Below are 139,478 nucleotides of genomic sequence, written 5' to 3'. Positions count from 1 at the left end.
TTTTCCTCTCTCTGTTCCATCCCAGGGAATGGGATACCTGCATGCCAAGGGCATCCTCCACAAGGACCTCAAGTCCAAGAATGTCTTCTACGACAATGGGAAGGTGGTGATCACCGACTTTGGGCTCTTCAGCATCTCCGGGGTTCTGCAGGCAGGCAGGTAGGAGGGCATGGACACACTGGGGCTCCTCCCCGTGCCCTAAAGCTGGGAATGATCCCAAAAAATCCCCCTCCAAGTGCTTCTCTGTGTCCCCAGCCTCAGCAGAGAGGAGCTCAAGAGGCCTTTGAGTGTCGTGGGGCTGCTCTGTTTGAAGGGAGATGGTTTTGATCCATAGGAAGGAACATGATGCCGTGTGTGAGCCTCTGGAATTTTGGTTCAGAGAGGCAGATTGTGCCCCTTGCACCAACCTCTTCCCATGGGATGCATCATTTCCATGGCCAAACCACCCTGCAGCCAGCCAGGAGATGTTCCTGTGGCAACAGGGCTGGTTCATTCCTTGGCTTTTCCCTTTCCATCGTTATAAATCCCTGGCATCTGCTTCATCCCCTGCCTGGATTGAGTGATGCCATCCCTGTGCTGTCCCCACTCCAGTGACATTTTGGGAATCACAGACATCTGGCCATGGTGTCTGTGCTGGGCATGGAGCAGGACATGGACAATGAGAGCCAAGCTTGGGATTTTCACAACATTGTGACATTTTGGGGTCTCAGAGGGTTTAAATCTGAAGGTTTTGGTAAATGCTCCTTATTAAATTTCTTGTCCTGGTGCTTTGGGAGGTTTTCCAGCTGTAGGAATGGCAGGAAAAAGAGTTCCAGCAGCTGTGGAAAGGAGGATAAGCAAAGCTGGGGTGGAAAAAGGAAACAGAAGTGGGGAAGGAAGAACAGAGGTGATATTTCCTATTTTTTGTTAAGTGGGGAATAAGAACATTGCTGACTTTTCCCATCTTTCCCACTAAATCCTTTGTGTTGGATTTCCCTCTAAACCCTTTGTGTTGGGAGCAGAACACCCCAAGCTTGGGCAGTTTTCTCCTGGTCCTTCCATCTCCACGGCAAAGATGCTCAAGAGATAAAAAGAACTTTGGAAATGATGGATTTTTCCCTAATTTCCCTGTGATGATTTCAAAGGATTAAAAGAAACGGCAGTGGCCGCCTCTCTCCATCCCACACTCCCAGATTTTCCACTCTGCCTGGATAAATATCAATGGATTTCAGCACAAACTTGGCCAAAACCTTTGGAAAGCCAGGAAATCAGGATCTCCTGATCCAAAGTGGGATTTGCCTCTGGTTTGGCAGCTGGGCGGGGGACTTGGGATTCAGGGCCTGCCAGGAGGAAGGGGCAGCTCATTCCAGCAGGGAATGAGGATTGGGCAAAACCGGCCAAGCTTTGGCAGGAATCTTTGCTGTGAAGGTCAGGGATGCTTCAGAGATGGAATGAGAAATGGGGGAATGGGGTTTCTGAGGAGGTGGCCAATGTGTGGCCACCTCTGCCCAAGATTGGGATGTCCCCTGTGAGGTTAGAATCCAGGAGGTGGCCAGGAAAGCAAGGCTGGATAGAAATGAGCAGAGTTTTGCTGGGAAAATGGAGAAAATGAGAAAAATTTGTGCCCTGGGCTGCTGGTAGCAGATGTTTTCTGCTGGAGGAGAGCTGAGAGGAGAGCAGGGATCCACAGCCACCATGAATTTTGGAACAGGAAGTGTCTGCAGGTCTGATCTCCCCTTTTCAGGGTGGGTTTTTGTGGTTTTGGTGTCTCTCAGATGAAGACGAGAGATAAATCCCAGTGTTGGGTTCTTAGTGGCTTGGAGAAACATCTCTTGGGAAGGAAGGAAATTTTTGGAGGTCAGGTTAAGAATGGTGACATTTCTTCAGCTGGTTTTGCTGGGGTTAAAGCACTTCCTGCAGAGATTTGGTGACTTGGGGTTTCATCCCGCTGAAACCAGATTTATTCCTCCTTTATTTAAATGTCCTTGGGCTCAGTGGGGACAAGGAGGAGATGGAGAGGAGCCATGGACAGCCCAGAGGGGACAAGGAGGAGATGGAGAGGAGCCATGGATGCTCCAGAGGGGACAAGGAGGATGGAGAGGAGCCATGGACACCTCAGAGGGGACAAGGAGGAGATGGAGAGGAGCCATGGACAGCCCAGAGGGGACAAGGAGGAGATGGAGAGAAGCCATGGATGCTCCAGAGGGGACAAGGAGGTGTCATCAGTGATTCCCTGGAGTGGCAGTGTCCCTCCCTAGGGAAGGGAGCCCCTCTGGTCACAGCCAGACCTGTCACTGGTAATGAGGACAGCTTTGCAGGCAGGAGGATCTGGATTGTGCCATTTTGGGATTATGGGCCAGGCTTTGAGGTGGAACCCCGTCCCTGGATGGTTTCCCATGGGATTTTGGTCCCAGGCTGACATTCAGGAGGACAGATGACCCCACAGCCATCCCTTAGCCCTGTTCATCCCCATCTTTGGGAGGGTTCCAAGCACAAACAGGGAGAAATTCCTGGCAGGAGCCAGCCCAAGGTGACGTGGGACAGGTTTGTTCCCTTCTGCTGCTGAACCTGGGTTCAGACACATGATGGAGCTGCCTCAGGTGTCACCACCCCTGGTGATCCAGGGATTTTGAAGCCAGCAGTGTATCCCAGGTGCCTGCTGGAGGATGTGAAGGATGGAGAAGTCACCAATGCCATCCTCAGCTGTTGGCCAAAGGGTTTCCAATGGATTTATCCCAAGCAGATGGAGCCTGGGGAGGTGGAGGAAGGAGAAATGAGGTGAAATGAGGGGTTGTTATAAAGCCAGGCTGCTCCCATGGGAGACGCCATTGGAGGCTTGGACTTTGAGGGGCTGTTTTGGGGCCAAAGACCCAAAACCACCAATTCCCACGCTATTACTTTAGGATGGGTTTGCTCAGAAGAGTCATTTTGTGGTGCCCAGTCCAAATTCCTGCTCCAACCACAGTGGGGTCCCTGGGGGAATTCATCCCCACTTTACCCCTGGATCCTTTAAGGGGTTTTGGTGCAAAGGGCACAGCAGGAGCCCCAGCAGACCCTAAATCCCCATCACCAGCCTGGGAGAGCCAAAGTTCCCCTAAAGCACCATCCTGTGCCCCAGTTTTGTCCTGCTGCCTGGCAGGGACATTTCTCAGAGCAGGGTTAAAACCTGACTTTGCAAGGATGATGTGGGAAAACCAGGCTTAAAAACCTTGGGAAGAGGTGGGAAGCTCTTCCCCACTGGGGATGTGGAGATGCTGTTCCCTGGTGTACCCACAGCTCCAGCTCCATGTCCCAGCAGGACCACCATCCAATTTTGTCCTGCTGTCAGGACAGGAACAACTGTGCTGACTTTTCCAGAGCATGGTTAAAACCTGACTTTGCAAGGATGACGTGGGAAAACCAGGCTTAAAAACCTTGGGAAGAGGATGGGAAGCTGGGGATGTGGTGGTGCTGTGCCCTGGGGTTCCCACAGCTCTGGCTCCATGTCCTGACAGGAACCACCATCCAATTTTGTCCTGCTGCCTGGCAGGGACATTCCTCAGAGCAGGGTTAAAACCTGACTTTGCAAGGATGACGTGGGAAAACCAGGCTTAAAAACCTTGGGAAGAGGACGGGAAGCTGGGGATGTGGTGGTGCTGTGCTCCAGGGTATCCACAGCTCTGGCTCCATGTCCCAGCAGGAATCATCATCCTGTGCCCCAATTTTGTTCTGCTGCCTGGGCAGGGACATTTCTCAGAGCAGGGTTAAAACCTGACTCTGAAAGGATGGTGTGGGAAAAACCAGGCTTAAAAACCTTGGGAAGAGGATGGGAAGCTGTTTGCTGGGGATGTGGAGATGCTTTCCCCAGGGTACCCACAGCTCCAGCTCCGTGTCCCGGCAGGAGCCACCATCAAATTTTGTCCTGCTGCCTGGCTGGGACATTTCCAGAGCAGAGCTAAAACCTGACTTTGCAAGAATGATGTGGGTAAAATCTGGCTTAAAAACCTTGGGAAGAGGGTGGGAAGTTGGGGATGTGGTGGTGCTGTGTCCCAGTGGCACCCACAGCTCCAGCTCCATGTCCCAGCAGGAACCACCATCCAATTTTGTCCTGCTGCCTGGGCAGGGACATTTCACAGAGCAGGGATAAAACCTGACTTTGATGTGGCTAAAACCAGGTTTAAATCCCTGTGAGGAGGGTGGGCAGCTGGTGGTGCTGTGCCCGCTGTACCCACGGCTCCGTGTCCCACAGGAGGGAGAACAAGCTGCGCATCCAGAATGGCTGGCTGTGCCACCTGGCCCCCGAGATCATCCGGCAGCTCTCGCCCGACACCGAGGAGGACAAGCTGCCCTTCTCCAAGCACTCGGATGTCTTTGCACTGGGGTGAGTCCTGGGACAGGGATTTGGCCTGGTTGGGTCAGGTGGGAGCTGCTCTGGGCTCAGGAGGGGATGAGGACGCTCTTGGTTTGTCCCAAATCCAAGGGGACGCTGCTGGATGGAATTCCCATGGCTGGGCTGGATGAACCTTCCTGCTTCGAGAAATTCTGAGTGAAACCGTCCCTAAATCACCAAATCCCCTTGTTTTAGATCAGGCTGGCTCTGGGTAATGGGATCCAGAGTAACCTGAGGATGCCAGCCTGGGGTGGGAACACAGCTCTGGGAGTCGCTGGAGAGCCCAGTTCTCCCCAAATTACCAAATCCGCCTGTTTTGCACCAGTTGGTGGTGCTTGGCAATGGGATCCAGAGTATCCTGGGAATGCCAGCCTGGCATCATCTCTCCCCTGCACCCTCCTGGGGCCGGTGCCATTGAGAAGGTGCTTGGATGATGGATGGGGATGCCAAAGGTTGGGGACACAGCTCTGGAGCCCCTGGATGCCCCAATGTCCCCCTCCAGCCACTGCAGAGAGCTGATGGTGGGGCCAGCTCTATGAGCAGTTACCAAAAGCCAAGAAAATGAGAATTCCTAAGTTTTCCTCAGCAAACCAGCTCATTCCTCCTGCCCTTTTTCTGCCCACAAACCTCCCTGAGGGCACGAGCCCAATTCCACCCCGCTAAACCTTTCCCAAAACCTTTCCTCTTTACCCAGAGGATTAATTTTCTCATGGATACCTCGAAGGCTGTGGGATTAGGGAGCGTGGGCCCGTTATCCGAGGCAATATTCCCATCAAACCCGCAGTAATTACAGCTGGAAGGGTCTGGCTCTTTTATTTTGTGCCCTCCCTGAGGTACAACTTCAGCACAGAAATAAAGAGGTAATTAAAGGATCGTATCCAACTAAGTGAGAGTGGGTGGGGAGACGTAATTTTCCCTTTTTTCCCTCAGTTGTGAGCTCTGCCCTTATGGAAAGCGTGAGTTTCCTGAAAAGATGAAAAGGTTTCCCCACGTTTTCCCTCTTTCTTGTTTCTGCTGCCCTCCATCGAGCCTGGGAGGCTCAGGGCTGATCCTGAGGGGTCGCTTCCTTCCAGGGATTTGGGGATCAGGGAGAGCAAGAGGAAAAGATCTTTTAAAGATGACAAAAACTCCCAGTGAGAAACTGGAATTAATGCCTTGGATGTGTTGAATGCAATCTGAGGGTGCTTGGATGCTCCTCCTGAGGATTTTGTCCTGTGGCCAAGCCCCCCATTCCTCTGCACCCACATCATTCTCCCATTATTCAACTTTTTTTTTTTTTTTTTTTGAGATTTCCAGCCAAATTATGCAAAATCAGAAGAATCCCAATTCCAAAAATCAGGGAGCTTCCCTAACCGGGAGGAATCTTTCATTTATCAGATAGATTTTTTTCCACCCTGCTGTCATTTTAACCCTGGGTTTTGATCCTTTCAGTGTTCACGAGGGCATCCCTGGGAGGGAAAAGCAGGCCCAGGGAATGTGCCTTGGACAGTGGGGCTGGCATTGTGGGAATCCAGGCTCATCCAGGCTCCGGGTGCCAGAAAATGATGATGCAAAACTTGCAGGCAGCAGCGGGGGCGGAAAACCACAGGGGTGCCCACCGGTGATGCCCTTGTTTTGGGATATTCCCTTGGATTTGGGATTCCTCATGGAAAAGAGGGCTTGGCTTAGCAAGGAGAGCAGGAGCAGATGGCCGGGGCTTCACGTGGCCATCACCTGGGGAGGACACCTGAGATGGGTCATGGCACGGGTTTTTGGAGCTTGGAGAGATTTTTGGAGGAGAAAAAGGGAAAAGCTGGAGTGAAAGTGAATTCTTGAGCTCGTCCCTTCCCGGAATTCTGCTGGAGTGGCAGCTGCATCCCCACCATCCCCTCTTCAGCTGCTCCATGGGCAGTGCTCTTGCATCCAGGTGGGACAATTCCACTTGATGGCTCTGCCTGGGCCTCCATCAGCCTCTGTCCTCCTTCCCATGGGCTGGGATCTCCCCTGGTGGGAATCAGGGCTCGCTCCAGGAAAATGGGAGAGGTGACACCTCTGTATCAAGGAGCACCTCTGGGATGAAGCATCTCCTGGATGGTTCTGGAGCAGGGAGAGAGGTTGGATGTGGCTGCAGTGTCTGGACACCTCCCCATTGTCCCAGACATCTTTTATGGAAAATCTTTTCTTTAAGATTTTTTCTTCTTGAGAAGCTGAGAAGCCTCAAGGACAAAATATAAACAATGGTTATCTGCTGCTGTGGAATGCAACAAGTAGATCTTTGATTGGTCCATGTTGGTTGTTTTTAATTAATGGCCAATCACAGCCCAGCTGGCTCAGACTTTCTGTCCAAGACCCAAGCCTTTGTTATCATTCTTTCTTTTTCTATTCTTAGCCAGCCTTCTGATGAAACTTTTTCTTCCATTCTTTTAGTATAGTTTTAATATAATATATATCATAAAATAATAAATCAAGCCTTCTGAAACAGGGAGTCAGATCCTCATCTCTTCCCTCATCCTGAGACCCCTATAAACATGGTCACACCCCATCCTGAATCCCTGCTGGCTGCTCCACCTCTGATTCCCAGTGTCTCCCAACAGCACCATCTGGTACGAGCTGCACGCCCGGGAATGGCCCTTCAAGACGCAGCCAGCGGAGGCAATAATCTGGCAGGTGGGAAGAGGGATGAAGCCCAACCTCAGCCAGATCGGGATGGGCAAGGAGATCTCGGTAGGTGCTGTGGGGCCCTGTGGGGGTGTACATGGACTGGGACATGGCTGGTGGGGCCCTTGGGAAACCCTCTGGATCTGCTGATCTCACCCAGCCAGGCTTGGTCCTGCTGCTGAGCTCAGCTGGAGCGTTCCCTTTGCTCCAGCCTTTCCCAAGGTTGTAGGGATGGAGATGGGTGCTTGTGGGGTGGACACCCCCCCTTTCATCCCAGCCTTTCGTGAGGATGTGGGGATGCAAATGGGAGCCTCATGGGTTGGGCACATTCCCTCCACCCCAGCCTTTCCCAAGAACCCAGTGATGGAGATGGGTCCATCCCAATCCTTAAGAACCCAGTAATGGAGACAGATCCTCACGGGATGGATATGTACCTTCCATCCCAGCCCTTCCCAAGGAATCTGGTGATGGAAATGGGTCCTCATGGGATGGAGACATCCCTTCCATCCCAGTCCTTCATGAGAATTCAGTGATGGAAATGGCTCCTCATGGGATGGAAACATTTCCTCATCTCAACCCTTCCCAAGGATCCAGTGATGGAGATGGCTCCTCATCTGGGCACATCCCCTGCATCCCAGCCTTTCCCAAAAATCCAGTGGTGAAGATGGCTCCTCATGGGATGGACACATCCTCCCCATCCCAATCCTTAACAAGAACCCAGTAATGGAGACAGATCCTCATGGGATGGGCTCATCTCCTCCATCCCCTCCATCCCAACCCTTCATGAGAATCCAGTGATGGAAATGGGATCCTCATGGGATGGAAACGTCCCCTCCATCCCAGTCCTTCCCAAGGATGTGGTGATGGAGATGGCTCCTGATGGGCTGGACATCCCCTGCATCCCAGCCTTTCCCAAAAATCCAGTGGTGGTGATGGGTCCTTATGGGATGGACACATCCCTTTCATCCCAATCCTTAACAAGACTCCTGTAATGGAGACAGATCCTCATGGGATGGACTAATCTTCTCCATCCCAGCCCTTCATGAGACTTCAGTGATAGAAATGGGATCTTCATGGGATGGATATGTTCCCTCTATCCCAGCCCTTGCCAAGGATGTGGTGATGGAGATGGGCTCTTCAGGGCATGGAGACATCCCTTCCATCCCAATCCTTAACAAGAAACCAGTGGTGGAGATGGCTCCTCATAGGATGAATATGTTCCCTCCATCTCAGCCCTTCCCAGGAATCTGGTGATGGAAATGGGATCCTCATGGGATGGACATGTCTCCTCCATCCCAATCCTCAACAAGAACCCAGTAATGGAGACAGATCCTCATGGGATGGACTCATCTCCTCCATCCCAGCCCTTCCCAGGAATCTGGTGATGGAAATGGGATCCTCATGGGATGGAAACGTCCCTTCCATCCCAGTCCTTCCTGAGAATCCAGAAATGGAAATGGCTCCTCATGGGGTGGATATGTCTCCTCCATCCTCCTCCCTTTCTAAGAATCTAGTGATGGAAATGACTCCTCATGGGATGGAAACATTCCCTCCATCCCAGCCCTTCCCAAGGATGTGCTGATGGAGACGGGCTCCTTCAGGGCGAGGGCTGTGGTGGGAGAGGGCCTGGCTCAATTCCTGCTGGGAGAGGGCCTGGCTGGGTTTCCTGACACTCTCTCCCTGTGGCTCCAGGACATCCTGCTGTTCTGCTGGGCCTACGAGCAGGAGGAGAGGCCCACCTTCACCAAGCTCATGGACATGCTGGAGAAACTGCCAAAGCGCAACCGCCGCCTTTCCCACCCGGGGCACTTCTGGAAGTCGGCAGAGTAAGTCCCTATCCCCATTTTATTCCCAGATTCCATGGATTAGGGGAATGCCCTGCCCAGGTACCCTTCCCAGACCCTCAGCCATGGCAGCTTCCAGCCTGATCCCTTCTTCTCCCATGGCCAAATCCTGCTCTGTTCCATTGCTTTGGCTTAGTCACATCCCTGTGCTGCAGGAAACGGCATCAGAGGGTCCCCAGTTGGGATTTTGGAATCTGCCCTGTTGGGAACAGCAGGCAAAATGCAGAGCAATCACTTAGAAACTCATTTTCCTCCCCGGAATTTGTCATGTTGTGACAAACAGAACCAAAATCTCACCCGTGCGGGGGTGGCATTCACGGGGGGGATTTTTCCTGCTCCCAGCGTGCATCCCCGGAGGCTGGAAATGGGAATGGGTGGAGGGGACGAGATGTCAGCTCAGGGAGAGAACTGAGGACATTTTGGGGGCTTCAGGGACCGATCTTTGTCCTCACAGAGGGTGGGAGATGCTGGTTTCTCCCGCTGCTGATAACAAACTGCCTTTTTTCCTTATCTGGGCGTCTCCAAGAGTGTCTGGAATGTCCCCAGTGCTGCTCCCTGTCCCTTGGGGCTGCCGGGAGCAGAGCAAAGCCCGCGGCCAGGTGGCCCCCAAGGCACCCGGAACGGGAGATGTTAATCAGGAGCGGAGTTAATTCCCAAGCCACGCTCCAAGCAGGCACCGGGGCGGCTCCGGCAGCCGGGCAGGGGATGCTGGAGGATGCCGGGCCCCGAGGCAGCTGCGGAATCGCTCCGCTGGCTTTGGGAATGTTTTTTCCAGTCACTGAGCCACGCTCTGCCCGCCCCGGGCTGGGGCTGCCCCGCAGCTCTCTGTTAATTACCGTCCCAATCTTTTGCTAATCAGGATGTTCCAGCTCGGTTTTCCACGGCAGCTGATTCCTTCCACAGGGACTCGGCTCTGGCTGTTGTTCCTGTTAGGTCCTGGAAGGTTCCTGTTGGGTCCTGTTAGGTCCAGGATTCCCGGCTTGCACAGGGATGAGGTGGCCGTGGTCCCCCGGGCTCTGCCATCCCTGCATCCAAGGGATTGGGGCACAAACCCTGCAGGATCCTGGATGCACAGGGATGGGAGTGGTACCCAAGGAGCCCTTTCCCCTCCGGATGATGCTCCAGGAGCCGGGCAGGGATGGCAGGGAGGTACAGGATGAGAGGAATAGCAGATTTGTCTTTCCAAACAAGCTGTGGGTCTGCTGGTAGATAAAACCAGCACTGGAAGAGAAAAGAAACCATGAGAGGGATTCCACTGATTGACGAATGGAAAAAGAGATTTGCTTTTACAAATAAACTTTAGGTTTGCTGATAAATGAAATTAGACACTGAGAGATGAAAGAAACAATGGGGAAGAAAAACCCCTAAATTCCGTAAGAATTAAAAATTAAAGGGGAGGGTTATACCTTAGAGGGAAATCTTTGGTATCAGGTGATTAGGGAAGTCTGAACCTCTCAAGTACCTAAGCCAATGTGGAAAAAGAGAAAATGCGGCCAGGAAATTGGGATATAAAGGAGGCTGCATCCTCCAAAAATTGGAGAGACCCCAGGGGATGCCCCAAGGCCTCTCCCTTTATTGGAATAAAGCCAGAAAGGACTGCTCTGTCTCCTTTTTGGACATCAACCTCTGGTGTTTGTGGGTTAATTTTCCTAACAAGGGCTTCCCCCGTTGCCGCTGCTTTTGTGATCAGCTCCATGGCAAAGCTCTTCCAGGAGGGTTTTTCCCAAAGATCTTCCCTGCAAACCCCCACGTTCCCCAGGGCTGACTCTGCTCCTTGTGTCCCCTCCAGGCTGTGACGGGAGGAGTTGTGGGACGGTGCCTTCCTCCCCCAGCGGGTCTCCTCTTCCTCTCCGCTTCCCACCCTGCGCTACGGAGCGAGCCGGGACCGGGACCGGGATCTTCCCGCGGCCTTTCTGCATCCCGGGAATCCTCTGGGAGCCGGAGCAGCCCCGGTGCGGTGGGATGGGGACAGCGGGCGGCTCTCCGTGCACAGGCTCTGGGGACAGAACCCCCCGAGCAGCGGTGACCCACAGGACAATGACTTCAGTTTATCCCCAGGGCTCCTCTGATCCCCATCCAGCGCTCACGACGATGCTGGGCTGGGGAGGGCTCGTTCTCTGTTCTCTGCGGGTTTCTTTAATTCCCTTTATTTATTTCTTTGCGGTTTTGTCATGAAAAAAGGGGGAATGTCGCTGATTCATGAGTTTGTGCCCGGATCCTGCGGGGCCAGGGAGTGCCGCTGCCATTAGCTGCCCCCCGCGGGGAAATGCATCTGTCCCGCTGCCCCCGCAGCCCCCGCAGCCCCTCCGTGGGCAGCGCTGACCTTTCACAAGTGGCTTCTCTGCCACTTACGTGTCCCCCCGCGGGTCTCCCTGCCAGCGGGACACGGCTCCGCATTCCCGGTGATTTATCCCGTTAATTCATCAGCCGGCCCTGCCCCCTCGCTCTCCATCCCTGCCCCGCTCCTGCCTCTGCTCCTCGCTCCCCAAATCCCGGGTTTGGGGCTGCTCTGGTGTGACCGAGCTCACAGGGGTTTTCAGACTGGGGAAGAGACGAGGATCTGACTCCCTGTTTCAGAAAGCTTGATTTATTATTTTATGATATATATTACATTAAAACTATACTGAAAGAATGGAAGAAAAGGTTTCATCAGAAGGCTGGCTAAGAATAGAATAGAAAAGAATGATAACAAAAGCTTCTGTCTCCGACAGGGAGTCCAAGCCAGCTCCCTGTGATTGGCCATGAATTAGAAACAACCACATGAGCCCAATCCCAGATGCACCTGTTGCATCCCACAGCAGCAGATAACCATTGGTTACATTTTGTTCCTGAGGCCTCTCAGCTTCTCAGGAGGAAAAATCCTAAGGAAAGGATTTTCCATCAAAGATGCCTGCGACACTCTGGGGCTGGGCATCAGCTGGAATTGGGATCCATCCCCTCTCCTGTGGTTCATTCCTGCAGCTGGGAATGCAGGCAGGCTCTGGTTGTACAGAGCAGCTCCCAGCCCCACTCTAGGACATCCCAGCCATGCCCAAGACCATTTTCCTCATCTCCCATCAGCCAAATCCCAGAGTTTCCCCAAAAATTCTCTCTGGGAGCTGCTGTTGCCACCTGAATTCCACATGCTGGTGTTTCCCTCTCCCCGCTCCCAGCTCGGATGGGCCCTCCAGCCCCTCGGATGAGCTGTCAGATGAGAGCAAATTGCATTCCCAGGCTCTCATGGAGCATAATTGCTTGACAGGAACCATCCCAGATAATTCAATTGTAGTCTCAGTTCGCTTTAATTTGGAGCCGTGACGAGGCTTTGCAAACCCAGCCAGCCCTGGTTTGTCTGGCTGCTGCTCCAGCTCCTCCTCGCTGGTGCTGGGAGTGCTTTAGCATAAGTAAATGAACATTAGAAACTTAATTGCAGCTGGGATGAGATGGGATTTTAATTGTGGGGGTATTAAAATCCCCACGCGTGCACGTGTGAAAATCCAGGGTGGGCAGGAGCAGGGAGGGGTGGATCCTGCCCCAAAAGGATCTGGAGGAGTCTCCTGCTGATGTTTTTGGGATGGGAGGCAGTGCAGGGAGCTGGGATGGGGCAGGATGGATTTAGGACTGAGCCCTGGTTTGGGTTAATTGTTCCCTGCTCCAGCAGCAAATCAGAGCTTCCTGAGTTAGGGCTGATCCCAGCTTCTCATCCCAGCTCTTCCCTGCCTTTCACCCCAGCCCAGCCCGCAGCATCCATGGCCTGTGCTGTCCCTGTTCCTGTCCCCCCAGGTGTCCCTGCTCCCCTCCCAAATGTTCCTGCTCCCTCCAGGTGTCCCTGCTCCCCCCAAAGTATCCCAGCTCCCCAGTGCTGTCCCTGCTCCCCTCCCAGGTGTCCCTGTCCCCCCAGGTGTCCCTGTGTCCCCCCAGGTGTCCCTGTCCCCCCAGGTGTCCCTGCTCCCCTCCCAAATGTTCCTGCTCCCCCCAGGTGTCCCTGCTCCCCTCCCAAATGTTCCTGCTCCCCCCAGGTGTCCCTGTGTCCCCCTGGTGTCCCTGCTCCCCTCCCAGGTGTCCCTCTGCACACATGTGCCACCAACCTTGCACTCAAACCTCGGGGTCTCTCTGAGCTCTCACCAATGCCTTCACCTCTGCTGCTCCTGTCCTCTGGGGGAGGCACAAAATCCCCTCCCCAGAGGTTTTGGGTGCTGGGGGGGGGCACGGGGAGGTGTCACCAATCCCCAAACCCCACCCAGAGGGAGCAGGGTCCTGCTGGCTCTGTGGGTTTGGGTTCTGAGCAGGTGTGGATTCCAGGGGAGCAGGAGACAGGGGAAGGTGTTGGAAGGAGGAGGAAGGGAGCCCCAGTGGGGTGTTCATCACGGGGGTGATGGATGTGGTGTGGATCTGTGGTGGAAGGGATGAGGTCTCTCTTGGGCTCATTGGGGTTTGCTCCCCGTGTCCCAAGTCCTGGCCTGGGAGGTCTCACCCTGGTGTCCCCCGAGGGGTCTCACAGCTGCTGGCAGATTCCTGATGGATTTTATGGCCAGGAGTGGAGGGAACAATGAACTGAGGGGTGCTGGGTGTTGGGTGGGCTCCCCTGTGGTGTCAGGGCCTCACTGGGCTGCAGCCTCAGCCACAGAACCATGGGATGGGTTGGGTGGGAAGGGCCTCAAAGCTCATCCAGTGCCACCCCTGCCATGGCAGGGACACCTCCCACTGTCCCAGGGTGCTCCCAGCCCCAGTGTCCAGCCTGGCCTTGGGCACTGCCAGGGATCCAGGGGCAGCCACAGCTGCTCTGGGAATTCCATCCCAGCCCCTCTCCACCCTCCCAGGGAACAATTCCTTCCCAATATCCCATTTAACTCTGCCTTCTTTCACTTTCAAGCCATTCCCCTTGTCCTGTCTCACTCCCCCTTGGCCACACCCTTCTCCACTGAATTTTGGGCATCAGGAAGAAACTAAATACCAGGAAGAAACTGAATATTCCTACAGCCAACCTCTCCCTGCTCTCCAGCCTCTTCCTCCCCTCTCCCCTCGCTGTGGTGTCTCAGCCACAGGCACAGCACAATGGCATCAATTGTCCTGAATTTATCCCAAAGGAGCTCCGAGGAGCAGCTCCTTCCCTTCCATTCCAGTTCTTCAGGCTGCCACATTATTCCCATCATTCCCTCTTATTTTTAAAGTCTTCATTATTTAAACAAAACCCCACCCGCCAAACCAACAAATCTTATTGTTGTTGTTGTTGTTGGCTGGGGTTTTTTTGACTCTGCCTTTGTGAAGAATATTTATTTTTTTCCCCCCTTTGGCCCAGTTTATAAATATCCAGCGCTTCAGCAGGGGGGGAATGCAGGAGAAGCTCTCCACGATAGCTCTGGAGGAGGGAGAGGGTCCATTCCGAGCCGGGCTGGGCTTTGCTGGGCGCTGCCTTTGAGATGCAGGAGCCGCCCCCAGCCCCGGGGCTGCTCCTGGCCCAGCCCTGCCGCTCCATCCTTCTCCCTTCACCTCCCCTCTCTTCCCAGAGCTCCCTGGCTTTGCTGCTGCCCGAGGGTTTTTCCAGCATTTTGGTGCTGGTGGGGTCACCACGTTTGGGGCTGGGTCATGTGGACTCTCCCAGAGGAGGAAGAGGTGGCCCCAAAGCTCTGTGTCCTCCTTTGGCTGCTGAAGGATATTCCCTGCTCTGGCTTTTTCTTCTATTTCCCTTTTCCCCACAAATTCCCAAATCCTCGCTGAGCCCTGACCGGGCAATTTCTGGGAATGACGAGCTCAGAGTTCGGCCCCCATGACTTTTATCCAGTCCTTGCCCGTGGCAGGAGCTGGGATGGTGCAGATTTGGCGTGGATGGAGGCACAAATGAATGTCTTGGAGGTGGAGGAGCTGCTCAGCCTTTCCCAGAGCATGGAATTATGGAATGGTTTGGGTTGGAAGGGACCTCAGACCCCATGGCAGGGACACTTCCACATCCCAGGCTGCTCCAAGCCCTGGCCTTGGGCACTGCCAGGGATCCAGGGGCAGCCACAGCTGCTCTGGGAACCTGTGCCTGCCCTCACCAGGAAAAATTCCCTCCCAACACCCAGTCCAACCCTTCCCTGTGCCAATTTTAGGATTCTATGGAAGAGCTGGTGCCTGGAACTCGGCCTCTTTGGCTGTGTGAGGAGAAGGGCTCTGTGCTGAGCCCCTCTCCACCCCCCAAGTGCCCTGAGTCAAGCCCCTCCTCCTTTCTTCACCCTTTATTTATTTTAAATTATTTGAATTTAATTGAATTTCTATGAATTTATTTAAATTTATTTGACTTTCTGTGAATTTATTTGAATTTATCTATTTTTTTGTTGCCAACAGCGACTCTTTGGGGGGGGGAAGCTTGGTCAGCTGCGAGCGCTGCCTTTAATTTCAGGTCCCTGTAAATTCCCATGTTCCATTGCCTTGTACATAAGGTATATATGGATATATATACATATCTCTATATGTATGTATATAGATATATACAGACCTCAATCTTGTACAGTTTCCAACTGAACTCGCTGGCCTGCTTCGTTTTCTCCGTGGTAGTTTGCAGAATGAGCTGATTTTCAGTTCCCCTTTCCTCCCTCCACCCCCTTTTTTTTCTTTTTATAAATATATATATAAATATAAATATATATATATATATATATATATATTTTGTTGTCGTCGTTGCAAAAAAAAAAAAATAACACCTCCGGAAAAAAAGAAGCTGGTGAGAAATAAAACTACAAATCACCCCCACAAACCACTGAGAAAAACTAAAAAAAAAAAAAAAAAAAAAAAAGAAAAAACAACAACAAAAAAAAAGGAATTTCTGAGAAAGGCACGATGGATTCTCCCCGCTGTAAATTTGTACAGGAACATTTCTAACGTTTTCTACACTTGAAGAAAGTAATTTCTAATTTCCGCTGTCTGGCTGGGTGCGAATCTCTGGGACCTGCAGACCTGGATAGCCATTTGTTCCCGTGGTTTCTCGTGCAGTGTTTGGTGAGGTGACAGTGTATGAATTATTTATGCCAATAAAAAGAAAAAAAAAAAAAAGACCAAAAAACTATAAAAAAAAAACCCAAAACACTTTTGAAAAAACCTTGTGCTGCTCCGTGTCCTCTCCTTGATTTTTATCCATGGTGGGGTCGGGATGAGTCCATCAGAGCTTTGGGAGCATCTCATTGTGGTCCAGCCCTTCCAAATCCCTTTTTCCCTCCCAGCCCAGCCCTTTGGGGATTAGAATTCCCAGCTCACACTCGGATGGGAGCTGCAGCAGCAGCAGCACAGCAAACACGGGGATTGGGCACGCAGATGAATTTCCACCCAGCTGTGCTCAGCAGAGGGGCTGTGGGTGGCTGAGCCCGGTGATGGAGCACTGGAGGCTCCTGGCATCTGCTGCCGCCTTTGTTTGCCTCTCCCACGCTGTTTTCCCGGGATGCCACCATCCATCTGCCAGGCAGCCCCTCGGGCTCATGGGGCACCCAGGGGATGGAGCAGAAAACCACGGGGAGCTCACACGGTTTCCCCCCTCTCTCCTTCCCTCCTCGCCGCTGCCCGAGCACTTGAAAGGTAAAATAATGATGGCTGGCCATTAATAAACCATGAACGCTCCACACTTCTCCCGTCGAGGGCTTTTCATCTTTCAAAGCCTGCAGGAGCTGGAACCAATTAAAGCAGGCTGAGCCCGGGCGGGGGCGGGGACGGAGCCAGCCAGGGGTGATGAGGGGAAGGGGCTGCTCCGATGGATTCTCCCAGCAGCAGAAATCGGGGATTTGGGGCTAAAGAGGCACCACTCGATGCCTCCCCTCGCTGGGCTCACCGTGGTGGTGTCACCATCTCTTGGATGTGCAGTGAACGGGGTGGTAAAGCTGCAGGGTTGGCACCAGTCTGGAGAGGAACTGGGCGGTGCTGGTGTGGAACTGGGCAGCCCTGGTGTGAAATGGGACAGCCCTGGTGTGGAACTGGGCAGCCCTGGTGTGGAACTGGGCAGCCCTGGTGTGAAATGGGACAGCCCTGGTGTGGAACTGGGCAGCCCTGGTGTGAAATGGGCAACACTGGTGTGGAACTGGGCAGCCCTGGTGTGGAACTGGGCAACACTGGTGTGGAACTGGGCAGCCCTGGTGTGGAACTGGCTGGCACTGGTGTGGAACTGGTTGGCACTGGTGACTCCAGCTCTGGGCACAGAGCTGCTGGTGGCACTGCAGTGCCCAGTGCAGGGAGGCTGAGCTCACTCCTGGCCTGTGGTTAATGAGATGCCAGCACCAGAACAGAGAAAAATGTCCAAAATATCCCCCGAAGCAGCTTTAACAGCAGCTTTGGGGGGCTGGGGATGCCTTTGGGTCCATCCCTGTGGGGATCTGTGTGTGTGTGTGTGTGTGTGCAGGGACAGGCACAGCGATGCTCACACATGCCTGTCACCTCCTCCTTGCTGGGGATGAATCACAGCCCATTAATATTTCACAGGATAAACACCAGGAGTGGCAGAGGAGCTCAACCCCAGGCCAGCAGCTCCAGCTCTCTGTCCCTGCTGCTGGGTGAGCCCACGGTGTCACTCCTGCTTGGATGCTCTTGGTGTGGGCACAATGGGGATGCTCCAACATCTGACAGGGGTACTGAGCTTTTGGGGTCAGTTGAGATGTTAAACCACTGTTGCAGTGCCAATATATTGGAATAATTACCAATATAGCCAGATGGGACATGCCTGGGCTCGTCTGGCCCTTGCTGCTGAACCAAATAGCAGCAACTGTGGTGTTTCACCCCACAGACACTTTTGCCTGGCTGGGTGTGTGGTGTTTCACCCACAGACACTTTTGGCTGCCTGGGTGTGTGGTGTTTCACCCCAGAGACACTTTTGCCTGGCTGGGTGTGTGGTGTTTCACCCCACAGACACTTTTGGCTGCCTGGGTGCTGCAGCTGGGCCCTTGGAGACAGGAGCTCTGGTGGTGCTGGGATGGAGCTTCCCCCCATAACAGGGGCTGCTCCTCAGGTTTCCCTCTCTGTTGGAGAAGCTTTAAGGCAATGGTGAAGGAAAGGAGTCGGTTCTGATGGAGGGTTTGGATCCAGAGCTTTATTCTGGCCCTCAGGCCTCTGAATCCAGCACCAGCTCCAACAGAACTCCCTGAGCCCGTGGCTGCTGCTCCTTTGAACCCCGGGGAGAGGGGCAGGGAAGGGGCAGGGAGGCACCAAGCAGGGACAGGAGGGGAGGGACAAAGGGACAAAGGACACCTGGATGGCCCAATGCCCCCCAGGGCTGAGAGGCATCTTTTGAACTTCGCCAATCACACGAGAAGCCCTTTCTGGAATGCCAAGATTGATGGACAGCACTCAGCAGGGGCAAGGGAGGGGAAGGGAGAGGTTATTGGCACACCTGAGGAAAGAACCAGGATGACTGAGACAGGCTATGGCATCACACCACAACAAACCACCTCAGCTGCCACCAGGGTGGCTCTAAACGTGTCCCTGTGGTGTCCCACTGCTGCTTGGGTCACCCACCCTCCCTCCGGACACACCGGGCTTGTTAGAGACACGAATCTGCCTTGATTTGTGTAATTTTACCCCCAAATCCAGCCGTTTATTGGGCCGAATTTCCCAGCCCCGATGCCCCGAGGTGCGGCCGGTGGCGCAGGGCTCTGCCCCCCGGGGGACCCGGGCTGTCCCCGCAGGGCAGGGCTGCCTTGTGCCCCGCAGCAGCACAAGGAAAGGCTGGCGAGGAGCCGAGCCGGGAGCTGAGAACCAGCGGTGACCCGCGGGAGGTCCCGGGGAGGACACGGGGGACAATCCGGGCTGGCCGCGGTCCCGCATCCCTGCCCGTGCTCCCCGGGCCCCACAATGGGCCATTGTTCCCAGCTCTGATTTATGCTTCCTCCCCAGGCTGCTCTGGCCTTTCTCAGGAGCCTTCAGGAGCACAGGGCCTTTGACTCTGGCCAAGGGGGGCTATTTACAGATGCGAATGAGACCGGGTTGCTGCGGAAAGTGCCTCGAGCTGTTTATTTTTTAGCATCAGTCTCGTTTCATGGTTATGACAATGGGAAGATGCTAGCAGCTCACATTCAGGCAGCAGGCTAAAAAACTTAATGTTATAACTTACTTTATAAGCTTTTTAACTAATCACACACAGCAAAAGCACTTTGACAGTAGTTCTATCCAATCACCATAAGCACCCATACCTTTGGTTAAAACAATTTCATAGCTGCTGCTTTAACTCTACTCACACTTTTGCTGTACCTAAAGCCTACCTTTTACAACTTTCCCCAAAACCCTCTGATTTTCCCTCTGATTTTGCCAATCCCCACAGGCCGCTCCTTTCGGGGGGACCCGGCTGGGCTGAGCCCCCGCAGCCACCCCAGCACTGCCCAGGAGCGGGGGGTCCCGCCTGGGTAAAGCTCCAGCTCTTCATTAGGGCTTGATTAGCTCATTAAGGGCTGCCCTGCGCCAGCAGCGGGACCCGCTGGGACAGCCCGAGCCCCGGGGGGACAGAGCAGCGCCCAGGGCCGGGGTTAATTGGCCGCTCGTGTCGTGGCCACCCGGCCTTTAACAGGATTGCGGCTCTGAGCCAGCGCCGGGCTGATCCCGCTTTGGCAGGGATTAATTCCGTGCCCGGGGGGCTCCAGCCGCTCCCGCAGGGGAAGGGGAAGGGGCTGCCCTGCTCCAGCCCCCGCTCCTGCTGCTGCCCCATTACTCAGCAGATTCTCTTTCCTCACCTCTATTTTTACGCTGCCCTCGGGGATAGAAACCCGACCCCTGTGACTGTGGACCCTGCCTGAGCTCTCAGCGCAGGATCTTTTCCTCCTGGCAGCTCTGGGAAGGAGGAAATTCCCAATTCCCAGCTTTTTGCCCTAAACGTGCCACCTGCAGCCTCCTCCTGAGAGCCGAGCCGTGCCCTGGGCAGCAGCAGGTAGAAAAATTGGCTGAGGGTTTTCCTGTGCCCCAGTTTTTTATTTATTCCTGGTGTTTTGGGGGGTACAGGGTGGCTTTCTGTGCCTGGATTAGGGGTGGGAGGGCGTGACCATGTTCACAGGGGTTTTTGGATTGGGGAAGAGACAAGGATCTGACTCCATGTTTCAGAAGGCTTGATTTATTATTTTATGATATATATTACATTAAAACTATACTAAAAGAATAGAAGAAAAGGATTTCATCAGAAGGCTGGCTAAGAATAGAATAGCAAAGAATGATAACAAAGGCTTCTGTCTCGGTCAGGGAGTTCAAGCCAGCTCCCTGTGATTGGCCATTAATTACAAACAACTCTATGAGCCCAATCCCAGATGCACCTGTTGCATTCCACAGCAGCAGATAATCAATGTTCATATTTTGTTCCTGAGGCCTCTCAGCTTCTCAGGAGGAAAAATCCTAAGGAAAGGATTTTTCATAAAAGATGTCTGTGACAGGAGGGGGTCAGGGGACTCTGGAGATGCTGTGAGGTCCCTGTGGGGTTGGGAAGGGTTGGTGATGCTGAAGGAAAATAATCCCACACTCGGGGTTTGTGCCTGGGCACCTGGAGGGGAGAAGTTGTCCCAGAGGGGAATTGTCCCACCAGGGTGTGGGGGACCTGTCCCAGCACCTCGGGGTGCCAGACATCCCTGGGAGGCTCTGGAGAGGGTGAGGAAATCCCTGTGCCCCCATCCTAGGGGTGCCCTGTGGGACCCCCTGGCTCCATGGCCCCACTTCCAGCTGGTGGAGTGACACATTCCAGCGTCCTGCAAGGTGCCAGGCACGGTGGATGAGGCTTCAGCCTGAACTTCTATCCTCCTCAGCCACCAGCTCCTGTGGGAACAGCTCAGCTCCAGCCTCCTCCAGCCCCACAGCCATGGGGCAGAACCCAGCAATTCCCACTGCCAAAACCATGGAATTCCCATGGCCAAAACCAGGGAAATAACACAGCCAAAACCAGGGAAATAACACAGCCAGAACCATGGAATTCCCACATCCAGAACCATGGAATTCCCACTGCCAGAACCAAGGAATTTCACAGCCAGAACCAGGGAATTCCCACAGCCAGAACCCAGCAATTCCCACTGCCAAAACCATGGAATTCTCACGGCCAAAACCAGGGAAATAACACAGCCAGAACCACGGAATTCCCATTGCCAGAACCAGGAAATTCCCACTGCCAGAACCAAGGAATTCACACAGCCAAAACTACAGAATTCCCACTGCCAGAACCAAGGAATTGCCACAGCCAGAACCAGGGAATTTCCACTGCCAGAACCCAGCAATTCCCACTGCCAGAACCAAAGAATTCTCATTGCTAGAACCAGGAAATTCCCACTGCCAGAACCAAGGAATTCACACAGCCAAAACTACGGAATTGCCACTGCCAGAACCAGAGAATTCACAATGCCAGAACCCAGCAATTCCCACTGTCAGAACCCAGCAATTCCCACTGCCAGAACCAGGGAATTCCCACTCCCAGAACCAAGAAATTCCCTCTGCCAGAACCCAGCAGTTTCCACTGCCAGATCCTTCCCCTTCCCCCTGTCCAGAGCCTCCCTGCACCCTGTGCAGATCCAGGATGTGCAGGCTGCCCATGCAGAGCCATTCCCACCCAGCAGAGCTGTGCTTTAGCTGCTCCCAAAGCCTGGATGTGCTGCTGGAAATGCAGAATGAGCTGGGCAACAGCCAAATGTTTGGGGTTTGGGGGGCTCAGGGGCTGATCCCTTCATGGGAGGGATAATTCCAGCAGCAAATTCCCCATGGAAGGGGTGAGCAAGGAGCATTCCCCATGCAGGCCTGAGCTGGCAGCTGGAGCAGGCTGATTCCATGTGGGATTGCAGTCTGGGAGCACTGGGATGCTGCAGGGAGAGACTGGAACCCATTTTGTCCATTTTTTCCAAGCTCCTTCTGCAATGCTGCTGCCAAATTCCCCCCACCAGGCCGTGCTGCAGGGCTGGGAGCTCCCAGCAGAATTCCTGAAGGAAAATCTCACTCCAGGAACACCTGGTTTTCTCCAGAGGTTTTTCCAGAGGCTGGTTTGCTGGCTGCAGTGGCACTTGGAGCCCTGCTGTCCCTCTGGGTCTGGTGACACCAAGAGCCTCTGCTGGCCCTGGCTGCTGCCCCATGACCAGGGGACAGCCACCCCGAGCTCCTGGATGTTGGGACTGATGTCCCTGGATTGGGTTTCGGATATTTTTGGTCCTGTAAATCCCATGGGTGATGATGCTCAGCACGATGGGTCCTTCCTCCACGTGGCCAAGCTCTTTTTTGGGATTTAACCTCCCTTAACTCTTCTTCCCAGCTGCCTGCTCCATTCATCCCCAATTCCAGCTCAGGCCTGCATGGGGAATGCTCCTTGCTCACCCCTTCCATGGGGAATTTGCTGCTGGAATTATCCCTCCCATGAAAGGATCAGCCCCTGAGCCCCCCAAACCCCAAACATTTGGCTGTTGCCCAGCTCATTCTGCATTTCCAGCAGCACATCCAGGCTTTGGGAGCAGCTAAAGCACAGCTCTGCTGGGTTGGAATGGTTCTGCATGGGCAGCCTGCACATCCTGGATCTGCACAGGGTGCAGGGAGGCTCTGGAGAGGGGGAAGGATCTAGGAGTGGGAATTCCCTGGTTCTGGCAGTGGGAATTCCCTGGTTCTGGCAGTGGGAATTCCCTGGTTCTGGCAGTGGAAATTCCCTGGTTCTGGCAGTGGAAATTCCCTGGTTCTGGGAGTGGAAATTTCATGGTTCTAGCTGTGTGAACTCCTTGGTTCTGTCAGTGGGAATTCCATAGTTCTGGCTGTGTGAATTCCCTGGTTCTGGATGGGTGAATTCCAGGGTTCTGGCAGTGGGAATTCCCTGGTTCTGGCTGTGTGAATTCCCTGGTTCTGTCAGTGGGAATTCCATGGTTCTGGCTGTGTGAATTCCCTGGTTCTGTCCATATAAATTCCCTAGTTCTGTCAGTGGGAATTCCTTGGTTCTGGCTGTGGGAATTCCCTGGTTCTGTCTGTATAAATTCCTTCGTTCTGGATGTGTGAATTCCCTGGTTCTGGCTGTGGGAATTCCCTGGTTCTGGCTGTGGGAATTCCCTGTCTCTGGCACTGTGAATTCCTTGCTCCATGGCTCCAGACACCACCAGCGCCGTTCCCCAGGTCCTGCCCCCGGGCTTGGCTCCGTGCAGAGCTGCCCGAGGCGCTGGGAGGAAAATGGATTGATTGCCTCATTATCCCTGCTCAACCCCGCTCCTTAAATACAGCACACCTGCCCTGAGAGCTGCTCCCACACCTCCCACGGAGCACCCTGGTGTTGATTTTCCTGGGAAACAACTCCCTGACCATCCCTGGGTGTAGAGGTGAGCGGGATCTGGGCTGGGCTGGGGGGATCCTCCAGGCTGGATCTGTGTGCCAGGATTTGGGATGCTGCTGGATGGGATCATGTGCTCTGGGGTGCCTGTTGTGGGGGAATTTGGGAATGAGTGGCTGGGAAGGTTGTGCTGTGCTCCTAAATGGAGATGGGAATTGTTATGGATCCACTACTCTTGTCATGGGAATAAGGTGGGAAAGGCAAAGGTTTGGGATATTTGGGATGCTGCATAAACAGCAATTTCCCTGCTGGGAGCTGCCTGTTCCTGCCTGGCTGCAGCTCCAGGACATCCATCCATCCATCCATCCATCCATCCATCCATCCATCCACCATCCATGGCATCCATCCATCCATGGCATCCATCCATCCATGGCTTCCTCCAGTGCTGCTGGAGATGTCCAAGCCCCCAGTAAATTCAATTATAAAAGTGGAAAAAGGGCCTGTCCATCAGTCACAGCCCCTTTTCCTATTGCTCCCTCCTTATTTCTATGAGTTTGGTTGGTGTTGGGGAGGAATCCTGGGAATCTGGGATTTGGAAGCCACAACTGAGGGCTCAGAACCACTGAACTGCCCCGATGCCTCTGCTGGGATGTGGCTGCTCAAAAATCCTTCCCATGGAGCTTTGTTGGTTAAATGGCTCTGGGACAGAACTGCAGGGCTGGATTCTGGTTTAGGGAATGGGAATTGCTGGATTCAATGGCTAAAAGTGGAGTTTGGAGGGAGGGCACGCAGGGTTCCTGCTCTCAGGAGCTGTATCTGAGTCACCTTGGGATGGGAAGGATCATGTGAAGTGTGACCTGCTCTGGAGGTGTTGACAACAGTCATGTGACATCAAAAACTGTTTTTATTTTAATTTTTTTTAGCTCCTCAGAGTTAAACTGAGGCTTTTGGGCAGGAGGGCCATGTCAGTGTTGGTGTAATAGGCGGGTCAAGCTCATTTGTCCCTGCTCAGGGCTCTCACTGGGGTTAAAATCCCTTCAATTCAAAGAAGGAAATTGTTTCTGGGGATGTTCAGGGGCTTTGGAGCAGAACCTGACGTTGGATTGAGGTGCAGCTTGTCCTGCTTGGATGGGAGAGTTAGAGGGGACAGGGACAACGGGTCCCTGGAAATGATTTAATCTCCAAGGACTCTTTTAATTAATGCAGCAGCCCTTGGATGCCTCCTCATTGTCCAGGCATGCCTGACTTTGCAGCACACAGGGGCTGAGGTTGTTCTGAGGAGCCTGGATGTGCCTTTCTGCTCTCCCTCCCTTTGGAGCTGAGAAAAAAAAAATCAATGGAAAACCCTTCCAAAGGCCCGGAGAGCTCCGTTATCTCCAATCAACCTCAAACAAAACCCCACTGCACGTCAAGGACAGCAGCTCCTTGCCTGGTTAAAAATTCAGCTTTGCCTTACAGATGGATAAAATTCCTTTGGTTTAGGGCAGAAAGAGCCGTGCTGTGGGGTGGAAATGCCATTTCCCCACTCTGCAACTTTGGGAAATGCATTTTGGGGAAGGGAAGGGAAGGTCCTGATCCCCCGTGGCCCTGAGGGGCTGCTGGGCTCTTCCTGCCTTTCCCATGAGTTGGATGTTTGGAATTCAAGCCCGGAGCTTCTCCCATCCTCCCTCCCAACCCCACCCGGCGGGACACAGCCCCCCCTGAGCACCCAAAAATCAGCTCCGAACTGTGCTTAGGCAGGCGTGCAGCAGCTTCCAGCCGGGAGAGATTAAAAGTTACTGAATAACCCAACTCCTCCGCCAGCCCCGCTGTGCCAGGTGCCCGGGGGGCATTCCCGTCATCCCAAAACCACCGGCAGCGATTTCCCCCGGCCCGCAGGGGATGCACTGGATGAGCACGGTGGGTCCCGGGCAGAGCAGGCGAGGGGCAGAGGCCACAGCCGAGGGGCGATGCCACCGTGGCAAAGGCGGCGGGCACGGCTCACGCAGCCCTCCCGCAGCTCCAGCGCCGCCTGAGCCCTTTTCCTGCCGCTGCCCAGCGCCTCCTTCCCTGGCTCCGGCCGGCCCCTGCCTCTGGACGAGCCATGGCCTCGGTGTGCGCCTTTTGCTCGCTGGGAGCCCGGGGCTGCGGCGGGGGCGAGCGGGGGGCGCTGCCCGGGGGCCTCTCCGCGCCTCCCTCCGGACCCAAGTAAGGCTGGGGACCAAGGGGACCCTGCGGGGAGGTGGCTCGGGGTGGCTCCCAATGTCCCAGCGGGAGTCGTGGTGTTTTCCAGGAGTGTTCTGCTCGGGACGGCACCGGGGGGGATTTGTTGGGATTCCTGCTGGGAAGCATCACGGGGGGATCGTTCCCGATCTCCCGGCTCTGTTTGTTCCTCGCCTCGGACACACCTTTGGTGGGGTGGGCTGGGGATGGTGCCAGCACCCGGAGCAGGTCGGCAGTGCCATCCTGGCTGGGGGCTCTGCGGGACCCCTTTTAGGATCGTGACAGCCCTAAAAACCCCTCCCAGGTGCGCCTTTCTCCACCTGGGCACCTCCAGCTTCTCCTCCGGGCATGGGCTGGCAGGGCCGTGCTCTGCCCTGGGCACAGCACGGCAGATTTGGGGCACCTGCGGAGGTGTGGGGAAGGGGAAGGAAAAGCACCCGAAGAAGAAGGAAAGGGAAGGGAAGGATCTCCTGCGGGGAGGCGTGCGCTCCTTCCTCCAGCGCCGAGCTCATCCTGCAAACTGCGTCGGCACCGCAGCTGCTCCGGCTTCCTGGGAAGTCCTATTGATGCCAAAGCAATCCTGGAGAGGGAGGGGGGATGACTAAAGTTATCCGCGGCCGTGTGCGCCTGCAGATGCGGGGTCCTTCCCCCCCTTCCCGCTGTTTTTTTGGGGAGGGGTTCCGAGGCTGTGATCAAAAGCTGGAGCTGGCGTCCATCTGCTTCTGACAACCTGAGCGCTCGCTGGCAGCTTCTGCATTCAGAGCCTTGAATTCCTCAATAATTAGGAGTTTTTTCGAAAAAAAAATTCTCCATCTGGGCTTTTTCATGATGGGAATGAAAAGCCAAGGTGGGTGTGGGAGGGGGGCAGGTGGATTTTCAGCCTTAGCAACCCAAATCTTGAAATATTACATCAGCACCGAAGAGGTGTAATTAAGTAGGAAACAAATGAGCCCAGCTAATCTGTTTTGCTTGTTTGAGCTTAGCGGAGTGCAGAAAACAAACAGAGGCTGAATGATGAATGAGACTTCTTTTTTATTTATTTTTTTAAAGGGTTTTTCTTTCCCCGAGCCCCGAGGGGGGGTTGGGATGCGGGTCAGGAAACGCGGCCGCTCTCCCCGGGGTCACCCGGCCGGGGCTCTGCGCCGCCGCTCGCCCGCTCCCCGCTTCCATTGCCCGCTCTGCCTCCCTTGGACGCCTTCCCGGAGGGATGGGGATGGATCTCCGAGCTGCTCTTCCCCGTGCCCGCGATGCCATCAAAGCCCTGGCCCCGCGGGTGGCAGCCAGTGCCCTTTAAGGTGGCACTGCCACCTCAGTCTCCCCCCTCTGCAGCTCCTCGGGGCACGGGGGCACGGCTGGGGGCTGCGCTTTCTGCAGGAATTGTTGCTTTTGGGGCACCTTTGGGTGCCAGGAGCGAGGAAAAGCTTCATGGGGACCCCACAGGCTCCGCCGCACCCTCCCCGTTTCCCTGTCCCCGGCCACCCCACAGAGGACAGGGGGACACGGCCCTGGCTGTGCGGCTCTCACAGCTCTTTAAAGAGCCCAGAGGGCTCCAGCAGCTTGGATGTGTCCCTGCGTGTCCCCCCGGCCGTGTGGCAGCTCCGTGCTCCCTGTGCCGCTCCCCGGGAGGGCTCGGGGGGCTGGGGCCGCTTTGGGGCCGCTTTGGGGCCGCTTTGGGGCCGCTTTGGGGCTTTGGGATGGTTTTCCCCCCGCTGGCGGCAGTGACACGAGGTGCCAGGAGCAGATGGCAGCCATCGGCCGGGCTGGCTCTCAGATCCCTGTGGCTCCTGGCACCGTGCTGGGCAGCGGCTCCTCGTAACCCTCTCGCTGCCACGCTGCTCTCTGGGGAAAAACTGGGGGGTTTTGGGGTCTCTCCGTTGAGTGTTTTGCATTTGAGCCCCGGGCCCAGCCCAGAGGGGTTTCTGGTTGCTGTTCCTGGTGTGAAGCCCCGGGCTGGGGATGGAGGGGAGGAACTTTGTGGGTCTGGAGCGGTGCCCGTCAGTCAGTGGTGACAATGACCCTGTTCCCCCACCCCCCTCCTGCCAAACCTTGCAGAAATGGATTTTAAAGCAGGAGAAAGGAGCAGCTTTTTGGGCTCCCAGAGGGCAGGGGGCTGTGCCATGGGCTCGGCGGGGTGGGACAGGGGGGCTGTCACTGTCAGCATGTGGGGTCACCCTGGAATGGGGAGCCTGAGGTCCCTCCTGACACCAGACTGCCCCAAAATCACACGGCAGAGGTGATGCTCCCAAAATGGGGGAACCCCAAAACATGGCACGGCTGTGGTGCTTCCAAAATGGGGGAGCCCCAAACCCTGTATGGCAGAGGAATTGTTCCCAAAATGAGGGAACCCCAAAACCTTACACATCAGAGGAGATGCTCCCAAAATGGGAGAGCCCTAAACTTTGCATGGCAGTGATGTTCCCAAAAGGGGGGAACCCCCAAACCTGGCATGGTAGAGGTGATGCTCCCAAATGGGAGAGCCCCAAACCCTGCATGGCAGAGGAGATGCTCCCAAAATGAGAGAACTCCAAAACCTTGCATGGCACAGGAGGTGCTCCCAAAATTGGGGAGCTCCAAAACCTTGCATGGCAGTGATGCTCCCAAAATGGGGGAACCCCAAAACCTGGCACGGTAGAAGTGATGCTCCCAAAATGTGGGAACCCCAAAACCTGGCACGGCAGTGATGTTCCCAGAATGGGGGAGACCCAAACCCTGCATGGTAGAGGAGATGTTCCCAAAATGGGAGAACCCCAAACCCTGGCACGGCAGTGATGTTCCCAAAATGGGAGAACCCCAAACCCTGGCACGGCAGTGATGCTCCCAAAACGGGAGAGCCCCAAACCCTGGCACTGCAGTGATGCTCCCGCATTGCCCATCCCGCTCAGCACCCCCAAAACACCCCTGGCTCTTCCTGGGCTCCCACTCTCTTGGTGCTGCCCCTCGAAGTCTCCTCGATGGGGCCGAGCCCCACCGGGAGCCCCCCACACCTCGGGCTCTCCCCTTGCCCCCCCTGCCCTCCCTCTCTCCCTCCCCCGGCGGGGCCGGGAAATTGGGAAGCGGCCAAAATGAGCCAAGTTTTCCCCTTCCCTCCTGGGTGACAATTTCCAGCCCGCGGGAGCTCTGTGGCCAGCAGCCAGCTCCCGAATCCACAGCCCCGAGGGGAGCAGCAGCCCCTGCCTCCCGCCAGAACCCGCACCAGCACTCCTCTTGTTGTTGTTATTATTATAATGATTATTACATTTCTTTTAAATTCTGTTTCTCCTCGGCGAGGGGAGGGCTGGAGCGGTTTATTGGCTGTGCCTGCCTGGTTTCGGCAGCGCTGCTGCTCTCTCCGAGTAATCAGAGCCGTTCTGGAAGAGAGAATTGAGCAACTCGGTAGCGGGCGGTGTCCTCCTCGCCGAGCGAGGCTGTTTATCCTCCTCGTTTGGGTTTCAGACGAATAAATTTGCCAGACAACAATGATATTACCCTCGTCTCAAAGACTTTATCAATTTGCAGTTGTCTCTCCGCTGATAGTTTTTTATTGAGCTGTCTGAGATGATTTCCAAAGAGAGGGCTGCAATTTCAACTATTAAGTAATTTGGGAGAGCAATTAGTGTGAATCTGGAAACTCCCTGTGTTGCTCCTGAATAAATCAACCTCTCTGCGAGAGAGAGCCGTGCTGAAAGAGCCTGGGCTGATTTATGGGAAAGGGGGGTTTGGCCAGGGAAACAGCAAGGAGAGTGTTCCTGGCCTGGAAAACTTCAATGCTTTGGTGGTGCTGTGGTTCAGAGGGTGTTGGGGGTCCTGGGAGCTGGGATTTCCTCTGGGGTGTCCCCTCCTTGCACCCCCAACTCCAAAAGGATTCCCTGCTCAAAGAGGCCCTGGGTTTGTTCCTGCTTTGGCTCTCTTGGGGGAGATGGGGAGGGGTGGAAGGGATGGAGCAAGGAAATGAGGGAGGGCAGAAGAGATCCCAAATCCTCCAGGATTGCCCCAGGATTCCATGGGGCTGGACCCAGCTCCTAACTCCCAGTTTTGAACAGGGACAGGGTTGATGTGGATGAGATACAAGGAAGAGGTTTTTAGGATGAGGCTGGTGAGGTGTGGCTGCTCCATCCCTGGAGTGTCCAGGGCCAGGTTGGACACTGGGGCTTGGAGCAGCCTGGGATGGTAGAAGGTGTCCCTGGCCATGGCAGGGCAGGAATGGGATGGGCTTTATGTCCTTTCCAACCCAAACCATTCCATGATTCCATTCTCTGGTGCCACAGGGCTGTCAAGGCCTGGCCAAAGTGAGCTCTCACAGCCTGAGCTGCTGTTCCTGATCCACAGAGCCCCTCCCCTCTCCTAGGACCAGATCAGGGCCACTGGCCACGATTTCCACCTGCCAAATCCCTGCTGGCAGCTCCCAGTGACTCCCACACCCATGACAGGTGGGATCCTTCAGCAGGATTTGCTCATCCCCTCCTCAGAGCAGCCTGTGCATCCCTGCTGGATGCAGGGTGATGACATTTCCCTTTTTCCCGAGCTCCTCTGGTCCTCAGCATCCCCCAGGGGCAGGAGCAGCTCCTCAGAGCAGTGGGGTGAAGCACAGGGACCATCCCAGCCCTGCTCTCCACTCCAGGGCCATCCCAGGGAAGTTATTTCTGGCTGTGGAGAGCCTCCCCCTCTGCAGGAGAGTTGCTCCTGTTTGGAGCTTTTTCCTGGTGGCTGCTGCTTCCCCCTCGGAATCCCTCCATAATCCACTAAGGGACCTCACATCTCCCTTTCTTGCTCCTTTTTTTTTTTCTTTTTTTTTTTTTTCTGTTCCTAAAACAATTAGCTCGGCTCAAACCCTCTGCAATCCATCAATTAATACAAGCTGCAGCAGTAAATTAAAGGGAAACAGGAACAACTATGCTGGGATTAGGTCACTGAAACTATAAACTTTGGAACAAATCAGATTTCCTTGGGAAGGGAAATGGACAGCAGTGATATGTCAAGCCCTGAGATGAGACAGGCTCGGAGCAACTTCCCAGAGTCTCCTGACTTGGCTGCTGCATGCCAGAACTTCTTCCCCAGGGGAAGTTTTGGGTTTCCAGACCCCGTTGCTGCTGCTGGAAGCTTGGATGGCCAAATAAACAAACAGGGAGAGAGGGGAAGGGGAAAGGCGGGGGGGGGGGAGCTGCAGGGACACTTTGGGTATCAGGACCTGCTCTCCCCTGTGGTTGTTGTGCCCTGCTAAAAGGTGGGATGTGTTCAGTCCTAGTGACATCTCAGAGGTGGGATGTGTTCATTCCCAGTGACATTCTCCCAGTGACATCCCAAAGTTGGGATGTGTTCATTCCCAGTGAATCCCAGAGGTGGGATGTGTTCATTCCCAGTTCTCCCAGTGGCATTCCTGTCCAGAGCAGTGCTGGGGATGGTGCTCAGGGCGAGGCTGGGCACCCACAGCTCTGTGCCAGCTCAGGGAAAAGGGCATAAAAACCCTCCCCAAAGCCAGGCTGAGGGGCACAACAGGGATTCGTGTCCTGAGGGATGAGATCCCTGTCCTGGAGCTGTGGCAGGCCTCAGGCTGCCCCCTGACAGATGGGTCAGTAACCAGAGACTGCCAAGGCTTACCTGCTGCTTTAGGAAGACTGGTAATGTTTACTACAAGGATTAGGTTAAAATCATACCCACAAACTTATGCATATTACAACATCCCTTGCTTGCAGAGTTTAATGAAATTTTCTTTTTCTGCTAAACCTGTCTGATTGAATCTTGCAATCCTCAAAGTTCCAGGATGCCAAGGCATTCTGTTATCCAATCTCCAGACCCAAAGTCCATCATCTGTCTTGTGTCCCAGTATCCCAACATTTCTGAACAGAGGGACAGGGAGACATCACCTGGTTCTGCAGGTGCTGCCCCATCCTGGATGCTGCCAGCCCTCCCTGGCACTGCCCCCCTGGCGAGGCTGGGCCAGCCCTGGGAGCACCGAGGTCAACAATGACCCTGCTTTGAAATGAAAATAAGGATGATACTGTGACTTTTCCTCTGTGTTGGAGGCAGCTGAGGATCCCAGAGGATCCCTCTGTGCTGGAGGGGCTGGAGCAGGGGTGACCGTGCTCACAGGGGTTCTTGGATTGGGGAAGAGACGAGGATCTGACTCCATGCTTCAGAAGGCTGATTTATTATTTTATGATATATATTACATTAAAACTATACTAAAAGAATAGAAGAAAAGGTTTCATCTCAGAAGGCTGGCTAAGAATAGAATAGCAAAGAATGATAACAAAGGTTTGTGACTCAGCTCTCTGTCCGAGCCAGCTGGGCTGTGATTGGCCATTAATTACAAACATCCAACATGGACCAATCCCAGATGCACCTGTTGCATTCCACAGCAGCAGATAATCATTGTTCACATTTTATTCCTGAGGCCTCTCAGCTTCTCAGGAGGAAAAATCCTAAGGAAAGGATTTCCCATAAAAGCTGTCTGAGACAGCAGGGCTGTGCACCCTCCCGGCAGGACAATCCCACCCCCTGTGCTCCCATTAGCTCCAGAAACGCCTCTGGGCCCCAGCTCTTGGCTTCAGGAGATGCTGCAATCTGAATTCCTGAGTATCCGTGAGGGAAACTTTCCCTGCTCTCTGCATCCTCCCTCCCTCCTCTCTTCCCCCAATTTTCACCCCAGGTTTGCCCTCCTGAGGTCCTTCCCCTGGCACCCCGTGGGCACCAAGTGCTGCTGCTGCCCCCAGCCCTTGACCCCTGCACCCCGCAGCTCCGGGCAGAGCCTTGTTAGCGCTGCAGAAGCTCTGCTGGAACAGCGTGGGAGCCGCAGGGCACGGCCCTGAGAAAAACAACCCAGCCCGGCCTTTATTCCCTCCTAATGAGGTGTCTCAGCATCCCCGGCTCCTTCCCAGCATCCAGGTGGGAGCAAACACCGAGCTCCGGGGCTGGGCTGGGAAAAGCAGGGAATAAATTCACATTTTAGCAGAAGTTTGAGTGGTGCAGAAATTCCAGGGGGAAACGGAGTTGCTGCTCCCCCTGGGTGGAATGGGGTTGGTGTCCCCCAAAATCCCGTGGTGGTTCCCCACAAACACAACCTGAACCATTCCTGAGGGGAAGCAGGGTGGGGACACCAGGACAGGCTCTGGAATCCCTGCAGGGAGGGGAATTCGGTGCGACCTTGGAGCTGATAAACCTCAGGGCAACTCTCACGTGAGGGGTGAACTCTGCAGGGCTGAATTTGGTTTTAATTGTAATTAACACCTCCCTCCATCCCAGAGTTACCTACCCCAAAAGTATGACCACCTCTTGCTTTATATTATATAGATATAAAATATACATATACATATATACACATACATATACATATATAAAACCTATGTTTTTATATATAAATATTATATTATATTTTATTATAATAAAACAAAATATTATATAATATATAAAATATATTATATATTTTAAAATATTATATATTAGAATATATAATAAATATTAATATATTTTATTTATCAAAATTTTTATGCTTTATATATTTTGCATTTTAATATATTTTATATATTTATTATATTTATTATATTCATTATATTTTTATTATGTTCTCTTTGTATTTATATATTTATATATTTATTGCAGAAATATAATAATGATGATAATGATGATAATGATGATAATAATAATAATAATAATAATAATAATAATAGCTTGATAATACCCTATGTGTGCTGAGGCAGAATTGGGGGACCAGCTCTTGTTCAGAAATCTCTTTGGATGCATTTTTGTGCTCAGCAGCAATCCTTGATCACACTCACAGTTTTTAATTAGCGTGTGCATTAATTATTTCCTCACCTGACAGTGTGGGCCTCTCAAGGGCAGGGTGGGGAGTGCTTTAGGATAAAGTGGGGATGTGGGGAGGGTCCCTGGACACCCCCAGGGAGTCTCCATGGAGAGCCCCACACAGGGACACTCCAGGGGCAGTGACCCCACAGCTCTGGGCTGTCCTGGGCACTGGGGCTGAGGAAATAATTCCCCTTTTTCCATGAGATTTGGGGTAGGGAGCAGGGCAGGGAAGGAGTGAGGATGAGGAGGGTTAGGATGGAGTAAGGCAGAGTGATGAGAGCCCAGTCCTGGCAAACTAGGTGCAAAAATGTCCTGTTTTAATAAGAATACCCCAATTCCTTTTGATGAAACCTCTCCCTGCTCTGAGGGGAGGAAATCCAGGCAAATCCTGCTCCTGTCTGGAGCCTTTCCCAGGGAACACCTGGAGGGATGGGGCTGCTGAGACCTTCCAGCAGCTGCTGCAGGACAACATTTCCCTGTTCCTGCTGCTCAGACACTTCCAGCAGCTGCTGCAGGACAACATTTCCCTGTTCCTGCTGCTGCAGGACAACATTTCCCTGTTCCTGCTGCTGCTGTAGAACATTTCCCTGTTCCAGCAGCTGCTGTAGAACATTTCCCTGTTCCTGCTGCTTCCTCCTTGCTCAGGACCCAGCACAGAGCCAGGCTGAGCTGCCTGTGCCACCCTCAGCCTGCTGGGGACAGCTCCTGTGTCCCCTCCAGGTGTGACCCAGCGTGGCCATGGGGATCTCCTGGGTTGGCCCCACCAGCCCAGAGTGAAAATTGTGGGAGGAGAGGAAGGAGGGAGGGAGCAGAGAGCAGGAAAACCCAGAGCAGGGGTGGTTTCATGAGCTCTACACCCAATTTATTGCTCTTTAACCCCATTTTCCTGGCTCTTAGTAGGGACAGGGATGGGAAGAGCAGAGACATTTCAGCCTGGGCTGGGCTGTTCTGCTGGCCCCACAAAATTTGGCTTTTTCCTTCACCTTCTCCTCTGGTTTATATTTTCCCACCCTCATGATAAGAGCAGATCCCTGGAATTGTGTTGTAGATTCCAAACAAAAGCTGTGCAGACTCCCAGACTGATGCCAGGAGAAGCTGAAGCAGCTTCCAGGAGCACCTGGATCCTGCTTTGGGAGCAGCAGGCAGGGAATTCCCAGCAGGATTTGGGTAATCCAGGGTGTCCCTGGTGCTTCCAACATCAATATCCCCAGTTCCCACCTCTGGGGAGAATGGGCAGCTTGGGAGGGGCCAAGACAGCAAAGAAAAGTGGGATTTGCAAGTGGGATAAGTCTGGGATAAATCTGGGATAAACCTGGGATAAACCTGAGATAATTCTGGGATAACTCTGGGATAACTCTGGGGTAACTCTGGGGTAATTCTGGGATATTTCTGGGACAGTTCTGGGATAAGTCTGGGGTAAATCTGGAATAACTCTAATAAATCTGGGATAACTGTGGGATAAGTCTGGGATAACTTGGGGGAAACTCTGGGATAACTCTGGAATACCTCTGGGATAAATCTGGATAACTGTGGGATAAATCTGGATAACTGTGGGATAAATCTGGGATAACTGTGGGATTACTCTGGGATAACTCAGATAACTCTGGAATACCTCTGGGATAAATCCAGGATAACTCTGGGATAAGTATGAGATAAGTCTGGAATAACTGTGGGATAAGTCTGGGATAACTCTGGGATAAATCCAGGATAACTCTGGGATAAGTCTGGAATAACTGTGGGATAACTCTGGGGTTACTCTGGGATAACTCAGATAACTCTGGGATAATCTGAGATAAATCTGGAATAAGTCTGGGATAACTGTGGGATAACTCTGGGATAATTTGGGATAAAACTCTGGGATAATTTGGGATAACTGTGGGATAACTCTGGGATAATTTGGGATAAAACTCTGGGATAATTTGGGATAACTGTGGGATAACTCTGGGATAACCTGTTCAAACTTCTGCTGGCAGCACCCCCCCTTCCCACCAACAAATTCTCCACCTTCAGCTCCCCTCAATCTTGCCCTCCCTGTATCCACCTGAATCACGTTTTTCTGTGGCTGTTTGGGGTTTTTTGGGGTTTTTTGGGCAGGGAGGTGGCTGCAGGGAGAGCGGGAGGTTCAGACACTGGCTAATCCTGTTAGGAAGGCAGTGGTTATTGCAGGGCTTCCAGTGGGACCTGCTAAATGAACCATAATTCTGTAATGAGATTTCCTTTTCCCGGCCAGACTAAATGTTCTTGGCCACTGGGAATAGGAGCTCGGGGAGAGGAGGAAAAATAAAGAGAGAGAAAGAAGAAGAGGAGGGGGGAGCCTGGTTCAGGCTGCTCTCTCTGGGCTGCAGGGGAGGTTTGCAGAGCTCTGGTCCTTGTGGCTCATTCCTGCACTCTGGGACAGCAGCTCGGGGCCAGAGGCTGCCCTGGCCTCCCCTGAGAGCAAGAAAAACAACTCTGAGGTGGTGTTAGCATTCCAAAATCTGGAGAAGGCAGGAGAGACTTCTTCAGGGAGCAGCAGGATGCTGGAGAGGGAAGGGGAAGGAGCTGTGAGGGGAAAACAGGCTCTGGAGAGGGGGGGATTTCCTGGTGGGAGAGGGGAATTACACCAGGAGGTGTCCAAAGGGGGTTTATGCTGATTTGCAGCTGCAGCAGGGAGCAGTCAGCACTTCCTGATGTGTGATCATCACCCTGGGCTGGGGCAGCTCTGATCCTGTCCTGCTCCATCCCTGGGACGTTTTTGGCACTGGGTGAAGCCAGGGCAGAGGAGAATGGGCACATTCTGGGGTTCAAGTGAAAACCCCTGGCAAGGACTGGGATCTGCTCAGAGACCATCAGGCCCTTAAATCCCATCCCATTCCACCCCTGCCATGGCAGGGACACCTCCCACTGTCCCAGGCTGCTCCCAGCCCCAATGTCCAGCCTGGCCTTGGGCACTGCCAGGGATCCAGGGGCAGCCCCAGCTGCTCTGGGCACCTGTGCCAGGGCCTGCCCACCCTGCCAGGGAACAATTCCTAATTCCCAATATCCCATCCATCCCTGCCCTCTGGCACTGGGAGCCATTCCCTGGGTCCTGTCCCTCCATCCCTTGTCCCCAGTCCCTCTCCAGCTCTCCTGGAGCCCCTTTAGGCCCTGCAAGGGGCTCTGAGGTGTCCCTGGAGCCTTCTCCTCTCCAGGTGAGCACCCCCAGCTCTCCCAGCCTGGCTCCAGAGCAGAGGGATGGGTGCCCTGAGGACCACAGAGATTCCCACAGGACCATCCAGTGCCACCCCAGCCATGGCAGGGACACCTCCCACTGTCCCAGGCTGCTCCAAGCCCCAATGTCCAGCCTGGCCTTGGACATTCCAGGGATGCAGGGGCAGCCCCAGCTCCAGAGCAGAGGGGCTCCAGCCCTTGGAGCATCTCCATGGCCTCCTCTGGGCTCTCTCCAGCATCTCCAGGTCCCTCCTGAGCTGGCCCAGGGCTGGCTCCATTTGTGTGGCAGTGCCAGCCCAGGTCCCAGCAGTGCCCCACTGCAATCCCAGCTCTGCCATCCCCTCCCTCACTCTCCCTTCTGCCTTCAGGTGTCCCCAAACTCCCCAAATTTCTCTCTTTTCACCCCAGACTGAGAAGCCTCCCTGGGGAGCAGAGTGGGGTTGGGAATGCTCCAGGCAGGGAGAAATCCAGTATTTTTTACGAGTTTTTTCCTTGCTTGATCCTGGTCGTGTTCTGGGTTTGCTGCTTTTCCTCCTGGTCCCTCTTGCTCTGATTTTTTCTGTCTGTGGCAAACAGAAGCCCTTGGTTTGCCAAAGGTTCCTCTGCCTGTGCTGCACCACTGGGGTGAGAGGTTTCCAGAAATTCCTGGTGGTCCTGGAAACCCCTGGGCTCTGTCTCTCATCCAGGTGAGAAAAGAAAAGAAAAATGTTTCAATGTTTTTATTTTTCCCTTTGAAGTTTGGCCCCTGCAAACCCTGGTCCTTTCTGTGCCTTTATTCCCCATTTTTAAATGGGAATTGGGGAGGAATTGGTTCTTTTCCAGCCTTTCATGGGCTGTGCTTTGCTGGTCCAAGGTTGTTTTTCCTGTTTTCTGTGTTTTTAGCCTCCAATCCCTCCCTTGGGCTGCATGGATGGGCACCTCGTGCTCCCAGCTCCCAGCTTTTTCCAGCCCATCAGCTGCTCCTGCTGCAAAACACCCTGGGATGAGGAGGGGAAAATAACAATGCTAAAAATAACATAAAAGAACATAAAATTTAAAAATTTTTAAAAAGAAAAGTAATAAAATTTTAAAAACAGAATAAAATGAAATAAAATGAAACTAAATTAAACTAAATGAAATAAAATAAAATGTAAACAATAAAATTAAATAAATAACATTTAAAAATGGAATGAAATTAAATGAAATCAAATGTAAACAATAAAATAAAATAAATTTTAAAAAATAAAATAAAATAAATTAAATTTTAAAAAATAATTTATTTTATTTTATTGTTTACATTTGATTTCATTTCATTCTATTTTAAAATTTATTTTATTTTTATTTTTAAAAATAAAATAAAATAAATTTTAAAAAATAATTGTAAAAAAATAAAATAAAATAAATTAAATTTTAAAAATAATTGTAAAAAAATTAAATAAAATAAATAAAATTTTAAAATAGAATGAAATGAAATCAAATGTAAACAATAAAATAAAATAAATTTAAAAAATAAAATAAATGAAATGAAATAAAATTTAAAAACTAAAATAAAATAATAACATAAAATAATTGTAAAAAATGAAATAAAATGAAACAAAATGAAACGAAATGAAATGAAATGAAATGAAATAAAATAAAATAAAATAAAATAAAATAAAATAAAATAAAATAAAATAAAATAAAATAAAATAAAATAAAATAAAATACAGTGGTTTAGATGTCAGCTCTCCTTGGTACCCTGAGCACCTCCCCTCCCTCCTGTTCCTGATTTTCCCATAGTAGCCCAGAAAAACTTGTGAGGCTGTGTCTGTCCAGCCTGTCCATCCCCCTGGCCAGGTTTTTCCTAGGACCCAGCCTGGAATCAGCCATTCCAAAGAGCTGGAGGACGTTAAATTGCAAGGAAAGCCTGGAAATCAAAGCAGGCAGGGTTTTCCTGGCCCGGGGAAACAGGATATCCCGGGATTTCACCTCCTCCCACCAGGATATCCCGGGATTTCACCTCCTCCCACCAGGATATCCCGGGATTTCACCTCCTCCCACCACAAACTGGGCAGGATCCAGTTGCCAGTGGTGGGAGCAGGGAGATCTGGGGGTGCCCAGAGTGGGATCATGGATGGTTTGGGATGGAGGGAGTTTAAAGCTCATCCCATCCCACCCACCCTCCACTCTGCTCCCCAGGCAGCTCTCCTGGCCAGGTCGGTGTTTTTGGCTCAAAGCAAAGTGGTTTGGGGGACTGAAAAGTTTAAATACCTTCAAATTCCAGCAGTGTCGATATCCCATTAAAGCAGCGCCAGGAATAAATCCAGATTCCTGACAGAGCATCTGCAAACTTCTCCTCGGTTGGTGGGAAGGCTGAGCAGAGGCTTTTAGTTGGATTTGGGGGAAAAAGGGGGAAAATCTGACAACTTTTCTTGAGTTCTTGTTTGTCTCTGTTTTTTGGGGAGTTGGGCTGGGAGAGCTCCATGGCAGCTGTTTGGAATCAGCCAAACTGGGATGGTTTAGAGGTGAACATCACTCAAGGATGATGATGATGATGAGGACGATGATGATGATGATGACTACTATTATTATTATTATTATTATTATTATTATTATTATTATTATTATTATTATTATTATTATTATTATTATTATTATTATTATTATTATTTTGCTGGGCTGGGATTGATTTGGGAGCTGGGATTTGCCCTCACCTTCTCCTTGCTCTTTGCTGCTCCATCCAGGCTGGAGGAATCTGGGAAATGGAACCATGGGATGGTTTGGGTGGGAAAGGACCTTAAAGCTCATCCCATTCCCATGGCAGGGACCCCTCCCACTGTCCCAGGTGCTCCCAGCCCCAATGTCCAGCCTGGCCTGGGACATTCCAGGGATCCAGGGGCAGCCCCAGCTGCTCTGGGAATTCCATCCCAGGCCCTCCCCACCCTCCCAGGGAACAATTCCATCCCAAAAATCCCACCTAACCCTACTCACTGCTCCCTCCTCCTGGTGGGATGCCCAAATTCCCTATTATATTCCCTGGTACACTTTATATACATTTTATTTTATAATAAAATATACATTTTATTGGAGTGGGTCTGGGGGGAGCAGGGATTTGGAGCCTCTCCCTGCAGGCCAGCACCAGGCACTTTGCTGCTTGGTGGTGGATTATTTTTATCATATTATTTTTTCCCTCCTTGCTCCTCTTTAGAAATGAAGAAGTCGGCAGCAGCTGTTTCTGTGCCTTTGGGTTTGCTTTGTGCTGTTTTTTTTGCAGTGAATGTTGTGCAGATTTGGCTTATCAGGCTCGTCAGGCTGCTCCACTCCTCCCCGGCCCTATTTACCCAGAGCCCCGGCCCTTTCCTGCGTTTGTCACCACCCACCCCAAGGTGCTCCAGCGATAACTTTTCACTCCGGATTAGGGATTTGGGGCTTTTCAAAAGAGTCTTTAACCCACAGCCCTCAGAAATGTGTCACTTCATTGGAAAAGTAAAAAAAAAAAAAAAAAAAAAAAAAAAAAAAAAAAAAAAAAAAAAAGAAAAAAAAACAATTTAAACCACGAAATTTACTGCTTAAGGTTGACACAAGAGTGATTTTTCTGCTTTGTAATTACACCAAGAATTGATCTAAAGGTTCAAAGGTGCCGTTTGGGGGCCTGATCCCGCTGGGAAGGAGCGGGCTGGAAATAGGGGCTCAGATGGCACAAAATCCTGGGAAGCTGCTGGTTTTAGCTGGCTTTAATGATCTCGATTCCGCTGATTCCAGTGGAGTCGTGGAGCTCTGCTGCTGCTGCTGCTGCTGCGAAGCATCTGCCCCCAACCTCCAGCTGCTGGGGAGGGCTCAGCTCAGCCACTTGTGCTTCAGAACAGGGTTTGCATCTGAATAACCCGGGAGTGACTCGAGCCCCTTTCAGGCTGCCGAGAGAGGTTTCAAAGCAGGCCTTTTTCAAATCTAAATTACACCCCGGATTTACAAGGAGTCCTTGAACTTTGGGGTGTTTGTCAGGCCTTCAACGCGTCCTTAAAATGATAATGAGAGGAATTTGGATTTTGATGGGAAGGTGGCAGGGCTTGGGGCTGGAGGAAATGTGACTTTTGAAGGGAAGGGGTTCATATTTTGAAGTAGAATTTAAAAAGAAATGCAAGGGAAGACAGACAGGTCCTTCCCTGCCCTGTAACAGTGATGAAACATGAATTCATCCCCCTGGAATTTCTTGTTTGTGTGCTCCCATAATCTCATTTCTTTGGTGTCTGTATGAAGCTTGAGATAGTTGAATGCCAGGAGCCAAATTCTCTCGGACTAATATCTTTTTATTAGATTTGCTGCGTGCGTGTGTGCCCACGTGTGAGAGAGAGAGATCACTCTTCATCACCCACCTCGTACCGAGGAGGAGGAGAGGAGCTCCCAAGGAATCTTTCCAGCAGCTTTTTCCAACTCTGACCCCCAGGGCGGGGAGGTTTGGGACATAAACGTGGCTTTGGGTGGGGTTTACAGGTGTCTTGTTGGATGCTGGGGTTCGTGCTGGGATATTTCGCGTTGTCACAGCTCTGCCTGGTCCCTTCTGGAGGTGGGGGACAAAGAGTTTTCCCCTAAAATGTCACGGGCAGGGAGGAGCTGGGAGCTGCCCCAGGGATGTTTTAAAAGCGACCTGCCCTGGCCACGAACTCCCAGGTTTTGAGGATTTGATCAAACCCCAGTTTTGCTCCAAACCTGGCTTCGATGAGCCCCAACCTTTGCCCCGTGCAGAGGGGACGATGCCAAGGAATGCCCCCGTCCCGCAGGGGGTGCGTGGGTTCCGAGGGGTCCCTCCCGTGTCATAGCAACCCTGCCCCAGCCCGACAGAGCTCCGGGACTTCCCAGGCTGTGCCGGGGGTCGGGAAAAGGGAAGAGCGAAGAGCGAAGGCTCACTGCCACCTCTAGGCAAAGCCCAGCATCGGCGCTCGCTCTAAACTGGAGCACGGGCAGAGACAATCCTGGGATTTGTCCCAAATCGCCGCAGTGGCAGTGCCAGACCCCGCTCTCAGCTGCTGCGCGTGTGTGCGGGGTGTGCGCGCTCCGCAGCTCCCAAAGCTTTGGTATAAATATAAATGTTCAGCCCTTCCTCCAGCCCGCGGGCTCTAATCCCCTTCCGCACGCATTTCCAGCCGCGGGGAATGAGCAGCCCAGTAAGTCCCGAGCCGCGGATGTTGTGTGTGTGACCCGTGTGTGTGTGACCCGTGTGTGTGTGTGACCTGTGTGTGTGTGTGATCCGTGTGATCCCTGTGTGTGTGTGTGTGTGTGTGACCCGTGTGTGTGTGACCCGTGTGTGTGTGTGACCTGTGTGTGTGTGTGATCCGTGTGATCCCTGTGTGTGTGTGTGTGTGTGTGATCCGTGTGTGTGTGTGTGATCCGTGTGTGTGTGTGTCTGGTGTGTGTGTGATCCATGTGTGTGTGATCCGTGTGTGTGATCCCTGTGTGTGTGTGATCCCTGTGTGTGTGTGATCCGTGTGTGTGATCTCTGTGTGTGTGCGTGACCCGTGTGTGTGTTTGTGTGTGATCCCTGTGTGTGTGTGTTTGTGTGACCCGTGTGTGTGATCCCTGTGTGTGTGTGTGTGTGACCCGTGTGTGTGTGTGTGTGGTGTGTGTGTGTGTGATCCATGTGTGTGTGATCCGTGTGTGTGTGATCCCTGTGTGTGTGTGTGACCCGTGTGTGTGTGTGACCCGTGTGTGTGTGTGATCCATGTGTGTGTGATCCGTGTGTGTGTAATCCCTGTGTGTGTGTGTGATCCGTGTGTGTGTGATCCGTGTGTGTGTGTGTGATCCCTGTGTGTGTGTGTGATCCGTGTGTGTGTGTGATCCATGTGTGTGTGATCCATGTGTGTGTGATCCGTGTGTGTGTGTGTGATCCGTGTGTGTGTGATCCGTGTGTGTGTGTGTGATCCCTGTGTGTGTGTGTGATCCGTGTGTGTGTGTGTGATCCCTGTGTGTGTGATCCATGTGTGTGTGATCCCTGTGTGTGTGTGTGATCCGTGTGTGTGTGATCCGTGCCGAGGCCACGCGTTCCCGAGGATCTCAGGGAGAGCCGAGCATCCTGAGCCGCACATTCCCGGCGGATCCCCCAGCTGGGAGCTCCGGCTCCTCGGCAGCTCCCCAAGAGAGGTGGGTGAGGGACAAGGGCAGCAGCAGAGGGGAAGCAGAGGGAGCGGCGGGTTGGGAAGGAAATTTGGGCGTTAAGCGCTGGGTTTATATTCCGTTTCTATCCCTAACCTCTGGCAGCATATGGCCGGGAGCGAGCGGCGCTGAGCTGCTTCCAGAGGAGAGGGGGAACCGGGCAGCAGCGCTGCGAGGGGCGGGGAGGCGGCTCTTGCCTCTCCCGAGCAGTTTTTGGGGGATAACTTCCCAGGCAGCGCCGCCTGAATCGGCTCCCAGCTGTGGGAAAGGGGAAAGCAACTTCCATGGACGAGGCTGGCTGGGCAGGGCTGGGGATGGGGGGGTTCCTCCAGAGCTGGGGGCTGCTCTCTGGGGCGAGGCAGGATGACAGGGACACGTTCCCTGCGGAGAAATGCTGTCCCCAGACGCTTTTTGCCAGAGGGAGGAAGGCGCAGCCTCGGCTCTGGCACCAGGAGATGAGTGGGGAAGGGGCTCAGGGGTGCGGCTGTGCTGGGGAGGGTCTCGCTCCACCTTCTCCATTCGCAGCCCACCCTCTGCCTCCTCAGCTGTTTATGAGCCTCCAAGCCTTTCCCTTGCCTTCCCGGCTGACTCACGGCTTCCAGCGGGTGGGAAAGGCGACCTGGGGCTCCTCCCTGGCGCAGGGGGAGCACAGGACACGGACAGGCCCCGGCTCCCTTCCCACAGGAACACTTTGCTCCTGGCTCCCGCGGATTTCCGGGCAGCAGCAGAGATCCCGGTGATCCCAAAACGAGCTGGTCCCGCTCAGATTCCCGTGGGGAAGTGCCCCGGGAGGATGTGGCCCAGGGATGAGCAGAGCTCTGTTCCTGGGATGTGTTCAGAGCTCTGGGTTCCTGGGATGTGTTCAGGGCCCTGTTCCTGGGATCTGTTCAGAGCTCTGGGTTCCTGGGATCTGTTCAGAGCTCTGTTCTTGGGATCTGTTCAGAGCCTCTGTTCCTGGGATGTGTTCAGGGCTCTGTTCCTGGGATCTGTTCCTGGGATGTGTTCAGGACTCTGTTCCTGGGATGTGTTCAGGGCTCTGTTCCTGGGATCTGTTCAGAGCTCTGGGTTCCTGGGATCTGTTCAGGGCTCTGTTCCTGGGATCTGTTCAGAGCCTCTGTTCCTGGGATCTGTTCAGAGCTCTGTTTAGGGCTCTGTTCCTGGGATTTGTTCAGAGCTCTGGGTTCCTGGGATCTGTTCAGAGCTCTGGGATCCAGGGCTGGTTCCTGGGCTGGGATCCCACCGTGGGTGGAGGGTGGGAGGGCTGGACTTCCAAAGCTGTGTCCCAGAGTGGCACAGGGAGCTCTGCTCCCCTGGATCAGGGCTGTGCTGCCTCTGATGGATCTGCCTGGCTGGCAGGAGGAGCAGGAGGTGCTGGTGGCCTTGTGTTGGGTGGCTTTGGCAGTGCAGAGTCCCCTCAAACAGGTGACATCACAGCCACCAGCCCTGCGTCTGCCTGCACCCCTATCCAAGGAAAACTGCTCCAGCCCACAGAGCCCTGCAGCTCTACGGCTCTAAGCTGTGAGCCCTGCAAGGAGAAGGGTTTGGACTTTTCCCAGCCCGGGCTGAGCTGCCCATCCCCAGCCCGTGCCTGGGTCACAAAGTCCTTTGTCACCGGTGTGTGCCCGCTGCTCGCTGGCCGGTGGATCGGAGCAGATGTCCTTGGGTAGCTGCTCTTAGACGAGTCCTCCTGGCTCTAAAGAGGCAGAATCACGTTTCCCTTAGCCCCAGACAGTGTTACAGCCTGATCTCGGTGAGGAGGGGCGGAACGGGGGAGGCAGCCCCGATTCTGCTGCTGCGTTTGCCCGTCCTCTCCGCCTCTCCACCTCTGCACAGCTCGCGGTGTGCCGGGCAGGAGCGGGGCCGCTCCGCTCCCCTTCGCCGTGGGAAGTTCTGTAATTGAGCCGCCCGCTGTGCCCTGCGTTGTTTGCCTGCCTCTGCTGAGGCACCGGCGCTGCCGGGCACCCACGGGCTGGGCACCTTCCCCAGGCTCAGGACACCTCTGTGTGCTCCGGTGGGAGCTGCCTGCGGGGCTGGGAGCAGGCTGGGAGCAGGTGAACCTCAGAGCCCTGCCCGAGAGCCCGCTGGGTTTATATAATATTATATATCTATAATTGTGTGTTTGTTGTTGCCATGGGAATGAGCACAATCGCAAAGGCTGGAGACTGATGTCAAGCTCTGGGCCGCCTTGGGGGCAGATGGAAAGTCAGGAGGGGAAATGGGGTGAGGAGATATTTGCTCCCTGCCTCGTGTGCATTCCAGGGGCAGCTCCGGCAGCTGAGGCTCGGGGATGTCCCAGCCCCGCCTGGAGCCGGGCCGGGAGCGCCGGGGGCTCCCGAAGGGATGGAGGTGTCTGCCCTGGGCACCGAGCGGGCACGGGCTGCCGGGAGAAGAGCGGGATTTTCTGCAGCATAACCTGCCTGGGAACAGGAGTGTGGGGGCTGCAGCAAGGCTGGGCAGGGACTTGGGGACCGCTCAGCCGCTCCGATGCCCCCCGGGGCAGGCAGAGCCCCCCACTCGCCCGGGGCAGGCTGAGTCAGGCCCGCGGGGGGTGACGCGGAGCTTCCAGCAACAAGTGGGGGCCGGGGGGTGTCTCTGAGCTCTTTAATTGGTGGGGGAGTTGGGGGGGTGGGCGATGCTCCCCGGCAAGGGGAGGGAGGGAGGGGGAAGAAAAGCCACGCTGGAAATGAGGTTATATAAAAGATGTATGATTTGGAGAGCGGAGTGTCTCCTAATGAGGGCTGCACCGGCTCGCTCCACACCCATAAAAACCCTGGTTGGACGTCAAAGCGGATTCGTTTCGGTGATGCTGGGATAAAGGGGCGCAGCGAGGACTGGCTCCCCGCTGCCAGCCCAGCCCAGCCGAGCCCAGCGCCGCGCCGGGCTCCGTCCCTGCCGAGCCGCCGGGAGCGATGCGGGGCCGGCCGCGGGGCCGGGGCCGGGCACGGCTCCTCTCCGCCGCACGGTAGGTGCCCCCCAGCCCCGCACCGGGCTCCGCTTCTCCGCGAAACTTTGCAGGGGCTGCGGGACCGTGCGCTCCGTCGGAAGCGCCGCCGCCTCCGGGCACCGTGACCGGGGAAGGGGAGGCGGCCGCGGGACCCCGGCCCCGGCAGTGCCCCCAGCCGGGCTCTGCGGAGCGGGGACACGCGTGGGACGTGCCCGGAGAAAGCGGCTCCGGGTGGCCCCGCCGAGACGCGGCTCGCACTCGCTCCCCAAGCCCAGGACACGCTGCGGGTGTCCCCCCCCGTCCCTCCGCACCCCGCAAAGTTCCCCCAGCGCCTCCGAGCCCGGCTCGCCCCGGGGCCCGGCGGGGTGCGGGTGTCCCTCCCGGCAGCCCGGAGCTGGGATGGGGCAGCGGGAGGGCACTCGGTGTGCCCGGCCGGGAGCGCAGGCGGGGCGGTGACCGAGGGCGGGGGTGGCAGGCGGGCAGCGAGCCCGGGACAGGCGGAACTCTGCCCGGAGGCGATCGGTGAGGAGAGGGCAGCGAGGGGAGCGGCCGTTCACCGAACTGGGTTGGCGGGGGCGTTTTTGGGGAGGGCACGGGGACAGTTCCCAGAATGTCACCCTGCCGGGGGATGCCGTTTCCCGGGAGAAGGCGGTTTCGGGAGGCGGGCGGCGCTGTCCCGGGGCAGCGGCGCTGTCCCGGGTGTCTGAGCCGATCCGCCCGCCTCGCCAGAGCTGTCCCGGGTGCTGAACTCGGTGGAGCGCCGGGGCTCCCGAGCCTCCGCTCCCCGACGGGGATTGCGGGAGATGCCACCGAGCCCGAGCTGGGGTGGGGAGTGGCTCACGCCAGGTCCTGCCCTCGCTGTTTGCCCTGTCCCTGGCATGTCCCGGCTGTCCCCAGGGTGTCCTCACTGTCCCCGGGGCGCTGCGGTGGAAGCAAGACCCCCACCCAGCCCGGGGTGGGGACAGACTCCCCAGTGCGGCTCCAGCCCTCGGGATGTCCTGCTGTGGCTGGTTCCCGTCCTTTAGGGAGAACGGGGCTTCAGCCCGGGTTGTTCCCCGTCCCTCTGCCCACCAAGGACCCCGCGGGTCCCTCTGGATGAGCCGGGAATGCAGCGGGAGCTGCTGCCGCAGGGACCGGAGGGGACGAGCCCTGTTTGCCCTGCTGCTGCCCCGGCTGGGCTCGCAGCCGAAAGATTTTGGTTCTGACTGGCAAAGCAGAGGGGAAACGAGCTCTTTGTGCGGGCACATCTGGCACATCTGGTGCCGGGCTGTGCGGGTGTGCGCTGCCCCGTCCAGCCGCCGTCCCTGCCCCGCTCGCTGAGCCCCGAGCCCGGGTGCGGACATTTTCTCCCGACGCTTCCAAGTTATCCCTGTCGGGAGGGAATTCTGGCAGGCGACTTGACAATGATCTGCCGAGTCCCCGAGGAGCGGATCCGCCTCTCGCTGAGATGGAGGCGAAGCTTCTCCTTCCTTCCTTTTTCCCTTGCCGATCTCCCCCGTCCCCCTTTCCCTTCCCAGGGGCTGCCTGGCACGGGGGACGGCGGAGGTCGCAGGGGCAGCTGCAGCAGTGGGGGGCTTGGCTGCTTCAAACAGCAGCTCCTCTCCCTCACCCACATTCCCAAGTGCCAGCGGCTCTGGCAGACGGGAATCTACAGGGATGATCACACAGAAGCAGCAGGGAGGCTTTGGGAGCAGGGGGGAAATCACTCTCCCAGGAATTTCTACCTGCACCATTTGTTAGTTATCATTTTCTGCTCAAGGTCTCAGTGGGGAAGCCTTATTTAAAGAATTTGGGTTTGCATCAGCAATTTCCTCCTCCCTCTCTTTTCTTCCCAGCTTGTATTTCCCAGAATATTTCCTTAAAGACGCCACAAACTCAGGCACAGACTCTGCAGTTTCAAATGTTTGCAAACAAACTCCGGGTGCGGAGTCTCTTCCCCCGCAGCCGTGGGCTGGGAGGGGGCATTTCCCTGCTCAGGTACCCGCTCTGGGAGAAGCATCACAGCCCCTCTGGAGCCCGGCAAAGGGACAATCCCTCGTGCCCTTTGGATTCTCTGTGTTCCCCCTGCCAGCGCCACAACTGTGAGCGAGAGGCCATCTTAGGCAGAGAGAGGGGTTTGGGCTGAATCCTCCTTGGAATCCTCGCTTGGAATTAACGTTCTGTGGCTGCTCAGGGGAGGGATGGGTCCTCCCTCACCCTCAGGGGCCGTTTTGGCCCTGTCAGATTTTTTTCCCCCCCTCCCTGCTCTGCTTGTGTATTTTGTCTTTTCCATTTCAGTGGTGTGTCTGTACAAAGGCTTAGGAAATCTGCCAGATTCCCTAAATCAGTGCCTGAAAACAACTATTTTTAGTAACTGATAAGTCACATGAGCTCAGCTCGCATAGATTAGCATTTACCTTTCCCGAGGAACGAGGATATTGTTTGATACTTGTTGATACCATCAATTTTCCCCTAAAGAAACCCAACCCCGCTAACGAGGGGCCGGGTTAGAGAGGCGGCTCCGAGCAAGCTCTGATGCTTTTGTTCTGCTCCCACTGCTCTCATCCTATCTGTGCGTTAAATCAAATCTATAGATGCAATCTGATCCCTCCAAAAATAAATGTATTGTGTCCCAAAGAGGCCTGGGAGCCGCTGTCTGGCTGAGGCTGGATAAATCATGCTCGTTCCAAATGAGCCCTGATGGGCTCTGTGTGTGATGAGGGACCCGGGGTTGTCACCATCCCAAATGAGCCCTGTGATAAGGGACCCTGGGTTGTCACCCTCTGTGCAGGATGTGGATTTGGGAAGCCCAGATATCACCAGGGTGGTGGCTCTGCATGTGGAGCATGGAAATCTGGAGGTTCTGTGTGTGTGAGTCCCTACAAAAAGGGGGGCACTGATGCCAAGGAAACGCTTTCCACGGCTTCTCCTCTCCGTGACAATCCCCAAATGCTTAACAGGATCCAGCAATGCCCTTCTAGGGGAGCTTGTCTTAATCCCATTTTCCAGAGTTTCATGCTTACGTTTCCAGACGTGCTGGAACGTGAGGTTCTCTCTCTCTTTCAGAGGCTGGGGAGCTCAGTGCCCTCCGAGCAGGGATTGGCCTTCATCCCCACCAGGCAGTAAATGGAGCATCCCTGCCACATCTGGGACCAGGGCTCCGAGCTGGCCCTGGGGTCACAGCCTGCCCCAAATGCCAGCAGTGAGGAGCAGGTGCTTGGGGAGCCAAAATCCTCTCCTCTGGCACAGGGAAAAGCTGGTTTGGGATGGGGGTTGGGGCTGGTTTAGCTTCCATTGGGAAGGGGAGAACCCCTGGGATCAATGGGGTCCATTTCCATTCCTCTCCCACACACACTCCTGGGGTTTTTTGTCACATCCACGTTCAGGGATGCTGGAGGGGTGAGGATGATGAGGCTGGTGCTGCTTCCAAGGAGCAGCCTCTCTCCCACCGGCAGCACCTTCAGCAAATCCAAGAGACAGAAAACTCCACATCATCTCCCCCACTGAGTCCTGCTGGAATTAGAGTCAGAGCCCTTGTAGGACAAGGAACAGGTCCCAGGAGGCCCCTGGAGAACTTTGCTGCTGTTGTTGGTACTATGGCAACAAGTGCTAATGTAAAGCATGGCCAGAAACTCGGGGGAACAAATTATCCTCAATTTTCCCCTGGCACGTCCCTGAGGATGCCAGGGCCAACAGGGCAGGAGCTGTGCCGTGGCTCCTCCATGTGTTGGATTCATCCCTGGGGAAGGGAGGAATCTCAATCCTGCCCCTTCTCCTATTGGAGAGGGGTGGTGGCAGCGTTCAGGAGATCCCAGAGCTGTCTCAGGGACAGAATTCCTGGGATCTGCCTGGGGGCTGGGGGCCACGAGGAGCCCGATCTCCTCCCAAGGGTTTTAAACAGGGACAGGAGTCACTCCTTAGGAAAACAGTGCCAACAGGATTTATTGGGAAATTTAATGCCAGGCAAGAAGGATTTTGGGGTGTCAGCAGCAAAGGAGGGGACATGAGGGGCTGAACAGGAGCAGGAGTTTATTCCTGGATGGACTCGGAGCTCCATCCCTGACTTTATTGATGCTGGCTGGCAGCTCCTGAGCTATTACAGCTCCAGCCAACCTGCTGTGATTTTGAAATTTCCTTTTTCTTTTGTTTTTTTCCTAAATGGAGCCCCAATTCCCCTCTCATGCAGCGATTGGACCTCCAGACGATCCATCAAGTGGCATTTTCTCATTTATTTCCTCCCTACCTATTTTGTCTTCCAGGACAAAGTGGCGGTGTGTTAACACTGCCCCAATTTGTCACGCTGGAGTCACTGGTGTAATTCCAAGCCTCTCAGAAAATTGATGGTGGCGGAATTGAGGTTTTACAGATGGGCCAAGCCCTAATAAGAACATCAGTTTGAGATGGGGCGAGCGGCAGAATTGACGCTTTTATCTAAATTCTGTTGGAGCCACACACCGCAGGCGCCGGGGAAATATTGTAGGAAACAGCAAAAGAGGAAAGGCAGGCGTGGTGCAGAAATCTGCTCAGTCCTGAACTCCAAATTACAACAAAACCCTGGTTCTGGCAGCTACAGAAAAAGGGGGATTTTGTCAACACAGTTGTCTTGGCAACATTAAAATGCATTTCGTGCGTTCTGCTCGGGTTGTGCCGGGTGGGGTGAACGGAAGGGGGGTGAGGGGCTCCAATAAATTGCAGGAAAGTTTTGGGGTGGCTCTGCCTCCTCCAGCACTGTTGTCCCATGATCAGGAGTGTGCAGGACACGGGTGTGAGTGGGATGGGATAGGAGCAGATCGGAAAAAATGGAATATTTGTGTTGGAAGGGAGCTGCAATGATCATTTGAACTGCCCAGACATTCCTGTGGCTGCTGTGCCAGCAGGACCTGGCTCTCCTTGGCTGCTCCATTCCCTGGAGAGGGGATGGACACCAAACCAGGTGCCAGCAGCTGGATAAATGTGCAGGTCCTGGGGCTTTGGGGCAGATTTATAAGCAAACAGTTGTGGTTTGTTTTCCAGGAAACAACCCCTGATTAGAGGCAGATGAACCCTCTTGGGGTCTGGCCATGGATTTATTTCAACCAGAAGCAAGGATTGATCTGATTAACTGCCCTTCCTGCAGGAACAGGAATGTTTTGGGTGCAGCGAGCCATGGGGAGGTGAGGGGGTCTCCAGGGTGGAGCCTGTGGCATTCCATCCCTTTGGCAGTGGTGCAATTCCATCCCTTTGGCAGTGGTGCAATTCCATCCCTTTGGCAGTGGTGCAGTTCCATCCCTTTGGCAGTGGTGCAGTTCCATCCCTTTGCTGGTGCCAGCTCAGGTCAGCGGGCACCGACTGGCACCAGGGCATTGTACAGATGGCAAAGTGCCTCATTACAGTCACTCCTGGTGGAAATCAGGTTTATTGTGGGCAAAGGCAAGGTCCCAGCCCAGCTGGAGTAATGATTCCCAACCCAAGAATGGTTGGGAATTGAGCTGGGAATGGGAAGGGAGGAGCAGAGCCATCGTTTGGGTTTAGAGGGAAAAGGTCTCGCCCTTCCTGGGTGGATTTTGGGGAGGCTGAGGGTGGTTCCAGCTGGAGGTGATCCTGGAACAGAGGCTAGACAGAGCTAAAAGAATAAAGTAGGTATTTGTTAAAGGCCTTCAAAGGATACACCTTGGCAGTGCAAAAGTCTCACAGAGGCTACACCCAAGGTGGGCAATGGTCATGAGTTTCTCAGACAGATTTAAGTTTGGTCTATTTGCATATCAGAAGTTAATTGTCCAATTACAGCTTCAGGTAATGAAGTCACATTCCCTCGGTTTCCTCCACCCCATTCCCTTTTGTTTACACTTTTTGGGCCCTGAGGCTGTGTTGGTGACCTGGGTTCTCAGGCCTGGAAGGATTGTTCTGTCTGCCCAAAATGTGAGGAGAGCCAACTGACCCCCTGTATCAGTTCAGAGTTATACACTAATACAGGATCTGAAACAGGTAAAAGCTAAAACTTGAGACATCAGAGGAACATTATCTGAGGATTAAAAGGCCGTGGACAAGGACACCCTGGGCAGGGATGGAGCATGGAACTGCTGGCACCAGCGAGCTGCCTGCCAGGGAATCACTTGAACATTCCCTTTTCAGAGGCACAGCCACGCAGGTTTACAGGAACTGTGCATATGCTGCATCCCAGCGCTCCTCATCCCATCCACCGATGCTCCGTGGGTCGTAAAAATTAAATGGGCATCAATCCATCAGCGCCAGGGCTCTTCCTCGAGCGCTATAAATCCCACGAAAGCTAATTAAAGAGGACAATGGTGCCCATTTAAAGCTGGCACAGGCATGCAGGAGCCATTATCACCGGGAGAACAGGGCTCCAAATGGATTTGTGAGGCCGAGGGCTGGCGTTGAGCACGGCCCAGCCCGGCACAGCCCGCGGCTCTGCCTGGCACAGTCAGGAGATTGTGTTAAAGCTCCCGAGATTGATTTCTCCTCCGCTTTGCCTTGGAAATCAAATCATCCTGTTGTATTGCACTAAATAGTTATTTCGTTGTTTGCACTGGGTGTTTGGTAATTTGCACTGTTCACATGATTTGTATCCCATCACCACATGGTCTTCCCCTTTTCCCCTTCCCTAAATGTCAGTGTGGTCTCCAGACACGAACTCTTACATCATTCCATTAAGGTTTGTGCCTGGGTTTATTCTTGGAATGTTATCTGGCAGCTCAAGGAGCTTCCCGTGGGGTTGGTTGGTTGAGCCTTCCTCGCTGCTGGAGGGGAGCAGGCTCTGCTGCTTTCCCCTGAAAGAGGAAGATTCCCTCCAAATATACCCCATATTCCCCCCAAATATGTCCCATACTCCCCCCAAATATACCCCATATTCCACCCAAATATACCCCATATTCCCCCCAAATATACCCCATATTCCACCCAAATATACCCCATATTCCCCCCAAATATATCCCATATTCCACCCAAATATACCCCATATTCCACCCAAATATATCCCATATTCCACCCAAATATACCCCATATTCCCCCCAAATATATCCCATATTCCACCTAAATATGCCCCATATTCCCCTCAAATATACCCCATATTCCACCCAAATATGTCCCCATATTCCACCCAAATATACCCCATATTCCACCCAAATATATCCCATATTCCCCCCAAATATATCCCATATTCCACCTAAATATGCCCCATATTCCCCTCAAATATACCCCATATTCCACCCAAATATACCCCATATTCCACCCAAATACACCCCATATTCCCCCAAACCCATCAGCCAAAGGAGGGCTGTTCCCAGGGTTGGTGTTGGGGTCAGGGTTAAGGCTTGCCTGGGGTGCTGCCCCTGTTCAGGGCTTGTTGCTCTCCTCTACTTTGAGTTGGGTTCATGCTTTGGGAAGGGCAGGGAAACTGAGGCAGGAGTGGGGTAGCACCATCCATTGGTGCTTTGGATATTCCAGCAGGGTTTATTCCAAATAAACTATGGGTGGCACCATCCATGGAGGATTATTCCAGCAGGGTTTATTCCTCACAGGGAGCTGAGCCAGGCTTTGCGGGTGGATTTTCCCTCTCCTGGCTGTTTTTTGGGGTGGGATAAGTATTCCTACCCTGCTGAAACCCCGTCCTGCTCTCACTGCTTTAAGGAGTTGGACCTGACACCTCCAGTAGCTTTTAAATGTCTGACCTGGCTCTGGGGTGCATAAATCAGAGTCCTCATGGTGCTGGGAGGGAGAGCTGGGAATCTCTGGGCTCACAGAGCTCAGCACAGCTCAGCCACCCACAGGGCTGAGCACTTTGGGCTCCACACAAACCACGTCCCCTCTGAAATCAGACCTGGGACACCCCAAAGTGGACAGGAGAGCCCTGACCCTCCTGGGGGAGTTTTCCAAGGCCATCCTGAACTTCTCCCTCTCCCTCCTCTCTGCACTCGGAGTTTGTGCAAGGTTTTCCAGTTGGAAAATAATCAGACACAATGATCTTTAGGAATATTTTCCAATGTAAATGATGTCATGATTCTGTGAAAATCCTTATCCAGCTATTCCCTAAAGGAGCAGGAGGCTGAGGGGCTTGGGGCCTGTCTGTCCTTCCTCTCCTTGCCTGTTCCTATCCTTTCTGACTCTTTTCTGACCTTCCTTACTCTGAGGAGCAGCAGAAAAAAAAGGACAAATCTCTGGATGGGTGTTGAGGTACCACTTAAAATCGACTTTTTTCTTCTCATCCCTTTTGTGAGGAATGCTGAGGTGTCAATGGGTTTGGGGGCAGGCAACAATGAGCACCTAGGAACGCCAGCGGTTCCACGGGATTGCTGAGCACACACAAGAAATGACAACCCTTTTCCATGGAAATAGCTGGAAATTATCCTGCTGGGAGAAGAGAGAGGGATTAAACACCGGGGGCTCCTCAGCTCTTTCCAGCGAGCTCAGCAAGTCCCGCTCTGAGGTCGGGGGGTGCTGAAGGACATCCACGGTCCCCTCCAGCTGTGCAACATCTGCCCGTGTGAGCGGCTGGCAGCCCTGGCAGTGACAGGGACCCGTGCCAGGCGTTGCCCACGGTGGCTGTGCCCGCAGAGATGCGCACACAGAACTCGCCGGGGTGAGAGCCCCGAGGGCACGGCGGGGCTGGCCCCTCGCAGGAGGCTCTGCTCCGTGCTCCCGGGGCTCTGCGGCTGCTCCCGAGGCCACCTTTGTCCCCAGGAGGCTCATCGGGACGAGTTTGGTGTGACTCAGCCCTGCCCGCACGGTGACGGTCACCTTGTGGGGGAGAGGGGTCGGGAAATCGGAGCCCGGCAGGGAGAAGGAAGCGGCTCCTGTGAATCCTAAAGAGTCTGGAAAAAAGGGGAAACTCGGCTGGGAAAGCGGGGTGGGGATGGGGAAGGGATGGAGAGGTGGGAGGGAGGAAAGGGGCAGGACCTGTCGGGTAGAAGCGAATTCCTGCTTTCCTCCGTCCTCCCCGAAACTGGAACCTTCCCTGCCCTGCTCTGCTGCCCGAGCCCCGGGAGGCGGCACAGCCCATCCCGGGGTCCTGATCCAGTGTAATTTGCAATTAGGGCATTAATTAGCCCTTGAGGATGTGACCCAGTGGTATTTAACCCTTTGCAAGCTGCTGCTGCTGCTCTGCAGGGCCGAGTCACAGCAGGGGAAGGGCCGCAGGGGTTAAACCCATGGGTTTGGGTTATGGATCTCGAATCGTTTTATTCCTAATTCGCTGCTAAAAAGCTCAGCCTGGGGTCAGCAGCGTTCCTCACATGAGGATTCGCGTGCCCAAGTGGCGCTGGTGTCCCTGTCCTGCCCCTCAGGTCCCTGTTTGTCCCATCTGGGGCTGGAGGTGCCAAAGCTGCCCTGAGCATGGGGAGAGAGAAGATTGTTCTCCTTGCCATGTCAGTTCCTCCAGCAGAACACGTGCCCTCTGTTCTCTGCCTAAAACTCCGATTTTAAAAAAGAAAAGAAGGCGCTGGCTCGATGCGAAGTGTCAGGGCACAGTCCTGGAGAGAAACGTTCTCCAGAGCATCTGAGAAAAACGCGAGGGGAGCGCGGGGAGGCTTCGGGAGCAGAAGTGGCAGAAGCCAAGCGTGGCTTGTAAGAACAAGGGTCCCATCAGGAGCCAATGGGCTGTGACTCCCCGAGCCCTGCGAGGGCTGTTCCAGCCGTGCCTGGCTGCATGAGGCTGTCCCGAGAGCGGGATGAGCTCCGCGCTGTCCCGAGGGCGGGATGAGCTCCGCGCTGCTCTCCCGGGGATGCTGCCCCGAGGGTGAGATGAGCTCCGTGCTGCCCTCCAGGCGATGTTTCACCGAGGGCGGGATGAACTCCGTGCTGCTCTCCCGGCGATGCTGCCCCGAGGGCGGGATGAGCTCCGCGCTGCCCTCCCGGGGATGCTGTCCCGAGGGTGGGATGAGCTCCGCGCTGCCCTCCCGGGGATGCTGCCCCGAGGGCGGGATGAGCTCCGCGCTGCCCTCCCGGGGATGTTTCCCCGAGGGTGGGATGAGCTCCGCGCTGCCCTCCCGGGGATGTTTCCCCTCCTCTGGAGCGGTTGGTGCGGGAGCGGAGCTGGGCTCGGGGGAGGGCGAGCGTCGCCTCCTTCTCCCCGTGCCAGGCTGGGAATCTGGGGAGAGGAGGAGCTGAGCGCTGATCCCTGCAGCCAACCTTAAAAGCAGCGATTGCCTTTGCAAGTGTTTTCCTAACTCGGGGGAAGGAAGGGGAGCTGAGCGGCCTCTTCTGTTCCCTGGCTGCTGCTCCTGGAGCCACCTGGAACAGGTTTCCTCCCGGGCAGGGCTGTCCGTTCCCTGTCGGCTTCTCACCCAGCAGGTTGCGGGATGCTCTGGAGAACACCCGGAGAGGGGATCCCGAGCCCCGGCCGAGCCCCCTGGCTGTACCAGCCTTGCGGGGTGGGCAGAGCGGGCAGCGCCCGAGCCGGGCTGCCCAGCACGGCCCTGCCCTGCCCAGCGGCCCCTGCCAGGGCTGCCCGCTCCCCCCGCGCCCCCGCCGAACAGATGGTGCCGATTTTCGCAGGGGGAGGTGGAGGAAACAAAGCCCGGAGCGCTGCGAGGCTGCAGCCTGGCTCCCAAACGCCGCCCGGGGGGGTGACTGGGGGTGACATCTGTGGGGACGGGGTGCCCGTGGCGTGCTCAGCTCAGCAGGCACTTGCGCCTGCCCTGCCTCACTTATCTCCCTCCTTTGTTGGTTTTCCCCCTCCTTTGCAGATAAAGAAGCCCGCGCACCGTCGGCGGGGATGCCGGTGAAGCCAGCGGGCCGCCTCCCCCTCTGTGCCAGCGGCTGACTGGAAGCTGGAATGTTTCCCATCCCGGACGATGCCCAGCCCTGCTCCTAGCCTGCCTTCCCAGGGGTGACATTCCCGCTTTTCTGCTGTTCGGAGAGCAGTGCCACCGAGCATGCCGCAGGAAGCCCCTCGGCAGCCCAAGCCCAGGGGAGTTTTCCAGTGAGTCCAGCTCCTCAAAAGGCAGAGCTGTCCCTTCCCACCCTCGGACAGCGAATTCCCCTGCGTCCAGCGGGTGCTGAGGTCCTGCAGAGCGGGCTGGAGGAGGGGGCTGCCATGGAAGAGAATGTGTTCAGCGTGCAGCAGATCCAGCCCAACGTCATCTCGGTGAGGCTCTTCAAGCGCAAGGTGGGCGGCCTCGGCTTCCTGGTGAAGGAGCGCGTCAGCAAACCGCCCGTCATCATCTCGGACCTGATCCGGGGCGGGGCTGCCGAGCAGAGTGGCCTCATCCAGGCTGGGGACATCATTCTGGCCGTCAATGGCAGGCCCCTGGTGGACATGAGCTATGAGACGGCGCTGGAGATCCTGAGAAGCATCGCCTCCGAGACCTACGTGGTCCTCATCCTGCGTGGCCCCGAGGGCTTCACCACTCACCTGGAGACCACTTTTACGGGCGACGGGACGCCCAAAACCGTCCGTGTCACCAGACCCCTGTGCCCGGCTCCCAAGGCGGTTGACTTGTCCAACCCAAGCAAAGAGCAGCCAGCAGCCATGGGATCGCTGTGGAGCAGGGAAACAGGCAAGGAGGTGGAGCCCCATGTCCACGTTAACGGGCTCGTTCCTGGCAGCAAAGGGCCGGAGGGCAGCAGGAGCAAGGACGGGGCTTGTGCTCACTCCTGCCTCAACGGCGGCATGGAGGACAACGAGCTGCTCAAAGAGATCGAGCCCGTCCTGGACCTGCTGAAGAGCAGCAGCAGTAAGGACAGCGATGGAGATGCGCCCTCCAAGGTAGAGACACGGGATATAGAAGTCCAGGTGGACTGGTAGGTCCCTAAATACATTTTTTACCTTTGGTGGAACGCGCTGGTTTTGGCTCGCCGAGGCGTCGGTGAGCGCCTCTCCACAGCTGGCTGCTGCCTGGCACAGCGGGGTGGAGATGGAGGGGAAGGGATGGGGAAAGGGGGGAAGTGGAAGATGAGAAATTGGGAGAAGATTGTGGAAGGAAGATCTAAGCATGAGAAATTGGGGAGATTGGGAATAATGTCTCGTGGAAAGCTGAGCTGAGTGATGTAGTGGATCAGGATCACGGGCTGGGCTGGGATAAATCTCTGTTCCATGTTCTCAATTCCATTTGTGTTAAGTTGAAGCAAAATTCTGTGCCTCAGTTTCCCCACCTGTCAAATAATGTCCAGGGTATTCCTGTCCTTGTGGTCCTGCTTTAGAGCTCTCCAGTTGAAATCTGCTCTAACTTTGATGGGAGAGGAAGGTCGGACCAGCAGGGCACGGTGCTTCCCAGGAGAAATGAGCTTCCAAACCTTTTGGGAGAGGGAAGGAGAGCCCCAGTCCAGCTCCATCTGCAGCCAAGACAGGGCGAGGGCAGTGGGACCAGCCTGGTGGGGAGGGGGGAGATTTTCCCTATCGAGAGCTCGGGATGGCCAATCCCTGTGGAAATGCCGGGATGGATCTGCCCCGCTCCTCCTAGAGCCAGATCGCTGTTTCAGGACTCGTGTGCATGGGTGGGGACACGAACAACGCTTGTCCCACGTCCCGTTGAGGAGGGGGAAGTGGCACAGCTCCCGATTTTCCTCAGCGTTTCCCCGAGCACCGCTCCGGAGCCGGGGCAGCTCCCCGGGGCCCTTCCTGCTTCCCAGAGCTGTTGTTTGCAGCCAGGTTTTTTCAGTCCCAACTCCCTCTCCTCCTGACCGTTCATTAACACTGTTAGGTTGCCTTTTCCTGTTGCTTTTCCCCAAGTCCCCAAACACGTTTTAGCAGTGTCAAGTGCTGCAGCAGGGTTGTGCTGCCCTCGCCTATTGACTGGCTGGAAAAGCCCCGAGGGTTTGCGGGAGCTGCAGATCTGTGCCTCGGCCACGGAAATGCCAAGTTCTCTGTAATTTCAGGTTCTCTTGCTGTAGACACTTCTTAGGAAAAGGAAAACGTTGTGTTCATTTTTCTTTATCAGAAACAAGAGGGGAGAGCCACAGCGGGGTCCCCCCATGGGCTCCCAGCCAAGGCTGAGCTCCCGCTCGTTCCCATCCCAATCCCACCCACACCCTCTGTGTTTTCCACCTTCCTTGTTTTATTTTCAGTTGTTTTCATGTCGTTCCTGCTCTCCCAATTTATTCCTGCTTCCCGTGGAGGACACGGTACTCAAAGCTTGTTAGGGTGCTCACACTGAGTCAGAGGGAAAAAATATCTGCTGGGCTCAGTGCTGGTGTCTGTGTGTCCTTCCTGCCACCCCCTCCCCAGCACAGCTACTCTCCAGGTTCACTTTTTGAACAAGAATTGTTCAACAATTGTTCAATCGAATTGTTGGGATTTGGAAAATTCAGAAATCTGCCGTGCAATGGGAAGTGAGTTAACCCCCGAGCTCAGGATGCTCTCCAAAAACCTGTCTGGGCTGTGCATGCTTTAATCCCATCCTGGGAGAGCCTGGTTTAAGGATTGAGACATTGAAAAGGTCAGGACTGAGTACAAAATGTGCAGGGAGGCTTCAAAATCCTCTCTGGTTTAGCTCAGGGAACACAATCCCAAACATTGGGGTTGAACAGGGGCAGCCTCACCCTTCAAACCATGTCCTCCCATCCCAGCAGCTGCAGGATCTCCAAGGAAATTCTGCTCCAGCCGTGGGGAGGGATGAAAAACGTGATTCTACTCTGAGGAGTCTCATTTATTCAGAGATTAAACAGAAATGCTTTGATTTCACTTTGATTTCACTTAAACTGAAGGATCTTGAAGCAGCAAAGCAGGGACTTCACCAAAATCTCTTTTTTTTTGTTTTCAATAATAATAATAATAATAATAATAATAATAATAATAATAATAATAATAATAATAATAATAATAATAATGTCTTTGTTATCTCTATACCTTGGGGATGAAAATCCACTTTTCAGTCAAATTCTCCTGCTTGATGAAAAGCTGCAGCCTGGCTCTTGTGGTATGAGGGAGAAGACCCAGGCTGGAGCAGGGATGTGGGAAAGATTGACTGCAGGGAGAAGCTGTCAGGAGCTGCTGTGCAGGGCAAAGGGCATTTCTGTGGGATTGGGCTGGGGATGATTCATCTCCTCAGCTCGGCTCACACAGAGCCAGGGCAGCCTCAAGGTCTCCTGCACTCCAAGTTTTCTTGGATGGCAGGAGAAGTGCAGAAAGGCCAGGGAACAATGGGGAGTGGATAACTGGGGAGAGTGTTGGTCAGTGCCAAGGAAATGCCAAAAAAGCCCCAGTGAGCCTCATCAGATGGATGCAGCTCAGCCCTGACTCCTCCAGGCAGGAACAGTGCAGGATCTGAGCTCTGCCTACACCCAGGAGGGAGCAAAACCTCGCTCAAGGTTGAGCTGGACACCTCCAGCCTGGCCTGTTTGGCTGTTGGGGCAGCTGGAGATGGTGGGATTGGGATGGAGCCTGATCCTGCTCTGTCTCCTCTCTGCCTGGTGCTGACCACCCCAGCCCAGGGCGCTTTGTTGGATCCAATCTGGCTCAGGGAGCTGGGACAGCATTCCCAGGGCAGGAGGGGATGTCACAAGGCTGAGCTTGTCCACAGAGAGCCAAAAACTTCTTGCTCAAGATGGGCTTTGGTGAAACCAATTCAAACTACACCCAGCTGCTCTCTCCGGTGTTACTTCCAAGGAAAACTGGAAGGGAGCCTACAAGAGAGATGGAGAGGGACTTCTTATAGGAGCATGGAGGGACAGGATAAGGGGAATGGATTCAAAATGGGCAGGGTTAGGTGGGATATTGGGAAGGAATTGTTCCCTGGAGGGTTCTGAAGCCCTGGCACAGGTGCCCAGAGCAGCTGGGGCTGCCCCTGGATCTCTGGCAGTGCCCAAGGCCAGGCTGGACACTGGGGCTGGGAGCACCTGGGACAGTGGGAGGTGTCCTTGCATGGGCAGGGGTGGCACTGGGTGTTTTTTAAGATCCCTTCCAATCCATCCTGTGATTGATTGATTGATTGATTGATTGATCCTAAATTTGCTTTGGGGACACAATCAGTTCCTCTCCGTCCCCTGCCCCCAGGGTCTGCATTCCCCAGGGGAATTCTCCTTGCTGGCTTCTCCTCCCACCCTGTGCCCTCAGGGTGTGTCCATGGAGTGACCACAGCTGCTCCTCAGCTCAGGCCATCTGCAATCAGGAAAGGGAGCACAGATGTGGGGCTCAAGGTATGATGAGAGCTGGCATTTCTGCCACGAGGCTCACCGTGGGCTAGGAAGCAAAAATAGAGTTTGATTCACTCCCTGCCAGTGAACCCAGGTCTGTTTTTCCCTCAGAGCTCTGGGGAGATTGTCAGGTCCCATCTTCCCTCCTCCTTCCCTCCCTCCCCACTGAGTTGCCAGGGTTTATTTTCCTTCCCAGGTCTCTTCCATGACATGAGCAGCATGATGGAAACATGGCAGTTTCAGTCCAAGCAGCAGCCCCGAGAGGGAGAAGTGTGCTCAGAGCAGGAATTCAGTTCAGAAAAGGTTTCAAGGTTTCAGGCTCCAGCTTGCCTTGGAACAAACCCCATAATTTTGCAATTCCCAAAGAGAAAATTCTCTTCCACCTTCCTCAGGACCACCAAAATCTCTTTGTGTTGCTCAAAACATTTCATTTGCATTTCTGATCTGTCTTCATTCTTCTGCATTTGGATGCAAAACTTTAAAACCTCAGAAAGGAGAAGGTTCCCTGGAATTTCCACGTTTGTGCCATTCTGGAAATGGATGCAGGGAGCTCTGGCAGGGAATAGCCTTCCCCTGCTCCTCTGGCTGAGGCTTCTTCCTCATCACTCTACTCCATCACTGATCCAGAGAGGCTTTTTGTGCCTGGAGATCACATATTCCCACCAAATATACCCCATACTCCACCCAAATATATCCCATATTCCTTCAAATATGTCCCCATATTCAACCCAAATATATCCCTTATTCCCCCCAAACAGACCCCATATTCTCCCCAATATATGCCATATTCCCCTCAAATATATCCCATATTCCTCTCAAATATACCCCATATTCCACCCAATATATCCCATATTCCTCCTAAATATACCCCATATTCTCTCCAAACATATCCCATATTCCCCCCAAATATACCCCATATTCTCCCCTAATATATCCCATATTCCCTCCAAATATATCCCATATTCCCCCCAGATGTATCCAGCATTCCTCTCGAATATATCCCATATTCTCCCAAATGTATCTCATATTCTCCCCAGGTATGCCCTATGTTCTGCCCAAATATATTCCATATTCTCCCCAAATACATCCCAAATTCCCCTCAAACAGACCCCATATTCCACCCCAATACACCCCATATTCCCCCAAACCCATCAGCCCAGTTCCCAACCCACCCCTCACGGCTCAGCCTCTGTGCTGCTCCTTCATCCCCTGGGTGCCCCGCCCTTGTCCCCGTGTGTGACCCCAGCAGCCAAACCCCTGGGCCAGGTGTGACCCCCCAGGAGCCCCAGGTGTGACCCACAGGAGACCCAGGTGTGACCCACAGGAGCCCCAGGTGTGACCCCACAGAACATCCAGGTGTGATCCCCCAGGAGATCCAGGTGTGACCCACAGGAGCCCCAGGTGTGACCCACAGGAGATCCAGGTGTGACCCCACAGAACATCCAGGTGTGACCCCCCAGGAGCCCCAGGTGTGATCCCACAGGAGATCCAGGTGTGATCCCACAGGAGATCCAGGTGTGATCCCCCAGGAGATCCAGGTGTGACCCCACAGGAGCCCCAGGTGTGACCCACAGGAGCCCCAGGTGTGACCCACAGGAGATCCAGGTGTGATCCCACAGGAGCCCCAGGTGTGACCCACAGGAGATCCAGGTGTGATCCCACAGGAGCCCCAGGTGTGACCCACAGGAGATCCAGGTGTGATCCCCCAGGAGATCCAGGTGTGACCCCACAGAACATCCAGGTGTGATCCCCCAGGAGATCCAGGTGTGACCCCACAGGAGATCCAGGTGTGACACCCCAGGAGATCCAGGTGTGATCCCCCAGGAGATCCAGGTGTGGTTCCCAGCACCCCTGAGCTGTTTCATTCCCCTGGCCAGGCTGGGATCCTCCAGGAGCTCACAGGGAGGGACAGGAGCTGTTGCAGCTCGGTGCTGGCTGAATTTTGAGCTGTGCTGTTGGGACTTTGGGACTGCCTGGATCTGTTCCCAGGTCTTTCCGTGTCAGTGCCTCCTCAAAGGCATTTGCCAGCCTCATATTTCACAGGCTCCCTGAGGCTGCAGCTTGCTCAGCTCATTAGTCCCTGATCCCAGTGCTGGGCACATTCCTGACGTTCTGAGGCTCAGGATCTTCTCCAGATCATTCCACAGGTTCTTCCCGAGGCTTTTCCTCCTCCTTCTGTGCTGTCCCAGATCCCCTCTCCCACTTGTTCCTTGCTTGGATCACCCTGCAGTTCCCACCGTCCCTGCTGCCTCTCCAGGGAGTGCATCCCAGATTTTGGAGTTATTCCTTTTTCCAAATTCCCACCTCCTTCCTGAGCTCTGCTCCATCCTCTGCACCCTGCAAATCCCTTCTCCTGCCCCATCCCTACCCCTCTGCTCTTGTCCAGACCTTGCTGAACTCTCCAGCCTGCAGCCAGCACCTTTTCCAGGGAAGGAAGCATTTTAATTTTAATTAAATTAATTAAATTAGGGAATTTTAATTTCTGTCCCCCTGGAATGTGGTTTTCCATGGGACAAGAGAAAGGTGAGGCAAGAGCTGCTTATCCCACCAGAAGGAGGAGCACTGCAAGTGCAGCCATGCCCGAGGAACAATCAGGGAATGAGGTAAGAGGAAGGAATTTCTCTCCTGAGCTTCCCACACAGCCCCAGGCTCAGGTTTGCCAGGAGAAGGAGAAGCTGGTCCCTGGTCACAGCACAGAGTGATGCTATCAGTGTCACCAGAGCTGTCACCAGAGTGTGGGCACTGCCACCCTCATCATCCATCCCGCCTGGGGTGGCAGCAGCCAGGGCTGGCTCTGCTCCCTTCCTGGGAATCAGAGAGATCCTTCTGCCAAGGAAATTCAAAGGAGACGAGTGACAAACTGACAAACTTCCCTTTCCATCTTTTTTTTTTTTTTCTCCCCTTTAATTTCTTTTTGGAAAAGCTTTGGAGAAATTTCTGAAAGGGCTGTCTCAGCAACTTCCCTTCTGCTTCATCACTCGGAGCACTGCAACATCATCAAATTAGTCAAAAGAAAACAGTGGTGCCTCTCATTTCTCCAAGCAGCCAGATGCTCTTTCCAAGGGGAGGCAGCATCCCAGGCTCTGCCTGGCACCAGTGGGGGAGGGCAGGATTCCTCTTTCCTTTTTAAAGTATCAGATTTGGCTTTCAGATCACAAACCCCCCTCAAACAGGGTTTTGGGTCTCTCTGGATCCAAGAGATCTGGCCAAAAGTGTGTGATGGATCTGGGAGTGGTCAGAGAGGGATCCTGGGTCCTGGATCTGGCTTTTGGGGGAGTTCATCCAACCAATGGCCTCCACCTTCAGCATTGCTTCCAAAGATATCAAAATGGGGATTAAAAACATCTCATGGAACGGTTTGGATCGGAAAAGACCTCAAAGCTCCAGTCCCAGGACACCTTCCACTATCCCAGGCTGCTCCAAGCCCCAGTGTCCCACCTGGCCTGGGCTTCTCTAAAAAGAGGAGCCAGCTCCTCTCTCCCTGTGGCTCTCCCAGGGCAGATCCCTGGGGATGCCCAGCCTGGCTCCCTCGAGGGAGCTGTGCCCCCCCAGTGCCCACCAGAAAGGCTTTTGGGGCTCTCCTGTTGGTAAAATCCTTTTGGGAACATTGCCCAGGGGCTGAGCTGTGGCTGTCCCCTCAGCCTGCTGGAGCTGTGAGTGACATCCTCAGGTCACCCTGTGCCTCTGGGGGCTGCAGCAGCCACGGCAAGAGAGGAAAACAACTCATCCCAAAAATCCTGTTCCCGTCCCAGCTCGCAAACAAGGCCCTTACAAGCGAGGGCCAGGAAATATTTGTAAAATGAAGCAATTGATGGTTTTTATTTTTATTCCCCCATCTGTGCTCAGGCTGGGCTGAGGCTCTGGCTGCTCTCAATGGGCTTTTCTCTCCCTGCCTCTCTCCAAAAGGACAGAGCCGGATCCTTGTGGGCAGCCCCATCCGGGGGAGGCTCAGGGCAGCCCTGGCCAGGCGCAGCACCAGGGACACCCCCAGGTCACTCTGGTGGCTTTGTCACAGCCACCCTTGGCTGTGCTTTCCCAGCAGGGTCAGCCCCTCGGTGCTGTGCTCATGCAGCCACAAATCCATGGGGAAGAGCAGCAGGAATCCTGCTCCTGCCACACCTGCAGGCACACAAGGGATGTGGAGCACCCAGGTTGTCAGGATCTTTAGCTGCTCACAGTGACCCCAAGAAAAGTTTGAAAGTCTCTTTTCCCAGCCTGGTGCTTGAAGAAGGAGTCAGGGCTCTTCATTTCTCAGTCTCAAGGTTGTTCATTGTTTCTCATCTATAAAAAATTTTCTCCTGCCCTGCTGAGGTCCATCCAGCAGGACAGTTCCAGGCACTCTGCCTGCCCCCAGGGCAGGGTTATGTCTTTGTACTAAAAACTACCAGTACAATGTTTACAATTCCTTTCCAATACCTATCACCTGTGTTAGACAGTGAGCTTCTACTCTGAACCAATCCCAAAGTGCCACCATCACAGCAGAAGGTGGAGGCCAAGAAGAAGAAGGAGAAAGGCTGGACACACCCAGTTCCCTCCATCTTGCCTCCTGAACCCCCATACCAAAACCCCAAAATCTACTTTTCCACCCCGTGATAACTTCACTATTATTCTACTTAAACTGTTGTGGCTTGCTGATCTTCATCTAAGTGTGGTGATTTGCTCCATGGGCCATAATCAAACCCACAGGTGTTTTGGGCTCTGTGCCAGGGCTTCTGAGCCCCCTGGCAGGGGTCCTGGCCATCCTGGACAGCCAGAGGGATGTGCTGGGTTCTGACACCAGGTAATTCCCACCTGGATGTCCCTGTCCCTCAGCACGGGGCACCTCGCTGTCAGGTGGTGCTTGAGGCCAAGGAATGGGAGCAATCCCTGCTCCAGCAGGACCTGGAAATCCCAAACCACCCAAATTAATGCCCAGTTTCGTTTGACATCTGGGATTTCTCCAGCTGCCAACGTTCATGGCTTTGCTCCTGTGCACACAACGAGATCCCAACGAGATTCCCAGGCCTCCAGGAATCCTCTCCAAGCTTCCCTCGTGCTGGCACTGGCCCTGCAGACCCTCCTCAGGTCCCAGCACCATTCTGGAGGTGCCTGTAGGGTCTCTGGCTGATCCCAAACTTCTCCTGGAGAGGCCCCGTGGTTTTCCAGCAGGTTCCTTCTGCCAAATCCCAAGTCCCAGGAGAGCCAAGGGATCTCTTCCTTACGGATTCAGTGCTTCTGTCTGGATTTTGGGCCCATTGTGAGGAGCAGCTGGGGCCTGTCAGCTGCTGGAGGTGACTTCAGGAGCTTGGTGGCCCAGTGCTGAGCTGGCTCTGTGTCCCTGTTGGACAATGCCCTTTCCTGACCCAGAGATGGGGCAACTGAGAGGTGTTTGAAAAGCTTTCATTCCATTTTCAGTCTCATTTGAAGAGATAATTGTGAGACAATGTCTCTCATTGTGAGACAATACAGATGTTATAATTCATGCCATTACAAGTCATTCAAGCCAACTATTTTTTAATTATTATACACTATAAGCATTTCTTGGCCTATCAGCTTTTTGCCACACCATGCTGTAAACGCTTTAAAGCCAATCATCTAAAATTACCCCTCATAAGTCTTAATTCAATGCATGTTTCACAGTTCTATTTCTCTAAATTATCTAGTCTTATTTGCAAGGCCACCTTTTGAAACTTGTTTTTAGTTCCATTTCTCTCCCAACAATGTCTGTCCCATTCCGTGGCATTTCCAAGTCAGCAATTTCTTATTTCCAGGTTTGCATACAGATGCACACACTGTGTGGGCCTTCTGTCAGGTTTGGAGAATTCTCCAATCCATTTCCCCCAGTCCCCTGGCACGCTGGGATCAGTGCAGGAGGGCAGGGATGTGGGAATGAATGAGAGCTCTCCAGGAGATTCAACAGCTGGGCTGGCTCTGAGGGGACAGCCAGGCTGGCTGGGCTCTCATCCTGCCAATTCCCTGCTGCCTGCCTGCTGGGGATTACTGGGATGGAGGCAGCCTGGGCAGGAAACCCTGAGCTTGCCCTCTGGGTTGGGCACAGAGGGATGTGTGGCTGCTGGCTGTCCCTGTCCCCAGGATCTCTGTGCATCCCAGTGCATGCTGGAATCTGTGTGGATCACCATCCCCTGCAGCAGGGATTGGGATCTTGTCACAGACATCTTTTATGAAAAATCCTTTCCTTAGGATTTTTCCTCCTGAGAAGCTGAGAGGCCTCAGGAACAAAATGTAAGCAATGGTTATCTGCTGCTGTGGAATGCAACAGGTGCATCTGGGATTGGCTCATGTGGTTGTTTCTCATTAATGGCCAATCACAGTCAGCTGGCTCGGACTCTCTGTCTGAGCCACAAGCCTTTGTTATCATTCTTTCTTTTTCTATTCTTAGCCAGCCTTCTGATGAAACCTTTTCTTCTATTCTTTTAGTATAGTTTTAATGTAATATATATCATAAAATAATAAATCAAGCCTTCTGAAACATGGAGTCAGATCCTCCTCTCTTCCCTCATCCAAGAACCCCTGGGAGCACGGTCACAGGATCTCTGTTGCCTTTGGCTGAGGTGCTTGGGTGGGGTTTCTTAAAAGTTGTGTTTTATCTGATTGAAACCCTTTCACATCCTCCTAGGAGCCAGCTCACCAGGGAACTGGAACAGCTTTCATGGCCCGGAGGAGCACAGAAATCCCAGGGAAAACGGCCCTTGGGCACCTGTGCGTCCTCACTCGCACCAAGGTGGCCACTTTCCAACTATTGGAAGGTGGCCAGAGCCCAGGGAAACATTTTGGCAGCTGAGTATGGCTCTGTAAAAGCAGAAAAATGACAGAAAAAGCACAGGGAGATGCTCTTTAAATGAAGTCTTTTCCTTAAGCTAAAGGAGTTCAAGGACTGTGAAACTGAATTTATTTGTATTTGTTTGTCTTCCTGAAATTGAATCAGGAGCATGCTGTTGGTGTGATTTATGCCTTGGGTGCAAATGGCCTACTTTGGTCAGTGCCCAAACTCTGCCACCATTAATGAGAATTCTCATTATTGATTCAGTGGCACCTGGAAGGCTTTTAAGGACTGACAGCAGGAGCAAAACAATTTCTGAGGCATTTCCTCAGTGCCTGTGCCCATCCTGACCCGTGCCCCTGCTCTGCCCAACCCAGGAGCCCCTTCCCTGGTGGCCTTGGGGGTGCTGGTGACACAGGTGCCACCCCCTGCCTGTCTGAATGTCACCTCTCTAAACCCTGGTTGTTTTCTCCTTGATGAGGGCTCACCTGGCAGAGGTTTTGCACCAGCTCAGGTGGCATTTCAGAGCCTCTCCCACACCCCAAAAGGTGTGTGGTGCATTGATCTACACCTGAGTCACACCTGAGCTACACCTGAGTTACACCTGGGTTACACCTGAGTTACACCCGAGCTACTCCAGTGTCACCACCTGGGCTGGGGCAGCCAGCACTGAGATGTCCCCAGTGCCCAGCCCTCCCCTCATCCCCAGCAACTCCCCCTAAATATATCCCATATTCCCATCAAATATGTCCCATATTGTCCCCAGATATATCTCATATTCCTCCCAAATATATCCCATATTCCACCCAAATATATATCCCATATTCCCCCCAAATATATATCCCATATTCCACCCAAATATACCCCATATTCCACCCAAATATGTCCCATATTCCCCCCAAATATATATCCCATATTCCATCCCAAATATACCCCATATTCCACCCAAATACATCCCACATATTCCTCAGTTTGCCTGGCTGAAATCACTTCCACTCCAGCTTGTGGAAAGGTCAGGAAGAGCAGGGAGAGCTCCTGGGAGCTCAGCTCCTGTTTGTTCTGGGCTGTTTCTTCCTCTTCCCTGCTCTGCAAGCTCCTTCTGCCACCAGCTTCTCCAGCCTCCCTTCCCCATCTCCCAGGGTTGTTTTCCCAGGTTCCAGCAGGATTTTGGGGTGCAGAGGCTCTGCTGTAGGGCCAGAGTGGGCACTCCTGTGGCTCTGAGGTGGAGCTCCCGTGGTGCTTGGGTTGTCCTCACCTCGGTGATTCATCGCCCTGGCTGAGGCCCTGCCTTCCCTCCCTTCCCACGGAGCACTGGCCAAGTTTTGGCTCCTGTGGGAAGCAGCTGGAGCTTGGAGCTTTTGGGGTGCTAGCACCCCAAAAGGTTTTTAACCCTTCAGTTTCAGGGAAGGGGAGAACAATCCCCAGAAAGCTCTGCCGGCTCGGATGGAGAACGATCGTGTCCCGGGGGACCTGTGGGGGAAGAGCAACGTCCCCGTGGTCCTGAACAACGCCTGCTCTGAAGGACAGCAGGTAAGAGGCCGTGGCTGGGGCTGCTTTGGGTGGGAAAACCAGAATTCCCAGGGTTTGTGGGAATGTGACCCATCCCGGTGGGTTCTCACAGCGCAGAGAACCTGCAGGGACAGCGTGTGACCCCAAAAGCTGCAGGTGATGGATCCCTGAGCCCCTTGGGGCCAGGAGCTGAAGTGGCCATGGGTCAGGCAGGGAATGGAGGTCACTGGAGAATGCTGCTCCTCATCTGACGTGGGATGGGAGCCCAGCCAGGAGCAGGACGCCGAGGCCTCCCTGGGGAGTGTGATCCCTTCTGGTGGCACCAGGCCAAGCTGCATCATTAAAGTCCTTTGGATTCATCTGATGGTAATTCAATAGAGCACTTCAGATAATGCCTTCCACGGTGCCTTTTCATCTCTCACACTCCATGGCCATAAATTCTCAGGCTTCCTTGCCAAGAGGAGATTAACTCCACGTTTGTAGCAGAGCCAGAGACGTCAGGCAGACCCTGCCAGGCCACCAAGATCACCTCAGGGGAAACACGACGTGCGTGAGCTCTGCCAGGGCTTGGGCAAAAGGATCTCCCTGATGGGATTATCCAGGCAGGACCTGGGGGACCAGACTGGAGATCACCACCCTGCCATGGCAGGGACACTTCCCACTGTCCCAGGCTGCTCCCAGCCCCAGTGTCCAGCCTGGCCTTGGGCACTGCCAGGGATCCAGGGGCAGCCCCAGCTGCTCTGGGCACCTGTGCCAGGGCCTGCCCACCCTGCCAGGAACAATTCCCAATTCCCAATATCCCATCCATCCCTGCCCTCTGGCAGTGGGAGCCATTCCCTGTGTCCTGTCCCTCCATCCCTTGTCCCCAGTCCCTCTGCAGCTCTCCTGGAGCCCCTTTAGGCCCTGCAAGGAGCTCTGAGGTGTCCCTGGAGCCTTCTCCTCTCCAGGTGAGCACCCCCAGCTCTCCCAGCCTGGCTCCAGAGCAGAGGGATGGGTGGCCTGAGGACCACAGAGATTCCCACAGGATCATCCAGTGCCAGCCCTGCCATGGCAGGGACACCTCCCACTGTCCCAGGCTGCTCCAAGCCTCAGTGTCCAACCTGGCCTTGGACATTCCAGGGATGCAGGGGCAGCCACAGCTCCAGAACAGAGGGGCTCCAGCCCTTGGAGCATCTCCATGGCCTCTTCTGAGCTCCCTCCAGCAGCTCCAGGTCCCTCCTGAGCTGGCCCAGGGCTGGATGCATTTCTCCTGGCAATCCCGCATGCAATGACGTTCCCATGCACTTTTGCAGTCTGGCAGTGCCAGAGACCCAAGGGGGACACACTGGACCCTCTGAGCTGGTGCTGATGCCCACACAGGGCACTGGGACAGCCCTGGCCACGCTGCAGGGCTGTACCCAGCCTGGCTGGGATCCATTTCCACCCTCCCTCACCTCAGGACCATGGCCAGGTGTCCCAGCAGCACAGCCAGCCTCGGGTTGGGTGTCCCCCCACACAAGTGACAGCCCCATGTCCCAGCACAGGGAATCCTGAGCCCAGGGACAGGTCAGGGCTGCTCCCTCTGCCCCAGCTCTGCAGAGTCTTCCTGCTCCTTTGCTAAGCCCCGTGCGTGTCCGTGTCTGTTACTATAAGCACTTTATAACCTTCTGTGTGCAGAGCTTAATTTCTCTCTGTGCTGGGGCTGCCAAAACCGCCAGTCTTAAGCTGCTATTAAACTCTTTATTATTTTTTTTTTCACTGGATGCACAGCTTTCTTTTTATCCTTCTTATCCCCGAATCCTTACGCCTGCTTTTCTGGAAGCAGTCTGGTTTTTCCCCCAGCCATTCCCCAGGGCTGTGTGCAGTCAAGGCAGCTGAACTTCTTTCAAGCAGCAATAAATACTATTAACACTGGGGAAAGTCAAGCCAAGTGGGAACTTTCCTTGGGTTTTTTTTGAAGCAGGATTGGGTGGATTCACTTGGCCAGGTGGCGAATGCTCACTGAGGCTCGTAATAAGGTGCTGAAAGCCCTGCTGGGCATCGATCCCCATCCCTCTGTTATTTTTTACAAAACCACAGCGCATCTTTTGCTGGTTTCCCAGCAGCCCGATCCCCCTGGCCCTAACCCTGAGGATGCTGAGGTTGTGCCAGGTCCTGTTCCAGCCACAGGGACTGATTCGGGAGCAGCCCGAGGGCAATCAGGAGCTCTGTGCCCGTGTGGCTCTCAGGGGAAGCAACTCAGAGCAGCTTGTGGGGGTGATTTACAGCTGAGCAGAGGCACAGGACACGCTCTGAGCCGAGCGGGGCTGATGCAGTCTGGACGGAAATGTCAGCACGGAGATAAATCCACAACCCGGCTGCTGCTGCTCTCGCCCCGCTGGGACCCAGCCGAGCAGCGTGAGCACCTGCAGAGCTCAGGACAGAGATGTCCACTGTCACCGTGTCCCCAAGGAGCTCCCAGGGCTCCTCCTGTGGGAGCAGACAGCCCGGGATCCGTGGAGTGCCGGCACGCTCCGGGTGGGAGCTGTTTGCATAACGCGTCTGCGCCCCGGCTGCCGCAGTTGTCTCTCGGCTTGTCCCTCTCCTGAGTCACCCAGATCCCAGCTGCCTCATTAAAACATGAAAAGATCTCACGCAGCCTCCCTGGCACAGCGGCGGGGAGTGTTTGGCTCCTGTTTCAGCACACACACACACACACCAGCTCACACACAGCTCCTTCCCAGGCTCCCCTGGGTTCTCTCTCTCCTCCACAGCTGCTCCGGGATGGGGGTGTCAGAGCTGACACCTCTGCTCCAGCCTGGCTGCTGTCCCAGGATTCAGCATCTCCATGGGCCTCTCCCAGTGAGGGTTGTCAGGCACTGGATATCTTGGTTTACAAGACAGGTGTCTGCTAAGGAAGGCAGGAGCCTCCCCTGAAATGGAAACTGTAAACCCCTCCCTCTGAATTGTTATAAATGTTAAATTAAAGGGCTCTCAGGCAAAAAATATGGGAGCAGGAATAACAGTTCTTTACTAGGGAAGAAAATAAAAATAAACATTGCAGTAAACCAAAACAGCACTGACAGAGTCAGAACCCAACCTGACACCCTGTGGGTCAGGCTGTTGGCACAGTCCCATTGGAATTGTGGCTCAGCCCTCCTGCAGTGCCAGGGCTGGCTCTGCTGGAGCAGGGATCCTGGAGAAAGGTGCAGTCTCTGAAGATCCAGGGGAAGGAGAGGCAGCTGCTGTTCCTCTGGGCAATCCAGTGCAGAAGCTGTGCTGGTGTTCCAGAATCTCCAGATTATATCCAGGTAGGAGTGCTTGGCTCCTCCCTCTGGGCTCACATCTCCCAGTGGGATGCTGTAGTTCTTATCAGCCACGCAGGGACACTCAGTAGCTGTTATCAGCAGATGTCTCCCCAAGGGAGGATTGGGTGTGGAAGAGATAAAGGAAACTGCCCAATGAACAGAAGACAACTGCCATACCTCTAACAGATGGCAAATAGAATACACAAATAGAATACACACCTTCTCTTACCTTGCAATCTGGGACACTGGAACAGATTAATGGGGTCCCATTAACCCCTGGAAGTGTCCAAGGAATGACACTGGGTGCCCTGCTCCAGCTGACAGCTTGGTGCTCACTCAGAGGTTGGGATCAACCACCTCAGAGACCTCTCCTGACTTTAATGACTCTGTGATTCCAGGATTCCAGCTTCCCCAGCTCCTGCAGGGAAAAGACAAATGGGGAAGGGGAGCAGCTTTGGGGGGGTTTGAGGCAGAGCACTGCAGGCAGATAAGCACCAACCCTCAGTGAAGTTCTGCCCCTTTGTCCTCCCGTGGTGGCCGTGTCCCCTGTCCCCAGGAGCTGTGCTGGACCCAGGGCAGGGAAGGGGCAGGGACTGCAGGTCTGAAGGCTCAGATTTGGCCAGATTTTTGAGTCTTGCATCCCCCCACTTGCTCTGAGGATGGGGACATTGCTACATCTGCATTCCCAGCACGTTTTGGCGCCGTACCTGCTCCAGCAAGAAGTATTTTAGCAGCACACCTTGTCAGGATATCAAAACTCCCATTAAAAAGTGCTGGGTGCAATCAACACTCCCTGCCTGGTGCTCCTGGTTTCTGTCTGGCAGGTGGAGCTGCAGGTGAGGATTGGTTCTGGTTGCATTTCTGAGCTGTTTTCAGCACATTTTGCCCATCTCAGGGAGCTGCTCTGAGCAATCAGGCTCAGAGGGAAGGTGGCAGATTGTCCCCTTTGGTCCTCAGGGTGGGTCAGGGAGCACAGGAAGCTGTTGGTGACTAAAGAATGATTCAATTCTCTTGGAAGAGTAAAACAAGCAGGGGGGGAGATGACCAGGAGCTGCCACTGCCATGATTCAGGCTGGACTCCTCAAAATTGAAAAAAAAAAGAGTTTAAAAATAGTGTTTTTGCAGGACTACATCAAGGAGGTTCTTATTTACTGCTGGGTTTGAGCTCTGCATGAGATTTTTTATTCAGTTTCTGTAGCGTGCAGAGGGGAGGCTGAGATGTGGTCTGTGGACATTTGGCTTCAAGGGGCAGACTTTGACACACTCCTTGGGACAATCATGGGATCTGTGACATGAGGAATGTCAGAGATCCATGGCAGCACAGCCTGAGGGGTGCAGGGAGCAGCTTTTGGAAACTGCAAGGGCTAAAGAAGGTCCTGCTGAGGATTCAGGCTATAAATCTCTGCCTTCCCCTCCAGCCTCTGTCCCTTGCTCCCAAAATATGTTTTCAGAGCGTGTCATTACACCACAAGCCTCAGGCTGCTTGAAATCCCTGTTTTCCAGGGGGAAAAAAGTCTGGACTTATTGTAAAAATGAGAACTGAGCAAAAAGTCTGGCCAGCAGTGCCAGCAAATGCAAAGGTGTCTGCTCAGCCCAGGCCTCAGCCTTGGGGTCAGCCAGGATTGATGTCTCAGAGCTTTGGAGCAGCAGAGCAATCCCCTGGTGAAGTGGGAACCAGTCAGAGCTGGAGCCTCAGCTGCTCTGTCATCCCTGTGGCTCCTGCTGCCTTCCCTCCTGAGCCAGCAGCTTCTCCCCCCCTGTGCTGGATTTTTGCTTCTTTAAGTTTGTGCTGCCTGATGCAGGGGTGACAGGAGCCCAGGACCCCCAGAAAGGAGGTGACACTGCTGAAGGCAGCATCAGCTTCAAGAAAACCAGATAATTCAAAAGGGACACCAGCCCCAGGATTGTCGTAGGAAGGGACAGACCCAGCCCCAGTCCAGAGCTGCTGTGCAGAGCCTTGAAGTGGTGCCAAACACCAGCAGCTTTGGCCAGGACGCTCTCAGATGTCCCCTGGAGAGCTGCAGCAGCAGCACCATGGTTCCAGTGATGGAATTACATCCCTGTGTAAGATCTGATTCCTGGGAGACAGAGCTCTGCTGCCCAGAGCCACTGCAGGCTCCCCTGTCCCCACTGGCAGACACTGATGGCTCTTGAAGCTTTAAGTGCTTGGGGTGAGTAAGAGCCACAGCAGAAAATTGTGGTTTTATCTGTGAAAATGTGCAAAAAGGAGCACCTGTAACCAGTTCTGCTCTTCACAAGCTCTGTGCTGGCTGGGATTCTCTCCGTGCTGGCACAGAACTCAAGGAGAGCTGGATGAGCCCATGTCAAGGCAGTGTCAGGGAGCTGAGGCTGGAGAAATCCAACTACTCATGATTCAGCAGCCCCCCACTTGGATAATTCATCCATCCTCGTTCCTAAAGCTTTCCAGCATTGGTAGCAGAGGAACTGTGCCTTTGGCTTGCTCAGATTGATGCTCAGCTCTTCATTCTTCCAGGCAGAGCTTGGCGCCTGCAGAACCGGAGCAGGTGATGCTCCTTGGGAAGAAACACCCCACAGATTTTGGGGGAGAGTCTTCCTCTAGGAAACTTGAACACAGCATTCTCCAAGTCACTTCCACCTCTGTTTTTAACTCATTTCCCACAGGTTTAGCTGTCCCATAACCAGACACAACTTCTTAATTCCATTGCCAGTCAGCGGCTCTGTTGTAGGATCCCAAATAACACCAAATATTGGGATAACACACCTTGTCTGGCTGTGTCACCCCAGAATTTACTCACAGCCATCCAGCCATACACAATGCTGTGTTGTTCAGACCTCTCAGGGTTTCTGTGGTCAAGATGACCCTGAGGTGTTAGAAAGTCTCTTTTTCCCAGCTCCAAGTTTGAAGAAGGAGTCAGGATTCTTCAGCTGTGGTTTCTAAGGTTGTTTATTCTCTGTTATCTGTAACATTCTTTTCCTGACCTGCTGAGGTCTGTCTAGCAAGTCAGTCCAAGTCACGCTGACCGCCTCAGAGGTGGTGTTATCTTTTTATACTAAAAACTACGTGTACATTATTTACAATAATTTCCCAATACCTATCACCTATGTTAGACAGTCCATTTCTACTCTAAACCAATCCAAAAGTGCCACCATCATCCAGAAGATGGAGGCTAAGAAGAAGAAAGAAGAAGGACAAGGCATACCCAAATCACTCCATCTTGGCTTCTGAACTCCCATTCTAAAAACCCAAAATTCTATTTTTCTATTTTGTAACAAACTAACTATCATTCTACTTAAACTTCTGTGGCTTGTGAATCCTCATACAAAGTTGGTAATTTTTTCCATGGGTCAAAATCAAAGGCACAGGTCTCTTTGGCTTCATGCCAAGGTCTCTGAGCCCCCTGGCAGGGGCTTGAGCCATCCAGGGCAGCCAGAGGGATGTCCTGGGTTCTGACAGGGGCCTTTTCCTGCATTTTGCTGATGAGTTCTGACTTTGTGCTGGGTGTTCCCTCTTTTCCAGCCGCCCTCATCTGGGCGCCAGTCCCCGACCAAGAACACCAACGGGAGCCCTTCCAAATGCCCCCGCTTTGTGAAAATCAAGAACTGGGAGACGGGATCCGTGCTCCACGACACCCTGCACCTCAAGACTGCCATGGTGAGTAGAGCTGCCCCAACTTCCCTGAGCATCAATGAGTGAATGGCACCGTTTCCAAGGTGGATTTACCCAGGAATGCAGAAGTGGAGGAATTCATGTCTTGGTTTAAAAGCCAGGTGTCTGCTGAGGAAGGCAGGAGCCTCCCTTGAAATGGAAAATGTAAACCCCCTGTGTCTGAATTATTATAGTTTTGGAATTACAGGCTCTCAGGTAAAGATAGGGGAGTAGGAATGACAGTTCTTTACTAGGAAAATTAAAAATACAAATGCAATAGTACAAAAAACAAAAACAAAACACTGCCAGAGTGAGAGCAGTCCCTGTCCCCTGTGTGTCAGGGGGGTGGCACAGCCCCATCCCATGGGGGCTCAGCCCTCCTGCAGTGCCAGCTGTGGCTCTGCTGGAGCAGGGATCCTGCACAAGGGGGGAGTTTTCCTCTGCAGCTCCAGGGCTGCTGCAGATGGGCCTGGGCTCCCTCTGGCAATGCAGGGCAGCAGAAGCTGCTCCTCTGGCAATGCACTGGGCAAAGGCTGCTGTGCTGTGCCAGGCTCACATTGGATCCAGGTAGGAATGCTTGGCTCCTGCCCTGGGCAATGCAGCATCTCCCCATGGGATGCTGGAATTGGATCAGCCCTGCAGGGACACTCAGTGGCCATGGACAGCAGAGATCTCCTGCAGGGAGGATTGGCTGGGGGAGAGATAAAGGAAAAACTGCCCCATGGACAGCAGAGAACTGCCCCAGCTCTGACAGATGGGGGTAGAACACACACCCACAGCTGCACCTTTCAACCTGAGACACTCCAGTAGGGTTTGAATTTCAAATCTGGTGCAATAAGCAAAGAGAGGGAAATCCATTGGGTTAAATAAGGAAAAGCATTTGACTTCATGCCAAGCTGGGGTGTGAACCCCATCTCTCCACTGTCTGATCAGGAGGGACAAGTGGTAACTGCACATGGCCTGGCTGTCACCACTCAGTGGCCCCAGCCAGCTGGGAATGTCCCTGTTTGTCAGCCACCACCACCCTCTATGTGGGTGATTGCTGACTGCCCCAGCCCAGCCCAGCAGTGCCGTGGTGGCTCCAGGACATTCCTGTTCCCTCCTGTCCCCTCAGGCCACGGCGTGCACCGAGCAGATCTGCATGGGCTCCGTGATGACCCCCAGCCCCCACATCCGCAAGGCAGAGGACACCAGGAGCAAGGAGGAGGTGCTGCTCCTGGCCAAGGACTTCATTGACCAGTACTACTCCTCCATAAAGAGGTGGGTGCTGCTGTTGCTGCCTGCCTAGCTCCATGGTAGAGCATGGGACTCAATCCCAGGGTCGTGGGTTTGTGCCCAACGTTGGGCGCCATTTGTTGCTGTCCATTTGTTGGTTGTGATTTGTCTGGGGATCCCCAGGGGGGTCCCCAGGGGGCTCCCCAAGCTGTATGTTTGCTCAAGCAGCAGGCAGGCAAGGAGACTCCACACGGCTTCTGAGGGTGTTAATTAGATGAGGGTTTATTGGGGTCCCACCCCCGGGAGCAGCATGGCTTCTGAGGGAGAAGGGGGAAAGGGGAGAGAGGGAGAACCTAGGGAGAGAAGGGCCAAGAGAGAGTCTGATCTCCCTTGCACAGCTTAACAGGGAGATTCAAAGTGGGGTGGAATAAGCCTTGGGCCAATGGGATTGCAGATACATGATGCTTCAGGGGAGGATCACAGGCTTGGAATAAACTGAACATTTTCATACATTTTCGAGGGGTGAGACAGAGCATAGCATTTAACTAAAATGTAACACCACATGCTGCCTCAGCCCAAGGCTGCTGCTGGTGCTGAGATGTCACACGTGTCACCCAGAGCTGCCTCCACCCTGGGGCCAGCACAAGAAGGACCTGGAGCTGCTGGAGTGACACCAGAGAAGGCACCAGGATGATCAGAGGGACGGAGCAGCTCTGTTGGGAGGAAAGGCTGAGAGAGTTGGGATTGTTCAGTCTGGAAAAGAGAAGCTTTGGGGTGACCTCCTTGTGGCCTTCCAGTGCCTGAAGGAGGCAAGAAAAACAAGCATGGAGAAAGACTTGAGGCAAGGGATGGAGGAAAGGGACACAGGGAATGGCTTCCCACTGCCAGAGGCAGGGATGGATGGGATATTGGGAATGAGGAATTGTTCCCTGGCAGGGTGGGCAGGCCCTGGCACAGGTGCCCAGAGCAGCTGGGGCTGCCCCTGGATCCCTGGCAGTGCCCAAGGCCAGGCTGGACACTGGGGCTGGGAGCAGCCTGGGACAGTGGGAGGTGTCCCTGCCATGGCAGGGGTGGAATGGGATGAGTTTAAAGGTCCCTTCCAGCCCAGGCCATTCCATGATTCCATGATGTGATCTCCCACCCGTGTAAGTCACAGCAGGGGGAGGCTCTGGTGCTCCTCCAGCAGCTGCTTCTTGGGTAGAGTTTCATTCCTGGTGTTGTTGTGTCTCTGCACAAGCCACTGCTCTCTCCCCCTGGTCCTTGCCCACCTGCTATCCCAAATCTGGGATAACCATCCCCACAATCCCTGTGGATGTGTAGGAACAAAGCATTCCAGGTGGAGAGCAGCAGCATTCCCTGCCCTCCGCCTGACCCTCCACCTCCTCTGCTCCCAACCTTCCCAGATCCGGCTCCAAGGCCCACATGGAGAGGCTGGAGGAGGTGACCAAGGAGATTGAGGCCACTGACACGTACCAGCTGCGGGACACGGAGCTGATCTACGGAGCCAAGCACGCCTGGAGGAACGCGGCGCGCTGCGTGGGCAGGATCCAGTGGTCCAAGCTGCAGGTGAGCACCAATCCCACCACAAACACCCAGGAGATTCCTGCCAAAGGGCGTGCTGGAGTTCTGGAGAGGCAAATTCCTGCTCTCCAGCACCTGGGAAGCACAGCACAGGCCCAGGGGCAGGTGTTCAGCACACACAGCTCCCCTCAGCAGCTCTGGGATGCTGGCAGGAGCTGGAAAAGTGTCTGTGGGATGGGAGATGAGGTGGCTGTGTCTGAAATGGAAGCTGGTGTTCCAGGGGATGTTTTCCAATATCAGATCCTGCTCCAACATCTTTCCTGCTGTTTCCGAACCTGTTGCTCCACCTGGAGAGAGGCAGCAGGACACATTTGTCCTCAGTACTGAGATCCAGCAGGGGAGGGTTTGGCTCAGTGTCCTTTTGGCAAGGGAAACACAGAACAGGATTGGAAATCAGTGATCCCTAGGGAATCCCTTGGTACAGAGCTGTCCTCTCCTCCTGTAACCTGGAACAAATCCAGTGCTGCTGAGCAGCTCCTGTGGCTGCTTCACACAGGGAATGGGCACAGCCACTTCTGTTCATGCCCCTTCCTGATTTCCCCATGCTTTCATGGATGACCCTGGATCCCTAGCAGTGTCCAAGGCCAGGCTGGACAGGGCTTGGAGCACCCTGGGGTAGTGGAAGGTGTCCCTGCCATGGCCAGGGGGTGGAGTGAGATGCTCTTTAAAAGGCCCAACCCAAACCATTCCATGATTCCGTGATTCCCTGCCCCCCAGCCCTGGCTGGCACCTGTCCTGCTCCAGCTTTGAGTGCTGAAGAGAAGTAGAGCAGACTCTGTAATTGTTGGGGGATGAGGCAGGAACAGCAGCAGGTTGGGAGCACAGGAATGAGGAGGTTTTTGCCTGAGCAGCAGATGAGTCACCTCTCCAAAGCAAAAGGGGCAGCTGGATTAGACATCCACGTGTTCCAAAGGCAGGGAACACATAATTACGGAGCTTTAGATCCCTGAGAAGCCACAGTGGTGCCTGGAGTTCTCCATGTGCTGTGTTTCCTCTGCCTGGCTCTGCCCTAGGAGCTGGAACATCCCCACAACTGCTTCCCTGTTCCAGGTGTTTGATGCCCGGGACTGCACCACAGCCCATGGGATGTTCAATTACATCTGCAACCACATCAAGTACGCCACCAACAAGGGGAACCTCAGGTGAGCCACCAGGGAGTCACCAGGCTTTGAATCCGAGGGCCACTGGATGAGTGGAGACCCAGCTGGAGTTGGGTCTGGCACTGCACAGCCAGCAGCAGTCCTGGGAAGGGTTAGAGGGATCTGATCTGGGGTGGAGGAGTCCTGCTGGTCCAAGTCTCTCTCTTCTTGCTGCCTGTTAGACCTCAGAGGGAAGATTTTCCCACCATTTCCCCTTTTATATATTCTGCATACAGCACAGAGCTCAGACTGCTCTGCAGATCTGAAACCCCCTGTGAGCAACCAGGAGCTGGGAACACCCCAAATTCCAGATCCACCGACTCTCAGGGCCTCGCTCAGGGCACACCCAGAGGTGGTGGCAGCACTTTTCCTCCAGCATCTCACCCCTCCTGCAGCTCATGGCACCCACCAGCTCTGCCTTTTCCCCCCAGGTCTGCCATCACCATCTTCCCGCAGCGCACGGACAGCAAGCACGACTTCCGCATCTGGAATGCGCAGCTGATCCGCTACGCCGGCTACAAACAGCCCGACGGCTCCGTGCTGGGCGACCCCGCCAACGTGGAGCTCACTGAGGTACCAGCCTGCCTGACTCTGCCCTTCCTGAGCCTTCTCCACTTGTCCTGGTTTAGGGCAAATTTGGGAGAAAACCTCCAAAGGGGGCCCCTCCAGAAAGCAAACCCACACAGCCCCTCTTCCCCTACCATTTCGGGAAGGATTCCTCGGAGAGAAGTGGAAAGAACCTGTTTATTTAACAGGCACAGCACCCCCAGCACACAAAAGGAACAATACCAGGTGACACCGCTCTGTCACCGCTCTGAAAAAGATGACAAATTCAGAAAGTCTCTCTGGGGGTGGTCGCTCTGTTCTCAGTCCCTCCTGTGCTGGGGCAGCTGCTGCAGCCACAAGGTGCAAACTCTCGGTGTTTCCCAGGTCCCAGTCCGGAGCAGGTTCGAGTAGGTCCAAAAAAGGGAAAGGAGAAACAGTCCAGGGAAAAATTTGCTCTGCTTAGCTAAACTAACTAATGAGCAGGAGCAAAAAGCAAGAGCAAAGCAGGAGCAAAGCCGAAGCAAGAGCAAAGGGAAAAGCAAAGCAAAAAGCAAAAGCAGCACCCATGTACTGCCCTGTCTGTGTGTCCCACCAGCTGTGGGGGAGCAGCTGATAACAAAACCAAAACAAAACATTCGCTCTGCAGAGCCAGTCTTGAAGGCACAGAACATGATATCCAGCATGAACAGAACACAGGAATGGGGATACAAGCATCAGAACATCACCCTAGGGCAGGGCTTCACCCAAAACCCTCTCCCAGGCCTTCCCTCCATTGAAGCTGGCAGAGCTGGCAGGGAGTTGTGTCTGTCTGTCAGAGCTTTCTCGTGTATCCAGATGGATTTTCTTGGAAAGTTTCCTTTTCCTTGAAGTCTCCCAGGGCTTACACCCCTCCATAATCACCTTGTCCCCATAAATGAGAGATGGGGCAAATGAGAGGTGTTTGAAGAACTTTTATTCCATTTTCAGTCTCATGTGAAGGGTGAGACAATACAGATGTTATAATTCACACCATCACAATCAGAAGCCAATTATTTCCTAATTACAATACACTATCAGTGTTTCTTGGCCTATCAGCTTTAGCCACACCATGCTGTAGATGCCTTAAAGCCAATCATCTAAAACTACACCTCTTGGGTCCCACTACAATGATCTTTCATAGTTCTATTTCTCCAAAGTATCCAGTCTTATTTGTGAGGCCATCCTTTTAAACTTGTTTCTAGCTCCATTTCTCTCCCAACAATGTCTGTCCTATTCCATGGCATTTCTAAGTCAGCATTTCTTATCTCAAGGTTTGCATACAGATGCACACTGTGTGGGCCTTCTGTCAGGTTTTGAGAACTCTACAAATCCATTTCCCACATTAAACCCACCCTTCCCATGCCTGCTGGGAATTCTGAGCACTCCCAGAGGGAGGAGGGGCTGGGTCAAGCAGTCTGGGATTGTCCAGGGCAGCACCACCTGGGCAGGTTGGGTTTGTGTCACCCTTAAGTTTTTCCCCAGGAGTAAAGGTTGGGTTTTGTCACTTTTCTGCTTTTCTCACCCTTTTTCTCCTTCACCACTACAGGCACAAGCCACGATCCTACTGGGGATCGATTCCAGGCTCATTTGTAGCCCAAACTCCCCTGACTTGGCCATGGGTGGGCTGGGACAGGCCACCCCCTGTTCGTAGCTCCCTTTGCTCAACCACAAGGGCAGAAATCCTGCCAGGAGCTGTTCCTAGGACCACACAATTCCCTGCCCACAGTGTCTGAAGAGCAGGTGACCTGCTGGGACACCACCAATCCTGCCTTTTTTTCCCTGCAGATCTGCATCCAGCAAGGCTGGAAGGCTCCGTACGGGCGCTTCGATATCCTGCCCCTGCTCCTCCAAGCCAACGGCAACGACCCCGAGCTCTTCGAAATCCCACCAGAGCTCGTGCTGGAAGTGCCCATCCGGCACCCCAAGTGAGTCAGGGGCAGCCCCAGAACTGCTCCAGGGGATCAGCAGGACTGAGCTCCCCTGGTTCCACCCTTGCCATGGCCTGGGGGCTTCACCCAAGACCCTCTCCCAGATCTTCCCTCCGGTGAAGTTGGCAGGGAGGTTGTGTCCACGTCTCAGTGCTTTCCCTTGTATCCAGACTGATTTCCTTGGAAAATTTCCTTTTCCTTGAAGCCTCCCAAGGCTTACACCCCTCCATAATCACCTTGTCCCCATGAACAGCCCCAAAGGAAGGTACTGATGGAAATGTTCTGCTCAAGTCCTTCACCCTGGTGGCAAAGTGACCTCCCCCATCCCCCTGCCTCCTTTGGGAAGGGAGTTCCTGGCTGGTTGCCTAATCCTGACCTTTTCCCCGGCAGGTTTGAGTGGTTTAAGGACCTGGGCCTGAAGTGGTACGGGCTGCCAGCCGTTTCCAACATGCTCCTGGAGATCGGGGGCTTGGAGTTCTCGGCCTGCCCCTTCAGCGGCTGGTACATGGGCACGGAGATCGGCGTCCGCGACTACTGCGACAACTCCCGCTACAACATCCTGGAGGTACCTCCTGCTGCTCCTGGCGGGCCTCTGGGGTCACTGGGGAGCAGGCAGGACACTGGGAGAGCACAGGGTGTCCCTTCTTGGCCCCAGCTCTGGGCCCCTCAGTTTGGGAAGGATGTTGAGATGCTTGAGCGCATCCAGAGACAACGAGGCTGGAGAGGGGCTGGGAACACAAACCCTGTGAGGAACCACTGAGGGAGCTGGGGGTGCTCAGCCTGGAGAAAAGGAGACTCAGGTGTGACCTTATCACTCTGCACAACTCCTGAAAGGTGGCTGTGGCCAGGTGGGGTTGGGCTCTTTCTCCAGGAACTGACAGAACCAGAGCACATAGCCTCAAACTGTGTCAAGGGAAATACAGGTTGGATATCAGGAAAAAGTTTTGCATGAGTGATAAAGTTCTGGAATGGCTTCCTGGGGAAGTGGTGGAGTCACCATCCCTGGATGTGTTTAACAAAGCCTGGATGGTAGCACTGGGTGCCAGGGTCTGGTTGAGGTGTTGGGGCTGGGTTGGACTCGATGGTCTTGAAGGTCTCTTCCAACCAGGTCATTCTGTGAATTCTGTGAATTCTCCTGGAGCCACATGGCTGAGGCTGGCAAGGTCTCTGTGTCCTGTGGGGACAGCAGGTGTCTGACACAGCCAGTGTGATCCCTGTGGAGCTTCCCACAGGCTTCCCAAAGAATCTTAGGGATCAGCAGGCCTGGTCATGTGCTCAGTTGAGGCCAAGTGCCGAAACATGAAAGGGTGGAGAGACCCTTGGTGGCTCCTCAGGGATGTGTGAGCCCTTGGGGACCCTCCAGCTGGTCCCATGGCTCAGGGACTGCCCACACTGGGAGGGACAAAGCCAAGCCATGGGAAGGTGCCTGTGCAGGGGTCTGGATCCATCAAAACCTCCCAGGGAATGCTGTGTTATAACAGGGGCTCCATCCCTCCCCAGTCTCCTGAACACCAGAGCAGTGTCCAGCTGCTCCTGGAGGCCTCCTCAGCAGCATTTGGCCAGCTGCCTCTGCTCATGGAGGAGGAAAGGCCATGCTCCTGCCATGGAGAGGAAAAGATAGGATTTCTTCCCAGAGGGAGGCACAGCATCAGCCCTTCCCTGCCCTGTGGGTGCCTTGTGCCAGCCTGGGCCTCTCCTCTGGGTTCCTCTCCCCAAGCAGACCTCTCCCATCCTTGTTTCTTGGCCATTAAGTCCTTCCCCTCCTGCCATGTGTTGTTACAGCAAGTGGCCAAGAAAATGAACCTGGATATGAGGAAAACATCCTCGCTGTGGAAGGACCAGGCGCTGGTGGAGATCAACATCGCTGTGCTCTACAGCTTCCAGGTACCTCACTCAGACCCTGCTGTGCCTGGGCCAGCTGGAGGGACACAGGGACAGGGTGGGACAAGTGTGGAGACATCCACCCAAGCACAGTGGCTGAAATTGGGCTGTGCTCCTGAATTTGGGCTGCTGCAGTGAGATTTAATAATCTCCACACTCTGGATGTTGTAAAACAACACCACCAGCACCTGAGTCCTGCTGGTCCAGAAGGAATATCCCAGCAGGGGGAAAATCCAGCCCTTCTGACATATCCGTGAGGCAGGAACTGGCCCAGGCTCTCCCCCAGCCTGCACCTAAAGGCTGAGTAGCAAAACCAGTCCTTGGTGAGCCAGCCTCAAAGGGGGAAAGTCCTTCCCAGAGCTGGGTTGGAGCTGCCCTGCTGGAAGAGCTTCCCAAGGGTCTGAGCAGAGGATGCTCCATCCCATCCATCCCATCCATCCCATCCATCCCATCCATCCCATCCGTCCCATCCATCCCATCCATCCCATCTTTGCTTGGCCAAGGACAATTAGCAGGGGGAACAGGGCTCCCATAGCACATCTATTCTCAAAGCACTTTAGAGCCCCCTTGGAAGACCAGGGTCAGCAGCCACCTTGGATCATCCCCAAAGACCATGGGAGTAAGGAATATTTGGGACAAACAGCTCCAGATGTAAAGTCATGGCTTTTTCCCTCTGGGATGTGTTGACAGCTGCTGGCTCTGCTCTCTTGTCCCCCTGCAGAGTGACAAGGTGACAATCGTGGATCACCACTCGGCCACCGAGTCCTTCATCAAGCACATGGAGAATGAGTACCGGTGCCGGGGGGGCTGTCCCGCCGACTGGGTGTGGATTGTGCCGCCCATGTCGGGCAGCATCACCCCCGTCTTCCACCAGGAGATGCTCAACTACCGCCTGACGCCCTCCTTTGAGTACCAGGTGCTGTCCCCACCCTCCACCGTGCGTCTGGCCCAGGGCGGGGCGGGAGCGGGAGTTCAGGAGGTGCAGGAAGGACACGGACACCATCCAACTCCTGCACAATGGATGTTTCACCCCAGCATTATAGTGTAATAATGGGGCTTTGCCCCTCCATGGGGATGTGGGACACCTGAGCTCCCAGTTTTTAATCACACTTTGGAAGTGCCTAATGGGTGGGTGAGGAAACGGCCTGGAAGGCTCCTGGATCCCATTTCAGCCTGCAGGTTTGAGTGGATATGGCTCCTGGATCCCAAATCCTATATCCCATATCCCATCCTAGCCTGCAGGTTTGAGAGAGTGGCTCCTATATCCCATATCCCACATCCCATATCCCATCCCAGCCTGCAGGTTTGAGAGAATGGCTCCTATATCCCATATCCCACATCCCATATCCCATATCCCACATCCCATATCCCATCCCAGCCTGTAGGTTTGAGTGGACATGGCTCCTGTATCCCATATCCAATATCCCATATCCCATTCCAGCCTGCAGGTTTGAGAGGATGGCTCCTGGATCCCATATCCCATATCCCAAATCCCATATCCCAAATCCCATACTCCATATCCAATGTCCTATATCCCATTCCAGCCTGCAGGTTTGAGTGGATATAGCTCCTGTACCCCAAATGCCATATCCCATATCCCATATCCCATACCCCATTCCAGCCTGCAGGTTTCAGAGGATGGCTGCTGTATCCCAAATCCCATAGCCCATATCCCATGTCCCATGTCCCATATCCTATATCCCATATCCCATTCCAGCCTGCAGGTTTGAGTGGATATGGCTCCTGGATCCCATATCCCAAATGCCATATCCCAAATGCCATATCCCAAATCCCATATCCCATATCCCAGCCTGCAGGTTTGAGACGATGGCTCCTGGATCCCATATCCCATATCCCATACCCTATATCCCAAGTCCCATATCCCATATCCCATATCCCATATCCCATTCCAGCCTGCAGGTTTGAGAGGATGGTCCTGCACCCAGGGGATCCAGCAGTGGGACAGGGGCTCAAACGCTGCTGCTGGGCTGTTGAACCCTGCAGACCCTGAGGAAAATCCCCTCCCAAGCACTCCCTCGTTATCCAGCCTTCCCTGCTCCGGTGCTTTCCACACAATGTGACCTTTAGTCAAGAGCCCTTAAGGAATAATCCCAGAGCAGGAGCAGTCTGTTCACTCCTTGCCCAGCCCACCAGGCACCCCGATGCTTCCTGGCTCTGACTGCAGCCTGCAAGGGCACAGGATGAGTTTCTGTGTGCCTGCTCCTGCCTTCAGCTGCCTCCCCTTCCCAAAGGGCCTCTTAGGGGAAAAAACCTGTGGCAGAGCAGGGGAAAGGATCTGTTTCCATCACCTCTCCCCTTCTGGCGTTGTCTTCTTTTTGGCTGTGGCCTATTAACGCTGCTCTCGAGAGGTGACAGAGCAATTGGCCAGATGCTGCTACAAGCCAGGAGGGTTTATTAGATGGCAATTTTCCTGGGCATGTTCCATTGCCCAAACAAACCCCCCACAAGGCTCCAAGGATCAGGGACACAGAGAGGAGAGGCAGAGCTGTGCAGTAGCAGCTATTCCTCCCCTTCCTGACAGGGAGAATTTAACTCTCAGTGCTGTGGATGCTGCATTTTCCCCTTCCTGACGGGGAGAATTTAACTCTCAGTGCTGTGGATGCTGCATTTCTCCAAGCCCTGGGCACTCCCCACCCTCTGATCCTGCTTTTCCCTCTCCTAGCCGGATCCCTGGAACACCCACGTCTGGAAAGGGGTCAATGGGACACCCACCAAGAAGAGGGCCATTGGCTTTAAGAAGCTGGCAAAGTGAGTACCAGCAGGCTCTGGAAAGGCCTGGAATGTTTGGGGCTGCTCCTGGATTTAGGCACCCTGTGGGTGTGTGCAGCAGCCTACAGATGATGGGCTCTGAGCCTGGGCTTTGGGCCACTGAAGGCTTTACCTGCCATCAGGGACATCTGGGGACACAGGCAGTCCTTTGAGCACCCCCTCAGACCACCAAAAGGGGTGTGACCAGGTGAATCCCAGATCCTGAGTATTGTTTGTTCTCCCAAGCTGTTCATTCTCTGGTTAGCAGGTTTTGATTCTCAGGGATGGCTTTCCCACTTTTGGAGGGTGTTTTGCCCATTTTTCCTTCCCTTGGGGCAGGAAGATTCCCCCTCCTTCATCAGGGCTGTGCTGGCACTTAGGAGATCCAACTCCTGTCCATATTCCTTCTTTTCCCATTGACTTTTCCCTACATGAGGAGAACCTGCCCCCAGTGTGTGCCCAGCCCTCCAAACACCTGCTTTGGAAGGAAGGGGGGAGATGGGAATGAGGAATCTCCCTGCAGGCAGCAGATGGATCAGGGCTGAGCTGAGATTTGCACTTCATGGTCAGTTGACCCCTGGCAAGGGGCCACCCCAGTCCCTCTTCCCTGCCAAGGCTCCTCAGCAGCAGGGATGCAGGAATGAAGCACAATTTGGCTGATTCTGGCCCAAATTCCTCCCCTGGGGGCCATTGGCAGAGAGGAGCTGCTGGTTCTGTGGCAGCAGAGCCCTGGGCCAAGGCAGGAGCGGGCTGGGTGTGCCCTGGGGACGGTGGCCAGGCTGCCAGGTGGCCCTGGCTCGTCACAGCATCTCCCCATGCTTCAGTTTCCCCAAATCCCTGCCATCAATTTGCTCCCACTCTTCAGCTGTCACCTCCTGCGAGCTGCTCTCCGTGGTGCATCCATAAACAGGAGCAGCAGCTGAGGAATGTGACACTGGGGCCGGGGGAAGAGCAGGAGGATTCATGGAGTTTGGAGAAAAAAAATGCTTTTATTGCTCCCCTCTGCCCCATTGAGGGATGGTTTTATAAAAATGTGAGCGTGGCAGGTCATTTAAAACAAAATCTCCATTGTTCCTGGTGTAGGGAAAGGAATTGTTTTCGTAATTCACCATTAATCCTGTCTGGATCTGAGCTTATCAGCTGAAGAAGAGGCAGCCTGAGCCCAGAGCCTTGAGCATGATTTGGTGCCTGCTCAGACTCAAAAATCTGGCCAGATCTGAGCCTCCAGACCTGCAGTCCCTGCCCTGGGGACAGGGGCCAGAACTGCACTGAGAGTGGTGATGCAGCAGCAAACAGAAATGTTCCTGAGGCTGACCCTGCCAGGGGCAGGCAGGATAAACCAGCCTGCAGGAGTTTCTACCTCTTCTTCCCTCTTTTTGTCCTCCCTAAATGATTCCCCAAAGCCAGAGTATTCCTGGGCAGGAGGGGCAGGGGGAAGCTGGGCTCCTCCTGCCCGGTGTGACCACTCCAGTGTCGCAGACATCTTTTATGAAAAATCTTTTCTTTAGGATTTTTCCTCCTGAGAAGCTGAGAGGCCTCAGGAACAAAATGTAAACCATGATTATCTGCTGCTGTGGAATGCAACAGGTGCATCTGGGATTGGTCTCATAGAGTTGTTTGTAATTAATGGCCAATCACAGCCCAGCTGGCTCAGGCTCTTTGTCTGAGCCACAAACTTTTGTTATCATTCTTTTCTATTCTTAGCTTAGCTAGATTTCTGATGAAACTTTTTTTTCTATTTTAGTATAGTTTTGATAAGCTTGATTTATTATTTTATATATATCATAAAATAAGAAATCAAGCCTTCTGAAACATGGAGTCAGATCCTCATCTCTTCCCTCAACATAAGACCCCTGTGAACACAGTCACACCCCAGCTGCAGCCTCTGTTCCCCACAGCTCCTCTAAAGGGGCTGCAGGAGCCCTGCTGAACTCAAAAACCCGGGGCAAGGGCTGTCAGAGTGAATCAGGCAGCCCTTCCTGCTGCAGAGGCCAGAGATGCTTTGTGCTCCCTCAGACTCCCTAAAATCACCTTTCCCTGCTGCAACAGCAGCCTAAATCCAGACCTGATGGATTTCTGCTTTTCTGGTGGCCCCATTTAAAAGCTTGGTGGTCCACTTAGTAAAAAAAAAATGTTTGGCATGTAGGAAAACCAGTGTTGATGTGCTATAAATGTCCCTAAAACAACAAACCCTCAATCCCTGTCCCCATCACAGTGCTCCCAGTGGTGCCACAGCCAAGGAATCAGCATTCCTGGTGCTGCATCACCTGGGCCAGGGTTGGAGAGAGGCTGGGGACCCCCAGGGCCCCTCTGTGTGCCTGAGCCAGGGGGAAACCTGGAGGAAAAGCCCCCAGGCATGGCTGAGGCACGGGAAAGAGCCAGCTGGGCACAAGGCTGGGGTAAATGTGCCACCCCCGGCCTGCTCCTCCCAGGGAAGGTCGCCAGAGTGCAAATCACAGGCACTGGGACAGCTGGGTGTGACCTGGGTGTCCCCAGGCTCTGTGTGCAGCAGGGCTGGGTTGGATTTAAGGGATGGAGGAGCTGCTGTTCCTCCTGTAGCTCCAGCTCTGGTTGGTTCCAGCTTTCTCTTCTCTTCTCTTCTCTTCTCTTCTCTTCTCTTCTCTTCTCTTCTCTTCTCTTCTCTTCCTTTCCCTTCCCTTCCCTTCCCTTCCCTTCCCTTCCCTTCCCTTCCCTTCCCTTCCCTTCCCTTCCCTTCCCTTCTTTTTTATTTTCCCTGCCTCTGATCCTTCTCCTGCTCCTGTGCCCCTGCAGAAACACCACCTCCATGCCTGGTTTAGCATTTTCCTCCTTCACCCCATCCAGGTATTTGAGCTCTGTTCAAGCTCCCCCATCTCCTCTTCCTCTCTGACAAATCGAGCTCTTCCAGGCTTCTCTGTTTGCCATGTGACAACCAAAAAATTGATGCTGCAGCTTTGTAAGGCTGCTGATTTAATAGGAAATAAAAAGGTCTGGCCTAGAGGGATGGGTCAGGTCCAAGTTCTGACTGGGATTTATTCCTGCTTCCCAGGGCTGTGAAGTTCTCAGCCAAGCTGATGGGCCAAGCCATGGCCAAGAGAGTCAAGGCCACCATCCTGTATGCCACAGAAACAGGGAAGTCCCAGGTCTATGCAAAAACCCTCTGTGAGATCTTCAAACACGCCTTTGATGCCAAGGTATTGCTCCTGACACGTGCTGGGTGTGAGATCATGGTGTGAAAACAGCTGCCAGGGGCCTTCAGGGTGTGCCCCTGTGGGTCTGGGGTGGAGGAAAATCCCTGATTTCCTGCCCTGATTGCAGCTGTGGCCCCTGGGGTGGCAGCCCCAGGGCTGGCCCTGTCCCTCCGGGCTCCTGTTCCCACCCTCCCCATGCAGAGGTCCCAGCAGGGACGTGCTGTCCCCATCCCCAGCCTGCCCAGGAGGCTCCCAGCTCTCTGTGCCCTCTCTGTGCCCCCAGGTGATGGCCATGGATGAGTATGATGTGGTGCACCTGGAGCACGAGACCATGGTCCTGGTGGTCACCAGCACCTTCGGCAACGGGGACCCCCCTGAGAACGGAGAGGTAGGACAGCAGGGGACAGCAGGGACAGCAGGGGACAGCAGGGGACAGGACCAGGAATGTCCCCTTTTGGCTCAGACTGAGCTGGAAGGACCCAAAACAGGTCCAGGTGCTGCAGCTGCCTCCAGGCTGCTCTGGAGCAGGGACATCTCCTGGTTCCATGCCATGACACAGCCACTGGTCCAATGTTCAGTTCGTGCTGTGTGACCCCAGCAGTGTCACACAGAAGGTGACAGTGCCCTGGCTGGGGGGCTGTGAGCTGGGCAGCGAGCAGGGAGCAGAGCCACAGCCCAGGCTGAGCTCAGGGCTTGGTTTCCTGCAAAACCTGGCAAAACTGATGGCCTTTTTTTGTTCTTTTTCTGTAGAAATTTGGCTGTGCATTAATGGAGATGAAGAATCCCAACTCCAACCTGGAGGAGAGGAAGTAAGAGCACCCCAACCCCTTCCCCTCCCACTCCAACCCTTTCCCCTCCCAGTCCAAACCCCAGCATGCAGGACAGGTTTCCCTGCCTTCATCCTCTCACAGGGGAGTGGGAAATCCTCGGGCAGATCTCACATTTGCAAATATCCAGGAATGGGACCTGCCTGGAGACCCAGGGAATGGAGAGATTGGAGGTCCCAGGGAGGACAAAAACCCAGAGTCAGGGGTGCCTGTGGATCCCAGCTTGTAATTCCCTGGGGTGACACTTCAAAGCTTCTCTCTTCATCTTGAAGAGGCAGGAATCTGTGAAAACAACATATAAAAGTAGGAATTTTCCCAAAATCATCAATTCTGAGAGCCAGGGCCTGTCCAGGAGGCACCAAAATAGTAAGAGTTGGAGGTAGAAGGGAGTTCCCAGCCTTGCAGATGTAGGTGGGGGAGGGCTGGAGAACCAGATTTAGCTCCATGCATGGTGTGAAAAGATTTCTAGGGAAAATAAGAGCTGTGATAATCCTGTGATGTTTGTAACCGGTACCTAGGAGACAGAATGTGGGATTGTAGAAAATCCCCCTTCAGGGGAGGATGAGCTTTGTGCAGATCCCAGGGGGGGAAGGAAGGGAGGGCTCTGACAATGATCATTTGGGGTCTCCTCTAATTTTAGCTGTGAAGAATAAAATATTTCCCTGAACTGGGTCACTGCTGTGCCCTGGAATATCTCCTGAGCTGACAACTGGCACAGGGCTGCTCCTTAATTCAGGAGGGATCCAGGGCAATTCCAGCACCCTGGCTCAGGGCAGTGTCACCAGGGTGGTGACAAACACAGGGACCAGTCTGTGCTGGGATGGCCCTGTCCCCAGGCTGGTGACAAACACACAGGGACCAGTCTGTGCTGGGATGGCCCTGGCTCCAGAGGGGTGACAAACACAGGGACCAGTCTGTGCTGGGATGGCCCTGTCCCCAGGATGGTGACAAACACACAGGGACCAGTCTGTGCTGGGATGGCCCTGGCTCCAGAGGGGTGACAAACACAGGGACCAGTCTGTGCTGGGATGGCCCTGTCCCCAGGATGGTGACAAACACACAGGGACCAGTCTGTGCTGGGATGGCCCTGGCTCCAGAGGGGTGACAAACACACAGGGACCAGTCTGTGCTGGGATGGCCCTGTCCCCAGGATGGTGACAAACACACAGGGACCAGTCTGTGCTGGGATGGCCCTGGCTCCAGAGGGGTGACAAACACAGGGACCAGTCTGTGCTGGGATGGCCCTGTCCCCAGGATGGTGACAAACACACAGGGACCAGTCTGTGCTGGGATGGCCCTGGCTCCAGGCTGGTGACAAACACACAGGGACCAGTCTGTGCTGGGATGGCCCTGTCCCCAGGCTGGTGACAAACACACAGGGACCAGTCTGTCTATGATGGCCCTGTCCCCAGGCTGGTGACAAACACACAGGGACCAGTCTGTGGCTCTCCAGAGCTGGCCCTGCTGATGGATCCCTGCAGGGCTGCCCAGCTGAAAACCCAGCAGGCTCCTCATGGCCTCGTGCCTCAATGGGGACAGTGACAGAGCAGGCTGCCCTGGAGGGGTGAGGATGGAGAAGGAGCATTCCACACATGGTTCTCATCCCAAGGATCTTCTCCTTGGGTGCAGAGGTGCTGCCCATGGCTGGTCAGGCAGATTTGAGGAGGTTAAAGCCCCTGAGCTCGGTGTTTGCTTGTCCCAGACACCTCCAAGTGTGATTTAAGGACTGGTGGGAGTTTCTAAGAGCCAGGCAGGGACACCCTGCACTGTCCCAGGCTGCTCCAAGGCCCATCCAGCCTGGCCTTGGACACTTTCAGGGATCCAGGGATCCACAGCTTCTCTTTTCGGGATTGCCCCAACCAATATCCAGGAGCTTGCTAGCATCAAGCACACAAAAAACCTTTTGCAATGAGAAAAGGAGACCTGGAGGAGGCAGTGGGGGGAAGAGGGACAGTGTCAGCCTGGTTAAAGGCACCTGGAGAGAGCAGCTCCTGCCCATGCAGCCCTGAGGGATCCCAGCTCCCCAGGGAATGCTGAGACCCCTCAGGGCAGGGTGGCCTTAGTGTGACAGTGTCACAGGAGCCTGTCAGGGCTCTCTGCCCACAGCCCTGAGGCTGTGCTGGGCTTGGTATTTGGCTCCTCATGTCTTACAGCAAGGGTTTCCCAAGGGTTTTCCAAAGCATTCCTATTCCAAACCTGCTGTTGAAGTGCAGCCCATCCATCCCACACCACAGGGACCTTCTCATTCCAGCTGCTGTCCCAGCCTTGGGCCCAGCACCCAGCTGGGCAATTTGGGCTTTGTGTTCCTCTAATCCAGAGGGTTCTGCTGCCCTGAACAGAGCCTGGGTTGCAGAAAATCCCCCACACTGCAAGATGAGCTGGGAGCACCTCAGAGGCCGGGGAGGGAGGGCCCCTAACCCGGGATAACCCAGGGGAGGCCATGGCCAGGGCCAGCAGAGTGGAGGAGCAGAAAAGCGTGGAGGTCTGGGGAGAGGGGGGAGGCTGGGGGGCAGAGGTGGCACTGGGGCCCTGTGACCCGGCTGTCACTGTCAGAGGTGGCCCTGGCTGTCCCTGCCAGAGGTGGCACTGTGACCCGGCTGTCACTGTCAGAGGTGGGCCTGGCTGTCCCTGCCAGAGGTGGCACTGTGACCCGGCTGTCCCTGCCAGAGGTGGCCCTGGCTGTCCCTGCCAGAGGTGGCACTGTGACCCGGCTGTCACTGTCAGAGGTGGGCCTGGCTGTCCCTGCCAGAGGTGGCACTGTGACCCGGCTGTCCCTGCCAGAGGTGGCCCTGGCTGTCCCTGCCAGAGGTGGCACTGTGACCCGGCTGTCACTGTCAGAGGTGGGCCTGGGGCCCTGTGACCCGGCTGTCCCTGACTCAGGCCGTGCTCTCCCATGCTGTGCTGTTCCATGCCACGCCGTGCCGCGCCGGCTGCAGGAGCCGTGCCATGCCATGCCATGCCGTGCTGTGCCGTCTGTGCCGGGCCATGCCGGGCCGGGCCGTGCCATGCCCTGCCGGGCCATGCCGGACCATGCATGCCATGCCGTGCCATGCCATGCCATTCCGGGCCGTGCCGTGCTGTGCCGGACCATGCCATGCCGTGCCATGCCATGCCGGGCCATGCCGTGCCATGCTGGGCAGGGCTGTGCCGTGCTGGGCAGGGCCGTGCCGTGCCGGCTGCAGGAGCTGTGCTGTGCCATGCCGTACCATGCCATGCCGTGCCGTGCTGTGCCATGCCATGCCATGCCATGCTGGGCCATGCTGTGCCATGCCAGGCCATGCCGTTCTGGGCCATGCCATGCCATGCCGTGCCATGCCATGCCATGCCATGCCGGGCCATGCCATGCTGTGCCATGCCATGCCGGGCCATGCTGTTCCGGGCCGGGCCGTGCCGGCTGCAGGAGCTGTGCCGTGACTCATGCACACAGCGCTGCTCACTGCTCACTGCTCTGCCTGTAAATTTAGAAACTCTTGTGCGGAGCAATTTTGGGAGATGGCTCAATTCAGAAATACTTCTGCTGTTGTCAGATTTTATTTTTTTTTCTCGGCTCCCCTTCCCCCTCCTCACCCCTTCTTCTCTCACTCTGGTTTTTGTTTTGTTTTTTTTTTAATTTCCCACTTCCTATGAATGAAAGAACCCTCAGAATATCTCTTCAGACACACACACCCGACCTTGTGTGCTGCCAGGGAAGGGCAGGTAAAGCCCAAGGTCCTGGCAGCTCTGTGTCACTGTGGTGGCCAGCACCACAATGGGAGGTGACCAGGACCTCATGGAGCATCCCTGCTCCAGCTGGGGATGCTCAGGGGTTGCTATGGCTCTACCCCCCGGAGGGAGCACATTCCTCTGCTCTTCCCGCACTGCCTGCTGGTGGAATCATGAGCCCTGAGCTCTGCTTTGGAGCCCCTCTGTGAGCCCCAAGCCAGGGGGTGCCCCCAGTGTGAGCCTGGCTGCTGTTGTTGCCCACAGGAGCTACAAGGTCCGGTTCAACAGCGTCTCCTCCTACTCGGACGCACGGAAATCCTCCAGCGATGGCCCTGACCCCAGGGACAACTTCGAGAGCACGGGGCCCCTGGCAAACGTCAGGTAAAGGGACAGGGCAGGAGCCAGTGCTGCACAGACCCCACCTCACCCCGAGGTGTTGGGGCGATGTGCAGACCCCTCCAGGCTGCTGTGGGTGGTGGTGGGACAGGAGGGGCCAGCTGTGCTCTGGCAAATTTAAAATATCCTTTTTCCTGTCATGTTTCTGTGAGACCTGCTTCTGAACTGAAGTAATCCAGATCAGTAGCTGCGATTTTTAAAACTTAATAGCTATATCTGGATGAAGCTTTTGAACTTGACCTGTCATTTGCTGACTTGCTACCCAGACATGTGGTCTCCAGTGCAGCACAAACTGCAAATTTTCACCAAAGCCACACATCAAGTGAATTCTGAGAATAAATTGTTCATATAGTAAGTGAAAACAGCTGCATTGTGGTGAGTCACCCCACTGCACACTGAGGTTGAAAACTGCTCATCACCTTGTGTGCTGAGAGAATTGTGAGCCCTACAATTTAGGGACCACATTAATAAACTCTGGTGTCTTCTGGTGGGATTACCTTCCCCCTCAGGGTCCCTCCCAGCTGAGCAGCCACAGCTGAGCCGTCTTTGCGCAGGTTCTCCGTGTTTGGGCTGGGCTCCAGGGCTTACCCCCACTTCTGCGCCTTCGCCCGCGCCGTGGACACGCTCCTGGAGGAGCTGGGGGGAGAGAGGATCCTCCGCATGGGAGAGGGGGATGAGCTCTGTGGCCAGGAGGAATCCTTCAGGACCTGGGCCAAGAAGGTCTTCAAGGTAACCTGGGGCTGCAGGGAGGAGCAGGGGGGAGAAGGACGGAGCTTGGAACTGGATCCGAACCCAGCCTCCCCTTCCTGGCCCCGGGACACTCCAGCACCGCCCCAGCCCACAGTAAAGAGGGTGGAGCTGATGCTCTGCTTTGTGCTGGCCACCCAAAGGTCACCAATGTGTTGAATCCCTGCATCATCCCAGATAGGTGGGAAGGAGAGCACCACCAGGAGAGCCATGGCCATGGCCACTGGTACAGCCCCGCGCTGCTGGGGGCTCCTTGTCCGTGTGGGCTGGGTGAGGGGGTCAGCGGGGCTGGGCTGAGGGGGTGCCTGAGGGCCTGGTGGGTGCTGCAGGCAGCGTGTGACGTGTTCTGCGTGGGGGACGACGTGAACATCGAGAAAGCCAACAACTCCCTGATCAGCAACGACCGCAGCTGGAAGAGGAGCAAGTTCCGCCTGACCTACGTGGCTGAGGCCCCGGAGCTCACACAAGGTACAGGCCTGGGGGGCTCTGCCTGTGGGGAACATGGGCAACACACAGGGGTAGAGGGGCCAAACCCCTTTTTTTTGTCTCTGTTGAATTCCCAGTGTTTCAGCCCTGCCTTTCCCCCCATCCCATGCCCAAGGAGCAGCCCCAGGCCCCTCAGGCCAGTCCTGTCTGTGTCTGTAACAGAGATGCTTGGACCTGATCTGCTCTCCCTTGTCCTGACCCTGTTTCTTTGTCTCTGTTAAATCCCCAGTGTTTCAGCCCTGCCTTTCCCCCCCATCCCATGCCCAAGGAACAACCCCAGGCCCCTCAGGCTGGTCCTGTAACAGAGATGTTTGGGCATGATCTGCTCATGACCCCTTTTTTTGTCTCTGTTAAATCCCCAGTGTTTCAGCCCTGCCTTTCCCCCCATCCCATGCCCAAGGAGCAGCCTCAGGCCCTTCAGGCCAATCCCTGTCTGTGTCTGTAACAGAGATGTTTGGGCATGGTCTGCTCCGATGTTGCAGTGTGTTTTTATTTTGCAGGTTATTGTTTGATTCGTTGTTTGGTAGTTTTTTAGGCTTTTTTCCCCCCTGCTTTTAGAGTGACACAGACTTTCTTTGTTATTCAATTGAGCTAGGTGTCAGTTTATCTCTTTGCTACTTAGCTACATTTCTACCAAGTGTCAAACCCCTTGCTCCCACATCCAGTTGTTAAACCCCTCCTGTCCCAAGCAGTTTTCCTCCCTTGTATTCCCTTGCCCTTGTGTTCCACCCCCAGCCCTCCTCCTGACCCCAATTTTGTCTCTGTTAAATCCCCAGTGTTTCAGCCCTGCCTTTCCCCCCATCCCATGCCCAAGGAACAGCCCCAGGCCCCTCAGGCCGGTCCTGTCTGTGTCTGTAACAGAGATGTTTGGGCATGATCTGCTCTCCCTCCTCCTGACCCCGTTTTTTGAAGCAAGGAGCTGGAAAATTGGGATCTTTCCAGGCTTATTTTGTCCAAGGCTGCTCCGTGGAGCATTGTGGAGCAAAGGCAGGTCCAGCCCATGGACACCTGGCCCCTCAGCATGGCTCCTGCAGCTCCTGCAGCACCAGCTCAGCCCTGCCCAAACCCAGGCGCTCTCCTGCCAGCCAGGTGGCACTGGCAGCAAGAGGAGCTGTGGGCAGTGTGAGGGCACTGCCCTGAGTGTCACAGGGGTGGTTTTGGAATCTTCTGTCACTGAAAAAATGTGTTTGGGTCACCCCTGGGGTTCCTGATCCCTTGGGCTCACAGGAGGGAGGTCAAACCCCTGTGGTCAGCTCTGGTCTGAGGGGCTGAACCCACAATGATCCTACAGAAGCCTTGGCCATGCTCTGCTGAATCCCTTCCCTGACTCTTTTCCTCCTCAGGACTGTACAGCATCCACAAAAAACGTGTCTATGCAGCCCGGCTCCTCACACGCCAGAACCTGCAGAGCCCCAAGTCCAGGTAGGAGATGCAGCTGAGCTGGGAGCTGGACACACACCTGGGGCACCCAGAACAGTGCTACAAACAGCCCTTGAGCCCTGGATGTCTGGGGAATCCACCTTTGTGCTGGCCATGAGTCAGCCTGGAAGGCAGTGGGGGTGTTCCTACCCTCCATGCATGGCGGAATTCCTGCTGGTCCCTCCCTCAGCCCATGGGATGGGGAGCTGGCTGGAGGGGTATGGGAACCCAGAACATCCCCCTGGCTGTCCTGAGCAGCCAAAACCCCTGCTAGGGGGCTCAGAAGCCCTGGCACAGAGCCCAAAACACCTGTGGGTTTGATTATGACCCATGGAGCAAATCACCAACCTTAGATGAAGATCTGCCATGACAAATTAGGTAGAATAATAGTGAAGTTATCACGGGATGAAAAGTAGATTTTAGGGTTTTGGTATGGGGGTTCAGGAGGCAAGATGGAGGGATCTGGGTGTGTCCAGCCTTTCTCCTTCTTCTTGGCCTCCATCTTCTGCTGTGATGGTGGCACTTTGGGATTGATTCAGAGTAGAAGCTCACTGTCTGACACAGGTGATAGGTATTGGAAAGGAATTGTAAACATTGTACAGGTAGTTTTTACAGGCAGGCAGAGTGCCTGGAACTGTCCTGCTGGATGGACCTCAGCAGGGCAGGAGAAAATTTTTTATAGATAAGAAACAATGAACAACCTTGAGCCTGAGAAATGAAGAGCCCTGACTCCTTCTTCAAGCACCGGGCTGGGAAAAGAGACTTTCAAACTTTTCTTGGGGTCACTCTGACCAGCTAAAGATCCTGACAGAGGAGCAGCAAAGGAAGGATAAAATTGCTGAGCAAGAGGTTCAATTGGTTTCCCCCTTTTAAAAAGTCCCTGAGGGTGAGTCAGGGTGTGCTGCAGTGTCCCTTCTCCCTGCTGTGACCTTGGTGACACGGCCACCACAGCTTGGACGTGCCACCACCCCTTCCCAGTGCACCAGCAGCTCCTGAGGCCAGGGCTCAGCCTCTCCCTGAAAGATCTCTGGGGGCTTTCCCAAAGATCATCCCAAAGTCAGTGATTTTGGGGAAGGATCCCCCAAACCACTTTTTCCTGCTTTTGCTCCTCGCCCTGCAGCCGCCTGACGATTTTCCTGCGCCTGCACACCAACGGGCACCAGGAGCTGCAGTACCAGCCCGGGGACCACCTGGGCGTCTTCCCGGGCAACCACGAGGACTTGGTCAATGCCCTCATCGACAGGCTTGAGGATGCCCCTCCAACCAACCAGCTGGTGAAGGTGGAGCTGCTGGAGGAGAGGAGCACGGCTCTAGGTAACCAGGGAGCACAGGTGGCCTCTCTCCTCCTGTCCCTGAAGTTCTTGTAGCTCCTCAGGGAGGTGGGTGGCCCCAGGAAAATTATGTTCATCTGCCTGCTGTGTTTGTGTGGATCAGGAGCTCCTCTTTCATCCCTGCCCTGCCCAGAGCCATTGCTTGTCTGCACTTGGGATGTGGAGCAAGGGTTTGAAGGGTGTGACAGTGGTCACAGGGGACCAAGGATGAGGGAAGAGATGAGGATCTGACTCCATGTTTCAGAAGGCTGATTTATTATTTTATGATATATATTATATTAAAACTATACTAAAAGAATAGAAGAAAGGATTTCATCAGAAGGCTGGCTAAGAATAGAAAAAGAATAATAACAAAAGCTTGTGACTGATTGAGACAGTCCAGACAGCTGGACCGTGATTGGTCATTAATTAGAAACAACCAACATGGGCCAATCACAGATCCACCTGTTGCATTCCAAAGCAGCAGATAATCAATGTTTACATTTTGTTCCTGAGGCCTCTCAGCTTCTCAGGAGAAAAAATCCTAAGGAAAGGATTTTTCATAAAAGATGTTTGTGACAGAAGGGTGGGCAGGGTCCTGGGGAAGATTTTCCATGGCAAAACTAAAGGTGTTTATATTCCCTTAGAAAGGGCAATGTCTAGGACTGGGAAGAAGAATTAAGGGATGTGGAGGGGCCATCCCAACACTGGATTTCAGGGATTTCCTGATTCCCTGCCTGAGATGGAAAACCCTAATCCAGTGTCTCAGAGGGGGATAAGAACCAGGATTTGCCCACCTTGGCCCTGCTGCTCAGCTGATGCCAGGCTCATGCTGGATTCCCTCCTGGCAGGTGTCATCAGTAACTGGACAGACGAGAACCGTGTCCCACCCTGCACCATCTTCCAGGCCTTCAAGTACTACCTGGACATCACCACCCCTCCCACCCCGCTGCTGCTGCAGCAGTTTGCTCTGCTGGCCACCAGTGACAAGGAGAAGAAACGTCTGCAGGTGCTCAGCAAGGTAAAGAGCCCAAGCCCCAGGTTCTGCAAGGGCCTGGGGGCAATCACAGCCCAGCCAGGGCATTTCCATCCCACACTGTGCTTAGGCTGTCTCCAGCCCTGAGCAGGGCTCATGGTGCCTTCACTGCCCCCCTCTCCAGCTTTGCCACGGACCTCGTGGGATATCAGCTGGAAAAGGTGGATCCTGCAGCTCTCTCCTCCCTCCCTCTCTCTTTCCCAGGGCTTGCAGGAGTACGAGGAGTGGAAGTGGTCCAAGAACCCCACAATTGTGGAGGTGCTGGAGGAGTTCCCCTCGGTGCAGATGCCCTCCACGCTGCTGCTGACCCAGCTGCCCCTCCTGCAGCCTCGCTACTACTCCATCAGCTCATCCCCAGAGATGTACCCAGGGGAGGTGCACCTCACCGTGGCTGTGGTGTCCTACCGCACCCGAGGTACCGCCCCAGGGCTGGGCTCTGGGGGAAACAGCACAGGGGCAGCCACAGCAGACCTCGGGCAGGGAGATGTGCCTTGGAGGCCCTTCTGCCTGCTGCAAGAGTAGATTCCCCCAAACCACTGCTGGCCCATGGCATGGAGAGCAGCAGTGACACAGAGGTGACACTTCTGGAGTGGTGTCTTGGTTTGAATAGCCAGGTGTTTGCTAAGGAAGGCAGGAGACTGCCCTGAAATGGAAAATGTAAACCTCCTGTGTCTGAATTATTATAAATTTAAAATTAAGGGTAAAGATAGGGGAGTAGGAATAACAGTTCTTTACTAGGAAAATTAAAAATACAAATGCAATACAAAGAACAAAAAAACCCAACACTGCCAGAGTCAGACCATGCCCTGTCCCCTGTGTGTCAGGGGGGTGGCACAGCCCCATCCCATGGGGGCTCAGCCCTCCTGCAGTGCCAGCTGTGGCTCTGCTGGAGCAGGGATCCTGCACAAGGGGGGAGTTTTCCTCTGCAGCTCCAGGGCTGCTGCAGATGGGCCTGGGCTCCCTCTGGCCATGCAGGGCAGCAGAAGCTGCTCCTCTGGCAATGCCCTGGGCAAAGGCTGCTGGGCTGTGCCAGGCTCACATTGGATCCAGGTAGGAATGCTTGGCTCCTGCCCTGGGCAATGCAGCATCTCCCCATGGGATGCTGGAATTGGATCAGCCCTGCAGGGACACTCAGTGGCCATGGACAGCAGAGATCTCCTGCAGGGAGGATTGGCTGTGGGAGAGATAAAGGAAAAACTGCCCCATGGACAGCAGAGAACTGCCCCAGCTCTGACAGATGGGGGTAGAACACACACCCACAGCTGCACCTTTCAGCCTGAGACAGGCAGGTCCATAACCCAAGCTCCATGTAGGATTGTGTTTGCCCACCCTAAAATCCACATTCCCAGTAGCCAAACTTGTGCAGCAGTGACACTGATGTGTCCAGGCACGGTCATGGTGTGGATGGGCACAGTCCTGGTGCTCTGCAGGACACAGGGAGGACAGTGGAGCTGCCATGGAGGGTTTGTGTCTGGGTGCATCACAATGCTGCTCCTGCCAAAAATGCTCAAAGGAGAGCTGTGTGCTCCCTAAGGATTGTGGAGGTCCAGCTCTGCCAGGTCAGGGTCCTGGGTAGCTCCACAGAGGGATCCAAGTGCAAAACTCTGCCAAATTCTTGGAGAATGGATGCTGAGATATGAATGTTTCAGGCAGGTGTTCATGCAGGATGTAGCAGGGAGGGTTTTAGGAAAGAAAACAGTGATGTGCCACGTACAGACCTCCTTCCCTCCCTCCCTCCCTTCCCAGATGGAGAGGGACCCATCCACCATGGAGTGTGCTCCTCGTGGCTCAGTCGGATCCAGACGGATGAAGTGGTGCCCTGCTTTGTACGAGGGTGAGTGACCCACAGAGGCCAGGCCTGAAGAGGAGGGGGTGAAACCCCTCCCAGGATGTGCTCTCTGCCCTCAATTGTTGTCACAGTGTGGGAGAAAACAGGGCTGGGTTTGTGAGCAAATGGTTCCCCTTTGAGGGAAATTCTGCACAAAATGTCACATCCTGGGATTTCACCTCATTCTCTGCCCCTCATTCTCTGGGAGCTGGCTGTGGGCAGAGGGAACACCCTGCTGGTGTTTAACTGGAGCTTTGCTGTGTGCAGTGCCCCCGGGTTCCACCTGCCCCAGGACCCCCAGGTGCCCTGCATCCTCATCGGCCCCGGCACCGGCATCGCCCCCTTCCGCAGCTTCTGGCAGCAGCGGCTCTTCGACATCCAGCACAAAGGTGGGGTCGTCCTCTTCCTCACCTCACGGAGTTTGGGTGGGGCCGTCCATCCTCGCCTCACAGATTTTGGGTGGGGCCGTCCTCTTCCTCACCTCACACAGATTTTGGGTGGGGCTGTCCTCTTCCTCACCTCACAGAGTTTGGGTGGGGCCGTCCTCTTCCTCACCTCACACAGATTTGGGGTAGAGCTGTCCCCTGTTTCACCTCACACAGATTTTGGGTGGGGCCATCCTTCCTCGCCTCACACAGATTTTGGGTAGGGCTGTCCTCTTCCTCCCCTCACAGATTTTGGGTGAGGCCGTCCTCTTCTTCACCTCATTTTGGGCAGGGCCATCCTTCCTCATCTCACGTAGATTTGGGTGAGGCTGTGCTCTTCCTCACCCCACAGATTTAGAGCTGCCCCCTGTTTGACCTCACACAGATTTTGGGTGGAGCCATCCTCTTCCTCACCTCACACAGGTTTTGGGAACCCTTGGTTGGGGTGTTGGGATGGGGGCCCCACCCTGCTGGGGGTGTCCCAGCAGATCTGGGACAATGGCAGTGTGGAGGGAGGCGACTCGTGGGAATTGGTGGTGGCTGGTGGGAATTGGAGATGTCTCGTGGGAATTGGAGATGGCTGGTGGGAATTGGAGATGGCTGGTGGGAACTGGTGGCCCCTCGTGGGAATTGGTGTCCCCGGGCTGAGAGCTGTCCCCACACTGTCCCCAGGGCTGAAGCCATGCCCCATGGTGCTGGTGTTTGGCTGCCGGCAGTCCAGGATTGACCACATCTACAAGGAGGAGACGCTGTTTGCCAAGAGCCAGGGTGTCTTCAGAGAGCTGTACACGGCCTATTCCCGGGAACCCGACAGACCAAAGGTGGGCATGGCCCTGGGAATGCTGCCCAGCCTGGGCAGGGTCCCTGGCCACTGGTGGCTCATCCCTGGGGCACAGAAATGGGCAGGGTTGTCCCTTCCCTGTGGGCACCATTCCCAGAGTGTGTCACCATCCCAGTGCCAGCCAGAATGTGTGTCCAGGCTGCTCCTGCTGCCATCCAGGTGGGAGAGGAGGAGGGGAAAGGAGAATGGGAAAAGGGAGGAGGGGAAAAAGGAGAGGGAAAAGGAGAAAGGAAAGGGGAAAGGAAAAGGGAAAGGAAAGGGGAAAGGAGAGGAAAGGTGAGGAAAGGAAAGGAAAGGGGAAAGGGGAAAGGAAAAGGGAAAGGAAAGGGGAAAGGAGAGGAAAGGTGAGGAAAGGAAAGGAAAGGGGAAAGGAAAAGGGAAAGGAAAGGGGAAAGGAGAGGAAAGGTGAGGAAAGGAAAGGAAAGGGGAAAGGGGAAAGGAAAGGGGAAAGGGGAAAGGAAAGGGGAAAGGGGAAAGGGTATCACCCAGTGGAGTGACCCACAGCCACTGCAAATACCTGCTCCAAATTCCCACTGGGACCGAACAGGCCTGGCAATGGAAGAGATGGTGCAGGTGTGCCCATGCAAGAGCAGAAGGATGCTTTGCTGCTGTCCCCATCTCTTTTTTGTCACTGTGGGTGCTGCAAGGCACAGCTGTGTCCCCCAAAGAGGGGCCACCCCTCAGTGCTGCCCCCAGGGCAGGACAAACCCGAGTTAATCCCAGCTCCCTCCTCATCCCTCAGAAATACGTGCAGGACGTGTTACAGGAGCAGCTGGCCCAGACCGTGTTCAAAGCTCTGAAGGAGCAGGGAGGCCACATCTACGTCTGCGGGGATGTCACCATGGCCGGGGACGTCCTCAAGGCCGTGCAGCTCATCGTGAGGCAGCAGGGCCAGCTGTCAGCAGAGGAGGCAGGAGCCTTCCTCAGCAAGCTGCGGGTGAGTGCTGTCTGCAGCGTGCCACCACTGCCACTCCTGCCAGGGGCACTGCACCTGCTGCCTGCCCCTGTGCCCAGGCAGGGTCAGCAGGGGGACATGCCAAAGGTTTCTGTGTGCAGGGAGGTCACCTGGCTCCTCTGGGCAGCGGGCTGAGTACCAGTGCCAGCGCTTTTGGGCGCCCCTGGCAGGGCTTGTTGGCCATCCGTCAATGGATTTATCAGGGCATTTTGTGGGTCCCCGCTGCAAATCTCCCTGTCTGGGCACCCTGTGCCAGACACAGATGATGCAGCTGAAGCTTAAGTGAGCTCAGTTTGGGACACAGACCCACGGGTGGGTGCTGGAACAGCTCTGCTTCTCCACAGAAGGATAACTCAGCATGATTCCCAATGGATTTCCCCTTCTGAACCATGTCCCCACCTCCACCTAGGCCCCATCCAAGGGAGCCCAGAGCCTCTGCCTGTCCACAGACTGTGCCTCTGCCAGCCAGGAATTTCCAGCAGCTGAGGGAGTTCTGATGCCCAGAACAGCCCCACTGTGCCCAGGGTGTGACCTTGGGAAGGTCACTCTGTCCCCTTGTAACAAACCCCAAACCCTCTCCTGCGCTTTTGCTGCCTCCCCACCATGCAGGATTTTGCTGGGGCTGACCCTGAGTGCTCACAAATGCCCTTTGTCCCTCTGCCACCCTCCCTCCCAGGATGACAGCCGGTACCACGAGGATATTTTTGGAGTCACCCTGCGCACGTACGAGGTGACAAACCGCCTTAGATCCGAGTCCATTGCCTTCATCGAGGAGAGCAAAAAAGACACGGATGAGTGAGTCCACACCTTTGTTTTAACCCCTGCAGCCACCTCACGGGCTGGGAAAGGATGGGGAAGGAAGGATGGGGAAGGAAGCTTTGGTTTTTGTGCACACCTTGAAGCAGAGGCTGAGGAAGGCACTGATTTTTGCTCTGGAATAGCTGTCACCTCTCCAGGATAAATCCCCCCAGCTTCCCAATTTATTGCACTGATGTGCTCAGACCTGACAATCCCATGCAAAGGAAAATGGTCCTGCCTGCTTCCAGGCTGGCAAAACCCACAGGCAGGGGTGGCTCTCCCCAGCTGCAGGGAAGCCTGGCTGGCTCCAGGTGTTGTTCAGCTCTCCATGCCCCTTCAGGAAAGATCCAGAGATTTTTCTCCCTGATGCTGCAAAAACAACCAGAAGTAAAAAAAAAAAAAAAAAAAAAAAGAAATTTTGACATTTGCCGTGTTTGTTTCTGCTCCACCAAGTCCTGCCATTTGCTCAGCTTGGTCGTGGTGGGATTTTCCCTGGCTGAGCAGAAGGATTATTTAGGATAAAGGCTGGGGCAGCTGCATGGATCGTGCTCCTTGTGCTGGCCCTTGGCAGCTTGGGGTGAAACCCCTTCCTTGTGTAGTGCCTGAAATGGGTTTCCCCACATCCCTGAGGCTTGGCAGGAACTTTTCTCCAAGGAATCACATCCTCTGGGGTCTGGACTCTACCAGAGTGCCTCAGTTTCCCACCTGTGGATAGGGCTCAAGGTCACCTTCCTGCCCAGCCCCCCAGCTCTGTAAACTCCTGCCCACCACACGGAAAGGCCAGGTCGGGGTGATCCCGGTGCTCCTCACTGCTCCCTCTAAGGCCAGCCTTTCTCCCCTTTCCCTTGCAGGGTTTTCTGCTCCTAACTGGACCCTTCGCCCCCAGGGGATGCCAAACCAGTCCCAGCACCTGCTGCCCCCTCCAGCTGGAGGGCACTGGGTTTTGTATTTCACGGACACGGTGGCTCCTTTCCCAGGGGAACTGCCCATGGAAAGCGCTCTGTCTCTCGTCCTGTTCTTGTGTCCTGATGATGATGATGATGATGATGATGATGACTTTTATTTCCTTTCCTTCCTCCTTCTCTTGCTCTTGTCCTGTGGCCATTTCTTTTCACCTCCTTCCCCTCCCCTGGATTTCCCCACTGGAGTTGGATGGCTTTATAACCTGCAGTGGCTCTTTTCAGAATTCCACACTTCCCCTCCTTCCCATGAGGGCATTTTGCAGCTGCATGAAATCACCACCTTTGTGATCATTTGTGGGAGTTCCTGGGGGTGAGCAGAGGTGGCAGGGGCTGGGCAATGGTGAGGTCTTGTTGCTTGTCCAGAGCTGGGGGTTGTTCCTGCCAAGCTGCCTCTTTCCCCAGCTCAGGGCTTAGCTGAATCTTTGTGTTTTCATGGCTTTTCTCTGGATATGGGCAAACCTGGGCATATGCCTGAGGCTGGGGGCAGATGATGTGCAATTCCCTTGAATTTTATTCATCCCCAAGCATCCTGGGTACAGCTGTGTGGTTTTTGATCTATGTGTCATGATTGCTCCTAAATGGGCCCTGCTCTGTCTCTCTTCTCCTGCTCTCTTTTCCTGCTCCCTGTGAGCCTCTCCTTTTGCTCACTCCCAACTTTTGCTGCCATGGAAGTTCTCCCACAAGCTCTGAGCACACAGGCTGATGTGCAGGCCGAGGAAAAGCTCCTGGCAATGACTTCTCCAGGGGGTTTTCCAGAGAATATTTGATCTGCAGCCATGCTGGCTGCACCCAGAGCTTTGCACACCCTGATCCCCCTCCCAGGTGAGCCTGGAAAGCCATGAGGATGGGACAGAAGCAGCTCCCAGAGGGAACAAAGGCAGCACTGGGAGGGGGATGGAGGCTCCAGGTCTTTGGTGAGGATGTGCCAACAGAGGAATCATGAAATCCCAGAGCTCTTAGCACATCTCATGAGCACTTCTGGGACAGCAGATGCCAGCCCTTTCCACATTTCAGGGAGCAGAAAGTGCCACTGTGGAGCCACCTGCCTGCCAAGAGAGACGTGTGTGGCATTCTGGGGGTGAGGCCCCTCTGTGCCACCTGCCAGTGGCACGAGCTGTCTCAGCCAGGACAGCTCCTGTGAGAAGGGAGGTGAGATCAGCTGCAAAGGTGCTGGGCTCTGACACGCTCACACCTCAGCCCTGCTGCAAGAGCCTGGCCCCAAAAGCAATTTAACACAACCACAGAGAGGTTGGAGGAAACAGAAAGGCTCTAACAGAGAAAAGCTGTCTGCAAGGGAAAGCAAACGTGACCTTGTGTGTCCTTCCTGCTGCTGCACCCTGGAGAATCACAGAACATTCTGAACTGGAAGGGACCCACAAGGATCCAGCCCAGCTCCTGATGAATGGCCCATCCAGGGATTGAACCTCAGCGTTTTTTGGCTCTGCCCATCCCTGCTTTGTCCTCCCTCACTGTCAGCACAAGGACAGCAGGACGTGGCTGCAGCTCTTGCTGGAGGCAGGCATGCAGGGTTGGCATCTTGAGGTGGCAGCTGCTGATGCTCCCCTCCTGCCCTGCTGTGCCCAGCTGTGCATGGATATCCTGGATATGAGGAGCTGAGTTCCTGAACTGCTGACAGCACAGGGATTGCCCAGGAGCTTTCACAGGGCTCAGTTCTCCTGCCCTGAGCTAAAGGCAGCACAGAAAGGGCTGCAGGAGCTCTGCCACTCTCCCAGCCCTTGGAACAAGTCCCACCATCCCAGGCTGTGCTGTTATTCCCACCTTCAGCCAGGATCTCCTGCCACATCTCCGTGGGCTGGGACACCTTCTGCAACTTCGGCTCCCTGAGTCCCTGAAACATCTCCAGCCCAAAACCCAGGAGCAAAAGGGCTCCAGGCACCGGGAGAATTTGAGATCCAGGTCTGCTGGTGCCAGCTGAGCATCCAACACAGGATAAAACGAATAAATGCTGCCACGGTGTGGCCAGAGCTGAGCAGGGCTGGGACACACGGCCGGCTCTGTGGCACTGCCTCGGCATTGGGGACCTGCAGGGGAAAGCTGGAGAGCACGGAGGAAAGGAACAGCCCACCCCAAACCCAGGGCAGGCAGAGGGATGGGCCCCTTGGCTTGGGATGTGTGAGTTTGGGAGAGGTCCTCTCTGGGAGAAAACTCCCTGGCTTCAGAGCTGGGAATTTGCTGCAAGCTTGACCCCCATCCTGGGGCTGCAGGAACAAAGCTAAAATCAGAAAGAAAATCAGAAAGAAAATCAGACTCATCCTCTTCTTCTGGGGAATTCTGGCTCCTGCTTTATGCTCTGGTTCTCCTTTAGAAGAAGGGAAGATGCCACCTGATGATGATGAGGAGGAGGAGGTAATGCCCAAAGAAACATCTCTTTGCCCTCTTCCCAGCTCCCACCGTGGTGCTGGCAAGGTTTCCCCCTGTCCTGCCTCCTGCCTGCCCTGCTGTCCCCCCTCCCACCTGCAGCCTGTGTCTGAGCTGGATTATCTCGCTTCTAGTGCATCCCAAAGCTCATCAGCTCCATGTCCCCTCCCAGGGGAGCCAGCAGGGTCTGCAGAGGCTCTGGGCCAGGCAGGCAGAGCTCAGCAAACACCTGGAGGGGAAATGCTGGTTTAGGGCTCCTTGCCTGGACCTGGAGCAGAAACCCCTCCCTGCCATGAAGGTCCATGAGGTTAAACCCCCCCAGGGCTCCGAGCTGCCTCTGCTCCTGCTGGCTCCTCACAAGCTGAACCACTGGGAATTTTGATTCACTTTGCTGTTGAGTCAGTCTCAGACGTCTGAACTGCTCCCCTTCATCCCCTCCACCTGCAGGGGCCTCACACTCCCCTCGAGCTCCATTTTCTCCCTTAGCAACAGGGGAAAGAAACTTGTGGATGTGCTTTTATTATTCCTGAGATGTGGCTCTTCCAGCCTGGCCTCTGCTCGTCTCCCTGTGGCCTTTCTGATGTGCAGGTGTAGCCACAAAATCTCTGCTATGAGCACAGAGGGAGGTGGGTGTGCCCCAGCCTGGGCCCTGACTGCTCCAGGGGTCACACACACAGGGGCTGTGCCTCTGGGGCACTCAGGTGACAAATCTGTCCCCTCTGGGTGCCTGCTGCCCACCCCTCCTGTGCTGGACCTGATGGACCCAGCCTGGCCAGCATCCCAGTGGCTCTCCTGAGGGTCTCCACCATCACCACCGCCCCAGTTTGGAGCAGCTCTGCTCCTTTTCACTCTCCAGGTGTTAAAGAGTCTCTTCTCTGAAAAGGAGGTTTGATTTTCAAGACACTACAAAGTGGGTTTTTTTGCAAAGATTTCACTTCCTTGTTCTTTCAAGTGTCCACAGAGAGTCATTATATGGATTTGAAATCCCAGGGGGAAAGGTTCTGTGTTTTCCCACCCTGCTGTGCCCACCAGCAGGGAAAAACCACTCAGTGCATGAGTATCCAGTGCTGTGCTCTTGGTGATTTCCAAGGTTTCATCTCCTGGGAAGGGCTGCCTGGGAGTTTGTTGTTCTTCTGTTTATGAGAGACAACAGCAAAACAGTGAGACAGGGGCAAAACAGTGAGACAGGGGCAAAACAATGAGACAACAGCAAAACAATGAGACAAGGGTAAAACAGTGAGACAGGGGCAAAACAATGAGACAATGGGTAAAACAGTGAGACAAGGGTAAAACAATGAGACAAGGGTAAAACAATGAGACAGGGGCAAAACAGTGAGATAGGGGCAAAACAGTGAGACAATGGGCAAAACAATGAGATAAGGGTAAAACAATGAGACAAGGGCAGGACAATGAGACATCTGCCACCAGGAGTGGCCTCACAGAGCTGTCACCTCCACATTGTGGCCTGAGCTTGTTGCTGGAGAGGAGCTGATCTGGCCGGAGAATGGGATGTGGCTCTGTGCTGTCCCTGTCCCCTGTGTGCCTGTGTGTCCCCAGGGGAGCAGGGACTGTGTGCACCCCCTGGGCACGGGGATCTGAGGGATCTGAGGGATCTGAGGGATCTGAGGTGTCTGTGCACAGCCAGCAGTCCTGCAGCTGTGTCCTGGCCAGCAGCCACTCCCTGCAGGGAGGCTGTGGGGACAGAGGGGACAATGTCCCCGTGTCCAGCCTGTGGCTGCTCCTGCCCTGTCAGTGTGTGGTGATTCCTGTGCCCCATCCTGGCTGTTTCCCCTGGGATCCCTCCCTTGGCAGCCCTGCTGGGGGCACAGGGACTGGCAGTGCCCTGTGCTGGGCAGGGAGCACAGCACTGCTCCTGCCTCGGGCTCCCTGTTCCTCCTGGGATAACTGGGAGCAAACCCAGCCCCATCTCCCTGAGCTGGGGTTCCACAGGGGGATGGAGGTGGGAGAGGTCACAGTGTGGGTGCAGACTGGGCTGGGAACTCTCCCACACCCTGGAGAACCCGTTCTGGTCAAACTGGGGGGAGAGGTTGTGTTTGTGCTCACAGCCTCATGGACCTGCACCAAGGCCAAGCCAAAGCTGCTGCCTCCTGACTTCTGACCACTGAAGCCATTCCATTGCCCCCTGAGGGTTCCCACCATTTTTTGGAAGGATGATTTTATGCTCAAAACTCGATTCTGTTCCTGCTTCCACCAGGGACTCGTTCTCAGCTTCAGAACTGCTCTGATAACTCTGCAATTGCATTGACAGTTCCAGAGGGGAGCACAGTCCCTTCACACAACAGATGGAGACACATTTGCAGGACCATTCAACTTTGCTGAAACTCCCTGTTATAGCAATTCCTTCTGCTGTAACAGGGAGAGCAAAATTTGGCCAGTGCTCTTGAAAAACCTGTAATCCTAAACTTGGATAAAATCAGCCTGGAATCCAAGTCCTCCCAGATCCAAAATGCCTTCCACACCTGCTGGCTTCAGTGGCACTGGGGATTTTGGCAGCTTGCACAGCAGCAGCAGCAGCAGCAATTTCCGAATATTTTTACGTGTGTCAATCTGCGCTTGCACGTGCCTGCAATGCATGGCTCCAGCAATCCCTGGGAAATCTCCCCCTTCCCAGGAAAATCCCAGCTCCAGCTTCTCCCATGTGGCCATGTGTGCTCAGCAGGGAGTCAGGGGAGAGGGAGAAAGCTGCTGCTTTAAAGCACTTGGTTCCAGAGGTGAAACAGAATTTAGGGAAGGTGAAAATCAGCTTGGGAAACTCGTGGCATATCCAAGCATTGCCATGCAGATCCACCTTTTTTTGGTTTTTTGTTTCCCTGCTGGGAAAATGAAGCAGACTGGCAATTCCTGGCCTCCACCCCTGCAGATGTTTGGCTGTGATGGAAATTTGAGCCCTGGAATCACAGGAATAAAGCCCCAAGAGGTTGTGAGCTCAGAGCTGAGCAGTGGCAGCACCTCACTGCCAGGGCTGCTGCTCTCCTGCCTCACTCATCCACATCCTACCTGGCCAGATTTTGGGGAGGAAGAGCCTCCAAGTGAGCAAATCAAACCTGTGATGCTGACCCTGAGAATTCCTGGTTTATCAGGAGCCTACAGGGTGAAGTTTTGCAGCTATTCCTCATTGCTATGGAGAGGAATTGGGCGAGACTCTTGTATTCAAAGCTTTCAGAGCTGTTCTGGAGCTGTGGAAAAGCAAGAACTGGGATGCAGGGCAGCTCTCTGCAGGGCTGGTGCAGAAATCGGGGAGGTAAAATCACCAGGCAAAGTATTTTCCTTCCAGGGGCATCCTTAATACCTGGAAAATTGAAAGGCTAAATACTTGAAAAGTTGGTCTAAAAGAGGAGCTAATTCAGGGCTCCTTTTTGCTGCTTTGTTTTCATGTGTTGGTTTTGGGGTGAGGAAAGCAAACAGAGAGCAAACAGCCAGTGTATCAAATTTGGATTAAATCAAACTTTTTGTTCCTACAATAACTGCTGGCAGAGATTTTAAAAATTTATCAAGGGCAACAAAACCAGCCTTAATTGACTGAGACATTAATGCTCCTTGCTTCTGAGCCTGCTTTTGTGTTCTCCTCTCCGTGTGATCGTGGCATGGAATCCTGTCTTAACAAAAGCCACTTCCCAGCAGCCCAGAGGATGCTCAGGAACAGGGATGGGGTTGGAGAATCTCCCTGTGAGAGAGATTCAGTGCAAAATCCCTGCTTTGCTAAAACCCTGCAAGATAGGCAAATCCCCACAATTCCCAAGGTCGAATTCCCATGCTCAGCTGCCTCGAAATGCCTTTAAAAACCCCAGGCTGTGTGTGCTTTGTGAGCAGTGTGCAGCTTTTCCAGAGTGCACACACAATTCCCCAGGCAGAGGATGAGCAGAGCACGGTGACTTTCAGCCAGGACTCGTCGCTTTTTTCCATTGCACAGAGTTAAAAACACCACTTCTGCCAGCTGCCCGGGGAATTTGATATTCAGTGCCAATTAATTTTTGTAATAGGAGCAGGGATTTATCCCCTTGGCTCCCCCAGGCACCTTCAGTCTCAGACTCAAAGGTTGGGTTGGAGTCTTTCATTTTCCAGTGGCCTTTTCCTGAAGAGCAGCGGTGCCACGGTGAGGACGGGGACTGGGCTGGGCAAGGTGGCAGCTTTGGGGCAGGGAACTCCCAAATTTTCCATTGTAAACCCTTCAGATGTGGGTAAATCCTGCTGGGCTGGCTGGGGCTCCCAGGCCTGGCTGCTCCCTGCTCCCCTCACACCCTCAGGTCACTGTGCCTTCATCCGCTCGAGGAAACCACGCCAAGATTTGAGCCTGGCACTCTCACTTTGCATCCCATCCCCCAGGTGTGTGCGGGGCAGGGGGAGCTCCTTTTGTAGCTGCTTTTTGTGTGATCCCAGGGTAGGTTTGTGCAGGGGTGGGGTGACCTGAGCTGTGTGTGGTCCTACCAGTGCTTTAAGCAGCCAGAAACATGGTTCTTCCCCTACCTCTGAGCTCTCAATGCTGCTAAAATCTCTGCCATTCGTCCCCCGTGCTCCAGCCCCTCTCTCAGACTGGCTCTGGCTCTGTTTGCAAGATATCCACGTTGTTCTGAAGCATGCACCTCTCTCTGTATAGTCCCAATCTTCTGATTTTATGGAATACTTATGCCTGTTTGCATTACGGTCCAAATAAAAAAGTGAACTAAAAGCTGGCAGTTCTTCTCTCCTCTCTGGGTTTTTAACACCAGAAGGTGCTCGAGGTCTCTGCTGGTGCCTTGGCCTCGGCTCTGCTCTGCCACCTGCAATGCCAGGGTGCCACAAATAGCAGTGACAATCAGCAGCACCCCTTCACCTGCCAGACACACGCAGTGCCTCGTGAGGTGGCCTGAGTCACAGCACCCGTGTGTGAAAAACACCTCCACTCTCCTGGGAACGGCCAAAAAGTTTAATAAAGGACAATAGGGGACAAGGAGCACAGAGCTAAGGTTATCAGGGCCGCGTGCAATTTGGCACTGAACCAAGAACACCCTGTTATCTTTGGGGTAGCCCTTAAATACCTTTTATTTATATCAGCCTGCTGCATATTCATAAACAGTTATGCACAGTAAAATTTTTCCCTAACTAGTTTATAAGTTCCATGAATTGTTTAGCCTGGCTTCTTCTTGTATCTGCCTTTTTAGGGTGTGCACATTCCTTGGTTGTGGCTTTAGTCCTTTTTTATCACCTCCAGTGTTTGGGCCTTGCTCCACACTGCCTTCAGCCAGTGAGTGCTGATAATTGGAATATCAATAGCAGGGTCCTCATCCTGTGTTCACTGGGTGTTATCCCATCCCAGCAGGCATTTTAACACAAGCACACTGATATCAGCTATTTCACTGAGCTTAATTAACACCAGAAATAAAAACTATACCTTTATAACAAAGTTACTTTAGCACCACACATTTTAAAATTTGCGAAAAGGCAGTATTATGATATGCATCTATAACACACAGATCTTGTCATTTATTCAGTGTCCTTGGGGGCTGGCTGTGTGCAATCCAGGGTGAATTTTGGAGCCTTGGGAACACAGCAAAAGCAGTCCAGACAGGAGCTGAGAGGCCTGGAAATGAGGAAGAAATGAGAAAGAAATAAGAAAGAAATGAGACAGTGGCCAGGGCAATGAGGCAGAAACATGGACATGGCTTCTCCCATGGAAAAATGATCTTCCCATGTAAAGGAAAAGGGGGCTTATTAAAAAAGAGATTTTTTTACATGGGCAGGGAGTGGTTTCCCACTGGCAGAGAGCAGGGTTAGGTGGGACAGGGGGAAGGAATTGCTCTCTGGGAGGGTGGGCAGGCCCTGGCACAGGACATTGATACTCACTGATCCACTTCAGGCATTTCTACCTATTGATGAGGTCCCCTCTGTGCACCCCTTTAGGTACTGGTATGTTAGAGCCTTAGCTACTGAGAATTTTAGATTTTCTGTGCTGACAGGCACTGACCCTCAAGAGAACACTGCATTTGACCTGAGGCCGTGGAGAAGGCTTCCAAAATTGAATGACAAAACTAAGATTATGGTTGTGGAGTTTGAATAGAAGTGTGTAATATCACAGGGTGGAAAACTTAGAGTTTAAGATTTTAGAATATAGGAATATATTAAAATTTTATATATGTATAAAATACATATAATAGATATTATATAGTTTATATTGTTATATAATAATAGAAATTATATATATATATATATATAAAATGATACACACACACATATATATATAAAACAAGATAGAGGTTTTAGGGTGGAAGCTAGTCCTTCTTTACCTTCTTCACAATTTTAAGTAGTATTGTGCAATTAGATTAAAAAGACCACATTACAGAACACAGGTAATTAGTTATTAAGTTAAAAATAAAAATAATTTAAATGTCATTTTTTAATTAGACAGTTTATCCTTAAGAGACCTTTACACATTGATTAGTTCCTTTTGGTATATTTTAAGATATTTTTACACATTGATATGTTCCCTTTGTGCACCTCTTTTAGGTATTGATACACATTGATAAGGTTCCCTTTGGGCTCCCCCTTTCAGATATTGATACCCACTGATAACAGCCTCCTTTTGGCACCCCTTATTCAATATTCAATACATTTTGATAAGTCCCCTTTGGGCACCACCTCTGAGGTATTGATACACATTAGGTATTGATTAGATAAGGTCTCCTTTGGGCACCCCCTTTTCGCTATTGATAGACATTGATGAGGCCCCTTTTTGACACCCTTTTTTCGCTATTGGTATGCATTGAAAGGTCCCCTTTTTGGAATCATCTTTCTGACATCAATACACATGGATGGTCCCCCCTGTACTCCCTATTTTTGATATTGATACATATTGATGAGACCCCCTTTCTGCCCCCCCCCTTTGCAATATTGATACATTTTGTAAGTCCCCTTTGGACACCCCCTTTCTGATATTGACACACATTGATAGATCCTGCTGAGCACCCCATTTTTGATACTGATACATATTAATCAGATCTCTTTTTGGCACCCTGATTCCAAAATTGATCACACTGATGCAGTCCCTTTTTGGCCCCCATTTCCAATACTGATCACACTGATGCAGTCCCTTTTTGGCACTCTGTTTCTGATGTTGATCACATTGATCCCTTTTTGGCCGCTGTTCCCAATATTGGTACACATTGATGAGGTCCCTTTTTGGTCCCCCATTTCCAATATTGATCACATTGATGAGATCCCTTTTTGGCACCTCCTTTATAATATTGATACAAATTGATGAGATCCCTTTTTGGCACTCCATTTCCAATAGTAATACACATTGATGAGATCCCTTTTCAGCACTCCATTTCCAATACTGATACACATTGATGAGAACCCTTTTTGGGACCCCCTTTATAATATTGATACAAATTGATGAGATCCCTTTTTGGCACCTCCTTTCCAATACTGATCCCTTTTTGGGACCCCCTTTATAATATTGATACAAATTGATGAGATCCCTTTTTGGCATCTCCTTTCCAATACTGATCACATTGATGAGGTCCCTTTTTTGGCACTCCTTTCCCGAAACTGTTCACACTGATGTGGTCCCTTTCTGGCACTCCGTTTCTGATATTGGTCCCTTTTTGGCACCCCATTTCCAATATTGATCATACTGATGTAGTCCCTTTTGGCACTCCATTTCCAATATTGATACACATTGATGAGGTCCCTTTTGGGTAACCCCCTTTCCAATACTGATCACACTGATGCAGTCCCATTTTGGCACTCTGTTCCCAATACTGATACACATTGATGACGCCCCTTTTTGGCCCCAATTTCCGATATTGATCATACTGATGTGGTCCCTTTTTGGTACCCCCTTTCCAATATTGATCACATTGATGAGGTCCCTTTTTGGCACTCTGTTTCCAATATTGATCACATTGATTCAGTCCCTTTCTGGCCACTGTGTGCAATATTGATCACACCAGTGCGATTCCTTTTTGGCACTCCATTTCCAATATTGATCCACATCGATGTATTGGCCCTTTCTGGCTGCTGTGTGCAATATTGATCACACCAGTGCGATCCCTTTTTGGCACCTGCTTTCCAATATCGATCCACATCGATGTATTGGCCCTTTCTGGCCACCATTCCCAATACTGATCACGCCGATGCAGTCCCTTTTTGGCACCCCCTTTCCAATACTGATCACACCGATTCGGTCCCTCTTTGGCACTCCGTTTCCAATATTGATCACATTGATCCTTTTTTGGCACTCCATTTCCAATATTGATCACGGCGATGTGGTCCTTTTTTGGCACTCCGTTTCCAATACTGATCACATTGATCCCTTTTTGGCACTCCATTTCCAATACTGATCACCCCAATGCGGTCCCTTTTTGGCACTCCATTTCCAATATTGATCACGGCGATGCGGTCCTTTTTTGGCACCCCCTTTCCAATACTGATCACACCGATTCGGTCCCTCTTTGGCACTCCGTTTCCAATATTGATCACATTGATTCCTCTTTGGCACTCCGTTTCCAATATTGATCACATTGATCCCTTTTTGGCACTCCGTTTCCAATATTGATCTCGGCGATGTGGTCCTTTTTTGGCACTCCGTTTCCAGTATTGATCACATTGATCCCTTTTTGGCATTCCATTTCCAATACTGATCTCGGCGATGTGGTCCTTTTTTGGCACTCCGTTTCCAGTATTGATCACATTGATCCCTTTTTGGCATTCCATTTCCAATACTGATCACGGTGATGTGGTCCTTTTTTGGCACTCTGTTTCCAATATTGATCACGGTGATGTGGTCCTTTTTTGGCACTTAATTTCCAATATTGATCACGGTGATGTGGTCCCTTTTTGGCACTCCATTTCCAATATTGATCACGGCGATGCGGTCCTTTTTTCGCACCCCCTTTCCAATACTGATCACACCGATTCGGTCCCTCTTTGGCACTCCGTTTCCAATACTGATCACATTGATCCCTTTTTAGCACTCCGTTTCTAATACTGATCACGGCGATGCGGTCCCTCTGTGCCCGCCGTTCCCGGTACCCGCAGCCCCCCGTGCCCTTTCCGTCCCCGCTGTTCCCGTCACTTGTCAGACGCTCCCTTGCCCGCTCTGCGCTCGCCGCCGCGGCCGCACTTGGCGGACGCTCCCCGGGCCGCCCCTCCCCGGAAGCGCCGGCGGCCCCGGAGCGCAGGTAAACAGCCAAGATGGCGGCGGAGGCCGCGGGCCCGGCGGGGCCCGGCACCGGCAGTGGCGGCGGCACGGGCCTGACGGACCTACCGGGCGAGCTGCTGGAGCTCATCCTCTGCTGCGACGTGCTGGGCGCCGCCGACATCGGCCGCGTGTCCTGCACCTGCCGCCGGCTGCGCGAGGCGTGCCAGCCCCGCGGCAAGGTGTGGCGGGAGCGCTTCCGCCTCAGGTGGGCAGCGCCGCTCGGCCCGGCCCGCCCGGGCTCGGACGGGAGGGAACGGGCACCGCCGGCGTCCCGCGGCACCGGGGATGGACAGGCCGGGCTGGGAGGGTCGCGTGGGGCGGTGGAAGCGCCGCCGTCACCGCCCGATCCCTTCGCGGTGAGCTCCGCCCGGGCCGGGCGAGCCTGCGGCGCTCCGGTGGCACCGGGCGGGCACCGGGCGGCGCGGGGGGGAGGCAGCTGTGAAGGCATCGTGTCACCCCCTGCCATGGGCAGGGACACCGGGCACTGCGGGTGGGAGGCAGCTGTGAAGGCATCGTGTCACCCCCTGCCATGGGCAGGGACACCGGGCACTGCGGGTGGGAGGGGGCTGTGAAGGCATCGTGTCAGCCCCTGCCATGGGCAGCGGCACCAAGCCCTGTGCCAGGCTGCTCCAGGTTTATCCAGCCGGGCCTGGAGCACCTGCAGGGATGGGGCGGCCACGGCTGCGCTGCTCCGAGGCTCCTGCAGCGCTCCCTGCCCTTCCAAATCCCCTGGGAGGGCCCTGCTGCTCACAGGGGATCCCCCTTGGCCGGAGATCAGGTTTGTGGCCCTTTCCACACCGGGGCCCGTGGATCCCCTGCATTCCCAGGGCCAGCCCGGATTGGCCTCCCTGACCCCTCCAAAACTGCCAAAGCAACAGCCAAAACCCATCTCGGGCCTGATGCTGGACAGCAGGGAGGTGTTTATGCCTGAGGATTTGGGGAGAGCTGTTGTCACAGATGCCCAGGTCCTTGGGATGGGGTTTTGCTGCTGTTCTGTTGTCCCCAGGGGCTGTGCTTGGTGGCACTGTGCATATTTTGGGATGAAGGGTGGCTGTGACACTGGTGGTGCTGTGCTGGTCTCAGCAGTCCTGGGGGCAGCTCCTCTCATCCCCTGAGGCTGTCCAGGCTCATCTCTTACCTGCTTTTGTCTGTGTTGGCACAGGAAAAGCAGCAGAATTGCTTTCTCTCACTGCCAGTTGGCTCCTGAATTTCAGCTCAGCCCAAATGTGGGGATTGTTCCCTTTTCCCCCCTTTCACAGGGGTGAAAAAGCTGCTGAGGAATTACAGCTTCCCCACTGCACCAAGCCATGGCTCTGGGACTGACTTTCAGCAGTTCCTGCAAGTGTCAGCCTGGTTGGGATCCAGCAGCTGGAATGGGATGTGGTGGGTGATTGGCACACGTTGCTCCCCTCCTCTCTCCTTGATAATGGAATTTTTGGCAGGAGGCTTCACCCTGACCTTGCCATCCTGGCTGGATTCCATTGTGAGCAATGGCACTTTCATCTTTCCAAAATTCCCACTGTCCCTCCAAGCCATGAAATTCTCCTTTCTCATCCCAAAATAAAGGACTGTGATGGTTATTGTGAGGTGGCTGCATTTCAGCAGTAGCTGAAAGGCCAGGGATTCATCAGGAGAGAGGTTGTTATATAATGTGAGGTTATTTGACTTCATTGTGTGGAGACAAGTGCAGGGGAGTTTTATGATTAACCAGCAGTGAAATACCTTCCAGGTGTTGTTTGGACACTGGTAATAATTATTATACAGGAGGAGTGATTTCAATATTTGGCAAATTAAATATATATATATGTATATAATCTGAAAAAAGCCTAAGACAAAGGAAAATGTTTTGTATAAACCAGTAATAATGAACAGCATTTCAAAATGTGGAATAAATCCCCCAGCAAATGAGAAGAAACCCCTTTCTCTCAGCTTCATTTCCAAAATATTTCCATCTGTGTTTATTCTTGTTCATGTTTCTCACACAAGTGATCCTGGTGTCTTCACAGCAGCATGAATTGCAGTGCTGGCACCTGTTTTATGGCACAAAGCTGTGTTGTGGCAGCACACACCCACTTTATTCAAAAAGGTGCTGCTAACAGCCCCCAAAGCATGCCCTGAAGTTGGATTTTCAGCTGAACCTTGAAATTCTGGATAAGCTGTGAAATGTGTGGTCTTTGAGTCTCAGTAAAGGAGGGTTTTTTTTACAGGAAAGCTGTGAGGTGTTTTTTTTTTCCCAAACAATTATTTCTTGTCTCTTGTCAAACTGCAGAAGCATTTAGCTGTCACAATTTGACTTCAGGTTGTGTTTTCCTCCCCTAGATGTTGCCACCAGCAAGGGCAGTGGAGGGAGCTGTGTTTTTAATGAGCTCCCCGAGGTGGTAGGAAGAACACAGGACAGAGAATTCCCCTTCTGTTCAGTGCCAGGTTGGCTTCCTTCTTTGTGGTAAACTCTTTTAATTATAAAACTGAAGCATTTAGGATGTTTAGGCATTGAAATCCTGGAGTGGGAGCCTCTGAGGGCTTCAGGAGAGCTTGCTTTTAAATAATCATTAATGCACAGCTGCAGTTGGGGAGTTGTGCTTTGATGTCTGAGGTAATTTAATACAATTTAAAGCTGGGCAGTGTCTGGGCTCTGTCTCAGCTCCTCAGATCGTTCTGGAGGTTCTCAGGGAGGTGAAATATTAATGCTGCTGTTGTTTTGTGTGTGTGTGTGTGTGCAGGTGGCCATCCCTGCTGAAGTACTACAGCCACAGTGACAGTGTCAGCTGGCTGGAGGAGTACAAGGCACGGCACAACGCGGGGCTGGAGGCACAGAGGATTGTGGCCTCCTTCTCCAAAAGGTTCTTCTCAGAACATGTAAGTCCTCCTCTCTTTGTGGCTGTGTGCAGCAGCCCTGCCACTTGTCCAATAGAATCATTAATAAAATCATTAATGGAATCATTAAGGGTGGAAAACACCTCCAGGATCGAGTCCTGAACCGTGTCCCTCAGCACCACATCTTCATTTTCTGAACCCTTCAGAGGACCTTCAGAAAGCCAGAGCTGACATTCCTAAATTCCCTTAGGAAAACAAATCTTGCAAGGAGGAGCAGAGAGCAGCACAGTGCAGGTGTCTGTAGGGCTGCTTGTGCTGCTCTCACAGCTTTATATGGACAGAAACCAGAGCTCAGAGAGGCTGAGATTTCTCACAGCACCCTGGGCTGGCATCTTGAGGACACAAAGAACATTATTATTATTATTATTATTATTATCATTATCATTATTATCATTATCATTATTGTTATTATTGTTGTTGCTGTTGTTATTTTCAGAAATTGTTGTGGCTTGCAATTGATGCAGCCACAAGAGCCCTTGTTGTACCCTTGGTCTGCTGCCAGAAGGGTTTAGGCTGAGCCCAGCACTGGTCCTTGCCCCAACCCAACAGCAGCTGCTGCCAGGAGATTTTCATTCCAAGGGTCCAGAAAACTGAATTTCTTTCAAGGACAGCAGTTGCACCACTTTCCTAAGCTCGTTCCAACCCTTGCAATTAATCAATTTTTCCTAATATCCAACCTAAACCTCCCCTGGAGCACCTTGAGGCTGTTTCCTCAACACTGCCTGAGCATTCACATCACCAGGGTGTATTCTTCTTTAAAAATCCTTAAACCATTCAAAAGTTGTTTATTTCTTAGAAGGGTTTTCCCTTTTAAAAACGTGTTTATGTAGTCTTTATTATTATTTTTATTAGGAAAAGGTTCTTCTTCCCCCAGTGGGTGCTGGGCACTGCCCAGGCTCCCCAGGGCAGTGGGGACAGCCTCTGGCTCTGCCATAGCTCCAGGAGCTATGGACAGCACTGCCAGGGATGTGATGGGATTTTGGGATGTCTGTGCAGGGTCAGGAGTTGGACTGAATGATCCTTGGTAGCTTGGGATATTCCATGATTCCATAATAATTCACAGATTCACCTTCCTTGATTGTGATCAATTCTTTTCATTAGTTTCTCTTGCCCCTCTCTCCACATCACCTCAACTGTGCACTCAGAGATTTTGTATTTCCTGACTTTGTGTAAGATGCTGAAACACAGCCAGAAGGGGAGAGAGTTCCAAATCCAGGGGTGTGTGGAGTGCAGCACCCCCTGGGATTGCATTCAGCCCTGAAAGCTCTTTGCTTTTTGCTGGGAGCTCAGCCCTGGCTCTGGGAATTCTGAAGGCCACAGGGTTTTGTTGACACAAAGCACAGCTGCTGTTCCTCACTGCAGACCTTGTGCAAGGACGAGTTCTGAGAGCTGTCCCAAGCCCTTTGAGTTCAGGAGCAAAGCACAACAGGGCCACTCAGTTGCAAAGTGTGTTTTTGAAGTTCTCCAGCCAACCATGACCCTGAAATGCTTCTGTGTTCAGTGAGGAAAAGGTGAAAATGTGGTGTCTCACACTGACATGCACATGAGGCAGGAGTATCTTGGCTCTTTTGCTTGGTAGCTGTGGATTTTGGCAAGCTGGGTCAGCCTGGAATTCTGTGAAATCAATATAAATACTGCCTGTAACTTTGACTGAATTCAAAATCCCACCCAGGAGCCACTAAACAGCCCCCCTTTTATGGCTCCTGTGCAGAAGGAAGGCAGCAGGGCCAGGTGGGTGTTTGATGTCTCCTGGCTGCTCTGTTCTGCAGCAGCCACACATTTGTCCATGGAGAATTGTCAGAGCATTAACTGGGAGAAGCAGCTCCTGGATTCCTCCTGTTTTGATCACATATGCAAAGACCATGGAGAGACCATTAAGCAATGCCCAAAGGCCTCATGATGAGAACCATCTCCTGTGGGGCCAGAAACTGCAGCTTGATTCCCTGCTCAGAGCTGAGAAGGCTTTCAACCCATACATGAGCCCATATCCTATAGTGAAAAGCTTGAAAGCCTATTTTTTTTTACAGTTCAGCCAAAGTTTAAAAAGTAATTCTGAATTCTGGAAGAAAATAGCAGTTCTGAATATAGATGCAGAAGTGGTTGTTGCAAAAAATAAAGGCTCCTGCTCTTCATTCCTTCACCCAGGATGAATCTCCTGCAAAGGGGGGTGTATGGAGGGCTTCAGTCAACCACAAGCAGAAGTTGATTCCACCTTAAAATCACTTGCAGCTTGTGCTCACCCTGCATAAATGTGATTCTGCTGGTCCTGAACTCACCATCATAGCCCTAAATGCTATGGGCTGAAATTGGGCTGAAATTGAGCTGAAATTGGGCTGAAATTGCTATAGAATGGGGCTGAAATTGCTATAGAATTGGGCTGAAATTGGTATAGAATGTTCCTGGGGTTCTCAATGGATTAATAAATCCATGAACACAAGCATCATAGCCCTAAATGCTGTAGAATTGGGCTGAAATTGCTATAGAATGTTCCTGGGGTTCTCAGTGGATTAATAAATCCATGAACACAAGCATCACAGCCCTAAATGCTGTAGAATTGGGCTGAAATTGCTATAGAATGTTCCTGGGGTTCTCAGTGGATTCATAAATCCATGAGTACAGACTGGGAGTATTTGGGGAGCAGGACATTTTGAAGATCTTTTATAAATTTAAAAAAAAATTATTAATTTGTTTTTGAGACTTTTTCTGAAGTTATGGGAGAAGCTATTGTGCTGTGCATGACTCCTTGTCTGCTTTGCCAGGTGCCCTGTGATGGATTCAGTGACATTGAGACTCTGGGCTGCCCCAGCCATTTCTTTGAGGATGAGCTGATGTGTATCCTCAACATGGAAGGAAGGTAAGAGAGGGCTGAGAAATGGCAGGGATTTCCCTCTTTTCACCAGTTCAAGGAGAAAAATACCCTGGTTAATGTCTGACCTCAGCTTCTGCCCTTGGTCACTCATTAAAGAACACCCCCAGGCTTGCTGAGGCCTGATTTCACAGCAGATTGAGTATTTCCAGAGGAAACCATGGAAACTTTGTCCCACCAGAGGAGATCCTCTGGCTTTGTGGTGCTTTTTGTTGTTTATTTCCTTGCCAGCTCGTGGCATCTCTTGGGACATATCCCATGCACCCTCAGCTCTGCCTAAGCTGTTCCCATCCTCTTGTTCCTTTTTGATTTAAGCCTGGGTCAGTTTGCTGAACTGATTTTCAGGATTAGGTCAGAGCACCAGAGGGAAGCAGGAATCCTTCAGGACTGCCACCATGAATCCCTGAAATACCCTGAAATTCCAGCTTTTTCTTTCCTTTTCTGAGCTGGGGTAGGTTGGTCCAATTTTTGTCCCCAGAGAAGCAACTGAGTTGAATTCAGCCACTGCAAAATTTGCAGTTCTGAAAATTATTTAGCCAGGTGGTAAATAAAACTCCTGGGTTTTATCTGCCTGGGTAATCTCACCACCTTAACACTGGGCAAGATGAGTATGTTTATTTGAAGGTTTTTATTTGCTTTATTTGAAGGTTTTTCTGCTGGTACCACCTACCCAGGCTGGGTTTGGTGTGATACAAAGCTGTGATAAATGTCCTTAATGGGGCCTAATAGCCTTGATTAGAGGGACTGTTAATAGGGCTTGAAAAAGCCCAACTGGAATGGCAATCATCTCATTTTTGCCTTTTCCCATCCATTTTATTGCCTGCTCTATTTGAGCTGGGCCTGAGCATTTCTCATTTGACAACTGGTTAAAAAGCTTTTGAGGCTTTGCACTGGCCAAATGCCTCCCCATAAAGCAGAATTGATGCTAATTACACCCTGATTAAGCTCTAGTCAGTGCCATTCAGGAGCATTAGGCTAAATCATCTCCCTGGAAGATATCCCAATAAAGCAGTTGTCCCTATTGAGGATCCCAGTTTATTGGAAGAAGATAAAATATTATGAATTTTGATTGCCCTGCTGTCCAGGAGAATGGAGAGACTTTAGAAAGTGATGGGGCTTTGCTGTAAAAAGTTTTGGAATTGTGTCATCTACAGAGCAACTGTTGATCTCCTCCTGCCTTCTCAGAGCTACAGAGTTGCTTTTCCTCTGGGGAATTTTGTTTTTCTTCTGAATACTATTGGACTGACATTCATGTCCCTCATCAATCCATTTTTAATGCTGGGAGGATGCTTTAGGAGTGGCTCTGGAGAGATACAGTCAGACAGAGGGTAATGTTTTATGAATGAAGTACAGGATTTTAATCAGATATTCCTGAGCTCCTTTAATTAGGATCTGTGTTGTTTCCCCTGATAATGTATCTTCTCAAAAGGATGTATTGGTGATGGGATGAAAATTGGAGATGATAGGAGCAATGTTTTGCAAGTTGTGTGGCTTTTTGTGATAAGGATTCCCCTTTTGGCTTGAAGTGACAGTGCTTGTTGAGAAAAACAATAACCCACACTGTAAACTTGGATTAAAACTTAAACCAACTGTTCACCCTTCAAATACCTATTTAGAGAAATGCTTCCTCTTGTGTTTAACTGTGCAGGAAAGGTCTCACCTGGAAGTACTATGCAAAGAAAATTCTCTATTTCCTACGGCAGCAGAACATTCTAAAGAACCTGAAGGAGTATCTGCAGCGCCCCACGGAGAGACAATCCTTCCTGGAGGGTGAGTGCTGGGCACAGAGCCCCTAATGCCAGCTCTCCATGCTGCCTTCACCTGCAAGGAGCCTGCCTTGCTCAGATTCCAGCAAACCCTTGCCTAATGACTCAGAGTTCAGGCTGGATTTTGGATGTGTCTGGAATCTTTCCCATCCCACAGCAGTATTGCATCCAAATGTCAGGATGGCATCAGGTGCTGTCGGTGCTGTGTGCTTGAAAAATCACCCCTGGACAGCTGGGCTGAAGGCAGAAAATGATAAAACACTGCAGTCTTGAACAAGGTGCTGAGAAAATGAGTCTTGAGCAAGGTGTTGAACAAGGTGCTGAGAAAATGAGCTGGAGCTTGGCATGCTCATTACTGCCATTGCTGCTGTGGCCCCTGAGCTGATTCCCAGTCAGTTCCCTGCTTTCCCCTTCCCAGGAGCTCCTCAGGGAGCAAGCAGAGGGAATTGTTGTAGCCTGAGCACTGGGAGTGTCCCAAGAACTGAGTGCTGGACTTTGGTGGGAAACAAATCCAAGTCCATTCACATGGTGGGAGGGCACTTACACCTGCTAAGAAAGAAAAAGCTCTTTCTTCTGCTTCTTCTGCTCTTCATGTCCTCAGTCTGGTGGATTATTCTTCTTCTGTCTTCTGAATGGCTCAGAAACTGCCAGGGGCTGTAGAAGAGTCCCTTGCTCTTGGTACACACTCCAAAATGTCCCTGAAAAAGGACAAAAGAGGCTGGAACACCAAAGCTGGTTCTTGTTAATGCAGTAGACTTTGAAGAAGGGGCTGTTAGGGCAAGAAGGGAAAGCAAAAAGTGTCATTTTCTAGAAAAAAACAAATTAATGATGAGACTTAGTCATGTGGGTCACAAATATGTGTGGTTTGTCTGCCATGAACGTGCCTTTGAAGCAGCAGCAGGAAGTGTTTTGGGAATTTCAGCACAGGGAACACTTTGGGAGGACAAGAAGGAGACATGGGGCCCTGCTGAATTCCTTGGTTTACAGACCAGTCATGGATATGCTGACAAAGCCTTGTAGGAGGCTGGAAGATGTATGGTCCATACAAAATCCTTGCAGCTGATTCCAAAGATTGAAAAGAGGAGGCTTTGGAAAGAGCAGTGGTGCCAAGGAGAAGGTTCTGTGAAAATAAAATATTTTCCTGGAGGGGCTTGTGCAGGAGGAACACAAAAGTTTGTTCTGTTCTGTGTTGTGTTAGGAAGATGGAGAGCAGGTGTGGAAGAGAAAGATGAATGTAGCAGATAAGGAAATGATAAACAAGGATGATATGGAGGGTGTGACAGGGAACAATCAGAACTGAGGCAGCTTGAGTGAAGCTGGGATTGTTTCAGGCTCTGAATAAAAATCTCTGTACCTTGGGGAGATGCCAGGGGCTGCAGAGCTGGTCAAGCCTGACCCAGCAGCACTCCTGCTCAAGGTACAGATATCTTTCAGCATGGTGGAGAGGGCAATACTGAGTTCAGCTGGTGATTTCTCCTGTCAGCTCACTCTGTGCATTTTGTGTATCCAGGAGATGACTGCAGGTTCAGACACTGGGCTCTGCTGTTCTGCTGCAACCGCTCGCTGCGTGCCTGGAATGTAGAGCAGGCAAAACCAAGCAAAGAAAAAACTCAAGTCCTGTTTCTTATGCAGTTTGTTTTTTCCAGGTGCTGTTTTGATTGATCAATACTGTAACCCCCTGTCAGACATCTGCCTGAAGAGTGTCCAGGCTCAGGTGGACGATATCACGGACAAAGTGCGCAAAGTGCTGCGGACCAAGAACCCCAGGCACCCCAGCTTGGCTTCCAAGGCAGGTACTGTACAGAAATGTGCCTTCCTGCAGAGCCTTCCTGCCCCTCTGCACAGCTGGAACAGCTGGGCACTTGTGGCAGCTTAGAGAGCTGTTGGTTTTATCCCCTGGCAAACAAAATTGTGACATTTACTGAAGCCATCATTCAAGAAACAGCTGTTCAGTAGCCCAGGGTTCAGTCCATCTGATGCTGAAAGAATTAGGAGGGGAATTCTATTTTTTCCCATTTGTCTCTGGAATCTATTTAGTCCTGTTATCACAGCTGAGCTGTGGGACTGGGAAACAACCTCTTTCCTGCTCATCTCAGAAAATTATCAGTGGAAAGGTGCATGTTTATCATCTGCAAAGGTCAGGCAGCATCTTGCTCCTTGGTTTTATAAACACTGAGTAATTTCTGGCTTCCAAGGAGAGACTGAACCTGCCCATGTGAAGATTTCATTGCATAAAGGTTGAGTGCTCTTGTTTTCTCAGTCTTTATTTCACTGCATGTGTTTGCAGGAGAGGTTCTCATTCCAGAAGTGGAACTTCAGAGGCAGGTGCTCGATGCCATGAACTGTGTCCTGTATGAGCAGCTGAAATACAAAGGAAATGAGCTGGATTACTACAATTCCCTGAATTCCTACATTCACCAGGTATGTGTGTGTCAGGCAAAAACTGGGAGGCTGCAAGGCTTGAGACACTTTATTTGTATGAATGTAGCCAGACAAGTCATCTCTGTGAAGAGCAACTCTTAAATAAATCTGTTACCCTTCAGTGCATATTCTGTCAAGTTGCATTTTCAGTTGTGAAATCAACCCTTGAAATTCATGTTTTTTCTTAAATCCCACTTGTGTTTTTGTCACATTTTTCTCCCCCAGGTTTTGATCCGCAGGACAGGAATTCCCATCAGTTTGTCTGTGCTTTATTTAACAATTGCCAGGCAGCTGGGAGTCAAACTGGAGCCTGTCAACTTTCCCAGCCATTTCCTACTGCGATGGTGCCAAGGGAAAGAAGGGTGAGTGACCTGCTGACCTCTGAAATTGTGCCCACAGTGACAAAAACCAGAACTTATTTACAGCTCCACACCTATGTGACAGTGTTTAATTTTGTTCCATCTGCCTGTACAGAGGGAAATACCAGATCTTTAGGAAAGTTTTCCTAGAACTCAGTTCTGCTGCTGCTGAATAATAAGAGATTTCCTGAAATAATAATACCCATGAGGTGATGTGAGAATTATGGAAAAGAGAGAAGGTACCAGATAGTCTCTGTTTGGAAAGGAGCTGAGAAATGAAGATGTTTAGGAAAGTTTTCCTACAACTCAGTTCTGCTGCTGCTGAATGGTAACAGATTTCATGAAATAATAATACCAATAATAATACCCATGAGGTGATGTGAGAATTATGGAAAAGAGAGAAGGTACCAGATAGTCTCTGTTTGGAAAGGAGCTGAGAAATGAAGATGTTTAGGAAAGTTTTCCTAGACCTCAGCTGCTGCTGCTGAATGGTAACTGATTTCCTTCTCTAGACCTAGAGGAGAATGTTTAATTATTTTCCATTTGGAATTGTAACCTATACATTGGGAAAAATCCGATTTTTAGGAAAGTTTTCCTAGAACTCAGTTCTGCAGATACTGAATAATAAGAGATTTCCTGAAATAATAATACCCATGAGGTGTTGTGAGAATTATGGAAAAGAGAGAAGGTACCAAGTAGTCTCCGTTTAGGAAGGAGCTAAGAAATGAAGATCTTTAGGAAAGTTTTCCTAGACCTCAGCTGCTGTTGCTGAATGGTAACAGATTTCCTTCTCTAGACCTAGAGGAGAATGTTTTAATTATTTTCCACATGGAATTATAACCTATACAGAGGGAAAAACCAGATCTTTAGGAAAGTTTTCCTAGAATTCAGTTCTGCTGCTGCTGAATACGAACAGATTTCCTTCTCTAGACCTAGAGGAGAATGTTTAATTATTTTCCATCTGGAATTGTAACCTATACAGAGGGAAAAATCCGATTTTTAGGAAAGTTTTCCTAGAACTCAGTTCTGCAGATACTGAATAATAAGAGATTTCCTGAAATAATAATACCCATGAGGTGATGTGAGAATTATGGAAAAGAGAGAAGGTACCAAGTAGTCTCTGTTTAGGAAGGAGCTGAGAAATGAAGATGTTTAGGAAAGTTTTCCTAGACCTCAGCTGCTGTTGCTGAATGGTAACAGATGTCCTTCTCTAGACCTAGAGGAGAATGTTTAATTATTTTCCACATGGAATTATAACCTATACAGAAGGAAAAACCAGATCTTTAGGAAAGTTTTCCTAGACCTCAGCTGCTGCTGCTGCTGAATGGTAACAGATTTCCTTCTCTAGACCTAGAGGAGAATGTTTTAATTATTTTCCACATGGAATTATAACCTATACAGAGGGAAAAACCAGATCTTTAGGAAAGTTTTCCTAGAATTCAGTTCTGCTGCTACTGAATGGTAACAGATTTCATGAAATCATAGTACCCATGAGGTGATGTGAGAATTATGGAAAAGAGAGAAGGTACCAAGTAGTCTCTGTGTAGGAAGGAGCTGGGAAATGAAGACGTTTAGGAAAGCTTTCCTGAAATTCACTTCTGCTTCTGCTGAATAATAACAGATTTCCTGAAATAATAATACCCATGAGGTGATGTGAGAATTATGGAAAAGAGGAAAGGTACCAGGTAGTCTGTGTTCAGGAGGGAGCTGAGGAATGAAGGACATGGGTTGGAAGTGCTGAGGGAAGAACAGAATCAGCAAACCCTGCTTTACCACGAGCCCCTGCTCACAGTTTGTGCTCTCTGTTGCCTCCTCAGAAGCACAGATATTTTTGACTACACCTACATTGATGCCTTTGGGAAGGGGAAGCAGCTGACAGTGAAGGAGTGCGAGTACCTGATCGGGCACCACGTGACAGAGGAGTTCTATGGAGTGGTGACCTCCAAGGAGGTGCTGCAGCGCATGGTGGGGAACCTCCTGAACCTTGGCAAGAGGTGAGCTGAGCATCCATACCATGGAAAAAGGACCTGGGATGCAATATCTGAATGTCCAATATTGCTGCTTCCAAAAGGTGTCACTCACCTCATGAGATCATGAGCATTCCCTGTGTCACAAGGCATTTTAATCACCTGCATGGAAACAAAAATATTTAGTGAAAGAGTTCCTCTCAAGAAAATAGACAAGATGTTTTATTTTCTCTGTGAAAAGCTGATAGGGACTGTCCAACTTTTCCTGTCATGTGGTAGGCACAAGCCCCATGTTCAAATGAGCATTTTCAGAGATCCTGTTGGTGTGTAGAACATCAAGTTTTGTTTCCAAATCCTCCTGATAATCCCTTTCCTGAGCAGCCACAGACAGACTCCCAGAAGTGGAAGGATTGCTGTAGGTGTCAGGGGAACAAAAGGAAATGGCTTGGGGAGTGAATTCTGTGTGTGGGATTATCTGACCCAGGAGAAGAGCAGTGGGTGGGAGGGCAGAGTTCAGGGATCAGGTGTGGGGTGATTTTCCTTGTAGCTGGGTGACAATCTGTGCTGCAGTCACTGCTGGGAGCATGCTGGACCTGCAGCACCATTCTGGGGGCTCCCCCTGTCCCTGGGAGCTCTGGGGACAGGGTTGCAGAGCCTCACAGCTGAGTTTCCTTTCTGCTGGCAGAGAGAGCACTGACCAGTCCTACCAGCTCCTGAGGGACTCCTTGGACCTGTACCTGGCCATGTATCCAGACAATGTGCAGCACCTCATGCTCCAGGCCAGGTTATACTTCCACCTGGGAATCTGGCCAGAAAAGGTACCTGGGCACTCAGGGGAATGCTGTGGGGAAGGCTGAGCACTATTAACACTGGGTTATTGATTTTTGGGCTATGTCAGCCTGCATTACAGTCTGCCACAAGTTGTTTCTGTAATAAATGCAGTTGGAGGAGTTCTCACATTGCAGGGAATCAATTTGAAGTAGGGAGAGTGGATGATTCTTGGCTGCTTGTCCTGGGGGAGACTTGGGAGCAGCTTTGAGTCATAATTTATGATTTACAGCTTGTCTTGTAACCAACACCATGGACTGTGAGTTCTTAGAGCATCCTGTGCCTAAATTGTGGTAAAACTCCTGCTGGGCTCCTGGAAAAAGAGCAATTACCTTATCAGAAAACTTGAGGAAGTTATCTTTTATAAATAAAACCAAAGTTGTGCTTCCAACTTTGGCCACACAGTCTGTGAAAAAGCAGCTTGATATTCCTGTCCTTGGAATTCTTTTTCCTTCAGGGTAACAACTCCAGTCCTGTTATCTTGGGAGTGTGAGAAGGAAGGTGCTGAGATTTACAGGTTGCTTGGATCATCCAAGGCTTTCACTGAATCAGGGAAGAGTCTGTAACTCAAAAAAATCTGATTTTTTTAGTGTGTCACTGCAGCACAGAGGTTTTTCCTACTCAAAATTCCCTGTGCTGCTTCAGTGGAGCCTGTGCCAGTTCCACCTGTGAGATTTGGGAAGGGGGCAGGAATATTGGCTGCACAGCTGAGCAGAAGCAAAGCTCTTCCCACCAAATCAACTGGAACAGCACTGCTGGAGAAGCTCCCTCATTCCCTTGTGCTGAGCTTGCCCTTCCTTTATTATGGCAGCAAATTTTAGGGTCAGCACAGTAAAACCAGCACCAAAAATTGTGTATGGGAGGGACTCACTGAGCTGGACATAAATAGGGAATACTAAAAGATCTTCCTGCCCCTTCCTGGCACTCAGCACAGTTTGGAGAGCACCAGATTTGGATTTACAGAACCCAACCCCAGGGCTGAGTTTTACTGAGCTCTCTGCACCAGCTGCAATGCAAATGAGCAAATTTGGATTTTTCAGGATTGTATCCAGTCATTCCAGGCTGTCAGGCAGGATTGCAGCTAACCAGAGAGAATGCTGTGTCTGACAGGACACAATGTACCAGCTTTGACAGGAGCTGCCAGATTTATGGATGGCTAGGAAATCTAAAAAGTCCTGCAGAGCTACACTTAATGTTGCCCTAAATATTTGTACATAACAGTAAATAAAACTCCCAGGAATCTCTGGCAGCTGTGGTTACTTCCTTCCTTTAGGATTTTTCAGGATTTTCACATCTTCTTAATTCTTAATAGAAATAAAGTGGCCAAGAAGCCTGAGCTGTGTTTCTTCTCATTAATTACTCACTTGTCCTTTATTTAAATTGATTTTCCTCGATTTTTGGCTGCTGTTCATGCTGAACAGCCTGAGATTTCCATTCCTCTTCTGCTGCTGCTCTGAACTTAATGACCAAACCTGTGATCAAGGAGACAATCCTTTTTCCAGGTGCCAAAATGTGGCAGATTTTGGGACTTGATGTATTTCATGTTGAGACAGATACCTGTCTTTTCTCAAAATGTTGACTCAACAGATTGTAGTTTTTTTCCTTGCTTTTACCAAAAAATTTAAATTTGCTTTGCCTGCCTCTTAACAAACTCAGCAGCAGGTGCTCTGATGTTGTGCCAGAGGGTGTTGGGAGGCTGGAACTGTGGATCTGCAGACTTTGCTGCTCTGTGTTCTTCAGTCATCCTGAGACAAGCAACTTTTCTGTCTTCTTCCATGGGGAAGCATCATGGAGGTTATTTCCATTTCCTCCTGTGCTGCCCTGTTTTTGCTCCTCACAGACATGCTGAGAAGCTCTTTTAAGTTAAAATATGAGTTCTCAAGAGCACCAGAAGTCACCTGGAATCACTTCCCAGCAGCATTTTTGGGACATTGGGAACTGCATTCTCATGACCAGAAACCTTGAGAGGTGCTCTGTGGGCACTAAACAGGACATGATGAACTCATGGGGCTGAGTTTTAAGGAGCTGCTGAGCTCTCCAGTGTCTTTCCTGAAGCTGGGAGCTTTACAAAGAGAAAAGGAATAAGAACAGGCTGTGTGCAGGCTGAACATGGAGCTGTGGCAGAGAACACTGTGGAAGATGTTGTGGCAGATCTCAGGGCACTCACATGCAGCTGACTCCATCTGTATGTGTTTGTGTCTTGGTTTGAACAGCCAGGTGTCTGCTAAGGAAGGCAGGAGCCTCCCTTGAAATGGAAAATGCCAGCCCCTGCCTTCCAAATTGTTATAATTTTGAAATTAAGGGGCTCTCAGGTAAAGATATGGGAATAGGAATGACAGTTCTTTACTAGGAAAATTAAAAATACAAATGCAATAGTACAAACAAACAAACAAACAAACAAACAAACCACAGCCAGAGTGAGAGCAGGCCCTGTCCCCCTGTGTGTCAGGGGGGTGGCACAGCCCCATCCCATGGGGGCTCAGCCCTCCTGCAGTGCCAGCTGTGGCTCTGCTGGAGCAGGGATCCTGCACAAGGGGGGAGTTTTCCTCTGCAGCTCCAGGGCTGCTGCAGATGGGCCTGGGCTCCCTCTGGCCATGCAGGGCAGCAGAAGCTGCTCCTCTGGCAATGCACTGGGCAAAGGCTGCTGGGCTGTCCCAAAGCTCAGATTGGATCCAGGTAGGAATGCTTGGCTCCTGCCCTGGGCAATGCAGCATCTCCCCATGGGATGATGGAACTGGATCAGCCCTGCAGGGACACTCAGTGGCCATGGACAGCAGAGATCTCCTGCAGGGAGGATTGGCTGTGGGAGAGATAAAGGAAAAACTGCCCCATGGACAGCAGAGAACTGCCCCAGCTCTGACACATGGGGACAGAACACACAGTTCCATCTTCTAACCTAAGCCAGTTTATAAGTTGTGCTGCTGCAGGGACATGTCCTGACCCTGTTTTTGCTGTGGTTTGGAAGGTCCTGGACATCCTGCAGCACATCCAGGCCCTGGACCCATCCCAGCATGGAGCTGTGGGGTACCTGGTGCAGCACACCCTGGAGCACATCGAGCGGCGCAAGGAGGAGCTGGGCCCTGAGGTCAAGCACCGCTCGGATGAGAAGCACAAGGAGGTTTGCTTCTCCATTGGGCTCATCATGAAACACAAGAGGTGAGCTGGGAGCCTTCCCCAGAGTCAGCTCTGTAGCAGCAGAGCAGAAGGGTCTGAGCTGACAGCACTGAGATGTGGTTCAGTGCCAAGGAGGAGTGGGAAATGCCAGGCACGTGCATCTGTCCCGTGCAGGAAAATGGGGGAGGCTCTGGGAGTGCCTGGAGAGAGCAAATGTTTGCACTGCAGAGAGACTGACTTGTGTGAGTCATCCTCTGTCACACAGGTAACATCCCCAGAGCACAGAGCTCTCCAGGAAACAGCAGCAATCACTTAATGAGGGACTGTGCCACAGAGTCAACTTCAGAATCAATTCTGATATTCCCAGGACAGTTTGTGGATGTTTCCCTGTGCTCTCATTCCCTGTTCCTGCCTGCACTGTGTTGCTTTGGCTACTCCTCTGACTCTGGACATATTTGACATACAGAGCATATTTGAGGGGCATCAGCAGTGATAGTTCCAGCACCTCACAGTTAACCCATGAACATTCTATAAATAGTGATGGCTTTGTTCTCAGTGTTGGGGTTGCCACATCTGTGTGATGAGCACAGAAGTAGTTGCACAGCCCAGCAGGGTGGTTGATCCTTCTTTATTTCTTCCTTCCTCTTCTGGCTGCTTGACTTCCAGGCTCTTTGCCATTCTCTTTTCTTGCTCACATTTGATTTTCCTTTGTCTTCAGCTGTTTATTCCTGTCTGTTTATCCAATCATTCAAAGTCACTTCCCTCCACCTTAAAATACAAACACAAAGTCTTTCTGAATTGTTTTTTTCCTCCCTCTTACTCCTCTCCTCCTTGTGCCAGCTCTCAGGAAGTTCCTATCCTGTTTGTGCTCTGTTAATCTTGAGGAAAAAGAGCTGGCCCTGGAGTTTCCACAGCCTTTGTGTGCCATTTCTTGACTCAGGTATGGCTACAACTGTGTGATTTATGGCTGGGATCCTGCCTGCATGATGGGCCACGAGTGGATCCGGAACATGAACGTGCACAGCCTCCCCCACGGCCCCCACCAGCCCTTCTACAACGTCCTGGTGGAGGATGGCTCCTGCAGATATGCTGCCCAAGGTGAGCAGGGGCTCTGCCCACATCAGGACAAAGGGATGCTTCATTGGTTAATTAAGTGTGGTTAACGAGCCTTGTAAATGTGGAGGTAGGAAGGAAATGATCCTGAGTCATGGCCTGCTCTGTTTGCTCTCCATGAAATCAGCACTGCTGGGATGGCCTTGAAGGCTCACTCTGGTGTGATCTCCTCTTGCCCCAGGAGTGTTTTGGACACTCTGATGGTGTGAACCTTGATTGCTGCTTTGAAAGAAATAATTCAGCTTCTGCTCCCAACAGCTGTGCCTTGGACAGGACCTGGAAATGGGATTTAGTGAGGGGTTGTGGTCAGAACATGGCTCTGGCCACTGTGCCAGGATCCCAGGGGACACAGGTAACCTGGCTGTTAGTGCCACCTTTAACCAGAACAAAAAGGAATGTCTCTTCACAAGTGCAAGGAGGTGTAGAAATCTCAATGTCACATGTGCTTTATGCAACAAACCATAAGAGGAAACTCTTGTCTGGTGGTCAGAGTGTGTGGTTGGGCTACAGGAAGAACTGTTGATCTGAGCTTCTGAAGAAAATTACAAAAGAGAAACACGTCTGTGACTCTGTACATTGTAAAAATGTTCATTTGCCTCGTGTTTGTGTTCCCCCTGTGACAGGGAAGTCCCATCCAGGCAGGGCAGCTGCACAGCCAGAGTGTGTTTGGCTAAGGGAAGATGTGGAAGCTGCTGGAGGGAAAATGCTGACCAAAATGCCCTTTCCCTGGGTGCTCCCTCATCTTCTGTCCCCTGAGTGTGACAAGAGGTGTGACAAAAGGTGGTTTTACAGGCAGGGACACTCCTCCCTCTGTAAAGTGCAGGTGTTTCCCACTGTCCTGAGAATGGCTTTTTTTATATTCAGAAACCCAAAAATATGAAGTGGCAAATGCTGATGGCTCAGCTCAGGCAGGGCTTGGCCTCAGAGAGTCTTAAACCCAGAAATGCTCATGTGCCAGGAGTTGATATTAAAATGTGCATCTTGGTAATTACCTAATCAGGTAATTGTCCCCAGTGCTGCTGGGGCTGAGTCATCACTTATCTTGTGTCTAATGATGTTTAAACAAACAGAACCCTGTCTGGTCCCACAGTTCTTGCAGGGTAGGCTGACACTGTTATCTCTGTGTAGGAGCCACTGCTATCACTGCATCTCTGTGGCCTGCAAGAGTTCTGATATTGCTGGGGAGAAATGAAGGGTTTGTTCTTGCTGCTATTGATATCCCTTCTTAAACATCCTCAGATCATTTGGGAAGGATTATTTCATATCCTTCTGACCTGACTCTGGGGAGGGAGGGAGAGATTTTGCTGAAAGAATCCTAAACAAATCCTCATATGGAGTTTAATTTAACCAGCTCAGAAATAACCCCAAGCTTATTATAGATAAATGTACCTCAGTTTGAGGCCTTCCTGGAAATCTGTGGGTTGAGTGCAGTTAATTCCAGAACTGCTGTGTTGTTCAGGGAGTTTGGTACCTGTCCACTCTTGTCTGTGTTTTGTTTGCTTTGTGACAGCTCAGGAGAGAGATCTGTGGCTCAAAACTGCTTGTCAGCACCTTTGGGAGGCTCCCACCTTGTGCTGAACTCGCCTGTGTCAGCCTGTTCCCCTGCCAGCTGCTGTTCCATCCCTGCAGCCCCATCCCTGCAGTTCCTGAGCACAGCCCCATCCCTGCAGCTCCCCATCCCTGCAGCTCTCCATCCCTGCAGCTCTCCATCCCTGCAGCTCCATCCCTGCAGTTCCTGAGCACAGCCCCATCCCTGCATCCCCATCCCTGCATCCCCATCCCTGCAGCCCCATCCCTGCAGCCCCATCCCTGCAGTTCCTGAGCACAGCCCCATCCCTGCAGCTCTCCATCCCTGCAGCTCTCCATCCCTGCAGCTCCCCATCCCTGCAGCCCCATCCCTGCAGCCCCATCCCTGCAGCTCCATCCCTGCAGTTCCTGAGCCCAGCTCCCAGCTCAGCCATGCTGCTGCAGAGCACTCAGCAGTGCAAATTGTTTTTCCGCAGTGGTGCAGTATCCAGAAAGGTCCTTTGCAAGCCTCTAGGACTGCAGCAGGCTGCTGAGGCATGGAAAGCTCTGGTGCTGCTGGCTGCACACCCTGGCATGCAGCAGCTTCAAAGAGCCTGCATGGATTAATAGGAATTCTCTGTTCCCACTAATGAACTGGATTTCAGAGACAGATTATTCCTGAATGACGTTCCCTGCACCCCAGCTCATTCCTGCCCTGCCCAAAGTCAGTCTTTGATCCTGATGCAGCTTTTTTTTCCCCTAGCTAATACTACCTGTTTTATCTGGCAGTGTGCTGGAAAAAAATGACATCATTTGGGGAGTGCTGCAGGGCTCCAGCCTGTGGGATTTACTCCCAGTCCCTGCTCTGCACTGACACTGCAGAGCAGAGCAGCCCTTGGGGTTCAGTGTTCAGGGGCCACCCTTGGGGTTCAGGGGCCACCTTTGGGGTTCAGGGGTCACCTTTGGGGTTCAGGGGTCACCTTTAGGGTTCAGTGTTCATGGGTCACCTTTGGGGTTCAGTGTTGTTGAACTCTTGTGGCTAATCAGGTTATCTGAAGGAAAGGAGCTGCTGTGGGAAATACTAAATGTGTCCTTCTTAGGGATTTTCACTGGACTTGGGGAAGTTTGGATTTAGGGAAGTTTGTTTTGCTGGAGGCATGTGCTGGGCTTTGGCATGGTGGAAACACAAGCTGAGGGAGGAAGGTGGGCTCACCTTGGAGCATCTGAGGGGGATCTCCCCTCAAACAGATCCCCCCAGGGCTGTGAGGGATTGGGGGAGCAGAGCTCAGTGCAGCAGCTTCCCCCCAGGCTTACAGCCGAGTCCTGTGACCAGCAGAGTGGGAGCAGCACCCTGCTCCTCCAGCCCAGTGCCAGGCAATCCAGGCACAAACCAGTTGCCATGTCCCTGGTCAGTGGGGCCATCAGGAGTGAGGCTCTGTGAGCACTCACACTGACCTGCTCTGCCCATTTTCCTGCATTAGGGTTAATTTTTTCCTTTCAGGCACCAGATTTGGTGTTTCTAGAGACACAAACAAGGCCTGAAAGAGGCCCAGGGTTCTGCCTTGCAGTTCTGTGGTGGTAACTGCTGCTTCCCTTCCCTGGCAGAGAACCTGGAGTACAACTCTGAGCCTCGGGAGATCCCTCACCCCGACATCGGCCGCTACTTCTCCGAGTTCACCGGCCTTCACTACCTGGCCAACACCGAGCTGGAGATTCGCTACCCCGAGGACCTGGAGCTCACCCGAGCCACGGTGCAGAAGATTTACAGCTCAGGCAAGGAGTGAGTGCCAAAGGCAGCCTGGGGACAGAAGCAGCTGGAGTGTAGCTTTACCCTCTCTGCAGAACTTGTGTGGGAAGCAAGTTTGGTGACAATCCTTTGGCTTAATGCATTGAAAACTGCACTGAACTTGGAAACTGGTGCTACAGCATCTTCCCGTTGTCTGCCTGCCTGTCCTGGCCCAGGGGCACAGGGACACTTTGGGACTTGAGGCCCAGCAGGAGGATCTTGCAGGGACAGCTGTGCCAGGAGCGTTGTCCTTGGGAAGGATCTGCACATTCTGCTCCTTCTGTGGTAGCCTCAGAAGGTCAGCACAGCGAGATCCTGGTGTGGAATATGGAGGAACCCCCTCTTCCAGAGAAGGAAGTGGCTTGTCCTGGCAGTATTTTTGTTTGGCTGTGTCTGTCTGGTTTGGTTTGAGTGTGTATCCCATGCAGGCAATAGTTTTTAAAGTCTCTCACGTTTCGCTGTTGTCTTCTCCAGTCTGAATTTCTGGGTCAGGTATTGCTTCACCTCTGTAGTCTGATTGTTCCTAGAGCTACTTGTTCCAATCCTGAATATCCTTCTGGGCCTGGCAATATCCTCATGGGCCTGGGAAAGGGCTCCAGCCACAAAACCAGCAGCAGTGAGGCTGGTGAGCAGTGCTGACCCCGGGGCCAGGTGGCCACCTCGCCAACGGCAGAGACTCCGACAGCAGAGGAGGAGCTCCTGGCCCTTTTCCATGCCTGCTGACCACACCCAGCCCATGTCCTGACCTTGTTCTTCAGTCTGTCCATCGTGTGTGTCCAAGGTGGGATCTGTGGCACAGCCATGAGTGTTCCCAGAGGAGTTGGAGCCTCGTGGGGATGTTTGGTGGGACCTTGAGTGACTTCGATGGACGCGGAGCTGCCGCTCGCTGCCATCTCCAATTTTTTTTTTCCAATAGGTATTTATGCAATACAGTGGAATGATGACTGGAACCTGGCCATCCCTGGAGTCAGCCAAAGCATTATGGAAGCAAGATATTAATTGCTGCAGCTTGAGGCCTTCTTCCTTCTTGCCAAAAGAAAACGGATTCTAGGGGGGCGCAGGCTTGGCTGCCTACAAGGGAAGAGCTTTAGCAGCTCGAGGCACATGACTTTTAACCTTGACTGAAAGGCCCAGACAGAACCACTGCAGAAGGGGTTTTCCTCTGGGCTCAGGGGCTGTGGGGTGCAGAGGGACACAGTGTTTGTGCATATCTTTGTGGTTTCTGAAGCAATGTGTGTAGAGTAGCTGCAGCTCGTGTCTCCTGTCACTGTCCACTTGCAACACAGTAATTCTTCTCTCTGAGCTGACAATTAGGGCCCTGTAGAGGTAGGTGGATGCTCTTTAGTCTCTTATGCACTACAGGTATCTCCATGTGGAATCACAGCCCTCCTCTCCAGCAATGCCTGCCCTGCATGTCACCTCCTGCAACCCTGAGCACTGGTTTGCTGTGGAAATAAATGCTGAGAGCCCAGCACTTTGGTGGTGGTGGTCTGCAGGGATCTGGGGCTCCAGGAGGAGCAGCCTGTGGGGAGAGAGTGAGGAATGCTGAGGGGGCTCTGCTCCAAGCAGAATTCTGTCGTTAAAGAGTCAGAATCCAGAATGGTTTGGGCTGGAAAGGACCTTAAAGCTCCTCTTGTTCCATGGGCAGGGACACCTTCACTATCCCAGGTCTGTCCTGACAGGAGCCTGGAGGGAGGGAGGAGTTCCCATGGTGAAGCAGGGTAGGGAATCCTCAGGCAAAAACCCTGAAATTCCAGCTCTTGTTTTTGAGGGTTGGAATAGACCCCAAACCTCCAACCCACTGTGAAAGCAGATCCCAAAAGATTCCTGGCAGGGATGCAGGGTTGGGAATGGGGCTGGGGAGTCCCAAGGTGGCTGAGAAGGGG

The 139,478-nt window shown here is 53.0% G+C and overlaps 3 protein-coding genes across 11 annotated transcripts in view; all 3 read left to right on the top strand.

Moving 5' to 3' along the window:
- Nucleotides 1–16,395, top strand: part of KSR2 (kinase suppressor of ras 2) — a 93,530-nt gene extending 77,135 nt beyond the window's left edge. For 2 of the 5 annotated variants that reach the window (XM_077187781.1, XM_077187779.1), the window contains 5 exons: nt 26–159; nt 4,208–4,339; nt 6,922–7,051; nt 8,678–8,811; nt 10,619–12,739. In XM_077187781.1, the coding sequence (XP_077043896.1) occupies nt 26–159; nt 4,208–4,339; nt 6,922–7,051; nt 8,678–8,811; nt 10,619–10,625 (537 nt within the window). In that variant the 3' untranslated portion in view covers nt 10,626–12,739. Of the gene's footprint in view, nt 1–25; nt 160–4,207; nt 4,340–6,921; nt 7,052–8,677; nt 8,816–10,618; nt 12,740–12,827 lie in introns of those variants that run through there. The other 3 variants (XR_013184643.1, XR_013184642.1, XM_077187780.1) reach the window with 3 other exon arrangements.
- An 8,684-nt stretch (nt 16,396–25,079) lies between these two features.
- On the top strand, nt 25,080–112,484 carry NOS1 (nitric oxide synthase 1). Of its 4 annotated transcripts, none has more exons than XM_077187580.1 (29): nt 25,080–25,195; nt 55,886–56,942; nt 68,430–68,562; nt 75,307–75,441; nt 76,550–76,695; nt 78,054–78,216; nt 79,282–79,373; nt 79,802–79,943; nt 81,720–81,859; nt 82,253–82,427; nt 83,645–83,746; nt 84,465–84,659; nt 86,427–86,512; nt 89,541–89,685; nt 89,966–90,070; nt 90,433–90,491; nt 94,476–94,592; nt 95,162–95,336; nt 95,684–95,822; nt 97,184–97,262; nt 98,380–98,573; nt 99,421–99,590; nt 99,810–100,020; nt 101,352–101,439; nt 101,701–101,822; nt 102,531–102,679; nt 103,442–103,636; nt 104,331–104,449; nt 105,304–112,484. In XM_077187580.1, the coding sequence occupies exons 2-29, from the start codon at nt 56,236–56,238 to the stop codon at nt 105,317–105,319; spliced, it is 4,299 nt and encodes a 1,432-aa protein (XP_077043695.1). In that variant the 5' UTR covers nt 25,080–25,195; nt 55,886–56,235; the 3' UTR covers nt 105,320–112,484. The 4 variants fall into 4 exon arrangements, with proteins under 4 accessions (XP_077043695.1, XP_077043694.1, XP_077043693.1 ...); XM_077187579.1 differs by lacking the exon at nt 25,080–25,195 and adding an exon at nt 41,137–41,298; XM_077187578.1 differs by lacking the exon at nt 25,080–25,195 and adding an exon at nt 42,106–42,271.
- A 4,466-nt stretch (nt 112,485–116,950) lies between these two features.
- FBXO21 (F-box protein 21) lies at nt 116,951–139,066 on the top strand. Of its 2 annotated transcripts, none has more exons than XM_054645512.2 (12): nt 116,951–117,197; nt 119,713–119,848; nt 122,626–122,720; nt 124,381–124,502; nt 126,145–126,291; nt 126,786–126,919; nt 127,145–127,281; nt 129,096–129,272; nt 129,931–130,063; nt 133,039–133,229; nt 134,128–134,285; nt 137,412–139,066. In XM_054645512.2, the coding sequence occupies exons 1-12, from the start codon at nt 116,986–116,988 to the stop codon at nt 137,588–137,590; spliced, it is 1,821 nt and encodes a 606-aa protein (XP_054501487.1). In that variant the 5' UTR covers nt 116,951–116,985; the 3' UTR covers nt 137,591–139,066. The 2 variants fall into 2 exon arrangements, with proteins under 2 accessions (XP_054501487.1, XP_054501488.1); XM_054645513.2 differs by lacking the exon at nt 116,951–117,197 and adding an exon at nt 117,263–117,348.
- The last annotated feature ends 412 nt before the right edge of the window (nt 139,067–139,478 follow it).

The sequence above is a fragment of the Agelaius phoeniceus genome, chromosome 18, assembly GCF_051311805.1.
Source record: "Agelaius phoeniceus isolate bAgePho1 chromosome 18, bAgePho1.hap1, whole genome shotgun sequence".
In the NCBI taxonomy this organism is placed as follows: domain Eukaryota; kingdom Metazoa; phylum Chordata; class Aves; order Passeriformes; family Icteridae; genus Agelaius; species Agelaius phoeniceus.
This window is presented reverse-complemented; position numbering and strand designations above follow the sequence as displayed.

Bases quoted from the DNA above. Each gene is read 5' to 3' on its own strand.
- NOS1 (XM_077187580.1), top strand. From the start codon at position 56,236: ATGGAAGAGAATGTGTTCAGCGTGCAGCAGATCCAGCCCAACGTCATC. The intron at 75,442-76,549 runs GTGAGTAGAGCT...CTGTCCCCTCAG, and splicing joins TGCACCTCAAGACTGCCATG to GCCACGGCGTGCACCGAGCA. The intron at 103,637-104,330 runs GTGAGTGCTGTC...CCTCCCTCCCAG, and splicing joins CCTTCCTCAGCAAGCTGCGG to GATGACAGCCGGTACCACGA.
- FBXO21 (XM_054645512.2), top strand. From the start codon at position 116,986: ATGGCGGCGGAGGCCGCGGGCCCGGCGGGGCCCGGCACCGGCAGTGGC. The intron at 117,198-119,712 runs GTGGGCAGCGCC...GTGTGTGTGCAG, and splicing joins CGGGAGCGCTTCCGCCTCAG to GTGGCCATCCCTGCTGAAGT. The intron at 133,230-134,127 runs GTGAGCTGGGAG...TTCTTGACTCAG, and splicing joins CTCATCATGAAACACAAGAG to GTATGGCTACAACTGTGTGA.